General features: G+C 40.7%; 14 protein-coding genes across 31 annotated transcripts; 5 read left to right on the top strand and 9 right to left on the bottom strand.

The window, feature by feature from the left end:
* Positions 1 to 33444: 33444 nt before the first annotated feature.
* Positions 33445 to 39102, bottom strand: slc25a10a (solute carrier family 25 member 10a). Its single transcript, XM_086290708.1, has 11 exons — positions 38774 to 39102; positions 38124 to 38243; positions 37917 to 38031; positions 37774 to 37822; positions 35897 to 35938; positions 35750 to 35793; positions 35511 to 35581; positions 34422 to 34514; positions 34264 to 34341; positions 34029 to 34085; positions 33445 to 33916 (listed from the first exon to the last, which is right to left on the bottom strand). The coding sequence occupies exons 1-11, from the start codon at positions 38861 to 38863 to the stop codon at positions 33815 to 33817; spliced, it is 861 nt and encodes a 286-aa protein (XP_086146834.1). The 5' UTR covers positions 38864 to 39102; the 3' UTR covers positions 33445 to 33814.
* A 3063-nt stretch (positions 39103 to 42165) lies between these two features.
* On the bottom strand, positions 42166 to 47378 carry mrpl12 (mitochondrial ribosomal protein L12). The gene is made up of 5 exons (XM_086289438.1): positions 47090 to 47378; positions 44598 to 44796; positions 44425 to 44499; positions 44091 to 44228; positions 42166 to 43268 (listed from the first exon to the last, which is right to left on the bottom strand). Exons 1-5 carry the CDS (start codon positions 47146 to 47148, stop codon positions 43152 to 43154), a joined length of 588 nt encoding a protein of 195 aa, XP_086145564.1. The 5' UTR covers positions 47149 to 47378; the 3' UTR covers positions 42166 to 43151.
* A 221-nt stretch (positions 47379 to 47599) lies between these two features.
* On the top strand, positions 47600 to 50504 carry LOC147332738 (methyltransferase-like 26 B). 2 transcript variants are annotated; one of them, XM_086289437.1, is made up of 7 exons: positions 47622 to 48111; positions 48204 to 48406; positions 48583 to 48745; positions 48826 to 48885; positions 48961 to 49028; positions 49113 to 49191; positions 49273 to 50504. In XM_086289437.1, exons 2-7 carry the CDS (start codon positions 48207 to 48209, stop codon positions 49318 to 49320), a joined length of 618 nt encoding a protein of 205 aa, XP_086145563.1. In that variant the 5' UTR covers positions 47622 to 48111; positions 48204 to 48206; the 3' UTR covers positions 49321 to 50504. The 2 variants fall into 2 exon arrangements, with proteins under 2 accessions (XP_086145562.1, XP_086145563.1); XM_086289436.1 differs by lacking the exon at positions 49273 to 50504 and having other exon boundaries at positions 47600 to 48111; positions 49113 to 49272.
* On the bottom strand, positions 49509 to 62329 carry hgs (hepatocyte growth factor-regulated tyrosine kinase substrate). 6 transcript variants are annotated; one of them, XM_086289432.1, is made up of 20 exons: positions 62163 to 62329; positions 59441 to 59525; positions 59190 to 59265; positions 58922 to 59014; positions 58142 to 58265; positions 57819 to 57871; positions 57633 to 57701; positions 57356 to 57480; positions 54186 to 54300; positions 53538 to 53636; positions 53340 to 53435; positions 53161 to 53199; positions 52891 to 53055; positions 52584 to 52794; positions 52318 to 52490; positions 52097 to 52237; positions 51660 to 51843; positions 51378 to 51514; positions 51096 to 51278; positions 49509 to 50914 (listed from the first exon to the last, which is right to left on the bottom strand). In XM_086289432.1, exons 1-20 carry the CDS (start codon positions 62197 to 62199, stop codon positions 50801 to 50803), a joined length of 2319 nt encoding a protein of 772 aa, XP_086145558.1. In that variant the 5' UTR covers positions 62200 to 62329; the 3' UTR covers positions 49509 to 50800. The 6 variants fall into 6 exon arrangements, with proteins under 6 accessions (XP_086145558.1, XP_086145557.1, XP_086145560.1 ...); XM_086289431.1 differs by having other exon boundaries at positions 52584 to 52797; positions 54186 to 54297; XM_086289434.1 differs by having other exon boundaries at positions 52584 to 52797; positions 54186 to 54270.
* Positions 62330 to 65896: 3567 nt separating this feature from the next.
* On the bottom strand, positions 65897 to 67000 carry cldnk (claudin k). The gene has a single exon (XM_086289428.1). It carries the CDS (start codon positions 66992 to 66994, stop codon positions 66347 to 66349), a length of 648 nt encoding a protein of 215 aa, XP_086145554.1. The 5' UTR covers positions 66995 to 67000; the 3' UTR covers positions 65897 to 66346.
* Positions 67001 to 68714: 1714 nt separating this feature from the next.
* btr02 (bloodthirsty-related gene family, member 2) lies at positions 68715 to 72472 on the bottom strand. 2 transcript variants are annotated; one of them, XM_086289424.1, is made up of 7 exons: positions 72337 to 72472; positions 70365 to 70637; positions 70193 to 70270; positions 69844 to 70086; positions 69622 to 69748; positions 69501 to 69527; positions 68715 to 69262 (listed from the first exon to the last, which is right to left on the bottom strand). In XM_086289424.1, exons 2-7 carry the CDS (start codon positions 70632 to 70634, stop codon positions 68718 to 68720), a joined length of 1290 nt encoding a protein of 429 aa, XP_086145550.1. In that variant the 5' UTR covers positions 70635 to 70637; positions 72337 to 72472; the 3' UTR covers positions 68715 to 68717. The 2 variants fall into 2 exon arrangements, with proteins under 2 accessions (XP_086145550.1, XP_086145549.1); XM_086289423.1 differs by lacking the exon at positions 72337 to 72472 and having other exon boundaries at positions 70365 to 70646.
* Positions 72473 to 72880: 408 nt separating this feature from the next.
* Positions 72881 to 77782, bottom strand: LOC147332734 (GTPase IMAP family member 9). 3 transcript variants are annotated; one of them, XM_086289427.1, is made up of 2 exons: positions 77325 to 77782; positions 72881 to 73905 (listed from the first exon to the last, which is right to left on the bottom strand). In XM_086289427.1, the coding sequence occupies exons 1-2, from the start codon at positions 77428 to 77430 to the stop codon at positions 72881 to 72883; spliced, it is 1131 nt and encodes a 376-aa protein (XP_086145553.1). In that variant the 5' UTR covers positions 77431 to 77782. The 3 variants fall into 3 exon arrangements, with proteins under 3 accessions (XP_086145553.1, XP_086145552.1, XP_086145551.1); XM_086289426.1 differs by having other exon boundaries at positions 77623 to 77779; XM_086289425.1 differs by lacking the exon at positions 77325 to 77782 and adding an exon at positions 74400 to 77274.
* rsad1 (radical S-adenosyl methionine domain containing 1) lies at positions 77210 to 82078 on the top strand. The gene is made up of 9 exons (XM_086289422.1): positions 77210 to 77555; positions 77677 to 77810; positions 77887 to 78091; positions 78623 to 78988; positions 80303 to 80366; positions 80452 to 80599; positions 80859 to 80913; positions 81009 to 81112; positions 81348 to 82078. Exons 1-9 carry the CDS (start codon positions 77415 to 77417, stop codon positions 81457 to 81459), a joined length of 1329 nt encoding a protein of 442 aa, XP_086145548.1. The 5' UTR covers positions 77210 to 77414; the 3' UTR covers positions 81460 to 82078.
* Positions 82079 to 83081: 1003 nt separating this feature from the next.
* Positions 83082 to 84579, bottom strand: rasd2a (RASD family member 2a). The gene is made up of 2 exons (XM_086290707.1): positions 83990 to 84579; positions 83082 to 83878 (listed from the first exon to the last, which is right to left on the bottom strand). Exons 1-2 carry the CDS (start codon positions 84525 to 84527, stop codon positions 83361 to 83363), a joined length of 1056 nt encoding a protein of 351 aa, XP_086146833.1. The 5' UTR covers positions 84528 to 84579; the 3' UTR covers positions 83082 to 83360.
* Positions 84580 to 88708: 4129 nt separating this feature from the next.
* On the top strand, positions 88709 to 98844 carry epn3a (epsin 3a). 2 transcript variants are annotated; one of them, XM_086289412.1, is made up of 11 exons: positions 88709 to 88990; positions 90712 to 91440; positions 93146 to 93240; positions 93815 to 93892; positions 94372 to 94464; positions 96224 to 96307; positions 96432 to 96528; positions 96693 to 96848; positions 96970 to 97044; positions 97137 to 97373; positions 97875 to 98844. In XM_086289412.1, exons 2-11 carry the CDS (start codon positions 90873 to 90875, stop codon positions 98168 to 98170), a joined length of 1779 nt encoding a protein of 592 aa, XP_086145538.1. In that variant the 5' UTR covers positions 88709 to 88990; positions 90712 to 90872; the 3' UTR covers positions 98171 to 98844. The 2 variants fall into 2 exon arrangements, with proteins under 2 accessions (XP_086145538.1, XP_086145539.1); XM_086289413.1 differs by lacking the exon at positions 93815 to 93892.
* arl16 (ADP-ribosylation factor-like 16) lies at positions 96650 to 102800 on the bottom strand. Of its 5 annotated transcripts, none has more exons than XM_086289419.1 (6): positions 102616 to 102799; positions 101134 to 101189; positions 100938 to 101054; positions 100726 to 100841; positions 100378 to 100569; positions 96650 to 96836 (listed from the first exon to the last, which is right to left on the bottom strand). In XM_086289419.1, the coding sequence occupies exons 1-5, from the start codon at positions 102689 to 102691 to the stop codon at positions 100404 to 100406; spliced, it is 531 nt and encodes a 176-aa protein (XP_086145545.1). In that variant the 5' UTR covers positions 102692 to 102799; the 3' UTR covers positions 96650 to 96836; positions 100378 to 100403. The 5 variants fall into 5 exon arrangements, with proteins under 5 accessions (XP_086145545.1, XP_086145547.1, XP_086145546.1 ...); XM_086289421.1 differs by having other exon boundaries at positions 96651 to 96836; positions 100440 to 100569; positions 102616 to 102800; XM_086289420.1 differs by lacking the exon at positions 96650 to 96836 and adding an exon at positions 98846 to 100241 and having other exon boundaries at positions 100440 to 100569; positions 102616 to 102800.
* fn3krp (fructosamine 3 kinase related protein) lies at positions 102679 to 105025 on the top strand. Of its 2 annotated transcripts, none has more exons than XM_086289415.1 (6): positions 102679 to 102992; positions 103423 to 103574; positions 103709 to 103800; positions 103960 to 104042; positions 104208 to 104330; positions 104433 to 105025. In XM_086289415.1, exons 1-6 carry the CDS (start codon positions 102864 to 102866, stop codon positions 104769 to 104771), a joined length of 918 nt encoding a protein of 305 aa, XP_086145541.1. In that variant the 5' UTR covers positions 102679 to 102863; the 3' UTR covers positions 104772 to 105025. The 2 variants fall into 2 exon arrangements, with proteins under 2 accessions (XP_086145541.1, XP_086145540.1); XM_086289414.1 differs by having other exon boundaries at positions 102706 to 103185.
* A 463-nt stretch (positions 105026 to 105488) lies between these two features.
* Positions 105489 to 131329, top strand: tbcd (tubulin folding cofactor D). 2 transcript variants are annotated; one of them, XM_086289409.1, is made up of 39 exons: positions 105489 to 106109; positions 106203 to 106253; positions 106366 to 106463; positions 106587 to 106688; positions 106802 to 106948; positions 107641 to 107696; positions 109417 to 109549; positions 110171 to 110216; positions 110712 to 110844; positions 110937 to 111079; positions 111179 to 111239; positions 111392 to 111466; positions 111568 to 111662; positions 116213 to 116369; positions 120206 to 120263; positions 120351 to 120380; positions 120731 to 120816; positions 122116 to 122196; positions 122296 to 122369; positions 122511 to 122628; positions 124112 to 124172; positions 124268 to 124290; positions 124379 to 124410; positions 124498 to 124560; positions 124644 to 124720; positions 125004 to 125085; positions 125188 to 125306; positions 125404 to 125495; positions 125838 to 125978; positions 126824 to 126907; positions 127146 to 127304; positions 127475 to 127613; positions 129494 to 129615; positions 129710 to 129787; positions 129878 to 129964; positions 130053 to 130140; positions 130849 to 130958; positions 131038 to 131122; positions 131212 to 131329. In XM_086289409.1, the coding sequence occupies exons 1-39, from the start codon at positions 105926 to 105928 to the stop codon at positions 131230 to 131232; spliced, it is 3591 nt and encodes a 1196-aa protein (XP_086145535.1). In that variant the 5' UTR covers positions 105489 to 105925; the 3' UTR covers positions 131233 to 131329. The 2 variants fall into 2 exon arrangements, with proteins under 2 accessions (XP_086145535.1, XP_086145534.1); XM_086289408.1 differs by having other exon boundaries at positions 131209 to 131321.
* znf750 (zinc finger protein 750) lies at positions 111707 to 115679 on the bottom strand. 2 transcript variants are annotated; one of them, XM_086289410.1, is made up of 3 exons: positions 115512 to 115679; positions 112712 to 113977; positions 111707 to 112611 (listed from the first exon to the last, which is right to left on the bottom strand). In XM_086289410.1, exons 2-3 carry the CDS (start codon positions 113968 to 113970, stop codon positions 112020 to 112022), a joined length of 1851 nt encoding a protein of 616 aa, XP_086145536.1. In that variant the 5' UTR covers positions 113971 to 113977; positions 115512 to 115679; the 3' UTR covers positions 111707 to 112019. The 2 variants fall into 2 exon arrangements, with proteins under 2 accessions (XP_086145536.1, XP_086145537.1); XM_086289411.1 differs by having other exon boundaries at positions 111707 to 112605.
* Positions 131330 to 139022: the final 7693 nt, after the last annotated feature.

The following is a 139022-nucleotide window of genomic DNA, read 5'->3' as shown; positions in this document are numbered from 1 at the left end:
TGAATACATGGGCACTTCACTCTCCAGGCTATCAACCCTACCTGCCTGGTGTCATCCACCAGTATGAGCACTTGTGTGCCAAGGATTGCTCCGCTGCAATGATGTACAATATGCCATTACTGTGGTGATAATGTGCCTACCATCTGCCCTTAGTGAAAAAATAAACTACTGTATCTAGTCTATACAGCTTAGTACCTTAATATATGTGATGCTTTTTTTCCCTGGTGTTTCTAAGCCTGAAAAAAGTCATATAGCTCCCAAGCTCATTATATACCAGACACCAGAACTTGAATGTTTGAAAAGTTCAACGTGTCTGGCCATTTCCTTTTTTTTTGTTTTTTGGTATATGATTAAAAGCATAGAACACACAGAACGCACAACCTTGTGCCGTGTCATCTCAGAGGGTCTTGGGAGTCATTTTTTACCTCGTTTATGTGTCTTTGTTGTGCTGCACCTCAATGGCTGACCTTCAGTGCTGCTGAAGGTCAGCAAGCAACTTCATAGCAAATCATTATCTCTTTTCTATCTCTGTTACCTCCTGATAGTCAAAAACCTGGCTAGCTTTTCATCATTTTACCCAGAGTTATCTTTTACGTGCATGTGTGTGATTTAGGGATATTTCATTCAGGAAAATACATTATTCTCATCCAGCGAGGTATTTATAATCATGCTGCCCTCCTAAAGCCTTGTTTTCATGGTTGCCCAAATCGTCTCGGAGATGACAAGTCTTTGTAAGCCCTAAGACAGCTGCACTGATCACTCTATTGCAGTTGAGGGAATTGAAACCAGTTTTAACCTTCAGGTGTGCCTCAGTGTTTATTTGTATTTGGAAACTGAAGGCCAGACCCAGGATTAAGTCAGACTTAACAGGCGGATTTACTAAACCACACAACCTTGAGAAAGATGGATGGACTAGAACCAGGCCAGAAATGACTACATGAGTCACTGCTGTGGTTTTAGGTCTTCAAATTGGGGGAGGATTTACTGTTGTGGCCAATTCTAGAAAAACTAGGAGGATTAGATGTGTACATCCATTCACTGCTGTGTGAGTGTGGGTTTTTTTCCCCTGTTAGATCTAATGAAATTTGCTATCTCAGCCACATTTGCAAACAGGAGTAAGAATCTACAACAGAGCTGACAGAAGTATTTAAGGCAAGTGGCAATTAGAGCTGAAGAACAATGGAGATGGTAACATTGAGTAAATTGTGGCTGATTAACACTAAACACAAAAATATCTAGCTGAAGATAATGAATGCCACTTTTTTCTAGGTGATACACTGTAGAGCAAAAATATGGGGCAAATGTTAATCTAATGGTGACATTTGGCTATTACATTTTATTAAAAGGTGTGTGTGTCTGGGTGTAGTATAATATCATAATGTAACATTTAGAAACGTCATGTAATTTGAACCTCATGATGGCACTATGGAGAGTGACAGGATCAGTAAAGTTATTGGGTTTTTTCCTGTCAGGTGACAAAACACACACCGGGATGCTTTTATATCTCTGTAAGAATTGTCTGTGAAGGTTCTCAGTCATCCAGGTCATCGTAGTCTAAGCTCCTTAGGCCTCTGTAAGAATTGAATTATGTAATGATTATAATGATTCAAGGGTATTTAGAGAAAGCTAAAAATTGCTTTGTATCACCATGGGAGCCTTTAATGGAAAGAACCTTTATTTAAGATCAATTAAAAGTAACCGCACTTACGAGGCTCAGTCAGGGAACCTTCATTAAGAAAGCAGAACTCCTACTGCTTATTCAAAGCACCAGTTCTCTTGATAATGGCCTGAATCAAGCATTCCTCCCCACATCATCTTCTTCATCTCTGCATGTGTCAAAGAGAAATAAACAATGCAAACAGGATCCCAGTGTGAAGAAAAATCAGCTCGCTTACAGCCAAGCAGCCAAAGCATGTCCATCCAGGGGAGAAAAAGTTGGATAGCGTCTGCTGAAGGGAAGCAGCGGTTTTCACCCTGTGAGTAAAAGGGACATCACGTCTCCACTTTCATAAGGACCTGGTTTATTACAGCAGCCGCTCTTACCGCACATCCATTTTCTTCCCTTGGCATGGATCTCACAGAGCCTGTGGATTTACAGAGAAGATGTAATGATTTTAGAAGCAGTTCATCCTGCCGTCAACATGCAATGGGCAGGCACCTCGGCAATGAAAAAGCAAGACGCACTACATCTCTACTGACAGTTTCTCATTTGTTTTTCGCACCATACCATTTATACCACAACGCATCAGCAAACACAACATTTACTGAAACATGAAGCACAACAGCAAGCCTCAGGTTTTTCAAGAACTTTTCAGTACAGACATCATGTCTCCTCATTTCAGCAATGAATTACATTTTTCTTGCTGGACTCACGAATAAAACAAATGCTACTTATATGCGGAGCTCTTTTTGTTTTTTCTGCTGTGCTCAAACCAATCACACGCACTGTGGGCCCTCTGAAAGCCAACGGGACCCGATGGCCAACGTGTTCTCTAATGGGACACAGGACTGTCATCATTTGTAACAATTGTCCTTCTGTCCTCCAAACAAAAGCCTGTTCTGTGTTTAATTTCCAATAAATGTTCAATTGGCTCCGTTGGTTAGAGCACAACGCCACAAAGGTTGAGATCATGGGTTTGATAAGTGTTTGGGCTGATAACTGATAATTGTTTTTCCTACATCCTGCATGCAATACATCCCTGACATCAGCTAGGGCACTTTTCTGTCCTTAGTTCCTGTCTCACTTGTCCCTCTTCTGACAGCATCAGGCACACTGTTATGTTCAAGGGCTTCATGGCCCCAGATATTCAGGGAGAGCAGTGATGCTTGTTATTGTATACCAGATAATGTATTGTATAGGTTCATGTTTTGTTTTTATGTTAACAAAGAACACGAACAACATAATTTTCTGTGTGTGAAAATTTACATTGGATTTGTATAGCGGGAATGTAATTTACTGTACAACACAGGTTGTTTTTTGGCAGCAATCAGTCAGCAGACACCAGTTTAGATGCACTGTTCTGGGTCATTGAGCAGAAATCCCACTGATGGATGTTGGGACCTCATGCCACCGTCGTGGAGTAGGTTTATTTATCAGCTTGGTCAGAAACATATAAATATGTTTCCCTGCTGGAAATCACTTTGTAGGGAGTTGATGCTCTTTTATGGATCTTTCAAACCCTGATATGTTTTCCACACCCTTGAGACTGTGCTGGGCCACACAGGAAATCAATCACGCAATGGTATGACACTAACTAACTAACTACACTAATTATTTGCTTTATCTGTTTGAGAGAACTCTGAGATGGCTACACGTAAAAAGACTCAGAACTCGGCAAAGATTCGGAGAACTGCAAACCTGGCCGGTCCTTTTCAGGGTGTGTCACTAAGAGCAAACCTTTCATAAAATAAAGTCATGTCTTCATGTAAAAATATTAATTATAGAGGTCCTTTATATATTCATACCCCCCCCCCCCCCACACACACACACACACACACACTCTTACAACAGGTAAGAACATGTCATGCTACATTTTCACTATTTTCTCACTCAGTCACATTTCATTAGGGCATGTTCATCTATTGGGCTAAAAATATACCAGCTGCTCACACTGCTCACACTAATTCATTTTCCTCCATTATATCTAACAAATAAAGTGCAAGTCTAATCACATTTAAATTGCATACAGATAAATCTTAGAAGGCTGCACAATTGCCTACTAGAAGAGTAGAATTTGATTAAGTGCTCACCGACTAAAGAGATCACCACTGTGACTGGGCTGGGTTGTTTACAGGGCCATGGGAACCAGACTACTGTAATGGAATTGCTCATAGTCAGTGCAGTCAGACCATTTGATTGCAGACAAAAAACCCATTATTTATGCCCCTCTCTCTCTCTCTCTCTCTCTCTCTCGGCTATATCTGGGTACCTCCATCCTTGTGTGGATGGCATTAATGTTCTGGCCTGAGGTTTAGTCTTTCCAAGCTACAGTGTTTTGTGGTGATGGAGCCACCAAAGAGTTTCAGGGATAATCTTCGACTCTTCTCCTTCCTCTTTACACATGCACAGTTTTGCCCAAATGCAGCATATACGGCACATCACTTTAAATATCAGCTGGCTAAGGAGAATTAAACCTAACTTCTTCCCAGAAGGAACTCAAATACATCTGAAAGCCACATTATAAATGCTCAATTCCTTGGTAATGTTATTTAAGGTACAACCTTACAAAAAATACAGCAAAAGAAAAAAAGAGTTATAGCCAACAGCAATTACTACACGTTTTGGACTTATTTATCCTAACAACATGAAGTGCTATATGAAGGATTTTATCAGGTTAAAGTACTGTAGTCGCTATTGAGTTTTGGATAATGTTGGCTGCTCTGTGCTGGGTTTGTGAAACTTCACACAGCACCCACAGGCATCTTTAGCTGAGATTCTGTGTTAGCTACATCTGCCAAACACACCATGTCATTGTCATCTATAAAGCCTCAACCTTTTTAATGATGAAATCTTATTATTTGAAAATGTGAACAAGTTTACTGTAGACAGCAAAATACTGTCATGTAACAAACTAATCCAAAACTGACCAAGGTCATGCACATGTGGTAATGTAGACAAACAAGTCCAGGTTGAGTCCGCTGACAAGAAAGTCTAACAAACAGAAACAAAGTAAGCAATGAACCCTAGGATAGCATGAGAAAATGGCACAAAAAGTTGAAAGCTAGACTGAAATATATATATATATTTCAGTCTAGCTTTCAACTTTTTGTGCCATTTTCTCATATATATATATATATATATATATATATATATATATATATATATATATATATATATATATATATATATATATATATATATATCTGGAAGTCCCAGATACAGACTTCCAGATACAGATGGACAAAATGGTGGTGGCTAACCAACCGGACATAGTGGTGGTAGACAAACAGAAGAAGACGGCCGTAGTGATCGATGTAGCGGTTCCGAATGACAGCAATATCAGGAAGAAGGAACACAAGAAGCTGGAGAAATACCAAGGGCTCAGAGAAGAGCTCGAGAGGATGTGGAGGGTGAAGGTAACGGTGGTCCCCGTGGTAATCGGAGCACTAGGTGCGGTGACTCCCAAGCTAGGCGAGTGGCTCCAGCAGATCCCGGGAAAAACATCGGAGATCTCTGTCCAGAAGAGCGCAGTCCTGGGAACAGCTAAGATACTGCGCAGGACCCTCAAGCTCCCAGGCCTCTGGTAGAGGACCCGAGCTTGAAGGATAAACCGCCCGCAGGGGCGTGCTGGGTGTTTGTTTTTTTTTTTATATATATATATATTTATATTTATATTCATACCAGTCAAGAGTTTGGACAGACCTCCTCATTTAATTGTTGTAATTTACATGACTATTCACAGTGTAAATTCTCAATGAAGGCATCATAACAATGAATGAACACATATGGAATTATGTAAGGCAAGGCAAGTTTATTTGTATAGCACAATTCAACATCAAGGTGATTCAAAGTGCTTTACAGAGACATTAGAAACAAAAACAAATAAAAGCATGATTTAAAATTGATTAAAACAAGCAAACAAACAAACTAATTAACAAACAAACAAAAAAGTATATAAAATCAAAACAGATAAAATCAGAACAATAGATAAAATCAGTAGTTAAATGTAAGTTTTGAAATTTAAGCTTAAAAGTGTGGATTTGGTGCTTTATTCAAATGCAGCTGAGAATAGGTGAGTCTTCAACCTGGATTTAAATAAACTGAGTGTTTCAGCTGATCTGAGGCTTTCTGGGAGTTTGTTCCAGATATAAGGAGCATAAAAGCTGAATGCAGCTTCTCCGTGTCTGGTTCTGACTCTGGGAACTGATAGAAGACCGGATCCAGATGACCTGAGGGATCTGGAAGGTTCATACTGGGTCAGGAGGTCACTGATGTATTTTGGTCCTAAACCATTCAGAGCTTTATAGACCAGCATCAGAACTTTAAAGTCTATCCTCTGCCGGACAGGCAGCCAGTGTAAAGACCTCAGAGCTGGACTGATGTGGTCCACTTTTTTGGTCTTAGTGAGGACTCGAGCAGCAGAGTTCTGAATGAGCTGTAGTTGTCTGACTGATTTTTTAGGTAGACCTGTAAAGATGCTGTTACAGTAATCAAGCCTACTAAAGATGAATGCATGGACTAGTTTTTCCAGGTCCTGTTGAGACATCAGATCTTTTATCCTTGAAATATTCTTGAGGTGATAGTAAGCTGACTTTGTTATTGTCTTAATGTGTTTTTCTAAGTTTAGGTCTGCATCCATCACTACACCCAAATTTCTCGCCTGGTTTGTGGTTTTTAGGTGTATAGATTGAAGTTCTCTGGTGACCTGTAATCGTTTTTCTTTCGTTTGTAGCAATCGTTTGTAGCAAAGAAAAAATGGACAAATAACCCTAAATATGTCTTATTTTTTAGATTCCTCAAAGTAGCCACTCTTTGCTGTGTTGTCAGCGCTGCAAACCCTTGGGCTTCTCTCAGTGAGCTCCATGATGTAATCACCTGAAATGGTTTTCATTTCATAGGTGTGCCTTGTCAGGGTTCACTTATGGCATTTCTTGCCTTCTTAATGGGGTTGGGACCATCAGTTGTGTTGTGCAGAAGTCAGGTTGGTTCACAGCTGACAGTCCTATTTGACAACTGTTAGAATTCATATTATGGCAAGAACCAGTCAGAGAAACGATAGTCAGTCATTACTTTAAGAACTGAAGGTCAGTCAGTCTAGAAAATTGCTAAAAGTTGGGATGTGTCCCCAAGTCCAGAAACCACCAAGTGCTATAACGAAACTGGCTCACATGAGGCCCGCCCCAGGAAAGGAAGATCAAGAGTCACCTCTGCTTAAACATTTTTATTTATCTATGTATGTATTTATCATTTTTGTGATGGTATGGAAGAGTGTATTGGGTCTGTGCAGTGTAACCCCTCTGTCCAAAGCAAATTTCTCCCAAGGGAGACTAACAAAGAGACTTTGACTGCTGAGGATAAATTCATCTAAGTCACCAGCCTCAGAAATCGCAAGTTAACAGCACTTCAGATTAGAGTCCAGATAAACTCCACACAGAGTTCCATTAGCAGACACATCTGTACATCAACTGTTCAGAGGAGACCAGGTGAATCAGGCCTTTACGGTCAAACAGCCGCTAAGAAACCACTACTAAAAGCAACAAGCAGAAGAGATTTGTTTGGGCCAAGAAACAAGGAATGGGCATTACATCTGTGCTGCGAAATCTGTGATTTGGTCTGATGATCGCAAATTTGAAATCTTTGGGTGTTCCCGTCGTGTCGTTGTGCAACGCAGAAAAGGTGAATGGATGGTCCCTACATGCATGGCTCCTACTGTGAAGCATGGAGGAGGAGGTGTGATGGTGTAGGGGTGCTTTGCTGTTGACACTGTTAGGAAGTTTTAATGCCTTCAGTGAGAATCTACAATGTAAGTAATCATGAAAATAAAGAAAAAACATGAGGAACTGTGTCCAGACTTTTGACTGGTAGTACGTCAAAGAAACTAAGGGAAGAATTAGCTGATTTAGAGAAAGTGTAATTACTGTAATTACTAGAAATTACAGGATTTATAGTATTCAGAGCAGACATGTACTCTAAGCGTCCACATAAAAACTATAGCATTGAGAAACTATGAACAGTGAATGTGGGTGGAGGTGTGGAGCTGTATCACAGAGCGTATTACTGACGAAGCACATTCAGATAGTTAAAGTTCTGCTCTGTTAAAGTCTGACAGATTAATGCTAATTAGCAACTCTTCAAAATGTCCTTAGGGAGTCTCGATGTTGAATATGCTCAATGATCCCAAATCGGCCATTAACGCAGTCTATTGCCATTAAGAGTCAGTGGGTGTCAGCGATGCTCAGTTATTAATGGTTAACCACTGCAGTTTTCGTTATTGCATTTTTAAATTGCAGGAAATACTTAAGCATTGAGAACCTTAATTGCAATAAAAGAAAGTGATTTGATTATAAGCAAATGAGCACTTAGAAACAATGAACGGCTGCATGCATGTGTTTGTTTGTGTCTGTGTTTGTGGGGAGCTGGAGACAGGGAGCATTGCAAGAGGATATTCTCAGGATCATCAGCATTATTTTCATCATTATCATCATCATCGTTTATCTTTTCCCTCGATAATAAACTGATCCTCTGTGAAATGGAACAAAGAAATTACATGCCTTATGTCTGAAAAATCTATTTCTTCAAATATGTTCCTTTTCCCTCCAGTTGGCATTGCGTAATCAGCATAACTTCCTGTTTTAATCAGTTTCAGAAAATTCCAACTACATCTATCCAGAGCATATTTTTTTATATGATAAAATATTAATTTTCAGGTTTAAATCTATTTAAAAGTATTTGAAGTAGAATATAATTCATTGTGTTATGCGGATGGATAGTTGAGTCTTGTCCTGTCGAGGTGGCTCTCCCATGTTGTGTCATGCATTTATTAGGGCGTATGTGCAGTTGACTTGCACAGTATGTGTATATTAAGGATTACAAGGAAAATCCTGATAGGTTTCATTTAACAATAATTCCCCAAACATTCTTTTTACTTCTCTGCTGTTGTGTCTCAACTTGAGTCCTCCCTGTTATTTTCTCAGTCACAGCAGGGCTCAGGATGCCTTCTTCCTTTTGTTCTGCTACACTGCTCATAGTACTTTTTTTTCTAACTCCCCAACTGCAATCTGTATCTTCCCTGATCAGAAGAATAACTCAAGCAAAGACTCAAAGATTGTGCAGATGAGCTGGTAAATAAAGCTTAATTTTTCAAAGTGACGGACAATCTTTAAGAAGAACAAGTTCGGTTTATTTTTATTTTTATGAGCAAGAAAGCACAAAAATATGTCACTATGTAAAAAGAAAAAGTTATGCATACAAAGCAATTTAAAAAATAACCAAACAGAACTTAAATGTCTTAGGAATCAAGTTCAAGAGATGTAGATAAGACCTGAAACTTCAACTAAAAGGAAAAGTATAAGTGGTAGAAAAGACCATCCATTTTTATTATTATCAGTTATGGAAGGTTGGTTACTTTTTATTTATTTAATTTTTTTACATATATTTTGCCAATTTTATAAGATCAAGGCTGTAGCTGTGTAATGGTTGCACTCTGTATACCATCTCTGTTTGAGCACCTGCAACTTTTCTTGCCCTTTCTGCTTGACAGTTTCAGTTCCCAGGAATCCTCTTCTTGACAAAACACCCATTTCCCTGAACTTCCTTGTGGTTTCTCTATTTCTATATTTCACCTAAATCTGACGTCAAAATAGTTCACAGCTGCGACAGTTTGACTCTTCGGCTTGGACACTGTGAGGCATGTGGGAGTATTGTTGTGATGAGAACTAGACACCAGGGGAGAAAGAAGGCAGGGAGTTATCTTTGGAAAGCAGGTAGCAATAATTCAGTCCTGGCGAAAGGAAATGGTGCAGTTCACACCTCACTGCAGACTGAGTGGTATCAGGTGAGCTGTCCAAGTAGTGTGGAGTGAAAACAGGAGCGCGGGATAATGTCCGGCAGCTGATCAAACATGTCCAACAAGAGGAGAAAAGGGTGGGGTGTAATCAGTTTCTGTCATGCTCAGGTGTGACTCTGCCAATCTTGCTCTTCAACATATGCTGTCGACTCACCATCTGGGCCCCTTGGACTGCAATAACATGTCTATAAGCTGGAACTATCTAGTAAACTTTATTTGTACAGTCAAGTCTTACTATATAATGTGGTTTCAAAGTGTGGCAGCTTTTACCTTTCAGTCTATTAGCATGTTTAGGCTTACTTTGAAATAGCTTTACTATAAAATACATTTTTTATTGAAACTTTATTTTAATTTATACTCCATCCAGAATTTAGAGTCCATCCAGAGATCAAGCATACCATACCCTAACACTGTCTGTATGTTTCTGCTGTCCTTCACTGATGGGTTGGTTTAGCAGATACTTTCAACTAACAAGTTTCTCAAGCAAACTGTGACTGAATCACAAAAATCATTCTCCTGAGTGTCACGGCTGGGGCAGCAGTTGTGTGGTGTAGAGAGAAAAGGATCCAAAATGTAGGTACTGGCTGGAGTGCGAGTGAATGTTTATTTACAGACGTGAAAAGTGGCAAAACAGGAAGAGCAGAGCGGGGAGTAAACAAACCTAAACTGGGGAAAACTAAAAACTACCCTGAAACATAAGGACACGGGATGAGGAGCAAAATGCACAGAAAGAGATGACAGAGAGACGCAGAATGACCACCGGGTTACACAGAGTAATGCAGATTGACACGGAGTAACACAGACGTGACGAGGAGCACAGGCAGACACACACTATAAATACACACACCAGGTAATCAGGAAATAGCACAGAGGAGGGGAAACAGCTGGAACCAATGTGCATAACGAGACACAAACCTACAAAGTAAAACAGGAAACTCACAGACTGTTTAACAACACAAACTCGGGGACACGAACAGAGCACAGAGGACAGACACAGGTAGGGCTGATAAAACACTAAAGCGCTAAACACAAGAACCAAACCCTAAGAACTAATACCAAAATCAGAATCAACACAAAACACAAGGTGATACCAAAAGGAAACACAAAACGCTGAGTGTTTTCAAATGCCAAGTATAATCTAAATAAGGCATATCTTCTTTAGATAGTCACATAGTTACCATTAAGTGGAGATTGGGACTGTATTGTCTTGCAGACAGCACAGTAAACTGAAGAACATGAAGAAGTGCCTATACGTCACGCTGCCCGAAACTGCTTCATTCAGTTATTTAGAAGTGTTATTTAAACTGTGTTTCTCTCTAATTAAACCATTGTTAATATTTGTATGTATTGTTGGATTAGTTGCTAAATGACTTTGTAGCATGCGTGCTTGTTGTTTTTGTCTGCTTCCACTTGTCTTTGCACTAGGATGATGTCGGCGTAAATGTGCAGTCATATTCATTGTGTTCCCACTAGTGCTGTCAGCATTAATCTGAAATGATGTTAACGTCACAACACGGCAAATCTCTGTTAACGAGCTACTGCGGATCGCCCCGTGCGTGGTGCTGGACGGCGTCAACACGTTAACGAGCAAACTGCGCTAACGCAGTAGTTCCCACCCATGTAATTGAACATTGCGTGGCACATCCGACATACTGTTTTACTTTTGTCCATGACACGCTTACCTTCAGGGTCATACGTCACATGAAGACCAAAATAGTTCCAAAGGCCAGATCTGAATGAGGGTGGGGGAGGTTCAATTTGCCATGTTGCAACGAGCTTAGCTTCTGTCTTGCTAGCTTGTGCTGCGCTCAGTGGATCTGCGCTCGACAGTGCAGCCTAGGCAGAGTAGTCGAACGCAGATCCACTGAGCTCTCAACACAGACAGCATCGTCAGAAGAAAAGTTGATAAAATAAATTAAAAACTTTGTATTGTTCGATACATATGCGTACCGAACCGAAAGCACTGTATCAAACGGTTCAATATCGATATGAGTATCGTTGCACCCCTAATAAATACCTTCATCATTATAACCCACAAATTATTTTTACTGACAGTTTGTTGAAGACATAACTTGTTTGTGAGTAGATCACGGATGGTAGTCATATTAAAATTTGGGCTTCCAAGTGTTTTCTGATCTGTACTATGATTGGGCGCATTGTTTTGCAAGGGATGGCTGCTGCTTTGGGGAGTGTCATTGCAATCCCTGCAATCTGCAGAAATGTGTATGGGGGTCTCACCCACCAAAGCAGCATCCAGGTTTCCTACTAAAACACCAAATTATTATGAGAAGATCATGAGAAGATCATGTGGCTCATCTTACTTATACATAAAATTTGATAGCTGAGTTACTAGAAATAGGTTTTCCAGTTACTTGCAGAAAATTAAACATCTATTTATTTTTTACTAATAGTTTTTTACTAATATATATCACAATCTCATGTAGCTAACATGAAGTTTCCGCATTGATTCTTGATATTAAAATCATTTGCTGTATGCACACATTAATTATGTGCATGTCATATACAGCACACTTACACTTATAAAAGCAGATGTTTGTAAATTACCATCTCCAACTTCTGAAATGCTACATTTGCCCACATCAAAAGAGCCCTGTTATGACCTTTTATGTTTTCCATGAATGTATTTAAAGCTACTCAGGATTGCTCATCTGCATATCATTCTAAAAAGGTCAAACTCTTGTGCTTTCTCCAATCCTCTGCTATAGACCTTCGAGAACCCGCTTCCTACTTTAAGAGTTCAAAGCATGCTCAAGCACTATTTTCTCTAGTCTGTTTTCCCTTATGTGAGCCTGTGCTAACAGTACTGGTCGTGCCATGGCACCAGCATTATCCCTGACAAGATGATTGCCCTGCTAGCTAATGGCTCTCCCCTATTGCAAGTTTTTACTCTGTTTTTATTCAGCTCCATGCATGCATATCTGGATTTGGGGGTATGTGAAGGTGAAAAGGGTTCTGCTACGATGTAATTGATCTTTTTGCCTTGCTGTGGTTGTGGGTGTAAGGGGCTGTGTGCGGTGCCCATTAAACTCAACAGAGACCTGGACAGTAACAAAAGCAACAGCAGAAGAGTGAGAGCAGAATGATTAGTAGAGAGTTGCTGGGCTTCTTCCTGTTGCTCCAAATAGCAAATAGTATGACTGTAAAGTAGCTTTCACCCAAGCTTTTAATTATTTGCAATAACATATGAAAGTGCGCTTGATAGTCTTTAATGGACAAAAGTCCATTTTTGTGCAGACTGTATAATTACACACTTTGATATACAAAATAAAAGGGTAGCCTTAGATGCATCATTCAAATTCAACATCTTCACCATGTATATGAATTAAAAGCTTATAGTAATTCACTGAGAGAAGTGTCTTCTTACCGAGTAGACAAATAGATCAAAACCCCTGTAAAATGTAGCTATGGCAAAAATGAAGCAACTATGGCGTGTTAGCAGGATTTATGGTGCTCGCCTTAAAAGATGGAGGATTTTTTAAATTCATTAGTTTTTTTTAAGACCTGCTAAGTTGTGTTTAATAGGAGTTGTTGTATCGTTTGTATCATTACACGTGGTGGACAGCATCCATATGCTAGTTCAAGCAGTCTTGGTGATGGCTTTGTTTTAACTGATGAGTAGGGATGGGTATCGTTTAGGTTTTATCCGATACCGGTGCCAAATCGGTACTTTTGAAACGGTGCCGGTGCTCAAACGGTGCTCAAAGAATGGAGAACACAAAATTGGTCCAAAAACCTCTCATGTTCAGCTGGTTTTTTGTAAAAAGATAACAATGTTAGCCATTTCTGCAGCTATGGGGCATATATGGTATCACTCTTGGCTGGAAGCAGTGCTTAATCAATGGAAAAAACACAAACTTTGTCCAAAACCTCTCATGTTTAACTGTTTTCCACTTTTTCTTTGGTCATTTTAGCCTTTTTGGCCAGGGTGAAGGGAGTATCTGCCATCAAACAAGAAGACAGCCGCATGTAGCTATGATGATGTTTGCTAGTTCACCTTACATGCATTAATGTAATAACGTGGTTAGCCTACTCAACGTAAATTACACACCAACAACATTAAGCTACTCACGCAGAGAAGAACGGCTGCTGCTGCCATCATCATCCGTCGTCATTTCTGCTACACTGACAGGGCTAGGGGCCAGGACTCTCCTCTTCGGGGTTTTTGGGGGATATTGCTAACTCCGGGTCCGATAACAGGCAACCCACGCACAGTAGATGTGCTCGGTGTGAGGTCTCGCAGCAAGCTATCATACAGCGCATTTCTGGGCTTTTAAAAAAAACGCTATGCGTCGCCAGGTGTTTCATCGGATTTGAGGTGTTACCTCCTTTGACAGTATCACAGTATCAGCTTAAAGCACTTGTTGCAGGCTGCTGAGTTTGCATATTTTGCTGTGAAGTACAGCCAGACTTTTGACCGCTTCGCCTTGGGCATTTTTAATCTGTAGCTCTGCTCTAAAAGAACGTACGTACCTGGACCCGCCTACTATTCTCGGAAACGTAAAATGATTGGCTAGAAGTGTATCACAGCTCAGGAAAAAAAAAGCACTGAAATAAAGCACCAAAATGTGCGCTGCTTTTCGGTCTGGTTACTACCATTTATGTCAGAACCGGTGCCATGATGGCACCGGACACCGGTACCCATCCCTACTGATGAGTCTGTTTTAGTGCATTTTGAGTTTAGTGAGTTTGAGTTGACTTGGATATCTAGTATATTGCTGTGGGCATAGTTAGTGACGGATAAAAGGCGACAGATTTGTCTACAAATACTCTCTTGCTACTCTGTGAGCTGAAGACAACTTTTACCTTGCAGGCAAATCTTCTCCACTTGTAGCCTTGCACTTTTTCTAGTTTTAATACCGTTCAGCTATTAGTTGGTATTCACTGACAAGCATGAAAAATTACAGGCAATCTGCTACCAACCAAAGCAATCAGTAGGAGGTTTTTGGTGCACTACCTTCACCCAGTAAAAGCCAACAACATCCAGGAACAACTGCCAGATCTGTACAGCTCAAACCACTCAGGGAGAGAAAGGTCAACTGTTTCTTGTCATCAAACTAGCCAACTATTGGTGGTAGCGTCCTACTTACTTCAGACATTAGAGTACTTTCACTTTTCTATAACTCTCATAAATAAATAAACTGTCCAGGGTGCACCCTGTCTTTCAAAAAGTCGACCCTGAACTGAATAAGCAGTTAGAAAATGAAGGGAGGGCTGCATAAATAAATATAATGGTATTTCTCAAAAGGTCCGGCTCTTTTTTTTAAGCTTGTGTCTGTTTTTCTCTTAAAACACAATTTGATTAAAGGTTTCAGGTCCATTTCATCATGTGAGAAATGGAAAACAAACAATGGCTCAGATTACAAATAAAACAGCACATTTATGGTCTATTTGCATGATCCATCTGCATGTAAGTGAATGTATGAGCAAACATATTTCCACTGCCCACACATGCAGTGTTCATGCAGTGAAAGGTGAGCGCTCCTGCCTGTGCCGCTGCTGACTTTAACCACATAAATTGTGGAATTCTTGTGGTGCCTGCTGGGAATCATTACTCAGTGATGGAAGCTGGAAAGCGATTGCCAGGCACACTCTCAGGCTGCATCCACAATAACGCATTTGTAAAACAGTGTTTTTAAAGAGGAGATATGCTGACACCTTTAAAGGCGTGTCACTTTCACATATTCACAAACACTCAGCACGAATGTGTTATCAGCCTGACTGAATAACTGTTACGAGTTATTATCAGTCACATACATTTCCCTTTAACATCTAGCTGGCAGTCCATTGCAATGAGTGATAAACAGAGAAAAAGAAACATTATGCAGCAGAGATCTATCAAAGACGTGCATGCTAAATCTCCAGTGGTAAGAAATAAACTGAGCTTTGTAAAATTATGAAAATGTTTATTTAAACAAAAACAGTGACATTTTCTAACACTAATATATTCAGTGAGCAGATAACATTTGAAACAGGTGCCTAGCACCTGCTGGATTACAACAGTGTTTTATCCATCGCCATGGGAAGCAGGGCAATAGGAAAGGCAAAGCAAGTGTCCATCTGCTGTTGAGAAATTTATGGGCTCAAAATGTGGTCATAAATATTTTGTACTTGTAAAAAAGATTTGTATGTGTAAAAAAGATTTGTGTGTGCGTAAAAAAGATTTGTGTGTGGACTTAGAAAAAAAACCCCTGCAAGTTACAAGTACGGATTTTTGACCCTATTTTTCTTCCCTTCATCTGATTGGTCAATGTCACATCAATCATAAATGTAACAATCCAATCAGAGAACAGATGGGTTTGGCTGTCGAGGGGCGCTTTTTTTGAACTGCAGGTCTTTGAAGGGAATAAATGCCCTTTTACATGCCAACCCAGCCTTTTCCTTCATCACCACGAAGGAAAACAGTCTGTGGTCGTCCGAGTTTGGTGATTTTTGTGTCACAGGTCTACGTGTTTAATACAGGGACTTCCACAGCCTTTTCAACAGCGCTGCGGACCGCGGGGTGGGGGCGGGCAGTGTTTTGGAAATGACAGTCTTCATTACAAAGCTTTCTTCGTTATGAATTAGCATACATGTTTTTATTGAACATTTGAAGAACTAGCAAAAAAAAACTCTTGTAGAGGACATAAAGTCAGAGATAGAAAAGACAAGGAGCAGGTGCATCTAGTACAGGTAGAGCTGCTGCAAAAACCCACAGAGCCCAGCAGCCAGCGTAACAAATTCTGGATCCTTTGCTTTTAGTTAGCATTAGCAGCGTATCCAGCATCCGATGTGAAAGGACTTTTATGCTGCGCACTGTGACTCACAGCAATGGTCCTGGGTCAGCCCTGACTTTGTGTTAAATTAATCCTAAAGTAATAATGTTATTTCTAACCACTGATATACCACAACTTTATCCTTTCAACAGCTACTGAAAGTTAGGGGACCTAGCTGCTATCGGATATTTATATAGCGATCCTCCAGCTTCAAACGGTATCACCCTTCAAGGACCTGCAGTTCAAAACAGCGCCCCTCCGACAGCCAAACCCATCTGTTCTCTGATTGGATTGTTACATTTGTGATTGACATGACATTGACCAATCAGATGAAGGGAAGAAAAATAGGGTCAAAAATCCGTACTTGTAACTTGCAGGGGTTTTTTTTCTAAGTCCACACACAAATCTTTTTTACGCACACACAAATCTTTTTTACACATACAAATCTTTTTTACGCACACACAAATCTTTTTTACGCATACAAATCTTTTTTACGCACACACAAATCTTTTTTACACATACAAATCTTTTTTACGCACACACAAATCTTTTTTACACATACAAATCTTTTTTACGCACACACAAATTCTTTTTACACATACAAATCTTTTTTACGCACACACAAATTCTTTTTACACACACAAATTCTTTTTACACATACAAATCTTTTTTACGCACACACAAATTCTTTTTACACACACAAATCTTTTTTACACATACAAATCTTTTTTACAAGTACAAAATATTTATGACCACATTTTGAGCCCATAGAAATTGCTCTCCATTTCTGGATGTTTGCAGCCTGCAGCTGTGGAATGGTCATTGGTTGTGGCAACCTCTGATCAAATTCTTTTAGCCAGCATGTCCCAGGCACATATTGGGACCAAATGCTGGCCTATGTTCCAGAAAGGCCTGTACTACTCAGTTTGAGCCTGGGCATTGTCCTGCTGGAAAAATTTAAAGGCAGGAAGAATGTAATGCTGCAAAACTGGGTTGAGTACAGGTTGAAGCATTTCTGTCCAGTCAGATATCCACCAAGAAAAGATCAGAGATGGTTTTCTCTCTGACATGCAAGTCTACAATAATAACTCAAACACAAACGCAAGCATCCAGCACACCTCGGTCACTGGTCGGTCAAAGCATTGTGGGTCTGATGACAAATTTGTGCACATATTGTCTTTAATTTTGTTTGTTTTGTGTGTCTCAATTTCTTGTCACTCAGATTGAAACAAGAGCTCAGTTTGTAACTGGATCAGCAGGATTTCAAAACCTCTCTTTCTTGGAAGATATTAGGAAGTGAACAATCTGATTCGCAATTATAAGCATCCAGCTGAGGGATTAGACCACACACACTTACTTACATGCGCATTGTGTTTATGTTTTCATCATTTCCACACAGCAGGTTTTAATGTCCTTTCTCATAGCGACTCTCAGCAGGGATAATTAAACAATTACAGGTCTAAGTGGCCTGTTGTCCTCCAGCGTCTGGGATTAATGGGATCATTTATGTGATGGCGAGTCCAGGTTTTCATCAGAGGCTCTGGAGCAGCAGTAGATGCTAGATTCAGACAGAAATCACCTTGTTCGACTGCGAGTCTGTAGTAATCATGCTCTGCTGGCTGCAGCTGATAAGCACCAGCAATATTTCAATTCAGGCCCAGTCATATTTCACAAGTGTTATTTTGGGATCATTCACCGGTTCCATTCCTTCCCCTGGGAAATTTTAAACTGAGTACCATAAAATATAAGTAACCCGAGTGATAAGAGAGGCTGATGTTCAGCAGTAACACAATCATACATATCCTCCATTCCAGCCACTCCTGTATCTGAATGACTGTCATCAAGAGCCCACAGTGGGAAACGCACACACAGAGTACATCACATTCCTTCACCTTTTTTGGCTACATCTGTGTCCAACACAAAACAAAGGGCACCTCATTAGTTTAACTAGAGTGCTGAATTTTAAACTAAACAGAGCCATAAATCAATCTAATTACAACATTTAACTGCATAAAATAGATATATGTGCAGTTCTTGTAGATCATCGTTTTATAAAAGAGTAGAATGCCTGACACATCAAAAATAATCCATAACAGCATGAATATTTTAATATATCCTCTGTGACTGCATATGCAGTCACAGAGGATATATGTCATGTTCTTTTCTGTTCATTTTTACATAAATAGTTTTTTAGTTTATATATATATCTATATGTGTATACACACACACACACACACATCATATAAATGTATATATATATATATGGTCACATATATATATGTATGTGACCATATTTATATATATATATATATAGTGACTATATATATATATATATATATATATATATATATATATATATATATATATATCAGGGGTGCAACGATACTTGTAACGATATTGGACCGTTCGATACAGTGCTTTCGGTTCGGTACGCATATGTATCGAACAATACAAAATTTTTAATTTATTTTATCAACTTTCCTTCTGACGATGCTGTCTGTGTTGAGCGCTCAGTGGATCTGCGCTCGATAGTGCAGCCTAGGCGGAGTAGTCGAACGCAGATTCACTGAGTGCAGGGTGTCACTACCCGATCCGTACCGGAAACCCGATCGGTACCCCGCATGCGCGAAAGGTTTCTACTTCCGGTCGTAGCGTTTTACGATAGTTATGGGTCAGAGTAAGAGTTAAGATGTTAAGAATAACAAGTATATCTTAAAATGTTTGCAATAATGAAGCATTTCAGTACAATGTAGACAAAAACGAAAAATAAAAAGAAAGTTACGGATCAGGACTCTCCGATCCTTACTGCGCATGTGTAAAGTCTGACCGTACAAATCGGGTCTACCCGATCCGTACCGCGCATGTGCAGATGTTTTCTTCTTCTTCTGTTCGTTTAATGGCAGTTTACTCCCCAGTGTACGAGGATACCGCCACCTGCTGACCGAGCGAATAAACCCTATTATAAACTGAATTGTCGTCATTACAAACGTGTGTTAAATCTGATTTAGCGATAGTCGAGTGTGTTTATGCTTGTCTGTGAGGAGAGGATTGTTGGAATAGTGATGATGATGTGCGCTATCACTGTCAATTGTCAGTAAACACTTAATCTGGCTGATGAATCTACACGTGAGATATTACAAAGTCTGCATTATTAACTCTGTAATTAGGCGCCATTCTTCTTATTTTACGGCGCTGTTGCTCAATCGGGGGACGCTCTCTGTTGAGGAGAAAAGCATGAATTTCTTTGCATACGGATTATCCATTGTTTAGTCGAAAAGGAGGCAGAGCTGTTGAGAAATGCTAGGAGCTAACTGGGCGCTAACCGTATCAATCAAATATATTGAATGTCGCAATGTTGGCAAAGAGAGGAAGTGACGTAAGATTTGCGCATGCGGGGTACCGATCGGGTTTCCGGTACGGATCGGGTAGTGACACAGGGCAAGCTAGCCAGACAGAAGTTAACCTCTCCTTGCAAATCTTTGACTTTAGTTAAAAAGAAAAAGGCTGCTTTTTTTGTTTCCTTTGTAGAAGATTTTGATTTAGTGAGTTAATAATCTGTTAATTTATGTGACCCCATCTTTATATTTTATTTTCACTATATATGAAAGTTGCTAATATGTAAGAAATGTTTATTCTCTGAATCTGTAATATATGGTGCATTTTGTTTGTATGTTTATATTACTAATAAAAGAAAAAAAAAAAAAAAAAAAAAACCTCTCCTTGCAACATGGGAAATTGAACCTCCCCCACCCTCATTCAGATCTGGCCTTTGGAACTATTTTGGTTTTCATGTGACGTATGACCCTGAAGGTAAGCGCGTCATGGACTAAAGTAAAACAGTATGTTGGAAGTGCCACGCAATGCTCAATTACATGGGTGGGAGCTAGTGTGTTAGCGCAGTTAGCTCGTTAATGTGTTGGCCGTCCAGCCCCATGCACGGGCGATCCGCGGTAGCTCGTTAACGGAGATTTGTCGTGTTGTGGCGTTAACGTCATTTCAACGAGATTAACGCTGACAGCACTAGTGGGAACACAACGAATATGACTGCACATTTATGCCGACAAACAACAAGCACGCATGCTACAAACTTTACCCGAGTCATTTAGACAGCCGTTAGCACAGGATTCTCCTTATATGTTTAATATGCTGCTGAGAATATAGCCCAGAAGAAGTATAGCTTTTATTTTGGAAAGAGCCATTTCTCTGTAATAAACTCTCTTTTCCAAAGATGAGTGATTCCTCAATCAGATACAGGGCTCGCAAAATCGCTAGCCCGACGTCCCGGGACTAGCGATTTTTCCAGTCGGGCTACCAAAATCTATCTCTGCCCTGCCCGTCGGCCTATCATAGGAAGGAAAAATATATGTCAATGCTTTTGCATTCTTTCGGAAATGTAGCTGGGTAATTACATCATTGGCATCGGTCAGCAGGTGTGAGTGTGATAGGCTAAGGACTTCTTTCCGCCTGTGTTGTGATAGACTGGTGATTCACCCAAGGTGTACTCTCCCTTTTGCGCATTGTACACCCCCACCGGCCCAATGCATACCTGAATTGGATAAGGGGATAAGAAAATGAATAAATGACTGATAAAGTCCCCTTTGAATGAAACCCTAAAATGATGAGAATAAAACCAAGCTCGCATCAGACTTCAACTGACAGCCCATTTTTTTAAGTTGTTAAGCAGTTGTTTTAATTTAAAGATTGAGGACAATCCAGGAGGTGTAGAGAGACACACAGAGAGAGCAAGATAGGAAAAATATAATTTAAAACTCTATTTAGTGCAAGTTCTGGCTTATGACCTGCCCTAAATCCTGACTAAAATTTCTCAAATAGACCATTGCAATATACAAAGCAACTGATTCTCACTGCGTTATTTCTGCCCTAAAAAGTTAAAGTGAGATTTAACTTGAATGCTGGCTACAGAGTTTGAGCTAATGGGTTACCACAGAAACAATGCTTTAGTCACTAATGGATGCAAAATAATGCCACACTTGAATTATCTGTCACCTGTGCATGGCTTGTTGGAGCTCACTTTGTCTGCAACCTTATGACCTGTCACTCTTTGGGCAGAAAAAATTCATTTTCCCATTGATGACAGCTGGATCTGCTAATGACTAACATCCGCCTCCCTCAGGATTGCTTCTTTATCAGAGGCCAAAGTGTGAGCAAAACAATATTCCACTAACTCTGGTCTTCCGCTGTTTAATAGAGGACCCATATTAGGTTTGTAATGTAGTTTGTACCCAAAAGAACATTTTGGCTATAATGCCAGGTGTTATTTCTATCATCTGGAATATGCACTTATAGGCGAATTTTAAATCAAGTTGATTTGACCACGGGGAAAAACATAGACGGAAAGGAAATGAAAGCAACTGTTTCATAACATGGTGACAAAACAATATCTGACTGTTCTTATGTGCTAAGAACTGTCCTCCGGCAAATTCATGCAAAACATAGAACTTTGTCAGAAACAGGAAAACACTGGGGAAAGAGACTTGTTTTAGAAATCAATTTGAATAAAAGTCAGACCAGTTTAGCGTGAACAGGGCTCAAGTGAAGGCAAAACTGCTGTGCTTATTTTCATTTAACCCGTACCATGTCTCACAGAGATACGTTAGTCTTTTTTAGAGAAATAGAAACAGGAACCCAAAAATAAATAAGCTGCTTATGTTTAACACATTGTGAATTATATATGTAGGGGATGTTACTGAATTATAGAGTTTTTGATGCTGTGCCATGCTCCAGTAAAAGTGGAATGATTGCTCAAAAGGAAAATTTGGGAATTGTCTCATCTACATTACTTAAAATATCAATTGTGTTTGGTTAGAAGTGCAAATTCCTTCTGCAGACAAGCAATAAAGCGGAGTGTTTTACATACTATGGGCAGGTGTGCTATAAAATTTAGATTATTTCAGTTTAACTATTAAAAAAAAGAAATGAATTATTTGGCTGACTTTTATCTGTAAAGCAATCTTTTGTGGGTTTTTGCATTTAGAGAGACTTGCAACTGGATGTAATAGTCTGAAGATCTTCAAATAAAATATGCTTACACACAAAGAGAATGCAGATTTTAAAGTAACCAAATTAAAAAATTAAGATTCTAACTCTCTTTCCAATTTATTGAATTTCACAATTTAAGCCATTTTTTTACACTGCATGTCAATGACAGATAAGGCCTACTGCAGTATGAAAAATATCAACGTAGGACAGAGTCAGGCTAAAATTAAACACATGTTAGGATTCAGTCACACAGGTCAACAACATCTGCTAACTAAGGAAAAATGTGTTTTGAGTGGTTGGGAGTGGTTGTAAGAGGTCGCTTGTTGTTGACAGGTGAAAATGACTACAAAGGGCTACATGGTGTTACACTGAAACCGTCCTTGCAACTGCTTTGCTCACTAGCAGGTTGCTGTGGTTGGTCCAATAATTTCTATGGAAAATGTCAACATGGCTACAGACACTCACTAACTGCTCACTAAGCAGTGATCCAGTGAAATTGTGAAAATAGTATAATACAAACTAGAAATGATGACTATCAACTAGAGATGGACCGATCCGATATTACGTATCGGTATCGGTCCGATACTGACCTAAATTACTGGATCGGATATCAGAGAGAAAAAAAAAATGTTATCCGATCCATTAAATATCACGAAAGCACCTCACAAAACTTGCAACACGCGTAACTCACCTCAGAACGTTAGCACGTCGGAACAGTATGCATCACGTGATAGAGCGGCTGTGGCATTTGTGACCTGTCGGTGGTCTGGATAGCATGTGGAGCTTCGCTAGCAACCCGGCATTTCATCTCCGACAAAGTTATCCCCGAGAGAAGTAAAGCAAGTGTGTAAGTCCATCTCTGAATGTTTGTAAAGCATTCCCACGTTAAGCTTAACAAGCGACTGCCTCTCGCTCTCCGGCTGCTACTTCAATCATGAAACTGCTTAATGATCAGCTGATCGGCTTTTCTGTCGCGACTCCGTCTCTCTGGTTTGTTTTTGGCCCACTTTGCACCAGAAAGAGGAAACCAGCGGCTGAACAACAGCAGCACGTTTAAGCTTGATCAGCTGTTGTTAGAATTTATTTAATATTACTTTCTACTCGAGGATCTTTTGTAGCTGACGGCTGGTAACTGTGCAGGGGCGGATCTAGCAAAGTTTAGCCAGGGGGGCCGATAGGGCATTAACAGGGAAAAGGGGGCACAAAGACATACTTTTCTTTCTTATTCTCATTTAAAATGTCTAGCTTTTAATAAATAATTATCTGACACCCAAAGTTTTAATTTGATGTAAAATGAATAGAAGTCAATTACTGTATATAGTAACTATTAAGTCTAATATACCCTAGTAAGCTATAGTACTTTCTCCTTTGGGAAGGTACCATCTGTGCAGTCTGCAATTTTGTTGAAGAAAGATGTTGAATCTATTTAATATTTCTTGAAAAATAATTGATTTCTGTGCATTTTTTTTCACACTGCATCAAATTAAGGTTGATTACGTCGATTAAGCATCATGAGGTGGAGTGTGAGGGGTGGTTCCCTATTTTTTATTTATTTATTTTTGTTGTTCCTGGGAGTTGGAACCCTATTAGTTAGGTTGCTTAATATTTACGCTAAGTACTCTTTAAAATACCAGAATAGGGAGGATGGTGTAGGTTTAAGTTTATTAGATTGATCAGTATTGCTGAACTATGAAATTTTTTTTTTTTGCATACAGGTATAACAGAATAGCTTTAGTGTAGTTGTTGTTTTAAACTTGAGTATGAACTTATACAAAATGCAGCAAGATATTTAAAAAAAACCAGTTTTGTTGATTAAAAAACACTATATCGGATTCATATCGGTATCGGCAGATATCCAAATTTATGATATCGGAATCGGTATCGGACATAAAAAAGTGGTATCGTGCCATCTCTACTATCAACCAGCAGCCACTTGCCAACTGGTCAAGGAATATATGTTTCCCTAGCAACCAGAGGTTGGAAGGCTATGACCTTAAGTTGAGCTAACTGGATAATGGACAGGTGGTGAAAATAAGCTTGCTTAGGAGGGAAATGCTTTGTTCCTGCTGCCACCGCAGGAAAAGAGGGCTCTAAGAGCATACAGTAATCAGCTCGCTATGAAGTAAGTAGCCATTGATGCCACCTTTCAGAATCAACACATGAGATTTAAGATCATGCTTCGTTTACCATCAAAAAAAGCTTCCACGTGAACGCCAATTTGTTTCTTAACATTGCTTCAATAAGTAGTGATTATGTGATAAAATTAAACGTCACTGGTTTATATTTGCTCTTACATCAGCTGCACTGAACCGATCACAGATGGATACCAGTATATGACATCTGCAACTAGTTTAAAAACATGACTTCAACGTTGTCTGCATCATTATTCAGTTGACTTTGATTAAGTTTAAAAGCTTAATTGTGTTAAGGAGCAGGAGCTGCTTTCATTTCCTCCCAAAAGTAAAACAAGTGGGAACTTGATTGATTGTATTGATTGGGGTTTCGGGTAAATATCGGGCATATTTCAATTTCAATATATGTAGAAATGAAGATTCTTACGCTAAAGGAAAAACAAAAAAAAAAGTGTGAGATAGACCTCCTGTGGAGAAACTGCAGATCTAAATGCTTGAACAGTGCTCGCTGTAGCTATCTATGTGAAAGCTAAAGGTAACAGGGTTCATTTTCACGTACTGCTCAGTTATATTGGGCTAATAAGCAATAAGATTACCGTGCTCCAGTAATAGTTTGTGCACGTCCACTGATGTCATTAAGCACTGTGATAAATGAAAAGCTGCAGTCAGTCATTTGGACTGAATAACTTCATACTGTACATATGAAAATGGATTTCTCAAAAAATCAAGCAAACACTATATTGGTCTGACTGAGAATATCACCATTTAATGCTGAAGAACATGTCTGTTATTCCACTTTGGATGTGGGGAGTCTATTTAAAAATGGGACCCCCTCAAGTAAAAAGGCTGACGCGCCTTATTAACATAAAAGTTTTCTGAAAACAAAAACAAGAAATTCTGCATAGCTGTTTATCTCTGCTGCCTCAGACTAATGGGCTGTTTTTTCTGCTCTGATTTGAGCTGTTTCAGTGAGAACACAACCTGCTGCTTTTCATCATTATCTTTATTACATGTCACTGCCTCTTTTTTGGCGTCTTTTTTTCTGCCATTAACTGTAAAAAAAAAAAAATCATCTTCACAAGTAGACATACACAAATTAAGCTGGGGTACATAGCTTACAAAAACTTTTGCTTTTACGTGGGATGAAATCTGGCTTTACATACAGTGGGGCAAAAAAGTATTTAGTCAGCCACCGATTGTGCAAGTTCCCCCACCTAAAATGATGACAGAGGTCAGTAATTTGCACCAGAGGTACACTTCAACTGTGAGAGACAGAATGTGAAGAAAAAAAAAAAATCCATGAATCCACATGGTAGGATTTGTAAAGAATTTATTCGTAAATCAGGGTGGAAAATAAGTATTTGGTCAATAACAAAAATACAACTCAATACTTTGTAACATAACCTTTGTTGGCAATAACAGAGGTCAAACGTTTACTATAGGTCTTTACCAGGTTTGCACACACAGTAGCTGGTATTTTGGCCCATTCCTCCATGCAGATCTTCTCGAGAGCAGTGATGTTTTGGGGCTGTCGCCGAGCAACACGGACTTTCAACTCCCGCCACAGATTTTCTATGGGGTTGAGGTCTGGAGACTGGTTAGGCCACTCCAGGACTTTCAAATGCTTCTTACGGAGCCACTCCTTTGTTGCCCGGGCGGTGTGTTTTGGATCATTGTCATGTTGGAAGACCCAGCCTCGTTTCATCTTCAAAGTTCTCACTGATGGAAGGAGGTTTTGGCTCAAAATCTCACGATACATGGCCCCATTCATTCTGTCCTTAACACGGATCAGTCGTCCTGTCCCCTTGGCAGAAAAACAGCCCCATAGCATGATGTTTCCACCCCCATGCTTCACAGTAGGTATGGTGTTCTTGGGATGCAACTCAGTATTCTTCTTCCTCCAAACACGACGAGTTGAGTTTATACCAAAAAGTTCTACTTTGGTTTCATCTGACCACATGACATTCTCCCAATCCTCTGCTGTATCATCCATGTGTTCTCTGGCAAACTTCAGACGGGCCTGGACATGCGCTGGCTTCAGCAGCGGAACACGTCTGGCACTGCGGGATTTGATTCCCTGCCGTTGTAGTGTGTTACTGATGGTGACCTTTGTTACTTTGGTCCCAGCTCTCTGCAGGTCATTCACCAGGTCCCCCCGTGTGGTTCTGGGGTCTTTGCTCACCGTTCTCATGATCATTTTGACCCCACGGGATGAGATCTTGCGTGGAGCCCCAGATCGAGGGGAGATTATCAGTGGTCTTGTATGTCTTCCATTTTCTGATGATTGCTCCCACGGTTGATTTTTTCACACCAAGCTGCTTGCCTATTGTAGATTCACTCTTCCCAGTCTGGTGCAGGTCTACAATACTTTTCCTGGTGTCCTTCGAAAGCTCTTTGGTCTTGGCCATGGCAGAGTTTGGAGTCTGACTGTTTGAGGCTGTGGACAGGTGTCTTTTATACAGATGATGAGTTCAAACAGGTGCCATCCATACAGGTAACAAGTGGGGGACAGAAAAGCTTCTTACAGAAGACGTTACAGGTCTGTGAGAGCCAGAGATTTTCCTTGTTTGAGGTGACCAAATACTTATTTTCCACCCTGATTTACGAATAAATTCTTTACAAATCCTACCATGTGGATTCATGGATTTTTTTTTCACATTCTGTCTCTCACAGTTGAAGTGTACCTCTGGTGCAAATTACTGACCTCTGTCATCATTTTAAGTGGGGGAACTTGCACAATCGGTGGCTGACTAAATACTTTTTTGCCCCACTGTATATAAAGACATATAAAACAAACATACACACATTTTAAAAGGATTTATTTCCACCAGAAAAAAACTTGTGTTGTCCAAAGCCAGACATCGTCCTTGGAAATGCTGAGTCCCCTATAGAAACTGGATGGCAGCTTATTTGGCACTTAAACATGAAGACTGTGAAATAAAGGCAGCGTTTATATTTTTCCCCAACTGATATCACACATGCCGTAAGATATATTTGCAACCTGTATAGCCCAACTCTGACAGCTGGGACAATAATGTAGTTATCTCTGTGAACCAATCATGTCCCGTTGTAGTCCCTTTGTAGGGACTTGTAGACCCCAGTTGGTCTCTACATGCGTGGTTCCCACTATGAAGCATGGCAATGGCATGTTGGTGCTTTGCTGGTGAAACTATTGGGGATTTATTCAAACTTGAAGGCACACTGAACCAGCATGGCTACCACAGCATCCTGCAGTGACACGCCATCTCACCTGGTTTGTGTTTAGTTGGACCATCATTTATTTTTCAGCAGGACAATGACCCCAAGAAAACCCCTGGGCTGTGTAAGGGCTATTTGACCAAGAAGGAGAGTGATGGAGTGCTGCGCCAGATGGCCTGGCCTCCACAAAATCCATGAATCCACATGGTAAGATTTGTAAAGAATTTATTCGTAAATCAGGGTGGAAAATAAGTATTTGGTCAATAACAAAAATACAACTCAATACTTTGTAACATAACCTTTGTTGGCAATAACAGAGGTCAAACGTTTACTATAGGTCTTTACCAGGTTTGCACACACAGTAGCTGGTATTTTGGCCCATTCCTCCATGCAGATCTTCTCGAGAGCCCTTGCATGCCTGCTTTCTATGCTTCTGCACAGCTCAGCATAGTTTTCCATCTTCTAGTCTGTTAAGCATCAGAATAAACTCTTACACTTAAAACATCCAATTCGTGAACCTGTAAAGTGTAAAAACGTCACCAAGTGTTTGAGTTTTTGAAAGTTTACAATCCAAAAAGGGGGGACTGGACGAAACTACAAGCATGGGGAAAATATGCAAAATACTTTCTTGCCCCACTGTATATAATTGCCAAGTAAACAAGTCTGTGTAATGTTTTGCTTGCTTGCCACCTTCTTTTACAATTCACTGATTCTCTGGCCTGCCAGTCACTTTGCTCCTTATATAAGGTTTTTGGTGATTTTCTCCGCCCTGGCTTTCGCTCCTGTTTATGTGAATATCTCTCTTCTGGCTGCAAAGGGCTGCCGGCCGGAGCAGAGAGGGGAGGCATGCAGGCTTAGAGCCACAGTCAGACCTCAAGTGAAAAGCCTGGCTCCCACACTCCATCCCACAAACTTTTCCATAATGTGAAACCATCGCTCATTCTCTCAACTCTGTCGTCATTCCAAACCGAGGAGATCAGCGCTGTTACCACCCAGTATGATACTGGCAGCAAATGAGCTTTAAGAAAGGAAGAAAGGCAGATCACTATTGTCGAATGAAAACCAGGGAAGTGTAATTTTGGTTATTTTTCTATTTAAATATAATTTTGCAGATTTATGGCCCCTCTGTTGCCCACATTGAGTGTCATGAAGCCCAGTTGAGAGTGGTTTTGAAGCACCTTCAGCTTTCAGCACTACCTGCTGTGGCCAGCCAGGCATGGCACAGGTGGTGCCATGACCCAGTCCAACGCAAGCTGGCAGAAATCCCTCAGACGTAGACAGTGTAGGAAAAATCATCTCCAGCCAACAACGCAGGGTTGATAAGAGAAGGATTCATTAAGGAAATGCACCAAACTTTGACTCTGGGAGGGGCAGTGAGAGGGGATCTAAGTTCTGGTATCATTTTTAAATTATAGTGATAATAGTAACAGATTAGCCACTTGAAAGTGACCTTAAAATTTTCCAAAAACTAAATCCATGATTTCAGACAGAGGTAGACAAAAGCAGTGTTACAATTTCTGGCTGGTGACGATCAGTTTTGCCAGGCGAAATGACAACTTTTCATCAGCTTTAAAACTTCTAATAAAGAATCAATTGTAACTCTAAAAGTTGGAAATATGCTAACCATCATTTTTACTGCCAATTTTAAATTGTCATTGCTTAAACAAGCATTAAATGGGTCCATTTGATGGCTGTGTGTTGAAAAAAAAAAGATGAATTTAGATAATAATGTCTAAAGAATGGTAAGGACAAAAATTTTAGTCAATCTGACTCATTCCTCTTTACCTCTTAATTTTAATGGAACAAGCAAGATGTGTGCTTTATTATTAACAAGCTTAGTAATTAACGTTCACTGAATGAACAGCTCCTTTTGTGCTGGACTGAAATCCTAATCTTGCTGATATTAGTCTGCACCGTGATTTAAAATCTCATCCTTTTTTCCAATCCAGTCCAGAAGCTGCTGCTGTATACTACAAAGAACCAGGGGTCCAGATGAAAATATTGGATTTAACCCTGTCATCTTGCATTTGTATTTTGGAGAAGAAAATCAACAGAGTGTAACATTTTTGTACGTATAGGTTTGCTTTTCTCTTATGTCTGCAGTCACACTGCTTAAAAAACATGCTGCGAAATCTAGTTTCACAGGCTTGGTGTTTTTCAGTTGCTAAGCTGTTTGGATGATCACTTTGGTAATTGGCAGGTCTTCCCACCTTCACCCTCACTGAAGTCTAACACTGTTGCTTGCACTGACTGAGCTGACCAGCCTGTGGAAAAACAGAGATCGCCCATGAGAGGAAGAATCTGACATTTGAAGCAGCTGGCAGCAGAGTGCAGAGAAGAAGAATAGAGGACTGTCAACTACCTTGTGAGAGTCCAGGAAAGCTGAGGAAAACTCTGATGGATCAGTAAGATGAAAGGAGGGAAGAAACTAGAAAAGAAGGGATTTCCACAGCTGGCAGTGAGATGAAATGTAAAAGCGCTTTTTTTGGTTTCTTAGATGTTAAAAGACTGTTGAACTGTGACAGTGCAGCTGGTCCAGGCTTAACAGCGGAGGTATAACAAACTGCAAAGCTCATACGCTTCGGACTAACCGGCCTACTTGGCCATACCCAGTGCATTTAATTAAAATTTCATGCTGTTTAAAGAGTGCAGCCAGACACTTTAATTCAATTCAGTTTTATTTATATAGCGCCAATTCACGACAACAGTTGCCTCAAGGCGCTTTGCACATTATTCCATGCAAATGTCCACTTCAAATTTAATCAAGGCCACATATGAATTACTTGGATGTTTGCTATCCCTCTGGATCTTATCACACACAAAAATGTAATGCAATTAAATTAATCTTTATTGCATTAAATTGTTAACAGCTGCATGCCAGCACTGTGGGGTATGGATATATTGAACCAGAGCTGACATGAGAGACATGAAATCATGCCCGGTTTTAACATGCTTGTTGATTTTATTTTTTTTCAACAAATGTTGTGATCCAGAAATGTTTTAAACACGAATAATCTCAACTTACTTTTAGTATGATAATAATAATAAACAATTACAGAGAATGAGGTCAGGTCAGTGTTTTCCTTTAAAGGCTGCAGAAGAGTTTTGCAATTTGTCAGCATCTTAAAGACATAACAGCCTGAAACTTTGACTCACACGTGACAACTTCTGAGACTGACATCTGGAAAAAAAAAAGTGAAATTAAACATGAAATATAACTATCAAGGTTGTATAGTTTGATTTGGGGTTTTTTGCGTGGATGCTAACTGAACATTAACTGAAACCTTCTTAATGCTGTTTTGGAAAAGACTTAAACCCTTGTCTGTGCCCTTACTTTACTTATATCTGCACAAGCCCAGTTTCTCAGTGTGAAGAAAAGATTATTATTTCAACAAACTGGCCAATGAGAAATAATAAAATATAAAAATGTATATTTTTAAAAAGCCTGTTTGTTCATATATACAGTGAGCATCCTGTTGGGTAAAAATCAAAGATGAAAATGGCTTCTCCTCGTGTTGAGATATGAACCCGCAACATCTGGTATAACAATTCACCTCACTGTAAAATCTCAAATTCTGTTTCTGTTGTCAGGACCGTTCCAAAACATTCAGTCTGTCAGTTCTCAGCTTCAAACCAGACTTTGACATCTCTTCCTCGTCCGCATCCAGAAACAAAGGTAAACGGAGAAAGATGAGAAAGCGATATGTGTTTCTGTCCGTGTGTGCGTGTGCATCATCATCGCCATCATTAGCTGCATCCCCGGTGGATGTCTTCGGGCGCAGCGGTCAGTCTCTACCAGCGATAGAGTGCCTGATAAAGAGAAAACATCAAGCACAAACCGCCGTCTGAGGCTTCAGAGTGATGAAGGGCAGAAAATGGCACAAAAAATAAATAATTTCTAAATGAATCAGTTTATAAAAATAATACAAGTGTAATAAATCAGAGCATTCAATTCAATTAAAAATGTGACAGAAATAGATCATTTTTTTATTAATATGCTTCCCTATTTATTTATTTATATTTAATTTTCCACTTTTTTTGCCCCATAACAGCTGAGAGAAGAGGAAGAAGACAGGTGGATGAATGGATAATCGATTGATTGGCTTTATTAATCTCTTTGAATTTTATATTTAGCATTTTTCTTAATGCAAATCAATCCGGAGGCTCAACATCCAAGAGAAATGCTTGCTTCTAGAGACCTGAGGCAGCTGGCTAAGCTATCTATCTAAAACTTATACAACTGCTCAGTACTGTTTGCAAGCAAATAAATTAATACTGAAATACATTCATACATTAATATTATAAAAGAAAAAAGTGTTCTATTTTATAAATTAACACCTACACTTCTTTTTAATAATTTTTTATTTTAACTGTCTGACTCTTTCATACACAGCAAAGTAAATCTGGATATACACTAAAAAAGGAAGCAGATGTACTCTTCTTATGCAGTGCATTATCTATCATTACTGACCTATGTCATCAAGCTGCTCTTTCGTCAAGCACCATGACAACCGCACATAATAACCGGCTCACCATTAGATGACTTTTTGCACAGGTTTCACGGGGTCGTGTAACCTGTGCAGCAGTTAGGAATAAGCAAGTTGAAACTTAACCTTTAACCGCAAAAAATAAATAAATAAAAGTTTCATCAAAAAGAGCTGATTTCACTTACGCATTAATCTCTTAGTGATATCAGTGACTTAGCGGGCTGGACCTCTTAAGGAAAGTTTATCTGATTTTTGTTTGACTATACATCATGGAAAAGGCATCAAGTGTGGAGCTGTTGGATCCCGAAGACAAGAATCATCACTCAAATTCTGACACTGATACAGGCAGTGAGTAAACCATAGGACATGGAAAAGATATCAGTTCGTCTTGTAAAGCTGAGCATGATGGATTGTGCATCGCTGTACAATATAATGCTCAGGAAAATAATACCTGGAACGATATTAAATAACATGAACCCACAAACCCACATACAGCTGCTGAACCATGGCACACAACTTTTTTTTTCTCTCTGTCTTTTTTTTAAGCAAAAATTTTGTCTTTGTCTTCACACGAATCTGCCGGCCTCCTGTTTTAAAAAGCTGCTGAGTGTCTAATGAAAGCACGGTCATAATGAATTCAAGTGAATCTAATTGTCTAAGAGGTTAAGTGTTCCTTTTTAAAAGAGGCCTGACAGGATGTCTGATGTGTCCAGCAATAACTGCACTCATGCAGTGAGAGAAGTAAATAAAGAGACAAATTACTGACAAGGGAGTGTCTCACAAGCTTGTTTTCACAATTGAATCAGCCTTGTTTTCTTTTCCATAAGGCCCATCATTTATTTTCTCACTATATTCTCAATCCTGACTAATGAAAATGAGAAAAAGTAACGCTTCTGCCACAGATTTCCTTTCTAATCATTTTCTCCAACAAAACTATGGATCCAAGGGGCCTCTTCCATCAGCTGACATAGCACAAGAGGCAGGGTCCAGTCCATCACAGGCGCTCACAATGTAGAATCACCAATTAACCTAGCATGCCTGTTTTTGCACTGTGGCAGGAAATCAGTGGCAGAATAGGGAAAAACATGCAAACTCTGCACAGGCAGTGGAGAAAGTGCTAACCACTGCACTACTGTCCCGCCCTCACATTCCTTCCATAATATGAAAATAAACAGTCTTGTCTTGAACCAAATCCTTGGACAATCTGCATAATTACAAATACACTTTATATAAATATATTGGCAGGCTGTTTTTCAGTGTAACACTGTCCCCCAGAGGGCACTGGAGGTTTTGTAGCATGAAGATTCATTTGTCAGGTTCAGGATATTCATTCAAGAGACAGTTTTGAATTTAATGGAAATCCATTTATTACTTTATTAGCCTTATATAACCTTAGGTGATATTTATAGTTGCACAGTTCATGACAAGTGAAGTAGCACAGTGGTGAATGTAAATAATTTAAACCGTCTCCATTTTTAAGAAACACCACGTTTCGTCACCACGTTTTTGTCTGGAGCTTTGGGTGTTATTACACAAGTTGTTTTGATTATGTGTTATGGATGGAAAAACGTAGCATGAAGATTCTCTTTCCGTCTCGGACTTTTGAGGGTTCCACTCAACCCCAGCTCAGTTTGTCGAGATCAACCTGTGCAGCATGGAGGGCCACTAAAATCCTGAAGGAATAGCCGTGGTTGTAGGAAAACTATCTTATGGCACCCTCAGGTAATGACCATCTCACCAAAATGCTGCTTCAGCTGCTCGAGGAATATGAAGGTTAAGACTGTGTGAGGGATGAGGCGGATAGCTGCAGGAACAAGACCCTGGACACAAATCAAAGCACTATTTCAGTGTCTTAATACTCTGTAGGTTACTACAGCACATAATTAGAAAGAGCTGTATAAAACATCATGTCTGCGTGAATGTGACATCCACCTTGTAGAACGCATTCGGCCCCAGCTTTGCTGTTTCTGTTAAGCAGTGAGACACACTCTGCAACAAGGAGACAAAACACACAAGAGACATGCCAAGCTGTGTCATTTTCCCCATAACCAATGAATAAAACATACATAACATCAGAGTGATGAGGGCGGGAGAACTCAGAGACCTAAATAAGCCAAACTCTCCTGCAAAACCAGATAACAGGAAAAGTCATTTTAAAGACACTCACCCCATACTGAACTTCTGAATTCATTAATCTTGTTTTAACAACATCCAGTGGTTGACAGAGGATTGTAGCAGAGCCACCCTGCGCAAGAACAGAGGGCTTATTTCAGAAAATCATGTGATGTTTGTCTTGCTATGCTATGACAGACGTGAGTCACTTACTGCAAACACACTCGCCAGGAAGTGAGTGAAGATGTTGTCAGTCAAGTAACCAGTAGCCAGAACCAACTCTTTGGACTGGTCGTAGCAGGCGAGCTGCAGGAGCAAAACACACATGTGCTGCGTAAGTTGGCTCGCATTTATGGCTTTCTGTTTTGTTTCTTTATTTTTTAAAGAAGTGTATAATTTCCAAGAAAATACTTTAAAAAAATATCAGTGAAATAGACCTAAAACCCAAAATGTAGTTTTGGTTTAAATGCTGCAGGCTAATCTGTGTCCTTCCTGCCACAGAACAAGAGCAAACTACACAGTGGATATACAGTTGTGGTCAGAAGTTCGTGGGTACTCAACATGGGCATAAATGTCATGGTGATTTAGGGCCTTTAATGATTTCTTTGAAGTTTTCTTTCTCCAGGGTGGAATGATTGTGCATAGATCTTTAAAGACATTAAAAAACAAGAATTGGATGCACAAGTTTTAATTTATTAGGATTTCCTCCAATCCATGCAGGGTCAAAAGTATACACACAGGCTCAAACATTTACATACGCTCACTTAAATCTTAATAAGTGACGCTGAAGGCCCTACAATGTTTTTACTAACTTAACAACACCAAGGCCTGTTAACATCTCGTTAGTGATCATGATTGTCTCCAACTGGTAGTTTCTCTTTGCCAGAGAAAAAGGAATTTCTTTGACAGCACTTACTGGTCTGAGCAGTATTCAGAATTTTGGCATTTTGCATGATAATTACATGCAGTATAACTTTTAGGATTATACTGACTGATTTTAAAATTTAAAAAATACCAACATTTAAATGTATAGATTTTTTTAATTGAACTTTATGCGTAGCCTCTAAAATATATTTCCCTACATAACAAGCTAAGAAAAACTGAATAAACACAGTTTAATCAGCTGACTATCTGCATATTTAGCCATTACAGATTTATTTATGGCAATAATTGTTGGGCATAAAAATTATAACATTAAGGCCATTATGGTTCTGTCTTACAGTTTGCTGTTACTGCTCAAAAATTCACAGTTTCACTATATTTGCAGTCACTGTTGTCTTGTAGGGCAGTTTATGACTTTACCTGTCCAACAGACACCAGTGCACCTCTCGAAGAAGCCATTGAAGCACCAGAAAACAGTTTCCTCAGCCCCTCTAAAAAGCACATTTCAGAAGGATGAACATTGTAAAGAAATCTTTAGTCAGTATTTGTTCTCTTGAGTTTAAGGATTGTGGATTTTAAACTTGTGACAGAACATACAAAGGAAATAAAAATAAAGCTTTAATGGTACGTTTAATGGTAGAAGCTTTTATGGACTTTACCTTCCTTACAGACACGTAAGAGCCCATCAAACACATGAGCATAACTGTAAAAAGGGAAAAAACTATCTTACAATATGGTTATTTGGAAAGAACTATAATTGTCTGTAATTATGATTCAGGATGTATTCCCATTTTTCGTGCACTTACTTTCTTCTGAACTCTGCTGCCATCTTGACGTCATTCTGCATTCTGTAAAGATGAGAGATTTCAAAGCCGGTTGTCTGTCAGCACGTGCAGCCTTAACATTGATTGTCTTGCTTCTGCACTCTGGGAAAATTGACCATCTAAAATTGGAAGGCTTTTATGCCACCACAACTTTTTTTCTTGTGTAGTTTTTACTTTCCCCAGCTATCTTCCTTTCACTTCACAACATTTCTACAGGTACCTACTTTGGATGTTATGTTAGAAACCCCTTAACCCCTTAACTTGTGTTTAGAAATATATATACACTCACAGACACTTTGTTAGATAGTACCACGTTTGACCCCTTTTGCATTCAGAACTGCCTTCATGGCATTGACAAGATAGCACCATGTCAGTTGCTGCAGATTTGTCAGTTGCACATCTATGATCTGCATCTCCTGTTCCACCACATCCCAAATGAGCCCTGGAGGCCTTTTTGATACAGTGCGTGCTGGACATGTTCAGCAACAATATTCAGGCTGCCTGTGGCATTTAAATGATGCTCAGCTGGTAATAGGGATCCCAACGTTTGCACCACAAGCAGCAGCATGATGATACCAGGATGAATCAATGTTTTCCTGTTGTTTATGACAAATTCTGACCCTACTATCCAAATGTCAAAGCGGAAAAAGTCATCAGACCAGACATTTTTCCAACCTTCTGTTGCCCATTTTTTTCCTTTTATTTATTTTCAATTTTCATAACAATCAAAACACAAAATAGCATACACTGGACATGGTTACATCTGTGCAATCAGTAAGGAGAAATACAAAGACAGAAAAGTATCCAAGTACTAAGAACAAAATAAATAAGGGGTTGTGTAAAACTTAGCAGACGCACAAAAGAGAAAGGGCAACTGTCTGTTAGATTCTGTCCTTTGTTTTCTCTGCAACCTCAATCCACTCTTGCTGAAACTTTCCTTGACAGTTATTATTCCTTACCATCAGTGATTCACAGGAAGCAGTGTCTTTAACCATTCTATGAACTCTGGTTTAGTGTGGCTCCTCCAAAGGCAAAGAATAACCTAAGAAGCACAGGGTAAAACAGCCCAAGCTCCCAGTCGGCACAACTGAGGCAACTCTGGTAAAGGCCTATGTAGCGACTATCCAATACAATGAATTACTTGAAGATCAACAGTCCCTGAAATACTCCGACTAGCCTATCTGGCAGCAACAACCATACCACCTTCAAAGTCGCTTCTGTCACCATTCTTCCTCATTTTGATGTTCTCTTTGAACTTCAGCAGGTCATCTTGATCACGTCTACATGTCTAAATGCACTGAGTTCCTCTCATGTAATTGGCTGATGAGATATTTGTGATGAGCAGTTGGACAGGTGTACCTAATGAAGTGATCCGTGTTCGTGTATCCTTTGTTACTTTTTGGTATTTTTCTTTTTCTATTATTGTTTGTTTTTTGGTCATCAAGCACTCGCACAAAAGTACGGTGGACAGAAACCGCAAAACCCCAAAAGTTATAAACAACATTTTTAAAATGCTCAAGATAATAAAACGGCCACTTAAATGGACCAGAACAAACTAAAAATAAATGTAGGCTTTTATTAGTAATATGTTTCATGATTCAGTTTCAATTTAATCTCCATTTAAATGTATATTAAATATTCATAGAATTATTATAACTATTAAAGCATTGTGACAACAAAATGAATCACTTTTATCTCACGGCTGGAATGACAGCAAATTTAGACCTTAAACAGCAATGTAGTGGATGCACTGAACTATAAAATATAAACTATGACTTTTATGTGGTGAACCACAAAAATACATTCGATTCTACATGTGAAGTGCAAACAGATACAAAGACATAAACACTGTATCTCACCTTACATTCACCAGGTCAGTTGGGGTCCCAATGAAACCACCTGTAAAACCTGATGAAGGAAAAACAACATCTTTAAATGCAATTTTAAGTATAAAATGAAACAACATCTTTAAATAAAATGTAAGCTATTTTCCACCATTTACCTCCAAAGGCACCCAGGAGGACTTTCTGGTGGAAAGGCATAGGACCTTTATTTTTTCTCTTCATCTTATCCCTGACGGTCTCGTAAATGGCAAATCGTGACAAAGAATATGTCATCTGGACAAATGAATAAATAAAAACAGCTATGTCAAAGAGAGGAAGAGTGTGCGGCTGATAAAGGTTTTATGGAAATGAGTGTTGTTTTTGACCTGCCGGCAGAGGGAAGCAGTGAGCCCGCTGTAGAGAGCCAGAAAACCCTCTCTTCTCACTACGTTAAGAGTCATCCCAATCATCCTCATCCTCACTTCCTGCTGTGTTTGCAAGTGGACCTGGAAGCAACCATAAGGAAGCAGCACTAAGAGTCAGTGGCACTTTTAGTGAGAATTGGCCTTAGATGTATGTAAGGTTCCTGTCTTTAAAACCGTTAATATCTAGTCTGAAAATATATCTCACGCTCTAATATTACCAGCACCATTCAGTCCGCATCCTAAATTAAAGAAAACCAATGCAATAAGTGGATAATAGCGATAATAGCTGCAAGAAATAAAAAGCTGTGCCACTAAACATACACTACAAATGTTACTATCATTTAAAGCACCTTAAGGAATCAAAGCAAGCCTAATGATTGCCAATATAAAGGCAATTTGGCTGCATAATAACCAAGTGAAATTCTAAGAAACTGCTAAAATGAATATTGCTACAACACATTATTCCAAATTTTATCATCAGCAAGTAAATAGAAAACCAAAATAGCCAAAATAGACACATCAGTGAGGCCTATCTGGATCTATTTTGTCTCTGCCGAATGGAAGGATTGTGCTCTGGTGTTAATTCAAATTCGATAAGCTCTATAATTTACCTTTATCAAATCCAGTGGATGGGTTACACAGGCTGCTGCACTGGACGAGACCCCACCAAAATACCAACGAGAGACACGGTTCTCCTGCATGCTGTCAGTGAGGCAAACTCTAGAGGGGGGAAAAACCAAAGGGTCGACTTCTCAGAGGCTCAAAGCACAACTTTGCCCGAGGGTGCTCCTTTCATCGTTTTTCCCCTCAGCACTTCTGGTGATGCGTGGCCACAATTCATTTTAAAAGTCGACGGGAGTCATCTCAATGTAAATCTGTATTTTTGTTTCTTTTGAAGCAGTGGACAGACAAATATAATGAGTGTCCCTCTGTACTTACTCCATGTTTGTGTGCCAAGAAGAAGAGGGGTGCAGCTGGTTCATGGGAGAAAGTGTACGTGACCAATATAAAAATAGTAAGCGGGCTTGACCGCTGCTGTAGTTTTGAAATTGTGGCCGACACACTGACATGGAGCAAAGGTCTCGAAGTTTAAACAAATATTTGTCAAGGATAGATTTGTCTAATTATAGCATTCAGACTTCAGGTCATAAGCACAAAAGGTTACAAGGTTACAACATTTTGAACAATGGGTCAGTGATGCACAGCAACATTATTTATTATTTTTATACTTTTCTGAAAGTTTCTACAGCTAATGCAACCGTCTGGGTTGTTGAACATGACATGATTTTAAATGAGTGCTATGAATGACCAGCCTGGCACAGCAGCACTTGGGCTGACTCAGAGGGGGGGCACTCATGACAGATGATACAAACAGCAACTGGATACCCACTCCAAGTTGGAGCAAAGGTAAGATGTGAGCAGACACAGGCAGGAATGGGTAATGACAGCTAGCAATAGTCAGAACTGAGATTTAGGTTTCTGTCTAATGCTTTAACATGAGTTGTTGTTGTTGGGCCTCTTTTAGGGAGCTGTTTGATCAGATTGGGGGTGGTTGCAAGTTGGCCTACCGTCTGTGAAATAAATGAGATGGGCAAAACGATAACTGCAAGGTCCAGAATAAAAATGAAGTTGAATGAACAACAGGCTTAACCTTCATGGTTGATAGGATTTATTGCAGGCCTGCTCCATTATTTTCTGCTGGCTGTAGCTACACCGGTTGAGATTGCAATCAAGTCAGACTGCAGACATTAATCTACTGCACATGAATCCAAATCTTTAAGGGTACACTGAGATTAAATAACAAGAACCAACTAGGAGTTAGGTCTATATGGATGTTATATTGCATTGATGCTGGATGTCTGCAGTTGGTGGACCGTAGGCTGACCTCAGTCACTTGAAGTGTAGGAGAGTGATATGCTGCTGCCCTCTGCTTTATGCTAAATTGCTGCATTAAATTGCATACAGCTGGATTTTGTTTTTATCATAAAGTGAGTTAAAATGAAACCTGCGACTGATTTGATGTGGTGACTTCCTTCAGCAGTCCAGGCCAGGCTTGCAATGCTATGACCCAGCCAGAAGCCATCATCACTAACACAGCAAAGTATCATTTTCATTCTCCAGGACAATTTTCTACGACTCTCATCAGGACTAAAGGGTTTTCCCTCCTCACTGTAGGAAAACTGGATGACAAGCCATTTCTTTTACATGTTCTTCACAGAGTTTTTAATCACTTATGTTGCGTTGCTCTTTCTCATGTTTCATCTGTACACATCTGTCTTCATTCTTCCTGCTCTCCATCTGTGCTTTGCATTTGTTCTTGTGACAGATGTAAAAACAGACTGTATTCTCTCTAAGATTTAGATGTGTCACGATAGATTAAGTCCGAGTGTTGACATAAAAACTAAACATGTTAAATTATCAAAGCACTAAAATTTACATTTAGGTTTAACCTTAAAAAAAACTAAAAGCAAAACTCCGTCATGATTTGGCACACATACCTTCATCGGGGAATGAAACAGAGTTAATGAAATCACTCGATCCTTCTACTTTCCAGTGGTGTTTCACCATTAGGGATTTCCCATTAATTATATTCCCCCAATGATAAGCTTCCACCCAGGATCAAAGTGGAATATTCCACCAGTGAAAACACCTGGACAGATACAGGAGCCCAAAAGGATCAATAAGCCCAGAATATTCACCAATCCAACAGGAGTGAAATACTCCACGGTTTATCCTCAGCACTCTTTGTGCTAAAACACATCAGTTCCCAGGTCCTGAATCCTTCCTGATGCTTCAGTTACAAAACATTACTGAGACTACTTGATTAAAACAACTAGCCAACATATCTACTGTGAAAAAGCACTATAAAAAACTGTTATATTAACATTATACTGCCATGATAGCAGGTATGAAATTGAGCCCCTTCAATGTTCTCTACATACTTCTTGACATGTATGTCCTTGCAACCTCTAGTGTCCATAAGTACAAAGCACCTGACTCCTCACCTTCTCCTATAACTATAATTAATCAGAAATTGTTTATATTCTTCAGGTTTTTCTTTTTACAGTCAGCAGTCTGCAGGTGATTTTGTGCAGGGTTAGCAGTTTATGTTCCTTATGTGAACCCCATTGAAGAGACAGATTCTCCAAGAGGAAAAGCAGTCCAACACTAGTTTTAAAATAACTGTGTATAATTTTTCTTCTTTACATGCTGACTTTTGCAGACAAAATAAGATTGTCTACCTACAGCAACTAAATGCATGTAGACATTAAATGGGCAGAATGAAAAGCAGATTTAAAGGACTTTGAAAGTGACATAGCTCGTAATGACAGCTGGGCTGGACCGAGTACTTAACTGCTGATCTGCTGGGGTTTTCTCACACGACCATCTCTAAGGTCTCTTCTGACATCTCAGTGTGAGATGTCAGAAGAGAATGAGTGTCTCCTTTCATCTGATAGGACAGCAACAATAATTTAAACAACCACTTGTTACAACCAAGGTATGCAGAAGAGCATCTGTGAACAAATCAGACCTTGATGCACATGGGTTACAGCAGCACAAGACCACACTGGTTACCACTTATGCCAGCTAAGAGCAGGGAACTAAAAGTAGAGTTTGCACAGATTCATGAAAACCGTTTTTTGTTCCGAAGGCAAAAGGGGTTCAGAGGAAGGTATACCTAATTAAGTGTCCAGTTAGTGTAAATGGCGTAAATTACTTTCTCTCCAAATCATACATCATCACAGATACTGAAGCTTTTTTCCCTCTTTTAGGAAAACCTACTCATTTCTGTTCATTTCAACACTAAGGTTTACTCAGAAACAAAATGACATGCAAGTGCTGTTATCCAGCGTTATTAAGACCTCTGGTGGACAACCGCAGTAAAGCATTATCTAGTGAAATTCACTGTTCCACTATAAATGTTCAGTCAACACAGCACACATGAAATCTTGATTACACTCATCAAGTTTTCCATAAATTCAGCCACACGACCAATAACACATAAGAGCAAAATAATTATTTCAACTTTAATCACATTATTAACATTTCAATGAGATTTATCTGGACTCAACCCTGCCATTCTCTGAACTACACACAGTATCTGGTGCTCCTCAACATCAGTCATCTGTATCAACCTGGAAACCACAAGATTTAACCTTGTGAGAAGATTAAACACAAAGAATTACAAAGTAATTTCAGCCTCTTTCAGACATGCGCTCCTTCCCATTGATCTGACAGCATCTTGGTGTGGTGATGGTTTCGTGTCCATCAGCACCCTGATCACGCCTCTGGACGCAATAAATTTCAACCGTAGCAACTATGCATGCATCTTTGGCGAGTTACTCAGCTCACAGGAGAATGCAATTAAAAGCAGAAACGTTTACATCGTTTCTAATTTGGAATATGATTCAAGCATTCTTCCTAATTCAGAAGAAAGCTTTTTAGAGCATGCATGTGGGGGGGTAGGGTACAGCTCTCTCTGCAACACCACGCAGCACATGCAGCTCTTTGTAACAATGACAGAGAGAGAAGTTCTCTCAGTCTGTCGCAGGAAGGTCAGATAGAAACCAGAGGAACATTAATGTGATCAATGACCGCCGATTGACACAATGCCATTACTGCAATGTTATTCATTACATGTCTGAAAAAGGCGTTACTCTGCATCCAACCAATCTCCTTAGCTTGTTTGTGACACGTGTATCAGACAAGCGAACCACCAAACAGTGCGGCGGCACATCTGCGAAGGCTGCGTGCTGGAGAGTTCAGTCTCAGCTGTGCCGTCACGACCTGACGTTGTAAGGGGACGGCGTTAATGTCAGAAGGCATTTGTTTCCATTTCTCTTACGATCCACGTCTTTGTCGTACAAAAAAAAAAAAAAAAAAAAAAAAAAAGGGAGGAAAGAAAACAAATAAAAAGAAATAAACTCAAGGATGAAGTGCATGAGTAGTAAAATGATGGCGAACAGTGGGCATAAGGGCAGACGAGATCTACTCCAACTCCACGGTGCCACCTGCTGCCTCCAGGGCTGCTTTTAATTTCTCTGCCTCTTCTTTGGATACGTTGGCCCGGATTTCCTGTGGAAGAGACTCCACTAGTTTCTTAGCCTGTTTCAAATAAAGAGGGCGGAGAAAAAAAAAAAACAATTAGTGAAATTAACAAATTTGTGCTTTGAGAAGCTTTAACACTGCAGACAAAGCAAATTACACTATACACAATGTTTGCTTGTAGTTACTGCTCACAATAAAAAGAAAGAAATTAGGAACACTTGATCACCACAATACAACAAATTCATATCAATCTGTCAAGTTAGAAACTGTTGGGAATGCATTTCACCCACTTTGGTGCAAATAAAGGGACAACAGGTTCACTGCAAAGCCAACACCACAGACAACCTCTGTGAGCAAAAACCCACTAAAAGACGTCAACCCATGCTACCCACGTGCCCTCTGACAGTTTGTTTAGAGGAATGCACATGACGAGCTTGCTGGAGGTCATGTAGTAGGACTGACAATTCTTTGCTCAGAGGAGCAGACACTGATGCCCTTGATATCCTTCTACAGCCCTGTTCAGCCTTCCTTGTGTAACAGCCCACCTGCATCACCTCACCACTCTTGAGAACATGCTGGGAGACATAGCAAACCTACTCATAACAGCACGAATGGATGTGTCATCCTGGATGAGCTGGACTGCATGTACTGTTTTATGCTACCAGCAGTGAGATTTTCATTTGCACCAAAGCAGCTGAAACTGATTCACAAAATAAATTGGACTGATTTTGCAGACTATTATGTAATAATATATGCATATTATTACCTCCAAAGCGTCATCTCATAAACATTTTATATCTCACATTCTAACACCGGCCCACTGCTTTTTGCCAAAAGCTACAATAAGCCCGCTTAAATAGCTCCAACAGTGAGACTTACCTGCACCAGATTCAAGCCCTGGATGCAGTTTTTCACTTCCTTTATAAGCTTTACTTTTTCAGCAGCTTTCAATTCTGTCAATTTTACTGTAAAGTGAGTCTTCTCCTTCTTTGCTGGTGCCACCTCCTCCTCTGCAGCCTAGTTGCAAAAGGAACACAATCGAGGTCATTTAACTGTGCGCACGGAGCCTCGTTGGCCACATCAACTATGAGTGACTTTAAATTCTTAAGCTAGACATCTGAAAAAGAACAATAATGATGTATGTTGCTACTTAAGCCATTAATGATTTATAAGGCAGTCTTCAGAACTTCCCTTTAAAAACAATTATCAATACCTGAGCTGCAGGAGCAGCTAATGTCGCCATCGCCCCCATCGGCATCATTCCGACACTCTCAATGTTCAGAGTTTTCTGTGGTAAAGACAAACAAGTTATCACTCAACATTTAACACAAACGGACAGCAAGAAGCTCAGACAAAGTGCACTGTGGTTTTAGGTTTCCCACAAACCTTGAGGAGTTCGTTGAGATCGGACACCTCTAACAAGGTGAGGCTGGCTATGTCACTGACAAGCTGCTGGATTTTGGGGGAATACTGTTTGGGGGCTCCATCTAGAGGAGGGGTGGCGATGGCATCTGAAGACGAGGCTGGACTGGTTTTCAGAAGTCTGAGAGCACATAAGGCTGGTGTCTGCCGTTGAAGCTGTTGCCTGGGAAAGTGAAAAGCGGTTAGCTAAACGGCAGACTGTATCCACATATTCAGTATGGTGTGGATCACACCTGGCATCATCCACTGCCATATTTTGACTTTGTCTACTGCTTTACAAAACAATCCTTCTTACATTTAGAGTGCAGACTGCCTAACTTATGCATAATTAATGGTCTCAATTTGCAAACCACCAAATAACCCCTCAAGCTTCTCACTGTGTAAAGACAGTAGCTATTACTATGAGATGGGTTTGCTTTCTTATTTCACCTGGAGGACACTTTTATGCTTATTGCTTTGCAGTTTAACAGCTCAAACAAATTATGGTAATTTGGCAAGCAAAAACCCTGAAATTCCAGTTTTGCATCAGCAAATAATGCTATACAAAAACACCACACCACAAAGGATTTGGCAGGATTCTGCAGGTACTGGCTAGCTTTGGTTGGAGAGTCACGCATCCCTGGTAAGAATAGTAAGAAGAGATTTGTTGTATGTTATATGCGAGATGGCACAAATGGTAAATGGCCTGCATTTGTATAGCGCTTTACTCAGTCCCTAAGGACCCCAAAGCGCTTTACACTACATTCAGTCATTCACACACAGGCAACGGCAAGCTACATTGTAGCCGCAGCTGCCCTGGGGCGCACTGACAGAGGCGAGGCTGCCGGACACTGGCGCCACCGGACCCTCTGACCACTACCAGTAGGCAAACATGGGGTTAGTATCTTGCCCAAGGATATTTGGCATGCAGCCAGGTGGCAGCCTGGGATCGAACCACCGACCTTCTGATTAGTGGCTGACCTGCTCTGCCACCTGAGCTACAGCCACCCACAAGCGGTTGCTCAGGGCGGGCAGGACTGGTTGACATTACGGCAAGTACCTGTGAGCTAAGAAATCAACCATTATATTCTGGCAGTAAGGACAGATTTCAGGAATATTGTAGGTTTATTACAAAAGTACACTCTGCAACACGAATATCCAACTTGAAAACCTTTGGAACACGATCAAGTTTCATGTAAGCAGAATGTACAATAATAATATCAACTGAATTATAACCCTCACAGATGCAATTTATTTACCCGTTCTGTGTTACACCTTCCCTGTTGAGGTTACAATTGCATTATATAACAAAGGTTATATATCAGCTCAATCTTCTTTGTTACCCATCATCGTTTAGCAACCTCGCTATTCTATGAATGCAGGACTGTAATCAAAGAAAGTATGCAGACCTAGAAATGCACTGTGGAAGGGGGGCAGGAAGCTCAGTCCTGTTAGTAAAACTGACAGCACGGTGGTTCTTCATGCCTTCTCAAACATCTCAGACTTGGAATTTCACAATAACAGACGTGGACAGCTCAGCTGAGCAGTTGCTCTTCATTGATTGCATGGAGACCAGTTGGATGAGGGATGTGCAGACGATGCACTTATAGTGTCTGATGGTTACAACAAATTGTCAGGCATGTGGACAACCCACCCCCAAAGCTTCCCATTCTACTTGTGATTACAAAATTCAAGTCCCTTTACCCCCAAACAAACCCCTGGGTACTTGCAGGCAAAAAAAAAAATTTAATAAATACAAAAATAAAAAAAATAGTTGTGCAAAGGGCAGTCAGCCTCCATGTAACCAGGGCGACACTGGAGGAAACTACAGCTTTGGCTGAGAGGTCCTGATAAGGATGAAGAGAGAGAAGCGCTCCAGGACAAGCCATGGTGGCTTACATCATAAAATCTCCAGCTGACAGTCTGGACATGTCTGTTTTAAGACACAACTGCCTCTTTTACACACATGGCATTGAAAGTCTCAAGACTCCCGAAAAACCCCAGTTAAAACTCTAGTCAGTTTTAACAGGGTAATGTAGCCTATCAAGCTATAAAAAATGTTTTAAAAAAATCACCCAGAGTATTTTTACTACTGTCAAATACCAGAAAAGTCCCATTTGACCAGTGTAGGTAAGAAAAAAAAAGGTCAAAGCCATGCTTCTCTTAGATTTTTTTTTAAGACGAAGCCATGAAGGTATACTGCGTTTTGTGTCATTAGTCGGACAGCAGGGCTCAATTGGTCACGTTGTTCAAGTTGAAGCCTGCGATGGAACCCTTAACGTCGGCTAACCTACTTAGCACACAGCCGCAAACCACTAAACTCATTTCTGTGCTCACACAACGCGCATCGTCTGTCTTTAGACGAATTAAAAAGACAACATCGTGTTCTCCATCCAAATTAAGCGGCAGCAGTGGCCGGCTCTCTGCCCTTGAAGCCGCAGACACTCGGATACAGGTGTACTCCGCCTGTTACGTACCGATGCGTGCTGGCTGCGACTCGCAGCGCGGTGCGGAGGCAGCGGCTGGTGCAGAACATGCCGACGGTAAATGGAGCCGGTGGTCCTCTCTCTGAGAAACAGACAAATTTATCACACACACGTCTCCTTCCAGCGGATCCTCTGCCTCAAAAGCACATGGCGTCCCCTCTACTCCTGACCTACCCACAATGCATTGCGTGAACTGTTAAAAAACCTCAATTCAACTGCTACGGGAGCCCACAAGGGACAATGAATGTGCGTGAGAGAGCGACAGAAAGAAAGAAAGTTTGAAATAATAATAATAAGAAGAAGAATAAGAATAAGAATAAGAATAAGAATAAGAATAAGAATAATAAGAATAATAATATGTCCAGTCTCATCTTTCCATCTCTAGCATTATCACTTCAATGACATGCAATGACTCATAGTGCTCCATTATCTGTTTTTCCATCCAGGTGTCTTTACTGCATTGGCAGTGTGGTTGGGATCATTCTAATGCTCAAAAATTAAGCTGTTACAGTCACATGCTTTCCAGGTGGAATTGCATAGTGGATCAACATCTGAAGGGATTTTGCTGTGTTCAGAATTCATCAGCTTTGACATTATCCACAACACCACTGGCTCAGATTCAGCCCGAAACCATGTCAGATCCAGATCCGAGGTCCTGTGTTTGGACTTTCTTAACAAGGCTTAACAAAAGAAAAGAAAAAAATAGTAAATGAGTGAAAAGTCAGAATTGGAGAATTATTGGTCAAGACCACTTTAAAAATGTAAAGTGGACTGGCTCCTTGCAAGCAAAGTAGAAAGAAATAAGAGGTGACTCAAGACTATAGCTGTCCTATTATTTGCTGTGCATGTGCATATGTCCTACCTGTAGTGTACCAATGCTGGGCACTTGGACACTGGGAAGGAGCATGAAGGAAATCCTCTTAACCAGGTAATCTCTCCACCCATCTGCTGCTACTGTCTTCCACCAACATGCCATTCCCTCCACTGGCCTTTATCGCCAGTGCAAATAAAAGGTAAGAAGCATCCGCTAAGAGAACAATGCAATGCATGGGAGTGCAATGCTAGATAAAAGAGGCACACATCTTTTCTTTTCTTTTTCCTTCAGGCCATGCTGCTGTCTCCTCAGGCTGAAAGGAACTGGGAGAGTGTTTGTTCAGTGCTCGAAGATGTGTTGGAGAGCCAGTCACACAGGCAGTTATTTGCTTTAGAGCTTGGTTCTGGAACTGGCCAGCATATCATACGGTTTGCTCAGAAGATGCCCTTTGTCATTTGGCAGCCATCAGACATCAAAGAGGATTCTCTAGAGAGGTTTGTGCCTTTCAGAAAGTGCTTGCCATGTTGACGTGTCAGTATAGTTATGTGTGACAGAAAGATTTACGAACATATTCCAGTTAAATCAATGATCTATTTAAACAAGTGATTTGTTGAAGTCTATGGATTTGACATTAAATCTAAAATGAAGCTCGTACACACCTTGTTGGCAGTATCAAGGCATATATTGCTGCAACCCAAGCAAAGACGGTGCTACCACCTGTTCACCTGGATGCCAGTGATCCGTGGGAGAAATGGGCAGGACTGAGTCACAACTCCTGTGACGTTATTATTTCCATTAATTTACTGCAATACAGCTCCTTCAAAACAGCCCAGGTAGGCCTGGTTGCTTATAAATCAACTGAAGAGCTTGAGATATATCCCCACAGTATTTTATTTACTTATCATTTTCTCAGGGAGTGTTCAGTGGAGCAGGACAGATCCTCAAACAAAACGGCCTTTTGATAACATATGGGGTATGTAATGATAGTTAATTACACTACAAATAAACCTGAACCTACTAACTGATGTCAAATTAAAACATTTCTCAGGTGTATGCTGTTAATGGCATCATCACACCAAGTTGTAATGAAAAGCTGGATGAGGAGCTACGAAAAATGTGAGTAGCAGCTATTTGGTAATATGTGTATGTGGTTGGCTGTTAGGATAAGATATGGACCATGTTTGGTTCTGCTGCATACAGGAATCCAGACTGGGGTCTTCCAGATATCGACGTGCTCAGACAGCTGGCCTATGGGAACGGGATGCGTATGGAGCGGATAGTAAGTCATGTATCTCGGCTTAGAGGCGATTCCACCTCCCAGCAGCATGTCTTTTACACTTGTAATGTTTCCTTCTTTTAGATTGAGATGGAAGAATACTACAAATGCCTCATCTTCAGAAAACTCTAAAGAAGCCAAAATACCAAAAGGACATTAAATTATTAGTTCACATCAGTTATGAGTGTAAGTCTATAGTCTTTATATTTGTAAGACAATTCTGCAATCTGATAATGGATATAGTTGAATAAAAGCTTTAAAAAAAAAACAAAACAAACCCTCCTCTGTGTGTGGTTACAAAATACAAGTCGAGGCACGTGGACAGTAAGAACCAGATATTTATTAAATATAATTTTAAAATTACTTCAAAGTCAGATGAGTATGTTGGAATAAAGAAGTTCACAGATGCCAACTGAAGAGTTACAGAAACCACTGATTGGGTGTGTGATACATACATGCAGCACATCATGTTTGCTCTGCAAGCTTTTCTTCACTTCTGGATACTCAAGCAGACTTTTGAAAGAGTGCCCACATGTACTCCCGATGCAGGCATCTGTATATGTGAAAATTACAACTAATAGAATGTAGGCTGGGACTCCTGGAGGAAACTTGCACTTTATTACAGGTTAAATTCATATGCTTCAATTTTGTGATGGCACTTGATGTTCGGCAACACCAGTCGCTTTAACAGAAGGGATGCAAGATGCTATTAGAACTGCTGGACTGCTTTTAGTATGAATATTTTTTTGTTACTAATTGTGGATTTTTAATGATTTAGTTAATTAAGTATAATTGATGAAGACAAAACAACCACCCAGCTAATTTTCTAAACAGTTTCCCGTAACGTGCTAATCCCTGCATCGTCTCTGAAACTATATTAACACACAGTTGAAGCAGCACACAACAAATAAATGCCCCCCCCCCATTAAAAAAAGAAGACTCTAATTTGTAATTATGAGAAGGGATGATATGAAAACTACTGCCTATGCATTAGTGAGATTTTTTCCAGGTGTCTGACTGTGCTGTCACTCTTCAGACATACCAACAGCATCTTAAACAGTGAATACAGATGTTTCTCAGTCACTTCTTAAACTGTTAAAACACGTTGAAATAATTTGCTTCCATTCCAGAAAAGAACTGAAATTTCAACATGCAAATTTGGATTTAGAAAAATGTGAGACAAAGGATGGTTGCATCTTCTTCTCTCTCTCTCTCTCTTTTTTTTTTTTTTTTTAATCTCCTAAATGGTCATATTTTCTGTAACTTTAATACCACTGACTATTTCTGCTCTTCAGTTATTCATTTAATAAGGAGATACTACATACATATCAGCTGGAAAGGAGGAGGAAGAGGGTGAAGGTTCTTGGTTATGGCGCTTCCCATTGCAGCTTCACCCCTCCTGATTTTTATACTTCAGCGGGGGAGAGGCAAGGAGAGCAACAGTTCTGCAACATCATCACAATATTTCACGTTGCCACAAAAATCACAGCGAGGTGGAAAGTGGGAATTATGTGTGTGTTTCCAGAGGGTATCCTCAGAGTCCAGAGAGGGAAGAAAGAGACCAAACAGGGAGAGGAGCTGTAGTGTGTTAGACCCAGCAGCGTGAGGCCCTTCAGTCGAAGGAGATGAGCTGTGCCTCTGCGCTGCCCGGCACGGCTTGAGGTGCCTGCTGCTGCGGCTGCTGCGGCTGTTGCTGCTGCTGCGGGGGGCCACCAGGGGGAGCAACCTAGCAGCATGAATGCACAAGTAAAAATAGGAAGATTAGCCAGGACTGACATTTAAATAACCTAAATAAAAATACCAAAGATAAAAATAAAGAAAGCTTTCATGCGTTAACTGTGAATGACAGTTGAACCAATTAACTTTTAGTCTGTCAGAAGCTTCAAATACATAAATATACAACTGACCTGCTGATACATGGGCTGCTGGCCTGGCATGTACTGCTGTTGGGGGGGCATATTGGGGTCCTGTCCCGGCAATGCTGAAATCATGTTCTGCATATTGTATGGCTGGTAACCCATATAACCCATACCGTTAGTGGGGGGTGCCTGGGACATGGGGGGCATACTCTGCGCCTGAGAGGCCACATTCTGCACAAAACACAGAGAACAGTGAGATGCATTCATCTTTAAACGTTTTTGTGGCATTTCATGTATTAATCAGAAAATTTAAGTGGAGCTTTGTCAGACCTGGTAACCCTGCGTAGGTGTGGGCTGATAGGTGGAGTAGGGTGGACTAGTTGTGGGTGGAGCCTGACCAGGCGGAGGAGCGGGCTGCCCATTAGTTCCTGGAGGTGGGTACATGTATGCATTAACCATATTGGGATCTGAAAGAAAGGGGGGGAGGAAACACAAAACATTGTAGTGAACGATTAAGATTTTAGATCATATCGCTAATTGTAACACCAGATGACCAAAGTTGGTAGATTTCTTGTCTTTTCAGCTGATCCTTTTTCTTGTGAACCTCCTCACCTGTGGTAGGACCAGGCATAGCCTGGTACTGTGCTGGTGCAGTCTGCCCTGGCTGATTCATATAGATGTTGTGCATAGGTGAACCCTCCACAGAACCAGCGGGGCTGAAAGTGCCTGGGTAGCTGGGCGGAGCACCGGGTTGGTATACCACCCCTCCCGCGACATTGGGGGGCAAAGACTGCATCTACATAACAGCAAATAAAGACAGCATTAAAATTTCACCAAAAGATTACAATGAACTTAAAAAAGTTCAAAAACATAAAAAGTCTCCTGCTGAAATCTAAAAAAATGTTTCATTAGCTGAAATTTATTCTTTAGGTTCATATATTTCTGCTATTATTGAGACATTTGGTTTCTGCAATATCAAGTGAATTTACTGACTAGATTATCCTTGGGTTGAGTTCAGTCTGAGGCCAGATGGAGTATAAAATGTGTACCTGGGCATAGGGAAGAGAGAAAGCAGGCATCTGGGCCCTCATCTGGATGGTGTGCTTCTGCTGCTCCAAACGCATCTGCCTCTCTTTCTCCTGCTCCTGGAGGCGCTGAATGGCCAACTGTCTTTGCATCTCCAGGTACTCCTGCGGTCCAAAGAAATACCTGTGAGCATGGTAATGGCCTATTATATCTGAACTCTCATTGAACAGATTCAGTTCAGTACCTGTTTCTTCTGCCTCATGATCTCCAGTTTTTGTGCCAGCTGGATCTGCCTCTGTCTTTCCGCTTCCTCTGCAGCGCGACGCAGTTTCTCTCTGTGTTCGTCCCGGAGTGCGTTGAGAGCGGCCCGAGCATCACGAACCTGAGCTAGCTTGTCCTGCAGCCCTTCATAATACACTGACAAGACACAGATCATCACAGTTCAGAGCCTGGACACGTGGAGAGAGAAATCTATAAACATGGACACAATTACACAAGGCCAACGCTTACATCGCTTCTCATCTAGCTGGTTGAGGATGTCCAAAAGCTGTGGGTGCATGTTGTTGATGGACTGGAAGAGTGAGAGCACGGCGCTGTCGTTAGTGATGCTTCGCCCACGCATGTGGTTGCTCTTCATGCGGTTCAGGAAGGTGGTGACAGCATTCTGCAGAGCCTTCAGAAACTGCTCATGGTTCTCCTCTGATTCGCCATTCTGGTACTGCTGCTGAAAGAGGGGATGAACAGGGCAAACCATGAGCAGGGGCTCATTTGTGTTTAGCTTGATTTTGGTTTTTTAGAGCTCACAACTTCAGCATACCTCCACTATGTTGACAGGCTGGACAGGGACGTGACTTTCCACGGGCTGACTGATTGCCGGAAGTGGCTCAGCCAATGTCACAGGGGCAGGGGCTGAGGGGGTGGGACTCTTGCGAGCCTCTTCCTGTTTTTTCTCCCAATATGTTCTGTTCAGGTAACGGGCCAGCTGGAATGATGTCATATTTCCTTATTAGCTTTAAAAGCACGGTGTAGCATTTCCATTAATCAGCAATACTGCTAACATTTGAGAAGAGCAATATACCACATGTACCTCAGGATCTACATCTTCAGCTGATGGAGCAGAGGAGTTCTGCAATGTGTTTCATAATAGTCAAAAAAGAATGCATTTTAAAATTTGCTTAACAATAATAAAAATCTTTCAAACATGCTTTTAAAATCATGAAAACATGTTTTGTAGAGTATAAGTGATTTTGCTGGAAACAGCCTTACCACAGGGGAAGTGTAGAGGGTACTGACTGGGGGAGCTGAGGAAGTCACTGGGGTGGGATCGGTTTTGGGATACATTGAGTACGAGTTCTTATGTCTCTGCAATTGAGCATTCAGCTGTGTGTCAGCTTTTATTCTATATACTAGCTGAAAACAAACACATCCATACCCAAAAATGAGCATTTCAGCTTAGCAACCCACCATTCGCTCCTTCTCCTCAGCCTCACTTTGAGAAAGAGCTATGGCCAGCTGCAGCTCCTCCTCCTCCTGCAGGGCAGCCTCATCTCTCTTGGGGGGCATCTGGTGAGAAAGAAGAGCAGGAGAAATATATAGCAGGAGAGTCCAACAGCGAAAGCTTGGCTGCAACTGGATCATCTAAATTACAACAAATCTACAATAGAATAGCTGAAAAAGAAAACACTAAAGGTTTCATAATGACCACAAATAAAGCCCAGACATTCAGCTTGATTGAAATGCTGTAGAATTACATTAAGAGAGCTCTGCCTGCAAATCTCAGTGAACCAAAGCAACACTGTAGGAAAGATTGGGACAAATTTCCTCCACAGCAATATGGGAATTAAAGTCAGCTAGAAAACACTGATTTCAAGTGATTGCTGGTAAAGGTGGTTCTTTAAGCTAATGAATGATGGGGTGTACATGACTATTTATTTCCAGTGTGACAATTTTAGCAACTTTTTCCAAAAAGGCTAGAAAGCTGTCTAAAATGTAAAAAAACAACAACAATATAATAACTCGAAAATCATTTAAGTCCTATATTTAACAGGTAACAAAACAAAAACAAAAAATCTAGAAAGACAGTGATTGATATAAAGAGTTTCAAATTATTACCTGTGACTGCTGGGACAGTGGGCTGGTCAGGTACTCAGGTGGCAGTTCAGCAGAGCCTGAGGAAGGGGCTTTTCCTTCAGCTTTCCTAAGTGGAGGAGAGAGGGAGGGGTGGCTGCTAAGGAAGAGGGATCAGGGAGGACAAATAACCTTGTAAATCAGAGTTTCAAGCATGCTGCTTGAAACAACAGTAGCACTCCAAAGAGAGAACAATACAACAAAACATCATGGGAAACACTTTCAAGTTACTCCCATTTGGATTTCGGATCTCCATCCAAACACACACACTGACAAACAATGCTTCCAAGTATGGTACACACCTTTGTTTTTAGTTTGTCGTTCTTATTCACTAAAGTTCTGTTATTTTTGTGTTTAAGTATTTTTCCCCAGTTAACATACAGAAAGCTGCTACATTAGAGAAACAGTAAACAACAACCCTTATCATCAATACATCTGGCTCATCAGCTCTTTGTTCTGTGTATAAATAACAGGAAACAGTGAAGACGCATATCACGATTTCTTGAAGTCGAAGCTGAAATGTCCTAATATCTGATTTATTACTTCTAGTTGATTACGTCGATTAAGCATCACGAGGCGGAGGGTGGGTGGTTCCCTATTTTTTTTTTTTTTTTTTTTTTTTACTGGGAGCTGACAACCCTATTAGTTAGGTTGTTTAATATTTCTGCTAAGTACTCTTTAAAATACCAGAATAGGGAGGATCGTGTAGGTTCAGGTTTATTAGATTGATCAGTATTGCTGAACTATGAAATATTTTGGGTGCAGTGTATTTTTTGCATACAGGTATAACAGAATAGCTTTAGTGTTTTGTTTTTTTAAAACGTGAGTATGAACTTATACAAAATGCAGCAAGATATAAAAAAAAACAACAACCTGTTTTATTGATTGAAAAATACACTATATCGGATTCATACCGGTATCGGCAGATATCCAAATTTATGATATCAGTATCGGACATAAAAAAAGTGGCATCGTGCCATCTCTAATTACTTCAACATTATTTATTGTTGTATGTGCGATGATGTTCATACAAATTTTGTCCAGATTGCCCCCCCCCCCCCCCCAAATTGTGGAAGAGATAGTGAAAATACAGATATATATACACACACACATACATATACTATCATCATTATAATAATATTATCATCATCATCAGAATGTCTGTTTTCTGCTGCAGGAAAAACGGCCTCAAACCACAACTGTTGATATGCTCACTTTGCTTTGTTGCAGCCGCCACATGCTCTTTTAAAGGATCCCACACACATACTCACTCATTCACTAGCTCACGTGTGTGTACACACATACACATTAGCGCTACCTCAATCAAGAAATATAATACTGTCAGAACTTGTTTTATTGCTACTAATTTAAGAAAGTTTTATAATAAGGAAATAACATTTTAATTTATAAGGCATAAATTAAAATGTTATTTACAACATAAAACAAGGCGTTTTATGTTGTTTGCATAACTTATTTGATAATACAGTATTATTTATTATTTTCTTTTGCACTTAAACATTTTTCTTAAGGAATGCTGTCCAATTCCTGTGTGATGTGGGATTCTAGGTGTTCTTTGCTGCTTTCAATCAGTGAAAGGTATGGAGTGCAGGCATATTCTTCAACTACTGTCTTGCAAAGCCTTCCCTGAAAAAGACGTCATTTGGCTAGGAGCGTATGTTGTTCTAAAAAACGTTCAGTGCCGATAATGCCTTTCCAGATGTGCAGGCTGCCAGGTCCCCAGTACCATCAAGAATGCAACTGACCACTGATAGCAAACCACCTCCTCTTCAGTCCAGAGGATATAATATTCATGTTTTCCAAAAAGAATTTCAAATTTCAATTCATCTGACAACAGAACACTTTTCCACTTTGCTTCAGTCCATTTTAAAAGCCAGCGCTTTTCTTACTTTCTTCTGATGCCAAAAGAAGGAAACTGAACTGCTTTCTGAGCTGTTCATTCTGATAGACATCAGTTAAAAACGTATTAAACAAGCTCTTGTTGACACTGTTTATTAATCATCTCCATTTTATTTTGAGCCTGGTTTTGTATTGCTATTAACTGTATTTTAATTTTCTATCATATTTCATTATAATTATTTTGTTTGCACAGCACTTTGTGACAACATGTCTTGTGAAAAGCCTTATAAACTTTACTTACTTACTAGACAGGCTCACAAACATAGTCTGCATGTTTTCACAATCCATGTATTTCTTTTCTTTTTAGAAAAAAAACTTAACTACTCATGTTGCAGCATACTAAGTACTTCCTGATTTTAGCTTGACACGTCCAGCTAAAATCTTTCTGCATTGTCCTGTGAATTACCAGCTGCGAGTGAGACAATTTAACGACTGCTTGGAGCAGTTGACTACACAGCATGTTTCACCCAGTGTTACCAGCAGTCTTTCAGTATCAGCTGCCAAACATGTGCAAACATGCCTCAGAACACGTTACACAGTCGCAGACATCATTTGCATACGTTTACATAGTTTATTTTTAAAACCGGCATTATCTTCATATATCTACATACCATTTTTTCATTAGAAGTCTTTCCGTGTTTTTCTTTAATGGTATTTGTTCCAACTTCTCAAAACACACTCTCACTCATTAGTACATTTTCATCACTACCCTTAATCAACTTAACGTGCTGCACATCCTTTCCAGCTTTATCTTTTTGTCTAGGTAGTCGATAAAAATTATTTTCTCGTTCCTTAGCGCCCAGCCTCACATACAGCTCACTCTAAGCCTTTTCCACCTCTGCTGTACCCCTAACATCCTAGTACTCTTGTCTACTTTACTCATCTCCCCTACTATCCCACTTTTCTTTTGCTTCCCTCCTCCTTTGAATATTTTCCTGCACTTCCTCATTCCACCACACATCTATTTGCCCTCTTTCCTCTCTCCATAACACATTCTCTGCATTTTACCTCAGCACCACAGCTGCACATATTTAACCTATCATTTTTTACAAGTCATATCACAGCTACATATCATTTTTACCTTGAATAAAATCAATCACGTGTTTATTGTGTTTAATCTGTTGCACCCTAGATAATTGTGAGACATAAACACTTGTACTATCCAGGGCCACCATGTTACACACAGCCTGTTTTTCACACTAATTCTAACATTTTAATCACCACATCTGTGGACTCACTTGTTAAGCAGCTCGAAGCAGGGCTCGCACACACGCACTTCCTTCTCGATCCCAAACTTTGGAATAGTGGAGTACTTAGACGAACACTTGCCGCAGAAAATCTGACCACAGGCTCGACAGTGGTGCTGGGAAAGCACAGGACACAAAATGAGGTTGATTTCCACACATGCGCCGTGAGAAGGTACCGCATACACGCAGACACACACTCACAGCATCAAATGAATGAAGGAAACCATAAAACCTCCAAGTGGCCTAGTTACAAGCAGGCCCGGCCTACCTTTCTTGTCATAACGCCAAACTGGACTCTGCACCGGTGGCACTCCTCAGCGTCAACCCAGTCAGGGGCCTAGATAAACAAAGCAGACATCACATTACTCAACTACTTCTCAATGTAAGGGGCACATGCCACAAAAACATAACTCTCTTCACACATCAGTAAAACAAGAAACACAAAATATCTTACTCTCTCAGCAGCAAACATGGCGTCACTCTCCTTGAACTCGGGGAAAACGTGACCTGCAGACAAACAAAAGCAGAAAATCTTTTTACAACAGCTACAAAAAAAAAAAAAAAAAAATCACAAAGAGGCAATAACTTCTAGCTGCTGATGTACCTTTTGACAATGAAATTTGAATCAATAAAATCAGTTTTTTATCATTACAAATCATCTGAACTGGTATCACCCAGTTTTAAGTGGCCTGTTAGAAAACATTTTCTGGGTCAGTAAGCTTTCAGAGATCCTTTGGTTTCATTTCAGATGTGAGCACTCGGCTCGTTCAAGCTTACCTTCCACTTTCATGATCTGATAGGTGTCTTGAACCACTTTATATTTGGGTTCATTGCGGAAGGCGTGAGCCCAGGCCTGGATCAGGTAAAGGATCTTGTTTCTGACATTTGGTTCCGTCTGTTTCTGGAAGTCAAGGAATTTACACACAATTAAAGCAAAAAGGTCTACTTTCCCTGTTTCTGAATTCTACTGTCAAATAACACACTGAATTCATCAACACTGTGAGGTGGGAAGTCCCTTGTTTTCATCTGAAAAAAAAAAAAAAAAAAAGACTCCTGTCACAAGGCAATGACATCACCAGGAAGTTGAAACCAGCATGAGGTATACAGCCTGTGTCACATGATACAGTTAGGATCCAATCAAATATTGCTAGCTCATGCTGTAATCCAGTCAGCTGAAAGAGTGAGCAGTCATAGGAGAGGGGGAAAGCTTATGAAGCCTCCAGCCAAAATATATAATTGAAGCACTGTAAAGACGCTAAACCTGTTTTTTAAAAAGTTCATTTAGTATCAACTACTTTAATATCAGACCACTGTGTGGCTGCTCACTTTAACATCACTCTAACATGTACACCTTTGGGAATCTGGAGCCTGTGTTTGAATAAAGGTTTGAATAAAGACTAAAACTCTTCATTGATTAAGCCAAAGCAACCACTCCGCCTGACCTCTGCCAACAAATTAAGCTTCACAGTAAGAAGACAACACAGGCCATCTCTGAATGGCATTGAAAAGAGTGTGATGGGAACTGAGCAGACAGGGAGTAGATAAAATGAATGTCACCTTAAGTAGCTCCTTCAGTTCCTCCATGGTTTGCTTACTCGCCACCTCATCGTGCACCGTCTGGCCACAGTTCTTCACCACTGACTCCAAGACCTGAAGGGTGAGGCTGCATTATTCTCAACAACCCAACGCAAAAGATGCCAAGTCTACTATTGCCCACAGTTAGGTGACAAAGCAAGAGAACACACCAACCAAAGCAAAAATCAAACTATGTTTACAGGCAACAGAGATTTTGTATTTTTGATTGTATACTTTCCACACGTCTTACCTCAAGTGCATAAATCGCCACGTGTGGATTTTTGTCATTCAGCTTCTTTTTAATGGCCCCAATGGCATATTTAGCTCTGCAAGGACAAAAAACACAGATATCGCTTAATGCAGAATCATTGGCATAAATTCAATAAGCAAACTCTCAAGTATGTTTATTTCAAAAACATTGAAGACAATAGTCGAAGCTGTATTAAATCTTCAGCTGCTGGAGGATGTGACTGTAGAGGGGAAGAAGACAGAATCACTCACTGTGTGTCTCCCTGTCGAATGAGATCACAGATCTGCAGGATGGATTCCCAGTCAGTCTCCAGAAGCAGTTGACTGGTGGCTTTATCTGCATGAGTACAGAAAGCTTTAACATGCATGTCTGTCAAATGGCATCTACAACAGCAGCTCCACAAAACTGCACCGGCAGTTACACATGAACAAACGCTTCTTCCACATGCTTTAATCTTTATAGAAACATCTGTACTCCTGCTATTAACGTAGGACTCCAGATCGATCTTTGTATGATATCAAACTATTACCACACAAAAGGTTTGAGGTGTCAAACCTTAATGATATAATAGAGATCTACTTATTTATTATATCATCATCAGCAGGGATAACTAAAAATATTTTATTGCTACAGATGCTTCCGTGAGTTCAGCTGTCAGAAAGAAAATAGCCTTGCATATGATTCAGGTGTGCCAAAGCGCTGCAGTCCTGGGTCTGACATTTGTTATGCCCTGCGGAACTGTGGGGAAAACAGGAAAGCACTGATAGCACGAAGTGATAATCCTGTTTGGCATATGATTGCGATGCATTTAGTAGATGAAACCTGGTCTTGATTTGCATTTCTAAATACAAGTGGAACCTAATCCAACTTTCAGCACAACAAACGACCTGTTTGCAAATCATAAAATAAAAAAAACTGCCCAATTTTTAGGAACCAAATATCATCTTATTACATGTCAAACTGAAGGATGTGTGCTGTGAATTCAGCAATCACCCACACATAATGGTGGTTTAATTGAGTTAAATATATTTAAAAAGATTAAATGTTTTAAATACACATGACATCTGCTATAAAACTGCGAATCTGATCATAGGTTTAGAGGTGTGCATTACTCAGTTCAGACTTTTTTTTATTTTTTTATCTGCTTCTATACTTTGAACGTCAGGTAAAATTTATGCTTCAACAACAACAATGATTCTGACTACAGGCAGGGGGTAAACAACTGCAGAGGTGGTGCAGGTGTAGTATCTCTGCATCAAGTTCAAGAAAAAAAAAGGAGATGAGTGTGCTTTTTAGAAGGGACAAAGACTAGCTTCCGCCCCTGCAAATCAGTAGAACAACTGTGGAAGTGGTCACCAGCTTTAGTGTACATCTCACTGAAAACCCTATCTGGTGTCACAACATTTCCGTCCTGGTTAAGACACCAACACCAACGCTTCCACTTTTTCAGGAGGCTGCAGTACGAGGAACTTGTTAGCTCAGTCTTAAACCTATTCTGCAGATTTGTGGGGAAAGAGTGTCCTGAGGACGGCAGAGAAAACGCCTCTGCTGAGGGCCTCCCCATCACTACAGACATTTACGCCAGCAGATACAGGAAAAGGGCCTCCTCTATCTTGAAAGACCCCACTCACCAAGCACATGCAGTGTTTGTTCCCCTCCCCTCAGGCAGGAGGCCACAGAGTATCAAGAGCAGAACCACCATGCTTTTAGACTGCTTCTGTGTCTACTTCTCCTAGCCAATCGTAACAAAGACACCAATTGTGCATTTGCAATATCCTCCATACCCTTAAAAAATGATTATTCATTCTCTATGACACTGTAAATATGTTTTCTCTTCCTTGTTTCTGTATATTGTTCTCTTGTGTGTTCTCATTGTTGCTGGCGTTAAACAGGGACCTGAGTGCTAAATTTAGTTTCAACTCATGTGAATACACACGTTTGAAATGGAATAAAAACCCTTGAATCCTTGAGAAAAACAAGTTGGGACTGCAACGATAAGTTCGGCAGGAATTATATTTAATGGATTCAAATTCTGAAACCATTTCCATCACTGGTAAGAAGAATCAAACACACGATTTATAACCTATTTGATGGTTTTAATACAAACACTTTGATATTTAGGCCTCAAATATCAAATTATTACTGGTTACATTGGCAGAGTAGGCAAAACTCTCCAGCTGAACTAAAGAGACCTAAAATGTCTGAAAATTGTTTAATAGTAATCAATATGCACAGCTGCGTATTCATTTGACACTTCACAAAATAATTTGACATTTACTGGGTGTATACATTTTTCATCCAGGTTCGCTAGTTAACCTGCTCATCTTTGTAGCCCAAGAAACTTGTTGTTGCATAACTGGAAATTCACTTGGGACTCGTTTTAAACCAAGGTAACTGTTGAAACATGCTATGACAGAGACGCCTTGTTTTCTATGATTAGTCATGGAGTAAAAGCAACTATTAGCCATCTGACGTTAGCGTAGGTCTATACGTGGATCACAAAGTATCCCAGTCGCTAATTATAGACATGTGTCAGCGAACTAATCAACCTGTTGTGGTCTTTAAAAAAAAAAAACTCAGGACAACAGAACGCCTCACGAATACCAGCGTTGTGTTTGTCTGCCTGGTTTCCTTGGATATGGGGTAGTTAATGTGTGAAGTAACAGCTAATCGTATATTACCGTGTATGAAACGCACAGGAACACAACAACAGCTTTGGTTAGCTTAACTAAAAGCAAGGCGATAACACTGGACCAGACTTTGAGTTAAAACTGTTCGCTTCAGCTAACTTCTTAGCATTTCTTGGCCTTCGAACAATAGCAGCGAATTTGTTAGCAGGCTAGGAAAAAAAAAAGCTAGCTGGCCTGGGAGCCACAGCCCGATCGACTGTCAAAACAATACGCTGGAAAACATCGCACTCTGCCTTATAGTTGCTTATTTTACTCTCAACTTACGCATGTGCTGTTAACTTACCGAGAAGCCTTTCAAATGTGCCTCCACCTTTTCCCATGTTAAAGTCAGAGTCTCAGAGTGGCTGTCGAGATGACTTATTTAATTAGCGGATCCCGATACTTTCACAACGGAGGTTAGCTGTTAGCCACGGAGCACAGCTGTACAGCAGGTACAGCCTCCTCTGACTTCCCACTTCCGTCGCAGAAACAGCGACACGCATGAAATGTCTCCCTCTCGCGGCGAGTATGCGCAATTACGGGTGCATTTTATTATTATTTTTAATTTATTGAATTTATTTATTGATTTATTGATTGATTTATTGTTAAGCGAAACCTTGACATGATGATTGCCGCTTTAGAAATCTAAATAAAAATATGCATTATCAGCAAGTCATTGATGAGATGTGTGGTAGGAGTGACAGATTGGTTTAAGGTGAGGGTGGAATTACAGTAGAGACTGGTTCTGAGGCAATACTGACAGGGCAGGTCATGTTGAGCAGTTTATAGACAAGGCTGACATGATTTAGACACGTGCAGAGGACCGATAGTGGCTATATAAGACAAAGGATACTGAATATGGAGATGCTAGGCAGAGGGAAAAGAGAAGATTCTTCGCTAAAGAAAGCAGCCAAAAGAACAAGAAGAACTAGAAAGTGCATTTTCTGAAGAAACTGCAGTGTGAATGCTTGAATCTGAATGTATGCACTGAAATGAATTAATTGCTGAATTTTGAGTTAAAAATGTTGAATGATAAAAAAAAAAAACCCGAATTTAACGTGAAAACAAAAGTGCTGAACTGCTAAAAGCTGAAGGTTACACAGAAGAAGAAGTTGGAAAAAAGCTGAAAATGTTTTAATTGTAAATTAGAAAAATCTAAGAAATGAGAAAAGAAACTTTAGAGTCAGAAAACACCTGAATGAATATTAAAAGTTCATATTCTTTGAATCACTGAATGACTAAAATGTGATCCCTCCACTTGGATCCACACAGTTTTAAAGGTTTACATCTCTGAGCTTTTGAAAGACACGGTGTTGGAAAGAGAAGAACGATGGATACGTTTTGAGGGTAAAATGATGGCTGTAGAGCAAACACTGTGGACACAGCAGCAGTTGAAAGAGAAGTGCTTAAGATGAATCTTGGCAGAGTGAGAGAGAGCTCGTTAAGCAGGCAGGTGTGAGCCTGGTTGCTATAGTGACTGCACCCAATGGCTCCATACACGGACACAGACATGCACCTCACTTTTGCTGCTTAAAATGAACAGAAAAGTCAGCCCCAAACAAATCGCTCCCAAATGAAAAGTACAAGTCGTATTGACGAAATTCTTTCACCGTGAGCGACAGCAATGTCTAGTCTACTGAATTCTCAGTTTTCATGCCTGTGGAGTATATTATATGGACGTGGTGACAGTGTAAAGACACCCTGTACTTCTGATTTTCAAACGAACCTTCTGAGCCATTTTAACATTAGAGTCTATGGAAGAGTTGGAGGGAGGAGGCTGTGCATTGGTGACATTTATGAAAGAACCATAACACCTAGTACAATAGTAAACACATTGGATGAAAGAGGACAGCGATGGCTACGTTTTGAGGGTAAAATCATACCTGTACAGTAAACGCTGTGGACACAGCAGCAGTTTTAAAAAAGATTTTAAGATTAATTTTTTTGCTCCTCTCACTCTAGCAGTTGAGCTGTCTCACTCTAGCCCCAACATTCCGTCCCATACACACCCATTATAAACTCTGAAACGGGTGAAAAGACATCATGAAACTTAAACTGGAACTGAAGAAAAAGTATAATAGATATTGAAAAGATAAATACAAGTTGGATAGTTGAACGTCTTGTCTTCGTTTTAAAGTTTGAATGGTGGCTCTATGTCAATGTATGTGGAAGTAGATACAGTTTAAAGAAGAGTAAGTTGAATGAGAATTTGAAGCGTCTCTCCATTGAAATACATGGGAAATTTTTGTTGAAAAAAGTTGAATAATTTTAAAAATATAAATGTTAAAAATGAGAAAAATAGAAGCAGTCATGTCCAAAAGAAGAGGAATCTAACGGTGTTTGAATGGTTTTTCTAAGTTGAACGGTTTTGAAGGAGATAGAGTACAAAAAACGTACGGAATAGATAATAAAATAGTTTAAAGATTAGAAGAACAATACTGTGAATGCTTTTCAAGCATTCACACTAATTATGCTCTTTGATAAAGCAAATTGAACTTTCATAAGTGTAAAGTGATGTGTATTAGTTGGTGCTCAAGGCACAATAACATCCAAAAATGTAATTAAACACCCATGGCAGTTTTGATTTTCATGATCATCTTTCTGCACTCCAGGACATTTTGACATGCAGTAAATCACTTAAAAGCATGATCAAAATCCTCCAGTTTTATGTAACGGTCTAACACAGACAAACAGTGAGTTATTTCTTGATACCTTCTATCTGAGTAAGAGTTTGCATGTAGGAATCTGACTTTGGCAGCAGGGTGATGATGATGATGTGATGATCACAGCAGCAACATCTTGGGTTCAAATCCACAGGCCAACTGGGGCCTTCCTATGTGGAACTGGTGACCTGTCCAGAGTGCACCTAAGACAGATGGGCTCCAGCCAGCCAGAACTTGAATCGAATAAATGGAGGAACGATGAATAGAATCTGACTTTAAGAAAGTGGTTTTAAATTATGTTAAAACTTGAACATACATATGCGATTATGAAAATATCTTTAGGAAAAACGTTTCTTTTTTCTTCAATTCATTAGGCTACATTTATTTTAAGGTTATGTTGACTTTGGAAACAACCAAATCCCAATATCATTTTTGTTTGTTTGTCTTTATTTCACATTTTCTGCACATGTACCCTTGATTTTTACAGCCTAAGGAAAGAGAAAAGAACTATACCCCACTTCACACATACTACAGCACTCACACCAAAAGACTTCACAGACAATTATCAGTGTTTGTATTTACTCAGGGAACTCTAGAGCTCTAGAAAGCAGATCTGAGATGAACTGGACACACATCAGTGTTGCCCAAAGTCTCAAATGCATCAGTGACGTGTGCAGTTATCGCCTCCTTGTAAATGATACACTCATTAATTCACTTTCATGTAATCAACTTCTGTGTTAACTCTTTGTTACTGTCATTGTTAAGAACTGCATTGACACCATACCTCGAAGCCACTTTGAAGCACTCCATTCATTATTTACAATGTAACTAGTGCACTCGTCTCCCTCTGTTGTCTTCTTTGTAAGCATACAGTAAAATGCCACAGACTTACAGTATTCACATCATTACTCTACCAGCACTGGTAAAGGCCTACTTAGGTCATGTGTGAGTCACTACCTGGCACTTGGAACACTAGTGGCTATTGTTATTGTGGTGCTGTAATGCTCTATAGAGTGGCATTGTGTTGCTCTGTCTTCTGCTGTCACAGACAGAAAGCAAAGGAACTGATAGATTAATGCATGCCCGCACAACTACGATTATATTTACAGTCACCTACAGTGCAATCAATCAGGTTTAAGAACAAGGATAATATCTCATGAATAAAGATGGTGCTTGGAATTGTACTACATGAACACATGCAAAGACAGATAGTGATTCAGGCTCAATCTGGTTTTTGCTTGTTATCATACAGTTATCTGCTGGAGCAATGTGTGATTTTATTAGAAGAAATAGCAGGATCTTTATGAAGTGAAAAAAGGATCATGTATTTTTCTTTGTTCCCGCCGTATAGAGTAACTCAGATAAGGAAAATGAGATGGAAGACAGGACAACACACACACACACACTGAAAAATATGGCACCACATGCTAATGCACACACATCTCCATTGTTCTATTGTTCTTCTTCATTCAGCAGAACCCCTCGTAGTGTTTACATAAATGACTCAAAGGTTTTTCCTTGTAAAACAAGTATTTTGAGGAGCTTTAATATATGTAATGGTACAAATGTAAACACACACCATTTTTCCTCCACAGACCATACAACGTTTATTGTATTTAACTGGCAGACAGAGAAAGAGTGTTATTGAAGGGTATCAGGTATGACATAATAAAACAAGTTCAGTTTTCAGCCTCCTGTGACGTTTCTCAAGACAACAAAAGAAAAGTGACACTTAATAAAAAATAATTACATGAATCAATGTCAAGAGGAGAAAAGACAGGTTTGACATCATTCGGGGTGGATTTGTGGAAGGCCTTCAGACATTTTAGACATAACCTTTGACTTGTGTGGCAGGTGCCCTGCGTGGACTGCTCTCTCCACTGCTGAAAGTGGGAGAGCCTGGGATTCCGGGAGGACTTGACCCCGCATAGAGCAGTGACCCCCCAATTAGAAGCAAGGCTGATGCCCCCCAGCCGATGTAAAGGGCAGGGCCGAGCTCACGCTTGTGTGGAGCTGCCACATGTGGATCATAGAAATCCCTGATGATGGAGTGGGCAGTCCAGCAGACGGGCACAAGGTAAAGAAACCCCGCGATGGCAAAAAGGGAGCCAGAAATGCGAGCAATGCGGGCTTTAAGGCTGTTTACGCCGATGCATTTAGTGCACTTGACTCCTAGGACCCCCAGAGCCAGAGCCAGGCCACAGAGCAGGATGGACAACACAGTGAGGCCGCGGGCGGCCTGCATGTCGCTGGGCAGAGCCAGCAAGCTATCGTACACCTTACACTGGATCTCACCTGTGCTCTGCACTATGCAATTCATCCAAAGGCCTTCCCAAATGATCTGAGCTGTCACTATGTTGTTACCGATGAAGGCGGTGACCCGCCACAGGGGGATGGCACAAACTATTAACCCACCCACCCAGCCCACGATGGAAAGGATCAGACCCAGCAACTGCATGCCCGTGGTAGCCATGGCGAAAGACAGATGGACTTGTCTCTGATATATTAGTCTCTGCACAGGCCAAACTTATAGTCCCACAAAGAAATGTGACAGTCTATATTGCTCGAAATGCCGTGGTCCACTCCGCCGTCTGTGGATGATGGCGTCGATGAGGTCAGTTTGATGTGGATTGATATCCTAAAATTAACAAAACATAAAATAGTCGCACCAGCCGGGTTATTCTCTTAGTAATCAAACAAGCAGTGCAAGAAAACGCTCAGAGACACACTGGATATTACATCACATGCTGTTGTTATTTACCACAACAACCACTAGCATAACATTAGTAAAGTATGAAAAGACTATTGGAGCATATAGTTATCATAAATATTTGGAATCAGGCTGGGAGGCCTGTTGGATTCCAGTAAGAACTGCAGAGAATAGCTTTCTTTGACATGACTGTGGGTGTTGAGCTACGCCTTGCCGGGTGGTGGATTATCTCAGAAAAACATGAGGAGACTCGGAACACAAGCAGCTTTCATGAAAGCCTGTAGAGTGGGCCAGGAGAACCTGTGTCTTCTGTTTGTTACAGCTACAATTTTACTAATACTGTTTATACGATCCATTCATAACAAGATCAATACATATGCAGCAGGACATTGAGGACCATTGGGATGCATTTTACTATTTAGTTCAGTTATTTAGTTTGAGTTTTGACTCCAGTAAAACTAATTCTGAAAGATTATTGTGATGTTTGGTGCAGATGACAGTGGATAAACCATATTAAAATAACAGAGGGCCCTGGAATATTCCCAGATCTCATTACTAAAATGTCCATTTCATTCCTAGGAAGTTTTGCAGATAACACAATGGAAGAAAAGCCACTTCCAGTGCATACATGTGTTGGAAACTAACAAACTAACAAAGCACATAGCATTAATTTGCTCTTAAGCCATAGTGAAGACATTTCTGACATTTGGAAATGTCCAAACAATATTAATGAAATGGTTATTATGAGGAATATTTACCTGAAATAGAGGTCGCTGAACTTTCACTGCTCCTCCCGGAGATGATTCACAGTTTACGGTTTGCCTGAAGCTCCGTAGGTTTTGTAGTTGAGCTGTGAATGCCTGAAGTTGTGAATGACAGCCCTGAGAATTCAGTTCAGTCAACAGGAAGGCCAGAGAGCAGGGGAGGCTCTCTGTCTCTCAGCTCCAACACCCAGGACAGGACTGGAGATGGGGCTGCCCTGCGAGATGCCAGTGTGTCTGTGTGGCGGTGGGCTGAAGCACGCACTTCTGTGCACGACTGTGTCGGTGTGTGAATGCGTGAATGTGTTTGAGTGTGTCTCCCAGTGCCTGGTGTACGGGCACAATGCCCTGCTGTTTTACTGTGCCCTCCCCCCCGCTTTCCCTGCTTCTCGTCAACCTCTGTCCCAACCCTGCAGCCCCGCGCATCCATCCAACTCAGCAATCCTCTTTTTTCTACTTTCACTCACTTGTTCATTTATGACAGCCATCTATTATTTACTGCCACACTTTTTTCTTTTTTCAGTCTGTTTATGCGTTTCATTGAAGTTTTCAAGTGTACTGACGTAGTCCTTTTGCACCATCTTGTTCAGTAGCCTGCTCTGACAGGGAAAATGTGGCTCATTGTTCAATAGCTTTGTAAATAAATAAACACATTAATCACGCTAGATAAATATTAAGGAGATAACAAGAACCAACAAGTAACTCTTTTTAAACTGGAATGAGGTTTAGATGTTGCAAAAACTTGAGCAGATGACTAGAGGAGCTGCATTTCTGCCTCCATGCATGCGACCAGGACTGAAGAATGGATGGAGCCGATCTGTGAACTTATCCGTGAAGGTCTGAATGTGGACTCCAGAGTCTGCGCAGTAGAAGGACACACGACCTTCGTTGTAATCCAGAAACACTCCAAACTTCTTGGGTCGTTGGTCTAGAGCCAACTGGGTGACAGGAGAGGTGTTTGCAATGTACTGGCCTCCAGCTTTCAGGCTTAAGGTCCAGAAACCATTTGCAGGGCACACTGTGAACTTGCCTTTCCTGTTTACGGACTGTCTGGCAACACCTAGGGTCCATTCTATCTTCTCCCCAACCTCCACTTCCCAGTAGCACCTCCCGCCAGCGAAGCTTTCTTTGGCCAGAACATTTCCCACTCTGTCAAACCTCTTGGGGTTCTCCGGTACTTCCTGAAGCTTATCCGTGTGCCTCACCTGCTTTCTGTCATCTGAGACCCAAAGGAAAGGGTTTGCTGTTTTAGCACTTAGGTTAACATCCACTAAAAAGAAAAAAGAGCAAAGAAAGGAGAAAAAGAGCAAAAAGTCAAGAATTAGTCAAACAGTGCTCGTTCATTTTCAGCTATTCACAACAGCTGAAAATTCATGCAGTTAAATTTTGAACTCAAAATGAAGCTGAATTATGGTTATATTTTTGATATTATCCACAAAAATAATCTTCAATCCCTAATCATTTTTGTAAAGTTGATAAAATGTATTTCTGCACAGCGAGAACCTTACCTGAGTATTTCTCGATTCTCTTAAGTTCTAAAAATGAACAACAGGGGAAAAAAAAGAATGTCAATGAATTTATCTTTTAAGATTGATATGATGCACGCAAGATTAAAACAGCACCACCCACCAGCTTTGGAGAGTCTGTTGACTTCTAACTTTATTTGTTCCAACACGTCTGACAGTGCTCTTCTGGTGACTCCAATACAAGGATCAGTTTCTATGGTAACCTTGGACCAGTCCTTCATCTCACAGGGCTAAATAGCATTCGCAGTGTTGGAAAGATTTTACAATTATGCTTCAAATCACATCATCATCATCATGCATTTGGCAGTAGATGGAGATAACTTACCTTGGCAGGTCGCTTCAAGTCATCACTCTGATCACCAGAGATCTGAGGGTCCGGTTCTTTGGTCTCCTTCCTCAGCTCCTCAATCTCCTGTTCGATCTCTTTGACCAGTGTTTCTACCTTGCTCTCCTCTTCTCTCTGCCTCTCCTCAATTGCAGCAACAACAGCTTTATGGCTCTTCTCCATAGCATTTACAAGTGCAGAGAAGATCTTCTGACTCTCTCGCACCTCTCTGAGGTAAGAGTTCTGATTGGACAGCAACATCATTTAATGATGTACAGATCAAAGGAAAATAAAGAAAAAATATAAATTATGTTATACATGTTTAAATTTTATAGATATTTCCACTCACCTTTTGTAGCCCGAGAGAGTATTTCAGTCTTTCTATCTTCTGCACCCTTTCCTGAATCATTTGGTTAACATCTATAACCTGTGAATGTGCAAACGATTTGCATCAGCACACAAAAATACACTAGATTTATTAGATTAGATTACCTGTTATTAGATAACAGACAAAAGAGTACCGTTTCCTCATCTGGTGGTTTCTGTGGTCGAGACTTCCTGTAGTTTTCAGATATGTCTGCCAGTATGTGGTTGACACTGAGATCAGGCTTGTCTGTGAACAGTCTCCTGCAGTGAGGGCAGTATTTCAACTGATGTCGTGTCCAGTATTTGGACAGGCAGGACAAGCAAAAGCTGTGTCCACATGGTATGGTTACGGGGCTGGTGAAGATGTCCCTACACAGAAAGCACAAGAAGTGCTTTTCAGGGAGCAAGCAGATGGTAGAGGCCATGATCTGAAAAAGAAATTATGTCAGAAAAAGTAAGAAACAGAGCTTTTTCCTGCTGTGCATATCGAAGTCTTTTAAGGGAGTGTTGTGTTTGAATAGTAAAGCAAAGACTAAACCAAAAGTGATACCTAAGAGTAAGTGAGAAGTGCCAACAGAAGTCGTTTGATAAACAAATGCAATGAAACCATCTTGTTAACAGTCCAAACTTAAAAGTACTATAAAGTACTATAAAGTAGATTTGTGTTTTTAACACATAATTGTGTAAATGCTCAATCCTGCATCCAGGATTTTACTTGCGCACTATGACGGTACACAAGTATCAAAAGTACTAGTCACTGTTACTCATATTACAAGATGCTTATCGTATGTTTTATGAATTTTCAAGTGTATTAGTCATACATTGATTGGCCACTTTGTTAGGTGAGTCCGTTTAATTGCTCGTTAACATAAATATCTAATCTGCCAATCACATAGCAGCAACTCATACATTTAGGCATGTAGAAATAGTCAGAATGATGTGAAGTTGAAACTGAGCATAAGAATGGGGAAGAACGTAATTTAAATGACATTCGATGTAGCATAGTACTTGGCAGAGAATCACCCTGGGCTACTGGGGTTTTCCTGCACAACCATCTCTAGGCTTTACAGAGAATGGTCTGAAAAAGAGATTGTATCCAGTGAGAGGTCAGAGGAGAATGACCAGACTGCTTCAAGGAAGGCAACAATAACTCAAATAACTACTTTTTACAGCCAAAGTATGCAAAAGAGCATCTCCTTGAAGCAGATGGGCTTCAGTAGCAGAAGACCACACCAGGTGCCACTTCTGTAAACCATGAACAGGAAACGGAGGCTACAGTTTGCACAGGATCACCAACATTAGACAATAAAAGACTGGACAAATGACTCTCAGTTTCACTTTGCTGCCATGTTCAGATGTTAGAATCAGAATTTGGAGTAAACAAAAGCATGGATCCGCACTCCCTTGCATCAACAGTTCAGGTTGGTGGTGTTGGTGCAATGACCTGTGGGATATTTTCTAATCACACTTCAGACACCTTAGTACCACCACAACCCAAGATTTTAGACACAGATACTTAAGGTTTGACTTTAAAATCCATGCTTATTAAACAACAGTAAAAATTCAGGATTCAGCTCACATTTCGCGTGAGAGAAGGCGGATTTACTCATGGCAGAAATATTTTCACTGGAATTCAGGGCGTCATGTTTTAACATTGTGTTCTCATACAGAATGGATTACTCTCATTCTACACAGACTAAAGAGGCAGAAACAACTGGACATGATTATACTTTAATGCCCTGCTGTTGAACTTTACCCCGTTATCTCTTTCTATCTCTGCGTGTTTTGATTGCCACTGTCACAGCCAGTGTGAGCACCAGCAGATAGATAACAAACAGAGGCAGCAAAATATGCAGTCAAACTGGTATTTGCCAAATAGTTTTCTTGTGTCATGAGGAAGCTACTACTCAAAACAAAAATGAACTCACTAAATTCTCAAGATCGTTTTAATGTAATGTGCAATCCTCAGTTCAGACTCCCTTGTACTCCCTTGTAACATAGGAAACAGTTTACGATTATGCAACATGGCCATAAAAGATTGAGAGGACTAACATGAAATCAGCACACAGGTAACTTTGTGAAAACAGACACGTTTGTTAAAAAGTATTAAAGGAAATGTGATCTTACCTTTACTTAGTCGATCTTTTCTGGGTAGGAGCGGTGTCTGTATGGCTTGTACTTGTTAATTTAGTTAATCATACACAGAAACTTCACTGGTTCACACTGAACAGGTGTACTGAGGTATGTGGATTGTCTAGGAAAGTGGCAGCGCTTTAGACAATGGCGTGTTCAGCTAAGACTCCGCCCTACATGTTATTTGAGTTGCACTTCAACTAATCCACAGCAAGGCACCAGGAAGAGGTGGAGGTTGAATAAAATATAAAGTGTTCACACAAATCTGCTATAAATGTGCTAAAACCACAGCTTCATTTATTTATAATAGGCCTATTTATAGTTTAAACTGGTTGTCACAGTTTGAATTGATGCCACTGGAAACCTTTCAAGTTTTCTGTCGAAATAGTCTCGTACTACACGTATGTTCTTGAGATGAAAGAGGGCTTAAGACGGCTATCTAGTTTGTTATCAAGTAAGTCAGAAAGCTACCTAACCAGAAGTTGGATACAAAGAGTAAGTTTTTTATTTTCATCAGGTCATCAGTCAGTTCCCTATGTCATGTACGAGGAGCTGCAAAGAAGCGGTTAATAAAGATTGAGTTGAAGTTCAGTCTGGCAGTCGGGGCCATTCTGTTGTCCATATGCTTTATTGCCACCTGTGCTGTTCCCCCTGCTGATCCACCCACTGCACCACCTATGATCCCATAGAGAACCATCCCTCCTGGGCCCTCTATAGACCCGGCCAGCGCACCCATCACAGCCCCCACAACAAAACCCGTCCCCAGGCCTCTGACTAGGGACGTCCTGAGCCAGCTGTTGTCGATCTCCGCTTGAGTTCTAATCTCTGCGCCAATATTAGCCGTATAGGCATCCTTCTGGAAGTACAGCTCCTCTTCCATGTATTGCTTTTCCATCTCAGCCCATGCCTTCTCTATCTCTGCTGCTCGCTGCTTCCTAAGCTTATTCTCCTCCTTCTTTACACAGTCCTCTGCCTTCTGGAAAGTTCTGCTGGAGAAGTAGCCTCCTCCTAACGAGGCAACCATCAGCTCTATCTTCTTCAACAGCTCTCTGTCCTGACTTCGATCTCTCCAGTTCTTGTTGAAAAGGTGAAAGCGTCCACCGTACTTCTCGATGAGTTCTCGCAGATGCCAATCTGTCTTCTTCACCCTATCTTCCAAGGCAGCTCTATTCTGATTTCCTTCATAGGCCAGGAGGACCATGGCGTGTCTCAGACAGTGTCTTCCAAAGCGTTCCCTCATCAGTCTGGAGGTTCTCACATCATTGGGGGAGATTTTCTCCATGTCAAAGGCAACAAGAAATGCATGGGGACCAGGTATACATAAGCACTTGGACCTCCTTAGCTCCATCTTCCTCTTAGGTTTAGATATATCCTTATCATAGATGTTTGGTCCATTGATCACTGCCACTCGTCTACCAGCCAGCTCACCGTTGTTCTTTATGCTGCCAGAAAGGCTGGTGACATCCTTAGAAAACACCTGTCTCCCAAGTATGGAATTGGTTAGTAGGAACTGAGAAGGTCCACTGCTACCAACCACCATGAGCCTTAATTCTATGGCACCACCTTTAAAAATGAAAAAAAAAAAAAACAGAAATTCAATTGGGATCAGATTGATAAAGATATATTTTTTAAGTGTGTAATAAACTCAGAAAACAATAAAAAAAAATGTCAAAAGAAGCTACAATATCAGCAATTAACATCATTAACACCATATTGTTTGTGTTTGTCTTATTTTATACTTTTTCTGATATCAATGCAATGCAAAGCATGTTTGAAAAGGGCTGTGTGTGCATGTGTCTGGTTCATCCTACTTTCTGAACATAACTTATGGTACATGTGTGCAGTAAAATCTAACAGTAAGTAGGGTAGTTTGATTTTTATTGTTAAAGTTAAACCCAAGGTTCAACTCCTCCTTCTCCACCTTTAGGTATTTTCCCACAGTCCCTGCCTGACATGCAACTTGAGAATATTCCCCTTTGTGCCTTTGTGCCTAGAGCAAAGAGAAACCACATCAAATCCTTTCTTTGTCATGTTTTCATGGTTAATGGAAAGCCTACCTTTCTTCCTTGTATCCATTTGGCAGCTTCACATCACAGATTCAGTAGTTTGTTTGTTTTTTTTTTTAATTTGGAAATTATTAAAACCTTTCCTTGAACCGACTTCACACATTTGAGTTCGGTGAAAATATATTCCTGTGTGTTTCTCGTCTCTCCCTCTGTCTGCCTCACTGTATCTGCTGATTAGATAACTGGTCACTAGATTTTACATTAAGTGGAAAATGACCTCAGGGCTGGAAGCTGGCAGTGAACATATTCACATTTATTGACATTAATATTAATCTATGTGTAATTAAAGCTTTAGATTTATTACTGATTGAATGTATGAACACTGTCTTATTTTGGAAATTATATTGCAGTAAATCTTATTATTATTAATCCTTTATTTATCCAGGTAAAAATCTCATTGAGATTAAAAATCTCATTTCCAAGAGAGACCTGGCATCATGGCAACAAAATGAGAGCAGGTATACATGCATGCGTTATTTGTTTTGATTTGAATTATCAAGTGAGGATCACACTCATCTGATGATGAGTAGCACCGACATGGATCCATGATTGCAGTCATATCAAAATGATGAAGACATTTATTGCCTATAATCCTGATTTATATTTTTAATCTTTAGTTAAAAAATAATCCGTTTTTAAAGCAGCTGTTCTAGGCTGTGTTACTGTCTGTGTGCTAGGCTTCGGAAAAATCAATATCTCATTAGTTAGTTTCATCGTGTGTTAGTGGGACACACATTTATTTTCCAAATATAGACTTGTGTCTTTATTTAATGTATCAGCTATGCTCATAAGAATTCCCACATAATCTACCAGTGGATCAGCCCAACCATACCCTTGAAAGTCTCTAGGTTGTCTTGACTATGGTTACATGTGTCGGTCCACTGAGTTGGTGCCAGATATTTGTATTATTCAATTCAATTATATACATTGCCAAATCACAACAACTCTAGCTTTAAAGCGCTTTATATTGTAAGGTAAAGACCATACAATAATACAGAGAAAACAGAGGAAAACCCCAGCAATCATATGAACCCATGAGCTATGGCTTTGGTGACAGGAGAGGAAAAACTTCATTTTAGGAAGAATAAACCTCCAGCAGAACCAGGCTCAGGGAGGTACAGCTATCTGTCGCAACCAGTTGGGAGTGAGGGTAGGAAGACAGCATAAAGACACGCTGTGGAAGAGAACCAGATATTAATAATGACTCATGATTAAATGCTGAGTGATGTATAAACACTTAAAAAGGTAAATTAAGAAGAAACACTGAGCATTGTGGGAATCCCCAAGCAGCCTTCCCACAAAGGGAAGGTTTACATTAGGACTGAGGGTTATCTGATCCAGCCCTAACTATAAACTTTAAGCCTTAAAAAAAAGTTTTAAGCCTAATCTTAAAAGTAGAGAGTGTGCCTGTCTCCCAATGTCTCAGAGCAGAGTGCTCTGTAGAGGTGATAGAGTACTGTGAGGTTTTTAAGATAAAGTGGGGGCTGAGTATTCAAGACCTTTTATGATAGGATCAGAATTGTAAATTCGATTCTGGATTTAATAGAGAGCCAATGAAGACAAGCTGTCTCTTTCTGGACCCTGTCAGAACTCTTGCTGCAGCATTTTGGATCAGCTGAAACCTTTTCAGAGAGTTTTAGGACATCTTGATAATGCTGAATGTAGTTCAGCCTAGAAGTAATAACAAGCAGTTGAACAGGTGTGCCCAACAAAGATTACTTATGATTCATAGGCTCCTAAATAAACTGCATCATTTTCAATATAAGGCCCATATAAATCATATTTTAATCAGAAATAGCCTAAAATCAGCCTCTAAATCATAGAATACGTACTAACAATACTATTCACCTTCCAGCATGTTGTCAAATTTGAACCATTTTAAACTTTGACAACAGCAAAAATACCCTACGTGTTATAAATATTTAATACTGTTTGATTCTTTTGCAAATTTTATATATAGTGAGTCTATTTGGGGTCAGATTTGACCTGTATCTATCCAAATGTATTTCAGATTCACTACCATTAGTAAAATCAAGGAAAACTATGAATTTTAGGGACTCTTGAAACTTCAAAACTGTGTGTGCCTTGTCTGTTATGGGGTGGTGGTGACAGAGTTCAAGGGCCACATTTGACCAGGTTAGTGCAAAGAAAGAATAGGAGTTATAATATATAACCCTACATGACAAGCAGAGGTCAAAGAGTGCCTTGATGCCAATGATTACCAATTTCACTTCACAGAGAGAGGGTTCCTGGTTAAATCCTGGCTAGGGCCATTCAGTATGAAGTTTAAAGGCACTTTGAGTGGTTAGAGTGGAAAATGCTATATAAATATGAGTGTATTACAGTTAGACCTGAAATGTCAAAAAAAAGAAAAGAAAAGAAAAACAAAGAAATAATTCATTTTGATAGTCTCATAGTTACATAACACATGTGCAAGTCCCACACAAGCAAGGAGTTCATTAATGTTGCGATAATAATGATAACTGAAGATGGTACTTACAGAGATTTGTTATGACATAACATTGATCGTAGTGTTTAATGGTTGTAAAGGTCATACATGGTTATATAATAAATTCCAAGAGTTCAAGGAGTTTCTTTCCATTTCTACTTTAGCGTTAGAATATATTTAAATCCTTACCGCTGCAACGTTTTCACGTTTTGGGTAAAACTGGAAAAGATGTTGTGTGAAAATACATATTTTTCACCAAAAGCAAATGTTGCAAACCTAAAAACCTGGCTGACCCTCTTGTGCTTCGGGTATTTCTTACTGTGGTAAAACAGCGCCCCGCTGTGGCCAAACCGGGAACATGAAGAGGAAATCGCTCCATGTATTTCCGGTTGGAGCGACTTGACTGCACCTTCAAATAGCGTAGCGTAGCTATTTTGTAGCTACTTTGTTGTCACAGAAACGCATACCGTTTGAGTGATGAAGCCGGGTATTGAAGTAACCTCTGGTTCGGGTCGGAGAATGTAATCTCCCGTGGCGAAACAAACGCTGTCTCCAAAATGATGAGACGCACATTAAATGCGGTCAGTCGTGTCCTCCCTCCCCGACTGCAGCACTTCTCGGTCGGAGAAGTAACCGAAGATGTGTCTGAATGTGCGGCTTCTCCACAAATCACAGAGCGCGCGTCTCTTTATGTGCACGTGAGCTATAGCTTCTTTTTCTGAGAACATCACGCGCACATGTATCCGTAACTGCATGTTGACTCACCTGATTTAAGCATAAGTGGGCTGTGTCATGACTATAAGGTTCTTCCTCCCCCAGTGGCCTTACTGTCTCAGGAGGTGCTCCTACTGCAATTTCAATAAGTACATATCCAAAGAGAACAATGACCATATCATGACTAAGTGCCTTCAGATGGAGACTGAGACACTGCTGCGACTCAGTCAAGTATCCTGGTATGTGCATTTATTAAACCTGACAATCAGTAACTGTAAACTGCAGCTGAGATCACACTCTGGTTTTCATTTGTAGCATCACCTCAGTGTTCTTTGGAGGTGGGACTCCAAGCCTGGCCCACCCCTCCATCTTTGCTGCGATCCTCGAGACTGTTTCCAGGCAGGTGAATCTCTCGGATGAGGCCGAGGTCACCCTCGAAGTCAACCCCACTCCTGCGGGAAAGTCCAGGTTAGAGGACTATTGCCGTGCCGGGGTGAACCGATTTTCCATCGGGGTCCAGGTGAGCGTAATCCTCGGGTGCTCATGAAAGCCCATGGAAAAGCAGGGCCTTCCAGCTGTTTTACTCAAAGCATTTAGTGGTTGGTTGCAACGTTACACTCAAGGCCTATCATTGTGTTCATGTTTTTTTTTAAATTCCCTCTTCTGTGTGATGACATTTATTTAAAACGCACTTTTTGAAGTTTAGTCCTGTCAGGTCCAAATCACACATCTAGGGTACCAGTGCTTGTTTCTTTTGCTCTGCATCATAGACATGAAATTGCATGCAATGAAAATTGCAATTTGGATTTTATATTGTAGATTTCAGTTGGAACAGAGCTTAAATGTGTTTTCAGAGCTTAATCTTTCCATCTGTCTATCTCCTGACTCGATAATATTGGAAAAATAACACAATTCAAAAATGTTGACCCACTTATATGTATTATGAGGTGATGTAACTCTGAAAATTGCATTAATAATTTGATTCTGAAAGGGTAAGGTGAGAACTTTTTTCATTTTATGGAACAACTCTGATCAAACTTTCTATCTTCAGTCTTTGCAGGATGAGGACTTGAAAAGTCTGGGAAGAGACCACGACTCCCACAAGGCTTTGCAGACTATCGAAGAGGCCAGGAGGCTGTGCCCTGGTCGGGTGTCGGTGGATGTCATGTTCGGACGTCCCAAACAAACCGTTGAATCCTGGGAAATAGAGTTGTCTGAGCTGCTGAGGGTGTGTGATGATCACGTGTCTCTGTACCAGCTGACCCTGGAGCGAGGCACTCAGCTTTTTAAACAGGTTGAGTGCGGTGCAGTGACGATGCCCTCCGAGGATGTGACAGCAGAAATGTACCAGCGCGCCAGGAAGACTCTGCACCAGCACGGCTTTCAACAGTACGAGGTGTCGAATTTTGCAAGACATGTAAGTCTTTGCTGTAACAAAACCGTACTTTAACGCTTCACCTTATCATGCATCCGTTTTATACACAAAAATGATATGTTAAATCGAAGGAAGGTTCGGAGAATGAAAAGAGAAAATAAATAAAAGAAAAACACTTCCTTGGTACACTTGTTTAAATGCTTATTAACACAAATACCTAGCCAGCCAATCAAGTGGCAGCAACTCATTGCATTTAGGCATGTAGACACGGTCAAGACGACCTGCTGAAATTCAAACTGAGCATCAGAATTAATAGAAGAGCGCTGATTTCAGTGACTCACAATGTGGCATTGTTATTTGTGCCAGACAGGCTGGTCTGAGTATTTCAGAAACTGCAGATCTGCTGCGAGTTTCCCACACAACCATCTCTAGGGTTTACTGAGAATGGCCTGAAAAAGTGAAAGTACCACTCAGCAACACTTCCTTGGTAGAAAATGCCTTGTTAATGTTAAGAGGTCAGAAGAGAATGACCAGGTTGACTTGAAGGCAACAGTAACTCAGATAACCACTCGTTACAGCCAAGGTTTGCAGAAGAGCATCTCTGACTGCACACCACACCAAATCTTCAAGAAGCATGCCAGATACCATCCTGTCAGCTAACAACTGGAAACTGAAGCTACAATTCCCACGGTCTCACCACAATTGGATAATAGAAGATTGAAAAATGTTGCCAGATCTGATGATTCTCAATTTCTGCTGCAGCTTTCGGATGGTAGGGTCAGAAATTGACATAAACATGAAAGCATGGATCCATCCTGCCTTGTAGCAACAGTTCAGGTTGTTGGTGGTTTATAATGGTGAACGCCACAGTCTATGTGAGTGTTGTCACTCATTGTGTCCATCGCTTTACGACCAGTGTCGTCATCTTCTGATGACTGCTTTCAGAATAACGTGCCATATCACAAAGCTCAAGTCATCTCAATCTGACTGATAGTGGCTTCACTGTTTACAGTTCATGCAAAAAAAAAGTCTTCCTTCACTCTTAATTGTAAAAAAACAAAATCCGTACAACAAACTACATGTTCAGTCCTCTGTTTTATAGGCATCCATATTTTTCTTGTATAATTTAGAGTCATCGGATGTTTCCGAGGTTATTGAGCGAGATTTAAATGTCCAGTTCTATCGAAAACCAAAGATTTATATTGTTTTTCCCCAGCAGAGTCTACTAGGTTGTATTTTTAAGCTTCTTTTTAACTTTGTGTTTGGTTTTCTGTCTTCATTAAATCTCCGTAATATGACAGTTTTACTATTCTCCCTCATAAACACTCAGTAAATGTTTTTCTCTGTGTAATGTAGAACTCAGTGAGTCATCACAATATCAGCTACTGGAAAGGCAACCAATACATCGGTGTCGGCCCAGGTAATACTTAGATGTAAAGCACTAAATCACTCCGGTTATGCTCCTGTTGGAAACTGTGCTTTTTATATTGTTGTCTCTGACACAGGAGCACATGGGCGGTTTGTTCCTCTGGGGGAGGGAGGTGTTGTTCGAGAGGCCCGGACCCAGACTCTGGAGCCTGACGTGTGGATCCGTGAAGTGCGGCATTGGGGACACGGGACGCGGAGGCGGCTTCAGCTTGGCCATCTTGAATTGTACGCCGTTGCACTTCCAGGCAGAGACAGATGCCCAGAAATGCTCTGAGCATGTGAAATGTAGCAGTGAAGTCTGAGACAGTCCACAGTGTAATTTATCACACTGAGCGTTGAGGCCGTGGCACATGTGCTTGTTCTCTCAAACATTCTGTCCTTGTGAGATGCTATTATGAGACTTGTATTCAGGCCTTTTACTCTTTCTGTTCTGTCCTTGCTGTTCTGTATTCAGTTTAAGTTATGAAAGATGTTTGCTTGGCAGATTGGAGGAGGTGTTGGTGATGGGAATGAGAATGACTGAGGGCATTAATCATAAGGTAAAGCACACAAAATAAATCTTTCATTGTATTTTCTGTCACGGCAGATAATGTTCAGTTCGCAGAGACTTTTTTTTTTTTAATTATGTTAACAGCACTGGGAGATGTTCAGCCCACAAACTGGCCTTGATGAAGTTTTTGGTGAATCCATTGTCGTCCAAGAGTTGCTCCAGAGCGGACAGCTGATTCTCGATGACAGGTGACTTATGATGTTTAATTTTCTCTTTAAGTTTCCTTACCTGTGCGGAAGCCAACCTAACAATTGTTTTTATTATTTGATAATATTTCCCTTATTATATAACTGTTTGGTGCATGAGGTGACAGAAAATAAGGGGAATAGTCTGTTCTGATTTCCCCAGCATACGGTATTTAAAACGTCTCTACAGCTTGAAGGTTAAATCATTTGTGTCTTTTTTTTCTTTTTTCCTTGTCAGGGGTCTGAGGTGCTCCTGGGAAGGACTGGCCTTACTGGACAGCATCCTTCCAGCTCTCCTGGTGGAGCTGGAAAGACAAATTTCCCCCAAAGCCTCACAGGGACCACTCTGAGTCTGCTGGCAGACAAACCAAGAACACCTCCAACCTTCAATGACACAAATGTTTATAAAGCAGATACGCTCGTGGCTGTCAAAACATATAAAAACCAACAGTTTTGTTTGGTACACCTTTTAAACGTGTTAGTGAAGGCTCTTCATCATTTTCCATACCATTGCAAACATGACTTTATCTTTAATGACTGCAGCCCAGCAGCGATCGAGCATATTGTGTTATGTCCGTGTTGCCTCTCCCACCGGTTAGAACGAGTCTTGGATTTAAGTCTCCAGATGCTTTCATGCAGTCATTACTACAACGGATACACTTTGCACTAAAGCTTTAATTGCTGCTGTTGCTGTCGTTTAATCATAATTATACCTCTGACAATAAACAGGAAATTATTTTGGATTGATGTCATAGTCTTTTGAGCAAATGTACACGGTGAGTGGGAAGTTTTAGAGGGTGAACAAATTATATTATACCAAGTAAAGCCTCCGAGTAAGCAATCATTTTGTTCTCGGACTTGATTGATATCACTGCAGGTGCTGCATGTCTTCTCAAATCCCTGGAAATCATACCAGATGGATGAACATTAATTTCCTGGTGAGTAAAGGGATATCTAGATATATATATATATATATATATAGCTTTAAACTGATCCCAGCTCACTTGTAAGTCTCTACATTTCGTAATCACTGTCGAGTTTGCCTAAAAAGAGCTTTGAAATGTGGTACTCCTGGAGAGAAGTGAGACATTTGTGTTGTGCATACAATAAAACTCCCCCTCATGAGAGAATAAATAATAAATATTTAGTCCATTTAAAAGGATTGAGTCTTATCTCAAGGAACTTTACTGTCATGAGACATATTCAGACATTATTATTTTTCCATGAACTAGGTCTGGAAATACAGATCTTTATGATTCAACTGTGTATTGAAAACCCAGCTAGTGCCCTGTCACTTAAAAAGTACATGCGGGTACATCGGCACCTTTTAAACCTTGTTTGTAGATTGAAATCTGGTGACTGGAGGCATGTTGAGCACCAGTTTGAGATGATTTAAGCCTTAGCAGCCATTAGAAGATGGGTTCACTGTGATCAGAGGTACTTAAATCCCCTTTCGTTCCCATTCTGATGCTCATTTGTGAATGTACCAGACAAATTTGTCAATAAACTTTTAGTTTATCTTTCCAAAGTGGGTTTTATTGATCCACTTCAGTTTTACTGTTTGGAGAGGTTTATTTTAAGCAAATATACTGAACTTCTTGTCAGTGTCAGTAATATTAAATGCCGAGTTGAATAATCGTTGTGCTCTCTCCATGGTGCTGATCTCACTCCGTCTCTCTCCTTTCGCCCACCTTCCCCTCTTTAATAAATCATGCGCTATCACTCATTGTTTCCTCCAACTGCCATGGTGACACACAAGCGCGTACACCACCTCGGCTGATTAATAGGCATTGTAGCACCTCTGTACTTTAAGCCATTCACTAAGCCGTGGGCGTTCTAAACAAACCGTGCAAAAACTCTCGAGACTGACAACAGATACTGGAAGATGTTGAAGGTCTGCGTTTGAATCATCCACCCATGGCTCTGAACTCCCTCCCACACTCGAGGTTTTTACATCATCACTCGAAGAGAATTGACTGCTTACGTCAGTGTGCGTAATCTGGCCGTGCCCGTCTCTTTGTGAAGAGATTCTTAAATTTTTTGTAACAAACGGAAGGATGGAAAGCAAGGACACAAAACACGCAAGATAGTTGGAAATATTCAGCTTTTATTACAGGGTTATAGAACAGGGATATACAAAAAAAACACGATAAGAATGCACTGGTCCAGCCAGGTGCTACAGAGTATAACTCTTTACGTATACCATATTGCAGCGTACTACTACAATTTGTTTGTCGAGAAGTCTCACAATTCATTGAATCTGACACTTCTCGGGTTTGTTGTGTTTGGTGCTTGATCCAAGCACGAGTTGCAGGTCGCTGTTGAAGCTCGGGCGGCGCGCCAGAGGGTCCACTGCGGCACAGGGCGCAGAGAGTACCCGCGTACGGCTACCCCTCCTGCCTCGCTGGCCGACGTACAGCGACCGGTAGGTGAGGATGGGTATGACCTGATGTCGCGATGGACTAGTCTCGTGAGGTAGTCCACCCAGAGAGGCAAGGGCTCTGAACATCGCGTCCAGCCCGGTGCCGGTTTTAGCAGAGGTTTCGAAGAATGGGATATCCTCGCCGAGGATTTTCCCCACGTCTGGCCGTCTCACGACTCTCTCTGAGTCTAAGTCCCCTTTATTACCGCATACAATGACTGGCACTCTCACTGGCTGTTTTAATTTCAGTAACTTTGCCTTAGCAGCTTTGATTTCGCTGAGCAGCTCACAGGCTTCACTCAGAGATTCTCTGTCATCCAAACTGAAGACGAGCAGAAAAATGTCACCTGGAGAGACAAAGAACATCAGATGTAAATTAAGGTAGTTAGCATTCATTTTCAAAATATAAAAAAACAACATCCCTTAAAAACAGATTTAATACAGCACTGATTCCTAACCTGTCAGGATGGATAGTCTGCGTTTGGCAGGGAAGTCCCTCTCACTTGCCGCATCCAGAAGATCGACCTGGTATGCCTCTCCTCCTATGTGGAACAGCTTTCTGTGGAAGTCTTCGATTGTGGGCTCATAGCTCTCCTCAAAGTCTTTCCCCATGAACCGCCGGAGAATGTTTGTTTTACCCACTCTGGGCGCACCAAGCACAACTATTCTATGACAATTTCTGGGCTTGGTCAAACGCAACTCCAGCAGGTCCACGGACCTCTTCGGGAGTCGATCAGCCGACACTTGCCGATTGCCAGAACTTGAGGATCTACTCACAACTATCCTCGTATCCTGCTGTCTCCAGCACCCCTTAACCTTTTTGACGAGCCCCATGCCTGTCGCTACGTTTGAGACTTTGGGGTGCTGGAGCACTGGACCGAGTGAGGTGCTCTGAAGATCTGGGTGCGTAATGCTTGATTGTAGATGCCCGGTGAGAGAGTTCAACATTTCGAGAATGCCATCAACGGGAAGATAAAACTTCTCAGTTGTGTTCATCTCTTGTGCTCTTTCAAGAGTCTCCAGTCACCGAGAGGCAATCACAACCTCACCAACCCAGTTGCTTTCCCATGTGTCCAGCGAAACAGAGCCGAGTGTCATCTCTTATACACCCACAGTTTCTGCGTCAGCAGGCTCATTCAAAATGCATTCCTTTTATAGAAGCACGGAGCCCCCCACGGCCCCCGCTTGTGAAAAATATTCCTTTGGAGGAAGACAAAAGTGCTAGATTGGTCTAGAAATATACAGTAGACTTTTTTCAGTTGGTGCATTGCAGCTTTCTGAAAGTTATCCGGATTGTTTTAAATTACGATCTTACTTTGTTGGGGGGGGGGGGGGGGGGGGGCACGAAACACTCTGATCTGTTCTGGCACGTTTCTATTTTTAGCATTTGACCTGCAGGTGCTTCCTGTCTAATTCTGGGTAAATGTTTGGTAGACAGAGTACAGATAATTGCCAATATCATGGACAATTGAGGTGTGACGTGCGAGCGCAAATTAATTTTGTTTATCCTCTTTTCCTGAAACGCTGTCACGGAGACATTAGCCATTTGCCGTATATATATTTATATCTGTTATTTAACAGTTCCACAGTGTTTTCATAACAAATCCCACTTAACAACACATCCCTGCACCGCCCGACATAAATCTGTGCATGACAGATTTTATTATTCCTGAACTGTGATCGCATACTCTGGAAGTCCCTTTATTTTCTGAATTCCTCACGACTTTTTCGAGTGTTGAAGCTTGAAACAGAGCAACTCTTTGTTTTATGAATCATAGATGACCTGGCGATGAGTCCTCTGCAGAACCCCCGGAGTCAGAAAGCTGATGTTATTTTTCCACGGTACACTAACATATAAATCAAATTTGTATTTCTGGAGGAGAGATATGCTGATGTTTTAGGGAGAAGGTGAATCACTGGAGCATACCAAATCATTTGTGAGCTCAGTGCAGAAGTTAGAACATGATACAAAGCCTTTTTTTTCCCTCCATCAAACTATTCTCAAAATCCAAGGACACTTTGAATGGACAGCCCACATAATGGTTTCTTTCTTGAACCTGAAAATATATATACAAGACTAGCTGATCGCCATGGAGATTGCAGTCTCACTCTAATAAGTGCACTTTAGTGCTACAGCTGAAAACCATGTTGTGATGAATAATGTATAAGCAGCCATAGTAGCTGATAATGTACTAGTAGATGGTTGGTTTCTAAATAGGTGCTATCAGCAGTACATAATGGAACATTGATATACTTTTAGAAATACTAATGGGGTGCAAAAGTCTGAGAGAGCTCGTGAATATATTAGCTAGTTTGCGTTTTTCGAAATTATATTGTAAAATTTTCCATTAACAATAACAGTGAGCTTAATAAAGTGAGCAGAAACACGAATCCACGTATTTTAGTGCATCTTTGGTTTTGATCAGAGCATATACTTGAGATTCGCATTGTGCAAAATTTGCAGATTTTCTTTTTTGTTTTCAGGACATAAGAAGGAGACAAAAACACTGCCCCTAGAGGGCACCAGAGACAAACAGATGAAGTTAGCTGATTAACCAGTGGAAAGGAATTGATTATGGTTATGCACATCATGCTGCTTTTGTTGCAGCAGCAATTAACTAAAAGTAAATTATTATTCCAATTCATACACATTACAGGACATTACACCCATTTTCAACCCTGCTCCTTTGTCTTGCATGGCCTCTTATTTTAGCTGTTGTTTTTAGCATTCTTTGCTTGATGTAGCAGTTTACCTAAACAACAGCCTGAGCCCTCCTTTGTCAGAGTTCTTAGTCAGAGTGTCTTATCCTCCCTGGTGTGTTCCTTTTGTGATTGGTCTGGTCTGGATGCCACTTTAGATTGCTGACTCTTTTACTACATGCTAAATGTAGTTTGGTGCTGTCATGCTCAAATAAGCAAGGCTTTCCCTGAAAAAACAATGTTCCTTGAGAGACAGCATATGTTGCTCCAAAACCTATTCAAATTGTTTATTATTATTGTTTAATGGACCTTTCACAAATGAGCAAGTTATCCATGCTGTTTGCAGCACCGCACATGATCACAGATGTAACCTTAGAACTGTGCACTGAAAACAAGGCTCTCTTCTTTAGCTCTGATGTCACAGCACCCAGCTTTTAAAAAAAATATGTTGCTGGTACTGAATTAAATTAAGCATATATTTTTTTCAAATACTTTTAAATATGCTGTCAATAAAAACAGAATACAATGATTTGCAAATCTCATAAACCCACATTTTATTCACAATATAATAGAAAACATATAAATGTTTAAACTATAAAGACATTTGACATTTTTGTGAAAATTTGAGCTCATTTAGAGTTTAATAGCAGCAACATCTCTCAAAAAGTTGTGATCAGTGCAACAAAAAGGCTGGAAAAGTAAGTGACATTAAAAAGAAACAGTTTGAGGAACATTTTTCAACTAATGAGATTAACTGGCAGCAGGTCAGTAACATGATTGGATATAAAAAGAATATCTTAGAGAGGCAGTTTCTCAGAGCTGAAGATGGGCGGAGGTTCACCAATCTGCAACAAGCTCTGACATGCAAAGAAGAAGCCATATGTGAACATCACTGGGACACACTGCTGTCTTTGTAACATAAAATACGGAAACAAGACCAAGGGCTGTCGGACAAGAATGGAACAACATTCCTCTCCCAAAAGACTGCCATGAAATTCAAAGTGGAGCTAATATTGTTCTTATAATTGTACATTTGATATGTGTTCTATGTTCCACTGTGAATAAAATATGTGTTTATTCTGTATTTATTTACATTTTACAGAGTCTGGTAACTTTTGGGAATTAGGCTTGTGTGCCAAATTCTTAGTTTTAATAAACTTTATGGTTAAATTATATTTAAATTCTTTGCATTATTACACTATACAGTTGAAAAAATCCAGCTTTTTTTTTGATGAAATAGGATGTCATGTTAATATCCCTGAGACTTACTATAGCTATAACCACCATAATCTAAGTCTTCCTTTCAGTGTAGTAATTTACATTATACACACTCACTGTAATGGAGGTGTCCCCAGGAGGTATAAGACTGTGTTAATAGATTAATGTCTCCAGAAGTAACACATGTGCACACACACTTGAAGTCTGATTGCCTTTCTTGCATGACGTCATCACTGGCCGTCCTCTCTCCTCCCCCTCTGTTTTCCCAGCCCTCGCCTGCATGTCCCCCCTGTCCTGACCTCATCACGCCTTTGTTGGGGAACAAAGAATGTTCAGGCATCTGTTTTGAGGAGAAATAAAGACAGAGAGGAGGAGGGCTGAAAGAGGTATATGAAATGAGCTTGACTGACTGGATCAGTGAAAGTGAACAGGGCGGCTGCAGCAAGCAATAGTACATTCCTACACACAGGGCTGGGTAGTACACACTTATTTCAGAGATATATATTATTTTTAAACCCCAAATCATACGTCATATCGCTTGATGACATTTTAATTCCTGTGCACTTTGCCCTTCAGTTGTCTTCAGGAGTGTTTTTGTTGTTACAAGGTTGAGCTGGTATTTCCTGTATATCCTGCTCAGTCAACCACAAGACCCGCTGCTCTCTCGCCAGCAGCTTCTCCCTTTAGTTAGATAATCATTTTGCACTCACTGTATGTTCATACAGACACCCTCAGATTACACTGTGCATTTGTCTGAGTCCAGGCCAGAGTGAATACAGAGCAGATTGAGGTCTTAATGCACAAGGATGGGAGTTCAGACAAGAACCCATTAGTGGTAATAAATAAGTAAAGAGCAGAAATGCATGGAAGAAGCTGGTGGGAAGGAAGTGTAGTTCTTTGTACACTCCCCCATGGGAGAGCATGTTCACTCAAAAAGTGTTGCAGCGCTGACTTTCTGTGAAAAGATCCGTGCCTGGCTTAGATTATTTGTTCTTATCTCACAGTACAAAATTGTACATCGGTCTAGCTGTGTGTTTGCACCACTCGCAAATTACACACAGTTCTAGTTGTTTTAAGCTTGTGAATGTTTGTGGCAGAGAAAAAGAGAGATTCCTCAGCATGTGCTGTGATCACCTGCTTCAGTTACGACAGATGATTTTCCATCAGGCAGTGAAAGAGTTAAGTCTGACTCTGCATGCACCGAGCAGGCCTCCCTCCCTCCCCTTCTCTCCATCCATCCATTTTTACTGTGTGTGTTTATAGGGGGCTGTGCCATCTGCAGGCTCAGTGCCTGGATTTGTGATAAGCACACACAACTTAGTTTGATAACAAACTAAACAGCAGCTTCCGCCTCCGCGCCGTAGTTTGGGATTCTTACACAGTCCGTGCGCTTCTCGCTGACTGCTTTGGGCTTTAAATATCTTTCTCCACTAGTTCTTCTCTGTGCGACAGCTACGGGATATGCCGAGAGGCGGAGGCGTTTCTTATTCTACCCAAAGCTTCCCCAAGTTGGGACCCCACTGACGCGCTATGACATGAAGGTAAGAGGGAAAGTGGACACGGTGGAGACGATCTTTATGTTTTTCGTGGTTTCTTTTCGTTTTATCGGGGTTTTAACTTTTAAACTCGAAAACAAGGCTGAGTCACGGTCACATACTTCACCTACCCGATCATCGCATTTGACGCAATAATGGCCCCGGTCTTCCTAGTTTGGGACAGAAAGAGCATGCCAGGAAAAGAGCCGCGCTTTCCCCCAGCGGGTCAGTGATTTTTCTCACGGCTGTAGCCCGCAGTGAAGAATACCTGGGCGGGTATGTAGGCCCGATCTGGGAGCAGTTTTATTTGGGGCGGGGGGTTGCGTCCTATAAGTGCAGATAGATCGCGTTCTTTTAATTTAAGCAGGACTTTTTTTCTTTCTTTTTTTTTTTTTAATTGTTTAAATCCTCCAAATTTGAAAATGGTCAAGTCAAGGTCAGAAATGGAAAATCAGTTGTGTTTTTGTGCGTGTTAATGTTTTGGGCCTGCTTCTCTTCCTGGCTGTACTTTGAACTTTGTGATAATTAACGAAATCGAGGTGCCAAAATTTGACTTAAAAAGAATTTATCGTCTTCATTTTGCCACATTAACAGAGGCAGAAATCTGTCCAGAGAGACTTTAACTGACTTCTGTTAAACATTTCTCCTCTGCTAGCCCTCATAAAACCACCTTTTCCTTTAAACTGACTTCCACTGACAGAAAGTTATAGGAAGAACGCATTTTCTCTTATTTTCTGGGCACAGCTATGTAGTTTCAAGAAGGGCCTAAGCAGTGAACCGGGCCTGCATTGATCACTGAACCTGCTGTTCTTTGAACCAGAAATAGACTCACTCACTCCCTCTTATCCTGGTACAGTCAAAGGTACAGCTAAATCTTTTGAGAGACAAAAGTAGCAGTGTGCTCATATTTCGTGTAACACAATAGATTTTCAAGCGTAATTTTTGCTGTTTTACTTTTTTTTTTTTTTTATTGTAAGTCCTACTGATGTGATTGGGCTGTCACTCATCTTTGTACTCCTTTATGTGGGGGAGAGGAAGCTTATCAGTTAGCTTATGATTCCCCTGACTATGTAAGACAAAGCAATCCAAAGTTCAGGACAAAGTGACATGTACTGTAAGGCATAATTTTCTGTAACTGCTGCAGAAAAACATTTTGGTGATTCAGGCAGATAGACATATGCTTACATGTACAGGACACTGGGTGTTTCGTTAGTTATGGGAGGCCCACCACCGCTGTCATGATGATGTAACCAGGTCAGACCAGCAGGGGAGGTGGAGCCCCTCCCTTTTCTCATAATGCCCAACACCTGCAGATTAAACAGTAGTCCCAGATACAGTGAGTTTGGTATGACACAAAACTGTGCTTTTATTAGCAGCAAAAGTGACGAATGAAATAAGATATAGCAAATATTTGTCAAGCTGGTGGCTGCCCGCTTAGGAACAGTGCACTGCATGCCTTAAGCCATGGCCCATGTCTTCAAGTAAATTCGGGGAAAACCGAGATCAGGTGGTTTTTTTTTTTTTTCACTTTGCTCAGAGGCGTGGAGTTATTTCTCTCCTTCCAAACACTAATAATGGGTGGGAAAACATGAGAGCTAGGCGAGTTCACTAATGCTGCTGATAATTGCAGACAGAAGATGATGTATAAGGAGTTATAAAGCTGACAAGTTATGTGAAATTCTTATTTTACATATGCATATGCTTAAATCATGTTTTTATTCTTCCAGAAGGAGCACACTTGTGGACACAGCTGAAGTCACCTTTGGGCCTTCCCTTTAACCGCATTTTTCCATTAAGCTGAACAAGCCGTTTTCCTTTGAAGCAACACAGTGGGCTGGCCTGCTGCTGCTAGATTTTCTTCCTCTACCTGTTAAACACCGCTGCCATCATGCAGACATCATCGATCCGCCGCCAAATGAAAAACATGGTCAACAACTACACCGAGGCCGAGATAAAGGTTAGAGAGGCCACCTCCAACGACCCCTGGGGACCCTCCAGCTCGCTCATGGCTGAAATTGCAGATCTGACCTTCAATGTTGTGGCTTTCACCGAGGTTATGGGTATGGTCTGGAAGAGGCTCAATGATCACGGCAAAAACTGGAGGCATGTTTACAAGGCGCTCACGCTACTGGACTATTTAATCAAAACAGGGTCTGAGCGCGTAGCCAGGGATTGCCGGGACAACATATACAGCATTCAGACACTGAGAGACTTCCAGTACTTAGATCGAGATGGACGTGACCAGGGCCTCAATGTGAGGGAAAAGGCTAAACAGTTGGTGGCTCTGTTGAGGGATGAAGAAAAGCTAAAGAAGGAGCGAACCCAGGCACTGAAGACCAAAACACGCATGACAGGGGTCACAAGTAGCTTAGGTTCGAGTCCCTTACCTCCTCCTTACCCAGGATACCCGAGTGATGAGGGCGTCAGGTGCAGAAGCTCTCCTTCCTCCTTCCACTGTGAGTAGCAGGGGCTGTTGTGTAACTACAGACTATATATTACATTACTCAAAGCACACAGTGTTGAGTACTTGAATATTTCCTTTTGCACGGGAGCTGTCATTTTTCTGAATCACTCACATGGCAAGTCACAAGTTAAAATGGTCATGAGTTCATCTGATAAGTTCCCTGAACTCTTATGTGATGAAGTAAATCAAAACCTGTTTTCAAGGTAGTTTCGAAAACACTATTAGTTTTAATACTCACGCTTCACCTTTCCGAGCCTTGACATGCATAAACTGACTGCGATTTCGTTTCAGTTTTGCTCTCTTCACACTGTTGGGCATCTGCATTCCTTTGATTGTCTGGCAGCTAAACTGGATTTATGATAGAGAAGAGGCCCAATGTGTGCTTGTTTCACTCCAACACAGGTTTACAGCATGTTTGCTTGAGGTGATACTCTGTCATCTGCCACTTAAGTGTTTAGGTCATTAGATGGGTTGATGATATAAGACTGAAATTTTCAGTGTGCGACTGAGGAGAGATGGTATCACTGACTTCATCAGCTACAAGTGACAACTCTAACTGGAAAGCTAAATGCATCATTTATAAATGTGGTGCTACTGGTCTGTACTATACTTTGGCAAATGTGTGGTCTTTGTGGGGAATGTTGTTTAAAAAGGCCGTTAGTAACTTTTGCCCTTGTGGTGTCTCAAGGGCAGATGTTTATCTTTTTATGTCTGTGGCTTGCTTCATGAGGGAAAAGTAAATACTGTATACCCGCAAGACGGTATATGACTGTATTTTCTTTCTTTCTTTTTTTTGTTCAACAGATTTTCCACCTAATACAAATTACTAGCATACTTTTCTGAGCAAGAATGAGTGCCAGCGGAAGCACATGGCCAGTGTCCAATTCCTAGCTCTGGTTCTGTGGTTCAGAGATACTATAAAAATAGCATGGTTTATTTGAAGGAGGCTTTCCTATCCATTCCAGAAATCATAGCAAGGAATTGGATAAAGAAACCCCAGATGATTTAGAAAGCCCCACCAGTCCTCTGTTGTTGTTTCTCTCTAGCTGATTTTAACTATAAAAAGGGGGGATATTTTGGTGATTTCCAGAAGATTCCATGATAATGATTAGTACCGTGGGAGGGGGTCACCAGGTTGTCAGCAGCTAATTGCTAGAAAGTATTCCAGCTCAGACGGGGGATATTGAGGGGCAGTGCGGTGGAAAAGATTGGTTTCCGAGACCTGACTTTTCCAGCGTGTGGCCTGCTTCCCTCTTTTAGCCCTGTGACCCACAGCCTGGCACCCAGACTGGTAAGCTGCCAGCTCCCCCCGACCCCCTTCCCTATTCCCTCTCTCAAATCTGGACCTGAATCCTCCAACTGGCCCAGAGGATTCGGGGTAATAAGGTGGGCCCCACTCCAATCCATCCATTCCTCTCCCCCACCACCAGCCGAACTCTCCACACAGCCACACCATTGTTCTCAGTGCAGGCAGACTGTGGCAAGCAATGTGATCAAAGGCCCTTAACAACAGGCAATGGAAAATTAACATGCAAAAACAGTGCCAGCTCGTTTCTGACCTTAAAAATCACCCTAAAGTGTTTCTTTCTTGGCTTTGCATCCCCTTCCTCCCTCCATCTGTTGATGTTTCTCTCATCCTATGGCTCCCCATTCCTCCCTAAAACCCACTCCCCTCTGCTCTTTCTCTCCTCAACTAGCTCCAGACCTGGAACAAGCACGGCCAGCAACCAGTGGCGAAGAGGAGCTACAGCTGCAGCTGGCCCTGGCTATGAGCCGAGAAGAAAGTGAAAAGGTACAAAAACACACAACACACTCGCTCTTTCAGTGAGCACAAACCTTTCACGCTTACAGGCACATGCGCCAGACAGAAAGAGGCTTCTTCGCTTTGTTGTTGACATTTTATGCTGTAGTAAAACATTAAACAGCTGCCCCAGTGGTGAAGCGTTGCTCCTGACTGTGTATTTTCCAGAACTGTTGTCAGAAAATGATATCATCAGCTCAACCTCTGATGTAGCCAACAATGACCGAGCAGAGTGAGGAAGCTGGGAGCGAAAGAGTGAGAAGCCAGACAGAATGTGTGCATTGATCCACTCTCAAGCTTCCACAGCCCGCCCCGGTCTCCATGCCAAGGGCAGCTTTGCCCTCGGAGACTTCCTGCTTCAGCTCCTGTAGGAATATATTAGAGTGCATATCAGTTTCCACTTCAGCAATCAAACAAATCGGCTGTGATTTTTGATAAGAAATCCAAGGCATTTGATCTGTTTCTCTTCTTTCCAGCATAGCCTATCATTACAGCAAAATCAAGCATGCTTTTTTACCATTTTTTTTGATTTGCCTTCCTCCAATTCCCTCATGTGTAACTCTAGCCACCTCCTCGAGTGGATATCGATGAGCAGACCCAGCTCCAGATCGCTATGAGCCTCAGCAAAGAGGAGGCCCACCAGGTACATGTATACTGGGAGGGATGCAGCTACCTTTGCATTTTTTCTTTGTCCCTTGGTTTAAACATTTAACCCAGTATCACATTCCAGTGTTTTTCCTTCACAGAAGCAACTGCATGCCTACTCACTTTCTCTCCTTCCTACAACTGAACTATCCCCCCTTCACTCACTCACTTTTGAACAGCAAAGAAATATGCAACTTTCTCTAAAAATTAACCAATTGTGGTTTCATCCTTTGTTTTTTCTTATACTAACCATAAGTTGTTTCCTCTGAGTACACTTGTATGAGACACACATCTCAGGCTCTGACCTGGTGCTGCTGACCTTCTGGTGTGGTGCCAGGGAAGGGCAAAGGACTGGCTCCTTCACATTGATTGGGAAACCTGTTAAATTTGCTTGTGAAGTACTGTGAGGATGCCCAACTTTATTTCTGGTAAAATGGAAGCTGACTGTAAATCCCTCCTTGGTTTACACTTTCACAGCCAGTCCAACGCGCTCCTGCTGCTGCCCTGGATATGGACGAGGAAACTCAGCTCCAGTTGGCCCTGAGCTTGAGCAAGGAGGAGCACCAGCAGGTAGAGTGTCCTGGGGAGTGGGTGAGAGGACTTGAACCATTTCCTAAGCACTTTTGAAATAGACAGTAAGAACTGTCGTGACATTTTTCACAAGTTATTTATAAAAAATGAAGGTGCAGGTGACCACACTTGTCACTTCAGTTTGAATTACAGTGCTGTGCAAAAGACTTGAGCCACCCCCTCATTTCTGGCTTCTACGGAACCAGACTTCTTGTAACTGTTTTATTTTTTGAAGTTGTCTTAAGCCATAATTCTCCAGACTTTTTGGAGGTCTTTCAAAGCTTTTCCTTGGACATTGACTGTTTTTTCCACTCATTATTAAAGGATTTTTATTTTCTTGGTAGTGTTACGTGGCTTAAAAAAAACAATCATTTAAGCAAAAAAAAAAAGAAAAAAAAGGCAGCCTGCTCAAGTGATGAATCAGTGCTGTGTAAACACAGACAACTTAGCAAAGAAGCAACTGTAAATGGTATATTTTGGCACTTCCAGTCTGTCACAAAAATCAAAAAAAATTTTCCATTTTCTTTAGTTGAATCTATGAAAAGTACTAAAGATGACACGGTTTGACAAACCAAAAAGAATCATTTTGCACCAACAAGGTGATTCCCACAAAGCTATTAGCTAAAACTCGCCATATCTCAGCATGGTGTGCGGTGTGTTCATTATAAATTTAAGGAAATCAGACAAGTGGAGGACAAAAGAAGTGGAAGGACTAAAAAAGGAAATGGAAAGCATCTGAAAGTCATCCATCCATCTTCTTTTGCTTATCCAATTCAGAGTCATGGGTGGGCTGGAGCGTATCCCAACTGCCATAGGGCGAATGGTAGGGTGCACCCTGGGCAGGTCGCCAATGTGTCTCAGGGTTTATCATGTTCTTAAGAAACAGGAAAAATCCAGCAAAGAAAAACACACAGTGGAACACTATTGGTCATGAATTAACCTCCACAGAGCCCACACCTCACCATTATTGTAACAGTGTGAGATCATCTTGACAGAGAACAGAAGTAAAGACAGCCAACATCCAAAGAAGAAAGAAAGCTACTATATATGCTGTATTTCAAGCCATCTTATTCCACATCTTAAATAAATAAATCATAAATGAATACATTACTATTTTGCCTATTTCTTTATATCCCAGTGATATATATATAAGGAAATTAAATGTGGGTCAAAACTTTTGCACAATACTTTATTTATAATGTAAATTCAGACTTGCTTCCTGAATAGCTCAGGAGAATATTACCTGTTTAATTTCAGTCCTCTGTTACAACATAAGCCATTATATGATCAGTGCCACTTGTCCTAAATCATCCTTTCTCTCTGTATTTTTTTTTTAATTATATTTTCCCCCATACAACCTTTACAGTACCTTATTGCCACACTTTCTGCTTCCTTTTCTTTGCCTTGTTTGAAAAAGTTGTATAACGTTCACTTTGTTGTATTATCTCGGCAACCTTTGGACCCCCGCTTCCTGTCTCACTCTCTTTGTCTCTTTCCTCCCCCTTTTTTACCCTCTCTGTCTACACTCCTATATAGTAACACAATAGAACTGCTCTGTTAGAGATCACAGGGATGCTCTGCTTTCTGTCCTCTCTTTGGCCAGGGAATTTTCTGGTTTCTGCCAACTGTGTACATATGTTGCATAGGAAAAATGCAAGCCATCTATTTTTCCTGTGCACCGTCACTGAATGAGAAATATAGTGTGATGTGACAATATGTGACCCGTAAAGGCTTACGTGTGTCTTTTATCTGTTGAAAGGAGCAGCTCAGCCGCCAAGGAGATGAGTCCCTGCTCCAGAAAGCTCTGGACGAGAGCAAACGTGAAATGGAGAAAAAAGGCGGGGTATGAAAGCTTGAAACATAAGCAGTAGTATATGACTATGAAAACATTCAATAATACTGTCAAAATATATGTTGAAATATAAACTTTTTCTGGTTTTGTTTTTTTCTTTGATGAATTTGGTCAGACGGCCTTTATGGACCTGGTAGATGTTTTCGCAGTACCCACAGATCTGCCTCCCAGTGACCATCGGTGGAATAATGCCTCACACCAGGCAGCTGCTGGTGAGCCTTGAGTTGGCTTGGTCATGGTATATTATTTTAGATGGAATCGTATGAAGATGAAGAATCTTTTTTTTTTTTTTACATGAAACTCTCTGCTTTTTGTACCTACAAAATAATTTGAACTGCTCACCGGCTAACACTCTTTTATTTGTGTGTTAATTAAGAAGGCAGCCGCGTTCCAAGAGCTGATTCTCCATGGATGGTACCTCCACCTTCAAATAGCCCTCCCCCACCGTGGGAACCTCCAGCCAACCCCTGGGATCCACCACAGGACAACGTCTCCAGCCTCAGTCCTGTATGGTCTTTGCCTGCAAATACAGGTGAGTGTTTTCACTTACAAGTAGGGTAACTAAAATAAAGACGTCACCTGGATATCTTAAAAACTACCTATGTTCCACAGAAAGTTAAATAGCATTTCTGTCATGTTTTTATCCTCGTCAGGAGCTGATCTGTTCACAGCGCCTTTAGGAAGATCAGCACCTACAGAACCTGCTCCCCGAACTCTAAGTCCCTCAGGTAAACAATACATTATCTGCTATTCTTGTTCTACTTTTTGTACGTTGGTTCCACTTGCAGTCTTACTTGTCTTTCTACTTTTCTGCTGACAGATGCTGATCTGTTTGATGACGCTATGGATGGTGGTCAGGTGAACGGGGCTAGTGGGCGAGAGGACAGCCCTGAGCTTTTTGACCTTTCTCGTCTTCGAGAAAGCCTGAATGACCCCAGCTCTCGAACATGCCGGACACCCGAGTCCTTCCTGGACCCTTCGGCAGCTTCCTTGGTGAACTTGGACAGCTTGATCCCAGGAAACCCATCAGCCAAGAACAAGAACCCGTTTTTATCAGGTATGTTTTGTATTATTGACTGCAGGTGCAGTCATTGCACTTTGTTATTGGACATACAGAGTAGTTAAAACATTGTATTCAAATCAGCCAGGTGCTGGTTGTGCATAAGATGAGCACAACCACCACCTGGCAGTGTTAATCATTTACCAGTGTGTGCCATGTACTGGTAAATGCAAGCGAGTGATAATCCGCTGCCATGTAACGACTGCAGTAAAACCCCCACGTGCAGAGTGCTAGATATTTCCATTTTTCCATTTATCCTTGCTGGTATCTGTTTTTTGTGATCTCCAGTTGGTTTGTGAATGAGAATTAAAGTTTTTTTTTTGTTCCTGCCTTTTAAATCTCAGATGAGTTTTGGGAACAGTGTGTGCTTGAAACTGTAGCGTCATGAGAGACATAAAGAGGTCATTGACTCATCAGGTTCAAGGCTCAGTTTTAGAAAAAATAAACTTTGAATAGGTGTTAAAAGTAGACTTTTTCTCTTTATTTCTTTTCACATAGGCCTGAATGCTCCTTCACCCAGCAATCCATTCCAAGCAGATCAGCCGAAACTAAGTCTAAATCAAATGGGCACCGGCTCCGCCTTGACGGCTCCCCACGCCACTTCTCTTCCATACAGTGCCTCCTTGCCGCTGCCTACAAGTCATCCGGGTGCCAGCATCCCGTCGTCACATACTCACCCCACCCATCCTGGACTGGACTTGCCAGTGAGGCTCCCTGAGCCCTTGTTGCCTTTCTCTTCAGCAAGTGCTCAGGGATCACAGGCCGCACAGAGCAGTCAAAACCCCTTCTTATGAGGACAAACTAAACCGGAAAAAATATTTTAGAAAAATGGAAATTCACTAAATTGTCCTCTTGAAATATTGCTCTAACTGCACACCAAACTACAGCCCAATGGACTTGTATGAAAAACCTATTCTTAGTTGTTTTTATATTCTTGTACTGCACAATAACCTTTAGGTAGACGCAAGCTGAATCTGCTCTTCACTGCAGCAACATATCCTGCTCCTCTTTTAATGAACAGACTACAACAGAGATAACACTTTTTTTTTTTTTTTAAAATCTAACTACTAAGTGTCAAGTACAATTTCAAGGTCATACCCTACAACGTAGAAACAAAAGGTCTGATAATATTTTGCTGTCAACAAACTAAGCTGTAAGTAGAGGGAAGATGCATTACAGGTTTAGGTGGTCACTGCTGATTACACATTCTCGGTATGTGCACATCTACCTGTTCGCTGCTTGAAGTACTGCATCATACTGGTATATGGCTGGAACAGAGCTGGTGGGGGAAAATCAGTGTATACCAGTCTGCTATTATGAAATTCAAGTGGCGAATGAAGTAATAGTTTGGGAGGACTGTGAGCAAATAATTCATATGAAGTAACCTTAAAAAATGTATGAATATGAGTTTATTCATTGCTTGCAAACCACTGACTTCACCAAATATAGGAGTGTATTTACAACACTGCTCAGTTCTTCACATGGGTTTATTCACTTGCATTTACTCATTTCCCTTGGTATCAATACATGCCACATGAAATCATGACGACTCAGGAACACACTCAGTATCACTGTCTCATAAGCAGTTTGCGCCCCCTGCTGGTGGTGAAGTCAGCAATATTACCTCTTACATTGCATCACTACCAGAATAAACAGAAAAAAGTGACAATAAGCCAAAAAAGAAACACAAAAAAACTGCTCCTCTCAATTAAAACATAACATCCACATACACTGAAAACAAAGTTCATACACAAAATCCAAATTTCATTAAGAAAAAAAACATATACAAAGATAAATACTGAATGCCTTACATGAGAAAATATTCTGTAAAATCTTCATAAAGTTCTATAAGAGTTGTTACTCATTTTTTTTAATTTTTTTTTATTAAATCTGAAGTGAAAGAGCTTTTTTTAATTTCAGACAGAGTTCACGTGATTTACAGCCATGGAAAACAGCCATAACAGAAAACAGGAACTCTTATAAGTGACAGTATCAATCAGGAATACCTCAGATTCCCACTCTGCGTCGAATAACAAATGCATGAAATTAAGACCTTTGCAAATGAGACAATCATTTGATCCTGTTATACTATCACTTCGTCCTCTTCACTCTGCCTAATGTACAGTTATGTCTTTGTGCTACCAAAGATAAACACTCTTACACGAGAAACACACCATGAAAACCTCAACAGAGTAGCATATAAGCTGATAAAGACCAAAAGGCAGAACATTTTTTGTATAAACAGTATCACTATTATAAGATACAAATACAGAAACTGGCACGCACGCACACACACACAGTCACTGGCCACTTTATTAAGTATACCTCACTAGTTCAGGGTTGGACCCATTTTTCCTTCAGAGCTGTTTTAATTCTATTTAACAAGGTGCTAGAAACATTCCTTGGATTTTGGTCCATACTGACTTGACAGTCTTATGTATTTGCTGCAGATCTGTCATATGCACAACCATGGTGTGAGTTTGCACCAGACTTTGAAGGTGCTCCACTGGATTGAGATCTGGTGACTCTTGTGGCCATTTGAGTACAGTGAACTGATTGTCAAGTTCATGACTGGAGCTTTGTGACATACTGCGTTATCCTGCTGGGTGCAGGGTACCAAGAAAATATCCGGCACACCATTACACCACTACCAGCCTGATCCTCTGATATAAGGCAGCGTGGATCTATACTTTCATTTTATTTATGCCAAATTGTAACAATACCATCCAAATTGCTGGGAGAAACTTACACTCACTGGACCAGGCAACATTTTTCAATTCTTTGATGTCTAACTTTGGTTAGCCTGTGCAAACTATAGCCTGTTTCCTGTTCTTAGCCCCTCTGGTCTCCTTTTCCTCTGATCATCTACAACAACAAGGCCAGAGAACCCAGAGAACTCGGTTCAGCAGATCATCTTTACCATGTTTCAATGCTTAAACTAATTCAGTTACTGCCATGTTATTAGCTGATTAGATATTTGCATGAAAGAGTAATTGTGTACCTAATGAAGTAATCAGTAAGCGTATGTCACTTGACTGTGACGGACTCCAGCCAGCTCATCACCTCTTTAAGTCCCTCTCCAGATCTGGCACTGACTTCCAGTGTTGTGATTGGCTGAGTCGCAGATGCAACAATGTCATCCATCCTGAACAGTGACTTTATCTCTATAAGGCTCATAGTGCAAGGCATGTCCCTGGGGGAAAATATAAAATTGGAAAAGAAAATCAAAAATTTCCTAGTGGTATTATTAGCTTTCCTTATTACATACAAATTGCATTAAACCTGCTAGAGATCCTGTACAATATGGTAAAACACTAATAGAGACTGATGTGTATTCTACGAGTGTCACCTCTTGTTGAAGAGAATAAGCACAGAGGCCTTGCTCAGAGGCTCAGCTGACAGTACTGACAGCAACTGGATACAGGAGGAGGATATCTGAGCAATGTTGGCCGAATCCACCATGAACTATGGAGAAACAAAAGAAATCTACTCAAGTACTTCAATTTAGTAAACCCATATTGAATATTACAAATATAAACAGCATGTATACAAAGATCATACAATGACAGAGGAGCAGTCTTTGAAGTAACTGGGCCATATAGGGCCCATGCAGCCTCCCAGCTCTCTCACAGTCACCTTCTTCTTCTTCACGGTTAGATCTGTCAGATTGGTTCCTACCTACAAAGAATGAAGACTGGAGATGGAGAACTTACACGGATAAGGTGTCAGAGACTTTGAACTGTCCATTAGTACTTACTGTGGGAAGAGTTGAAGGTGGTGTCCCCAATTCATCTAAACCATGTACGATAAACTGTAAATGAAATCTGATAGGAAAATCGACTGGAGACAGCATTGCTATCAGCTTTAAAGAAAAACATTTTGAAATGTTTACGCAATATTTTATGAGCTATGAAAGTAGAACTTGAATATTTGTTATGAGTAAGGTTGGTGATGTCACAGCTGAGAGACTACTGTTGACTTGTCACCTCACAAATGAAATCACGTCATCTGTTCAGATGACAGTTTATTAATAATCCACCAATTTGGGCTAAGTTTATATGCGATGGGCCCCATGCATGTAATCTAGGCAACTGGAGGATAGTGTTTAACTTGTGCTGTTGCAGATCACTTCCCTTTCAATCTCTGAAATAGCTATGTGAACGAGAACTGCCTCCAGATAAATACTGGAAAAACCAAAGGGCTGGTGGTGAACGTCCACAGGCACAAATATCCTTCTCCACTTACGAAATGGAGAATGTGGACTATATCAAAAAAAAATGCTATTTACCAAAAAGGACAGAGCAGGCTGTATCTGGTAAGTATGCCAAGGACTTTTGAAGTGCAGGAGAAGCTCCTGAAGACTCTGTGGTTCCAACAGCTATCTGTAATGGTGCTGGTCTGTTGGGGCAGCAGTATCTCTACTGGGGTCAAAAAGAATTGAAACAGGTAGACCAAGAGTGCCAACGTGATGCCCTCTTGACCCAGTGGAGGTAGTAAGTGACAGGTAGCATGGTAGCTAAACACATCCCACCCCATGCAGGACACTCTTACAGCACTGAGCAGCTTCTTCAGCGTCAGGCTGCTGGACCCACGGTGTGTAAAGGAGCAATATTGGAGGTCTTTTCATCCAGCAGAGCCGCAGCAGTAAAACACATGTATACTTACACATGCACACATTGGGGACTGATAAATCACAGTGTGCAACTGTTTTCAACACTCCATCTTCTATTAGCATCATCTGGGGCTCTGTTTTTTTGCTTCTAGGCATCTAAAGATGTTATTTTATTTTATCACTGCGACATATATGTACACACATTTAAATTATACTTCGTCTATCTTGTACATGTTTCCTATTGTTTTATATAATTATAATTATTACTGTTATTATCCACTTTCTGACCATTGACAATTTCACATTACAGTACAGCACTAATTTCTGCTGTAATGTGAATTTCCAAACTATTGGACTAATAAGGGCTACCAAAGCTTAAATATTGTAATAATAATCTCTCTTACAGCTCTTATTATGAAAATGAATTTGTACACATACCGATGCAAAATAAAATAACACTGGGTATCGACATTTGGCAATTGGGAAAGGCGATATACAAACCCTGGTCGTCCATTACTTAGCAACTTAAGTACTACACAAGCTCATAGGCTAAATTAGTTAGCTAATTAAGCTATTTGGTAGTATTTCCTTTTACGTCAAAGAAATTCACATGGCCACAAAGGATATTTTGTAGACGTTTGAGCAACAACGTCTTTCCAACACCGGTCGCTCCGAGGAGTAAACACATTTCTTTGCTGGTCATGCCGGTTTTTCCGCAGAACCATAGTTAAACTCGTAGCGTATAGCTGTAGCCTCACTTGGCACCATGGCGACGTTCACGTGACCGGACAAACGTCGGTCACGCGACGTTCACGTGACCGGACAAACGTCGCAACTATTGGACAAAGTAGAAATCAATCAACCCAGACTTGTTTATGATTGGCTACTACTCAATCATTATTTACATAACGGAAGAAAAACAAGATCCTGCTTCGGGACAAAGTCCTGGTTGGCTGCCGCAACGGAAACTGTCAGAAAGACTTTCATACCCGCATTTGCGATGCGTAGGTGGTTTTAGTCCTGCTGTAACTGTCCTGGAACTGATGATAAATAATCATGGAAGCTAAGTTAAAGAGGGAGTTGGGGACAACCATGCTGAAATCAGCTGGTCATGCTGGAGGTGGATGCATCAGCGAGGGACAGAGTTATCATACTGACACTGGGAAAGTGTTTGTAAAGATAAATCACAAGAGTGAGGTATTTGTTATTGTTAGTTTTTCATTTTCTTTAACTGTTGTGTCATTCAGTTCATGATCGGCTTTCGGCGTGTGCTCAACTCGGGACTTAAATGAATGGGACATGATCCAGCAGCTGCACCACACTACTGTCCGTGGACTTTGTGTAGATGTTGTGGAGTGGAGAACAATGCAAAAATTCACATTTACTGAAGCTTGTGTTTACCAGACCGTGTTGTCCTGTCTTTAAATTATCCAGGCCAAACTGATGTTTGATGGAGAAATGGCCAGTCTGGAGGCTATTGTAAAGACAGAAACCGTGAAAGTCCCCAAGCCCATAAAGGTGATTGAGCTTGACACAGGAGGCTCTGTATTTGTGATGGAACATCTGGACATGAACAGTCTTAGCAAGTAAGAGAGCTCTTGACTACATTTTTTTCTTTAGTGCAGATTAAAGCAGAATTTGGGCAGATGAATTTAGTTTTAGAAACACTGAGCAAAATATTTTTTCAATGACATACTTGATTTTTAAACACAATGAGCAGGTACTCAAAACAGCTAGGAGAGAAGATGGCAGATCTGCATCTTCACAACAAGAAACAACTGGAAAAATTAAATAAAGAGCAACAGACAGTGGGTAATTCAGTTTAACTTCATCTTAGCATGCCACAATGTGGATAATATACACACACACACACACACACACACACACACCAATGAATAATAATGAACTGTGTCAAATTTAAGGTAAAAAGTTTGTGATTACTGTTTATTAATATTACGGCTATATATGCAGGAAAAGGAGCGGGGCAGTCAGATGTGGCTGCTGTTGAAAAATTTGGCTTCCATGTAACTACATGCTGTGGATATCTGCCACAGGTAAAGCCAATGTATATGTGTCTATATACTGTGTCTGCATTCTAGTGGAGGGTGTACAGTATTGATGTCTCTAAGTTGTGTTACAAATGTTTGGTCTCCAAATCTTCAAGATGTTAAAGTGAATTTCAGCAGCATCACAGTTTTTTCTCATTCTTACCTCTCCAGGACAATCAATGGCAGAGTGATTGGGTTCCATTCTACACCCAGCAGAGGCTACAGCACCAGCTTAACATGGTGGAGAAATCGTATGGAGACAGGGAGACCAGAGAACTATGGGCTGAGTTACAGGTGCAACCTCCCTTTGATCCTGTTTGAAATTAAACATATTTTGCACAAGACATTATGATTGTATCAGCATTGTAATGTGCATGTTGTGTCTCTTATTTCCAGCTGAAGATCCCTCAGTTCTTCAAAGATGTGGAGATAGTCCCTGCTCTCCTACATGGAGATTTATGGGGAGGAAACGTGGCAGAATGTGCAGACGGCCCAGTCATCTTCGATCCTGCTTCCTTCTACGGCCACTCTGAGTTTGAGTTGGGTATTGCCGGGATGTTTGGTGGCTTCAACAGTGCTTTTTACTCTGCATACCACAGCAAGATTCCCCAAGCACCAGGATTTGCAAAGAGGAACCAGCTTTACCAACTCTTCCACTACCTGAATCACTGGAACCACTTTGGTGGTGGTTACAAAGGTTCTTCCATAAGAGTTATGAAGACCCTGCTGAAATAAACACACTCACAGGCACTCTTAGAAAGCATTGCAGTCTTACATTGAAGTATTATGCGATTTTGCTTATTTGACCAAAAACAGTGTGTGAAGACACTAAACAACACATCTAACACTTTAATGTCTTCTGTACTGTGCAGAAAATACTGACCTAACATAGAAAAAACAGTTGCATCCTGCCAGCTCATCTGACACTTTCCTGCTTCCTAATATTTAAAACAGAATCTGCAAATAAATTCTGTATTTTGCACAAGGTGTTACAGTGAATTAAGTGTAGTTTGTTTATAGACATAAATTAAACAAAACTTGCAAATCAGAAGTCTGTACTACACACCAATGACTGAACTTAAAAATTATTGTTTTTTATTTATTTATGTTAATATTGAGGAATCCTTTATAAGCAGGTAGAACAAACCAGAATCTGACTTTCACTATGGATGCAATGTTTTATATTTTATCTACATTATAGTAGAATGGCTACGAATGGAATAAAGGTTGGCATACTAACTACACCTACAAAATATCCCTGTATAACAGTGAGTCATTGCAAGCCCTTGTTGTGCATGGTATAACCATTATTAAATCCTAAGCGAATCCATTGTGTTTTTCCAGACCTGCTGAATTTGTTATTTATCTAGTGTGAAAACCTTTACACACTAGATTTACACACCTTAATTCCCTGTGAATGGAGGCATGGAAAAGAAAAACAATCCCATTTGGATAGAAATGTTTCATCATTAGGTCAACTTCACAGCAGCCCAAATAACTGTTTAGTAAAAGGTTAGTAAACATATCCTGCATTAATACGGTCTAGAGAACACGTGACCTGGGACTTTAATTTCCGCCCCTGTTAACCACGTGAGCCATCTCGCTTGCCGTACCGGGGCGGGGTACGACTACAACAGCTAGCTGCATCGTTATAGACATCAACAATAGTTGTGTCCAGTGAAGTTTATGTAATTTTGAGAGCTGCCATATTTCGCGCTTATACTCTCTGAACCTCCTACGCATCTTATCAGTATATGTTTTAATTCAATTCACCAGTTTCCTGGAATAATTTCCACCTTTCCGCTTTTATTTGTTCGCACAAATGCTAATATTAGCTAGCTAAACCTGTCATAACTTGCAACAGATACTCGTGCTAAAGGTCTGCGATAATGCCTCTATCGGAGACGGAGAATGGGTTTTCCGGTGGTGAAGGAGGAGAGGCGGACGCTATTGTGCAGACTTGTGTGCTGGGCAGCTTCAATGAGAGAGGCGAGACCACAGCCCTCATCTCCAGCCTGCCGGAGGTCCACGGAGACCTGGGGCCAAGGGAGTCTACTACAGAGAGGTTCCTAGGTGAGACGGTCACAAATAAATCAGCTTCCCCAAGATAAGCAATTTTAAGTGATTAGTTTGGAGACGTGATGGTCTGCTAATTTCTCCCTGCAGTAATAATGAACAGATATCAAGAGCAGCCTCATCTGCTGGACCCTCATCTAGGTACACTACAACAGCTAATTTACAAATAAAATCACTCAGTTTATAAAAAGTCAAAGGAGCTTGCAGTTTATAAAAACACTTCCTTCCTTATTTTGTTCCTTTTTTATTTTAGAATGGATGTTAAATATGATACTGGACTTTATAAGGAGTGAAAAGTCTCCACCTTCGTTGGTTCATTTGTGTTTCAAGTTCCTCTACGTAATCTGCAAGGTCAGTTTTCTCATTAAAAACCTCCTGACTGCACTGAATAAAAGCCGCAATGTGATTGCACTCACGCATGTCTTATGCAGCAGATTCACTAATCCTGCACGTTGTTTGTTTATTTCTGGTTAGGTCAGAGGCTATAAAATTTTCATGCAGCTTTTTCCTCATGAGGTGGCCGATGTCCAGCCAGTTCTGGACCTGATGTCCAGACAGGACCCCAGTGACTCTGAGGTGAGGCTTTAGTTTAAAGGGAAAAATAATAGCTTCACACTGATGCATCAGTTACATATACCTATAGGCAATAGTGTATATTGTTTTGATCTTTATTTATTTACTTGTTCCAGACTTGGGAAACTCGGTACATGTTGTTGTTATGGCTGTCTATGACCTGCCTCATACCCTTCGATCTTTCTCGTCTGGATGGCCACCTCGAGTCAGATGGTGGTAAGGCTAGAGAGCCTATCATGGATCGCATTCTAGCTATTGCCAAGGTTAGTTATACCAAAGTGATATGATGTTTTTATGTTTTGGCATAGCCATTGCCAAAGTCAAGAGTGCTGTGGCCTACTTAAAAAAGAAAATCGCATGGGGCCCACTTAGTCTTAAATTTTTAACTCAAATCAAAATAAGAAAGAAAGTGATGTGTTTCCTTGAAAAACTTATTTAAAAAACATAACAAAGGCTGTTGGTTATAGATAGCTAATGCTCCTCAGTCATATGTAAAGTGCTAAGGCCAATGTGTGACCCACCTTCCACTGAGACACAAACTTCAGTACAAGAGTAGTGAAATTAGGTCAGAATAAGGAGTAAACCATCTCATATTACCAGTTTTTTATATACATAAACTAATTTTATAGAAATATTTAACTGTACATATCTGAGAGTAATTTTAAGGTGAATTTCTATTACTACAGTGCCTTTGCATCCCGCCAGGGGTCCCGGCCCACACTTTGGGAGTCGCTATGTAGTGTTGCGGCTTGATTTTTGATGATATATATGCCTTCCTGTACAAACTGATCCACCAGAGATTCCTTAACAAGAAAATCCAGCAGTGTGATATTGGCACTAGATTTAATCTTGTCATTTAAGATTTTTGTCAATTTTTTCAAATTTGCATAATACAGTATGTGTTTGTGTATTTTTAAACAGTATGAATAATCGCACTATTTTTTTTCTTCCACAGTCTTATCTAGTTGTGAGCGACAGTGCAAGAAATGCTGCATCTGTATTGGTATCAAAGTAAGTGGACAAATACCACACAGACACTTAAAGTTAAACAGTGTTTTTAGTAACATACCTGAGAGGTAAACATGCTCCAGTCCATGTTTTTAAATCTGTCGTGGAGTACACAACCTACTCCCATTGGCCACACTTTGATTGTCTTCGCTAATGGTTTCACACGATTGATGAGTGGTGAATATTCGGGGGAGAAACAAAGAAAGGTGATCAGACTTTCCCAGGTGGGGGAGGGGCGTTACCGTGTAGGCTCCAGCAATAGGATATCCATCCATCCATCCATTCGCTTCCGCTTATCCTTTTCAGGGTCGCGGGGGGCGCTGGAGCCTATCCCAGCTGTCATAGGGCGAAAGGCGGGGTACACCCTGGACAGGTCGCCAGTCTGTCGCAGGGCTAACACATAGGGACAGACAACCATTCACTCGCACATTCACACCTAGTGGCAATTTGGATTATCCAATTAACCTATCCCCACAAGCTGCATGTCTTTGGACGGTGGGAGGAAGCCGGAGTACCCGGGGAGAACATGCAAACTCCACACAGAAAGACCCCGGCCTGATGGGGGAATTGAACTCAGGACCTTCTTGCTGTGCGGCAACAGTGCTAGCCACCGTGCCACCGTGCTGTCCTGGATAAGGATAATCTTTATTAGTCCCACACATGGGAAATTTGTTGTACCACAGCAGAAAGTGAACAGTCTAAAGTTACAGTAGCAAAAATTAAGAAAAACACTGGAGTAGGATAAGATAATAAGAATAAGATACTATATACTATAGAATAGAATAAAATACTATATATAACAGAATAAAATATGTTATCAGAAAAGGAATTGCAATTGTATACACATTGTCCTGTGTTGTCCCCTCTTGTGTGGCAGGAGACATGTTGATAAAATTTAGCTAATACTGTCTTTAGGTTGGAGTGGTTGAAGTCACCTGCTACAATAAATGCAGCCTCAGTGTGTACAGGTTGTTGTTTGCTAGTGGCCGCATGGATTTCGCTCATAGCAAGCTTATCATTAGCATTAGGTGGGATATATGCACCTGCATTTGGTTGAATCTGAGCAGAGTGTAGTAATATTGTCGAGGCAATATTTCTGTCAAAGCCCTTGAGTTAAACCTGAAAGTCTGCAGTTCAACCACATGTTGATTCTTTGACTTAAAATCTTTTTAGTGATTTACATTGTTCAAATTCTTATGGACTTTATTTTAAACTTAGTTTTTTATGATCTAATAATGTTTCCCCCTGCTGTTTAATAAATTATTTCTGGTATTTGTTCCATTAGACATCTGTGTGTTGGAGTGGAGAGTGTAGCATGCAGTATTAGATTTAAGATATGGTGTGTGTTTCAGGTGCTGCTGACATCATAGTCACTTTCAGTCTAGTGGAAACCAGGGTATTTTTCAAATGACCATAATCTTAATTATTTTACAGTGTGTTGCTTCAAAGCTAAGCTAAAAAACACAGTTACGATGTTTTTAATTGTGCACCTTTATGTTTGTGAAAATATGTTTTTTACTGAAAACCATACAAGATCATTACTAAAGCATTTTGCCCCTGGTTACAAATATATCTCAGATTCGAAGTAAATTCCAACAAACAATTTAAAACTATTGATCTGTAATCAGGTCTTTATCCAGTAGAGGGCAAGATTGCTCTTGTTATATTTAGTGTCAGCGATTTGGTCTTTCATGGTGTTGTCTTATTTTACATGACTCTGCAGGTTCGTGACTCGCCCTGATGTGAAACAGAAGCGCCTCGGAGACTTTTTGGACTGGAATCTAGCCACTATATCCCAGACCAATGATCAATCATTAAGAAACATTGTGGTGTTGGATGGTGCTCTGCAGTCTCTGGTAAACATATGCGCTCACACTCAAGCCTGTATGTTGTGTGCATACTTGTCTGTGTGTGTATGTGTGTTTGAAGACAGTGTAGTCTGTGTGTATAAAAACCTGTCGAGGGGGACTTACAAGAGCTGACATGACTGGTATGCTTCACACAATAGCCTGTGTGGTTTTAGCAGGTGTGTTATGCACCTGCTGCATGTGTGGGATCTCTTGCTTCAAGTGACTTAATTCAATTTCATCTAATGATTTAAGAAAAACGTTTCTTGTTTTTTTTTTTTTTTTTAAGACAACAGAAGTTTTTTCCCATGTTACACCTTCATTGATAAGCTACGTTTAGATCACTTTGTCTAATCTAAGGTGATCTAATGGATCCCACAAGCATGCACATGAATGTTGTATAATTGGCACGTAAACTTGTATAGCATGTTTTTAAAAAGCGTCGCTTTGCACTTAATGTTTGCTAAATGAACCTGGAGCCAAGGTGTTGCTTAGGGCATTCAAAACTGGCTCTGTGCATTTAGTCTCAAGACTTCAGAACTCAAGCTTACATGTTTTTGTGGTTAATGGGAGATGCTTAAAAGTGCAGCTATGTACCAGCTGCATTAAAAAAAACAAACTATGTTACAGGCAAAGCTCTTCAAGCATGGAAAACGAGATGACCTCTTGCAGTATGGTAGGTTCCTTTTCTTTGTTCATGCACAAAGTAAGAAGCAAGACTTTGCTCTACAGCAGGGGTAGGCAACTCCAGGCCTCAAGGGCCGGTGTCCTGCAGGTTTTAGACATCACCCTGTGTCAACACACCTGAATCAAATCATTAGTTCATTCCCAGGCCTCTGGAGAACTTCAAGACATGTTGAGGAGGTAATTTAGCCATTTGAATCAGCTGTGTTGGATCAAGGACACATCTAAAACCTGCAGGACATCGGCACTCGAGGCCTGGAGTTGCCTACCCCTGCTCTACAGTCTCATTTTGGGGACAAAAATAAATAAATAAAAAGAATCACTGACATGCTGTCTCTTGTATAACTGGCATGTGATTGTTGTTTAACTAATTGTTTAATAGCTTCACTACCTGGAAAATATTTCAATCTAAGTATTAATTTCCACAAACTTTTTATATTCCTGTGTGTTCGCTCATGTAATAAATTTAATAAATAAATTTCCTCAGCTCCTGCAGTTCTACAGTGTCTGGAAAAGAAGCATCTGTCAGAGAGCAGCGAGGCCATGCTGAGGAAGCTTGGTGTCAAATTAACCCAGAGGCTCGGCCTTACCTTTTTAAAGCCCCGTTTGGCCGCTTGGAGGTCAGATTTAGTACCAGCTAGTTTTTAAAATAAGCAGAAACACAGAAATGCATTTTGTGTGTGTGCTTTTTTGTAATATGCAAAATTTTCAGGTATCAGAGAGGCAACCGATCCTTAGCAGCAAACCTTTCCATGTCCCAATCGGCTGCAGACAGTACTGGTGCGACCTCTGAAGTGGAGACAAAAGAACAGGAGGAGGACTACGACATTCCCGAGGAAGTGGAGACTGTCATTGGTAAGTTTCTGCTTCCAATTAATTTAAAATGTTTGTCCTTACAAAACATTTAAAAATAATAATAAAATAAAAAAATCTGATTTGCATGTTATTCTACAGAACATCTGCTATTGGGACTGAAAGATAAGGAAACAATCGTGCGCTGGTCTGCAGCAAAGGGGTAACAAACCTTTTATATGACACTTGAAAAACCTGAACTGTTTATAAAAACGCATCCATGTTGCTGCTTGTCTTTGGTATTTTGACATGTCAAAAGCAGATCATGAGAAAGAGTTGTTGTGTTACAGTAATCTATGTTGTTTAACCCCTCAGCATTGGGAGGGTGACTGGAAGGCTTCCCAAGGAGCTGGCAGATGAGGTGGTTGGATCAGTGCTGGACTGCTTCAGGTACATTCATGCTTGGGGCATTTCGGCTCTCTCTGTTACTTACCCCTAGAGGGGCAATGTTCTGCGTTTTGATATGCTTTGCATGTGTTTTGATCCTGAAGCTTCCAGGAAACAGACAACGCTTGGCATGGAGGCTGCCTGGCACTTGCTGAACTGGGTAGAAGAGGACTGCTGCTGCCTTCCAGATTGACAGATGGTAGGTGATTTAATATCTCAATACTTAATGTATGATACACAGACTACTGTAAACAACTTTTATTATTTTATTAAGCATCTTTATACATATGACATGACATTTACAGTTGTCTGCTTTACAAAATTGTTCAACTTTTAGAAAACTTGCAAAATTTGCTCATCACCTTTTCAAGTCATTTCTGAGATTAAAAAAAAAAAAGAACAGTGTAACATTTTACATTTTTAACCTTGTAGCAGTGCTATTGGCTAAAACAGTCAAATCTTTCAGTGCTAAATCAATACAATAAGAAGTCCATTATCAATGAGGCTTTTAGACTTTAGATCAGAGATGGTCCTTATTATAGTCAGAGTTTAGTTGTTAGCGGCAACGAGATCTCCTCCTCAGAACCCGTCCGGGCGCTTTTACTCTCTTGGGTTTATGGCATTTGTTTTCAGCCTTTCCACTGTGTGGTCTTTTGATTGCTGTTGCCTTGGCCCTGGTCGTTTGTTTGCTCTTCTCTTGATAAACAGGACTTTTAGCTTCTGTGGAATCTGTCAAGGGTTCGTCTATAGTACTGAAGTCACGTGAAGACGCTGCAGAGCTTGCAATGGCTAGCTGACAGAGTGCTAGAGCTGCAGTCTGCCTCTGGTCACAAGGCTCTTCATCCAGCTTTTCAATGGAGCTCTGCTGAAGATCTTCTAAAGTGCTTGTTGGAGAGCTGCATACAGGGCTGGTCTGAGAAGTTCTGAGGCTGAGGTTCAGGGGCGACTCATGCTCTGTTGATTTCACTGTGTCTGAGCAGCTCAGTCTGTCGACAGACTGAATGTTTTCCTTGTCTTGGTTTCTTGTTGAGAGGTTGAGGGGAGCCATATCATCTGTGCTGTCGACTTCATGACGCTCTGATGAAGTTTCAGGATGTGGATCAGAATCAGACATGAAGGAAAATCTGCTGTTCGCAGCTAATCTGAAACTGAAAGGCCAAAACCATAATGTACACAACATAACAATACAATAATAGAAACAAAAACGTTTTTAAAATTAATACATCCAAAATTTTGAATTTTGCTTACCCTCTGTCTACGTGCTGAGCTGACATTTCTGCACACTCCTCTGGTCTTAAGTCATTTTTGATGTGTTGCACCGCTGTAGACGTGTTTCCTAGTTGTGGGCCGATCTGTGACTCACTGATGTTGGTGTACTGCAGCGCCTCGATGTCTCGCTGGATGATGTGAGCTTGGCTGGGTCTGTCAGGGGATCCCAGAGCTGAGCTGCCCTCTTTGGGACTCAGCCTTGTTGCCTTGTCTCCACTTTGCCCGTGGTGGCTCTCTGCTTGTGTAGAAGTGTGTGGGTGGTTCAGACTGGCACGTGAATGTATGTACAAGTCATAGTCTTTATGGCCAAAAGTTGGGCCATACATATCCAAAGGAATATATCTGTGTCCTGCAATTGGCATAGAAAGCTCGTGGGGTCTGTACAGAGTGTAAGGCAGAGGGTGCCCTGGGTGAAGAGGATGGCAGTACCTGTATGGGAAAGAGGGAAATGGGGAAGTGTTAGCTGGAGTCACTGGTTGTTGTACCATAGGCCTCTGGGGATCCAGAAAATCTGCCTGAAAGGAAGGAGAGTTTGGCTCATTCACATGGTGATTTCCTGGAAGATAGTAAGGTGGATATAGGGGCCGATCAGGCTGGAGATAAGGAGAATATTCGGGAACCAAGAGAGGCGCGAATGATTTTAAGGGAATGGATGATGAAACCGTGCTCCATGGGAAGCGTGGGTGGTTGAAAGTGGGAACAGGAGCTTGCAAGTCCTCGGTCTGCTTCACAGGTGTCTTGAAAGCTTCTGCTCCGTCACGGTTGGGTGTGACAGGTGAGAAGGCAGATGGGCGCGTCTGATCCTTTTCCTCGTTGCTTTCCGTGCTCTGTGTCTCTGAAACCATATTTGGATTTGCTGCACTCTGACTGTCCTTGATGACTGGACTGTCACACCCTACATTGACCTTTTCTGTGTCATCTGTGCTCTCAGCTTTCTTCTCTTCAGCTCCCTGCTTCTCTGGAGTGTTGTTCTGAACTGCTGGTTGGGCATTTGTTAAATCCTTAGTTTTAGGAGGGATTGCTTTTGCCATTGCCTTCATCTGTCTAGCTGTTTGCCCACCTTTCTGTGATACGAGGGAGATGGAGTTTTCACACAAGTTGTATTTCATATGGTTGAAAAGATGGGACTTTTCGTTGCAGGTGAATGGGCACTGGAAGCACTGGTACTTGAAAGGCTTGCCTGGTGGTCGGGGAATATAGTGGGGTCTTTTTGGCTTGCGTTCTTGAACAGTCTCCATCTTGATTCTGAAAGAAGAGTATAGCGTGTCATAGTTGGAGATTTAGTAATGGTTTAGATTTTACTGAAGTACCTCTATTCTAAAGTAAACATGCCAATAAATCGGCAAAAAAAACAAAACACACCCGTCTTACAAAAAAAGTCACAAATGTCAATGGACTAGGCCAGTTGCCGATGGCCAGTAAATCCATCCAAATGCCCAACCCTACTCTGTACCAGATTCCCAAGCTTGCTGTCAAGTAATGAGCCTGCTCAAGTTGTTTGACTAGTTACCGTAAAAAGTGGTTGATTTTTCGGTGAGTGTTTCTTCAGCTGCTCAGCCAGAAAATCTCTAGCTGCACAAAACACAGAGCCCTCGGGCTAATGTATTTCTGCAACTTCACAGTGCTTTGGACACCAAACAGAAATATACCCAAATATGTAAAGTAGCCTACCATATGCAAAAATGTTGCCACACGTTTGCATAGATGCAGTTCTGTCCTAGTTTCGTTTTGGTTGATTGACGGCAGCCTGCAAACACCTCCACATGTTTCGCACTTTCACTCGACAGTCGGTTTTGCGATTGCTTTGCTCATCACGCCTCTAATGTTAGAGAGTCGCTAATCCACTAGACAGTTAGACTACACACTTTCTAGCACAAACCTCGAGGGCATGTAGAGACAAGCTCGTTCTCTCTCTCGCTCTCAATCTACTAAACTCTGCGCTGTCGGCGTGGGAACCACCAGCCACCTGCTTCCCATGACTACACCTGCGGGATGAATTTATCACTTGATGAGCTCACCAGCTCAGGAGACGCATGAGTATTGGAAGTAATTGTTTAATAGTTTTTCTTGTGATACAGCGTTCACGCTAGCTGAACAATATCAGCAATTAGTAAGTCTGCAAACGAGGATGGCATCTGTAGCACTTCAGGCTTCTGAAACGAATCATCACCTAAAGCTGTAAGTTCAGTGTTGGTGGGCGGACTCAGAGGAACCTGCTTGTCATGCGCTGTTGCAAGAAGTTGCCACTCGAGTTTCTGTCCCAACTGTGGTAGCATGCAAAACCACTCCCTTCTTAAGAAGTAAAAGTCTTTCGAAAGTCTTCTTATAACAAGTCTTTATTTTCATTATAATACAGCTTTAAAAAAACAAAAACAAAAAACAAAATAAAGGATCTAAACTTACTTGTTTTTTTTAAATAAATCTGGATGGAGTGAGATCAGGTAAGTTTAGTTTTTTAAAGATGATATTCTTTAAAGAAGGCTGTCTGTCTGCTGTCTAAATAAGTATTTTAGACCTGGTTAAAAGGTTGTCTGCAGAGCTCAGATATTTACCTGTGGCTCAGTTACTGCAGCCTGAGCAGGGACTAATTAGGATCAAGAGGTAGCAGGTGCACAGTTATCCCTACCCTTTATGCAGCCAATAAAAATGGTTAGAAACACCATTACAAATCACAGTCAGTCTTATCCATTGGCAAAGAAATGCTTTGATAGAGTGCTGAAAATAAGTTTAGTGTTAATAAAAGAAAGACAAAAAAAGAAAAAAACAAAACAAACCCTACCTTCTCTAGCCAAAGGGTCAGTATCTTATCCTCTTTATCCAGTGGGCTGCTCCACGCTTCACGCCGCACGGCACTTTCTGGTCAGGACACCTCCGTCGGTACGTGCTCGGAGTTCAGAGTGGGTGAACGTGTGTGTGATCATGAATGTGTTTGATATTTGTTGTGTGGTGAGTTTCTATCTCTGAGGAGTTGTCTCACCTGTGGGTGGAGCTTTCATCTAAACAGCAAGGCCCTCGGGCAACACTGATGTACCTGGTATTAGTCAAGCCTCAAGCAATGATTTACATGTGGGGGGGGGGTTGCAATCCTTCTTCCCCTTTCTGGTTCCAACTGAACAAATAATGTATATGAAGTTTTAAATAAAGTTTAATAGCAGGCAGGCCATTTATTCTCCTATTAGTCCTTTTTATTTTCTGTTAAAACAAATGTTCTGTTATTATGAAACAGATTTATTTTGATAATCATCCTAAATAACATGCACTTACTATATTGTTCATAATCTGACCTTGAAAAGTCTTATGAACTGGTGCTAGCTTATTTTCATGTTGTATTACTCTCCTTTAATCTGGAATTGCAAAAGTCAAGCTTTGTGAAGATAAAGTAGTGATCTTTGCTTACCAAAAACATTTCATGCAGTTTGTGTAATATATATTTTGGACATTTCTGACAACTTTTCATCTCACTGCGGTGTCTGCTTGCAGTTGTGCCACTCATTATCAAGTCCCTAATCTACGAGGAAAAGAGAGGAGCGTGCAGTGTTGGTTCCAATGTGCGTGATGCTGCCTGCTACGTCTGCTGGTCTTTTGCGAGGGCTTATGAACCCAAGGAGCTCAAACCTTTTGTCACTCAGATTGCCAGGTAACCTTCCCTTATACACATGAAACACTGCTACACATAGGCAATGATGGGAATAACGGCGTTACAAGTAACGGTGTTACTTTTTTCAGTAACGAGTAATCTAACTAATTACAATTCCTATCGTTACAACGCCGTTACCGTTACTAACAAGAAAATGCGGCGCGGTCGCGTTACTATTTTTCAACAAACAGACGGTTGAAGCTGTGTTTAGCTTCCAGCACCTATAATCAGTTGCACGGAAGTAGCTGTAAGTAATCTGGGCGCTACAGCTTTAAGCAGCGGCACGCTCCCACGGGCGGCAATCACTTTCTGGCCGACGATCACTTTTTTGCACAACACCTGGAGCTAAGGGGGCAAAACAATCGCATGAGTGCTGCTGTTTGACTGAGGAAGAATAAAGTAGTTGTGGTAACCCAATCACATGACCACTTAAAGATGACAAAGCAACAAGGTGATATATACCAGTTTTTAAATTGTGTTGATAGGCCACGTAAAACCAGAGTCATGATAAACAATATATACGCATTTTTCCTCAATAGTTTCATCACGTTTACGGTCTAAGGACAGCGCTAGCAAGCACTCTCTGCTTATGACCAAAAAACAAACAAACAAAAAACACCTCTTTCGAGTTGGTGGAAAAATGTCGACCAATCAAAAAATGATATGGCAACCTGACATTTGGTTGTTTACGAATAGGGGGAAGTTTTAGGAGTGATGGCGAGAGAGAGAGAGCAGAAAAAAAGAGAGAGAGCCAGTTTTGAGATGTGAGAGATTTGTGACGTTTAGCGTGTTTGGAGTGTGTAGTTAATGTGTTGTCTTGTGTAGTTAGTGTGTAGTGTTGTGGATAGTTTTGTGTTGTGTGTCCGAGCAATGAGGTGACTGCTATCTGCAGGTATCAAGCTGTGATGTTCTCCTTTATAGTGGACAGAAATTATTTTTTTGGAGTGGCACAAATAATTTGTGTGGCATCTTATTGAATGCAGAACAGCTGATTGTTCTGTAAATAGTTTGAAATGTTTTTTTTTAAAAAGGGTAAAAGGTAAATGGCTGCAAATAACTTGTTGTTTGCAAAACTTGTGCATATGATTTTAAAATTGGCAATTTATATTTGCATTTAAAGTTATGAAATATGATTAAATAAACATGTTTGTGGTTGTTACAGTAAAAGACCTTTTCTACTTGGAATTTATGTTTTTTTTGTCTGATTTTAGATCAATTGCGTTAATACAGTATATCAAAATGAAAACATAACTGTAAATTCAAACACGTGAGGTTGTGCTGAAAAACAATGATACCAATCAAGGCAAAGTAAATAGTTTTTAACGGTGAAATGTAGAGGAAACATCAAAAGTAGTGAAAAATGGCCAATTATACCCTGGACCCCAGAGGGTTACATTTTTTTTTTTAAAGTAAGGCAATAGTTACTTTTCAAGTAATTAATTACTTTTAGAATATTGTAACTCAGTTACTTTTTTTGAAGAAGTAACTAGTAACTATAATTAATTACTTTTTCAAAGTAATTTCACTTGTTATAGAAAATGTATAACAAACCTCATTTCCCCAGAGGAAAACTATTATCGTTATTCCACTAGTAAAATGCAAAATAATTACTTAGAGAATTATCTCCAGTTTCATTAGATTCCTTCAGTACCTTGCTGCGGTTTAATATTCAAGCAAAGTCAGCATTTATCCTCCTGAGCAGTTTAAAGTTAATGCATTTAAGAATTAGAAACACCTTTCTAATTAATATAATACAGTTGAAAATGGAGGATAGAAATTTTGCAAAGAACCGGCTGAAATCAAGAGATCGGTGCACGTGACATGTCAAGTAATCAGTCAAGTCATTTGATTGCAGCTGTTAGGAGTGACATTATCATTACAATTTGCATAGAAACTGCAAGGTGTTTTTACTGCCTCAAACCAGTTTTTCTGTGTCATATCAGTCTTGCATGTCCCCACACAGGCAACATACATCGCCATTTGATAATGTTTTCATGTGTTCAATTTAGAATAGGCTACAAGTTTGGATTTTTATGTTGTAAAAATCAAATAGATTCAGTAAAGCTCCAATTGTCTGAGGCAGTGGGTGGGAAAAGTACTTTTTTGTTGTTGTTGTTTTTAAAGCAAAAGCACAACATGGGCTTTATATGCTAAATAAAGGCTATAGTCCTTTTTTTTTTTTTTACATAGAACTTTTTATATTACGTTTCGGTTTTGAAATGAGAACCAGTATCTAAAGATCTGCATTCCTGGTTTGCAGGACGTTGACATTTGGAGTATTATCTAGCATATCTGCTAAAGAGCACATTTTGCTCTGTTTTGGTGTTTGACTGAAAAACAGGTTTATAGGTTTGGTGCAGAAAGGTTTATCTCAGTATTTTTTAACCCTGGTGCAGCATGAAGGGAAATTTATTTTAGAAAAACAAGGAACCAAAATCTGGTCTTTTCCTACAATCCTCATCAAATTTATAAAAATGATTTTTATGTTCTGTTACCTTAGACTGCATTATCTCTATTAGAAGTGCATTTCTTTCTGCATGTTTTCCCCTCATGTTGCTGCAGCAGCCGCTATGTTAAACTGCAGGCATTTAGTTAAGACTTCATTTGCATGCAGCATGCTTATACGGGCATGGCAAGAAGTACTGAAATCGTTGTTTGTTTGTTTTTACATGAACATTAACAGACGGTACTTGCTGAGTAAAATGTTTTATATGCCTCACTTTAAAATCAGAACTAGCTCTAAAAATAAAAACCAAGATCGGGAGATTTTCCCATCTAATGAGCAACCATGCAGAGAAGTACGACATCACCCATTGACATGTGTTCAGTCTTTGTTAATAGTAACGGTTTATCTCATCCTTGAGCTCTTTTTCTTGGTGTGCATGTATGGACCTGTGGCCTGTGACTGTGCAGACCAGCTCTGCAGTGTCAGTTTGAACCCCTGCAAATTATCATCAGCAGTCGCGACAACACCCTCCCTTTCTCTAGCCTACAGGACTGCCAGGTTTCGCCTGCTGTTGTAGGTTTCGGTCGCCGTTTGGCAGCAATGCTAAGACAAGCTGGTTCCTGCTCTATTCATCAAAGCTTGATGACATTCACAGAAAACTCACTTTTGTCAGTGGCTTGGGGGCACACTCATGCACTTGTATTCTTACTAACTTAAATAAATAAACTATATACTAATTGTAGCAGTGGTAAAAGTAATTTAGAGTAAGCTTTATGTCTAGAGTTCAGCCAGGAAGTTTGTTTTCTAAACCCTCAGGGTGAGGGCAGTTAGCATAGCCAAATTGGGCAGCTGGTAAATCTCCATGCTGGGATCTTGCTGAAGCTGGGTACATGAAGGGAAAAAGGACAACAGCAGTCAGTCTCAGCCTGTCACAGGTTGGCCCCCACTTAAACGTGGTGTGGGGATATTTAGGTCAGAAGGCAGTCGTGCTTAATCATATTATGGTTTACCGTCTGTGCTGAGAATCTGTGGTTCACAATCACAGTTTGCAATAATGATGTAATTGAAACCTAGCATCTGACTCATCTGTGCGCTCATAAGAATCTGTACACTGTTGGTGAAGATTGAGGTTAATTTCACAGGAATGGGGCAGTCTAACATTTATATTAGTATATTTTTAATTCCATATGCATAAAAACTGTATTTAAGCGTTAACTACAGAATTTTCTAAAATTGAAGTATCCGTCAAGCAGAAAAATTATAAAAACAAAGTACAAGAAGGCTGATTCATCTTTACTTAACGCCCTGTGACAAGAAAAAGTTATTACCTTCTCCAACACGTTTGGTGGCGGTTGAATGTATTTAACATATACTTTGTGTCTTTCTGCAGTGCTTTGCTGATCACTGCTGTGTTTGATCGAAATGTTAACTGCCGCAGAGCTGCATCTGTAAGTTCTCTTTTCGACATCCCATGCTTTCCTAACTAAGACATACAGTTACAGGACAGCAGTTCATTTTGTCTCTTTTTGTCCCAGGCTGCCTTCCAGGAGAATGTCGGCAGACAGGTTTGTGACCTCAGTATTGACTACATGAACATTGTGACTAACAGAATCGCTGTGATTTGAAGCTTATTTGTTGCCAAATATCTAGCTCATGCTCAAACTTGCCTTGTTAGTGAGAACCTTTTAAGTAAAGAAATAGCCTCCCAGTATGGCTGCAGGGCACCAGCAAAAGCTTGATTTGCAAGTAGACCTCGAGCAATAACTCTGTGAGATCGTTTCTTGAATTTGGAACCTAACTGTGTGTTTTCTATCTCATAATCATGAGCTCAGTGTTTAATAATATGAGCAACCTTTAATTAATGAAATGCAGTAGAAACATCTCAGCACTTTCTTGGTTTCTTGTGTCTCAATAGGGGACATTTCCTCATGGTATTGACATCTTAACAACAGCAGACTACTATGCAGTTGGTAATCTCAACAACTGCTACCTGAACATCAGGTAAGAAACACTGCACAAATCACAGTAGCCTAAAAAATAAATGTTGTAAACAGGTAATACATTTTCTTTTCACACTGGCACAGCACAGAATTAAATCTCAGTTTTTCCTAACATTACTGTTTATGTGTGTTGTCCCTAATTAAAAATATCTTATCTCACTATAAGTGACAAGCAAGAAAAAAATCATTCGGGCCAAAAGTGGGTTGTGTACTCTCTCTCTGGAACAGCGGTCCCCAACCTTTTTTGCGCCACGGACCGGTTTATGCCCGACAATATTGTCACGGACCGGCCTTTAAGGTGTCGCGGATAATTACAACAAAATAAAACTAGTACCGGTACCGAAAAAAAGAAGATTTATTCATAACACACGTGAAAAGACCCAGGAAAACAGAGTTAATGATAAAAACGATAACAAAATACCGCTGAAAACCGATAAAAACCCTGAAAACCATACATTTCACACCCGAGCCTCAACTCTTGCGGCCCGGTACCAAACGACTCACGGACCGGGGGTTGGGGACCGCTGCTCTAGAAGATAGACCCTGCCTCCCACTCTAAAAAGAGAAACCTGTCCAGAAATGTCATAATCTTGGATTCTTCTTTGACTGATGACAAAATAAGGTCACACTTTATTATGTCTATAAGAAAATTACACTTTTTTCCATTTTATACTATAGTAAACACTTTCCTTATTTCTTGATTAATCAGTTTCAAGACCTTTTCAGTACAGCAAACTGGTCTTTGTGTGCACTGCAGTCTTATTCAGAGTGAAATAGACAGTAAACCATGGCATGCTTCAGGGAGTGGCTACCTTGTGATTGACAAGTTGCCACAACACGAGCACACCTCATCTTTGCTATGTCAATGGGCTCCACTCTTCACTCGCTTCAAATTAACCTTTTACATAAAGTGTACAGTCCATCATCACATCATCACATGACCTTGGGTTAAGGTAACTGAGTTGTAACGGCACCAAAAATCTTAATATTATAACCCAGTATATACACATACACATTTGATAAAGTGTATATTGAAGCCAGTGCAGAAAAACTTTAGCCTTTACAAGAATCTGCACCTTTGGCAGGAATGTGTCACCAACTTAGTAAACATTTAAGCGGTGAAAACGAATAAAGATGCTAGCCTCAGGGCATGAATGAATACAGAACGAGGAAGGAACATAGCACAGTGATAGCAGATGTGATTTAAGTGTGGCTAAACTGATGTTTGCATTCTATTGGTTACCAAAACATGCATAAAACTGTTATGTGTGTTGTTATTTTTTTATTACTTGTCTCAAAGTGTCTATATAGCAGGTTTCCCAGAGTACACCAAATCCATGATCGACCATTTAGTAGCTATGAAGATCAACCACTGGGATGGGTAAGTACTTGCATTAATAATGCTGCCAAATGTGAAAAGGACACTGTTTTGTTTTCACTTATTTATTTATCTATTTATCTTTGTGTATATATTTTGCAGTATGATTCGAGAGCTTGCCACTAAAGCTCTCCACAACTTGACGCCTCAAGTGCCTGATTATATGGCAGCAACAGGTAAACAATGTCACCCTACCTGTTCCTCAGTCAATGTTTGTCTTTTAGTTCAACTGCTAAATGCTTTATGAAACTGAATGAAACCTTCAATTAAAAATAAAGAGTGGAAATTTTATACTCCCCCTCCCTGCTCGGTTTCAGTTTTACCGCAGCTGTTGAAAATGGCCGTGGGTATTGATCTCCATGGCCGGCATGGAGCCATCCAGGCTTGCGGGCAGATCACACATGCTCTGTACAAAGTGGGCCTTCAAACCAACAGGTAGGCTTTATATACACAATAAAAGTAGCATTAGCTAGGGTTGGTCTAGAACTGAAACTTCTTTTTAAACCTTAATATACACGGGTTAAAAACACTTTTTAATCAGAGTAAAGCATTAAGTCAGTTAAACTTCTGGCATATTAAAGTGGTCGTTTAAGTAGCAGAGGGGGTTGTTGGTTTGATTCTCATGCTTTGGTGTTAATTAAATTAACAACAGGTGCACTAGAGGGGAAACAATGACACAACCCCCAACACAGGAATGGTTTTACAGACCACTTCTACATTTTGCTAGTTTAAGTGTCACTACTGCTAGCATGAGGCCATACCTCACTGGACCTTGCAGAGGTTTCACTGGTAGTCCTCCAGGATGGCGCATCAATATGTGCCACTGGCAAAGGATTTACTATATCACCCAGCACAGTCTCAGGAGCATGGAGGAGTTTCCAGGAGGCAGACAGTTACTGTAAGAGAGCTGGACAGGGTCGTAGAAGGTCGTTAACCCCTTAACAGGACTGATATCTGCTCCGCCTATCTGCTTGTGTAAGAAGGAAGAAAATGAGCACTACCAGAGCCCTATAAAATGACCTCCAGCAGGCCACTAGTGTGAATATCTCTGACAAAACAATGAGAAAAAGCCTTCATGAGGCTGGCCTAAGGGCCTTACAGCCTGTAGCACCCCGTGCTCGTAGCCCAATTAGCATTTGCTATAAAATACCACATTTGGCAGGACCGTGTGCTTTTCACAGATTAGAGCAGGTTCACCCTGAGCACACATGACAGACGTGAATGGATCTGGAGAAGCCAAGGAAAATATTGATTCCTGTGACATCATTCAGTATATGGTGGTGTGTCATTGATGGTTTGGGGAGACATATCTATGGAGGGATGCACAGACCTCTACAGGCTAGCCAACAGCACACTGACTGCCATTAAGTATCAGGATGAAATTCTTGGACTCATTGCCAGACCCTATACTGGCGCTTTGGGTCCTGGCATTCTCCTGGTGGACAAGAATGTCCGACCTCATGTGTCCAGGCAGTTCCTGGAGGACGATGATACCCTTGACTGGCCCCCACAATCACCTGACCTAAATCCAGTAGAGCACCTTTGGTACATTATATTTTGGTCAATCTGATGCCACCAGGTAGTACAAGATCTCAGTGATGCCCTGATTGAAATCAGGGATGAGATTCCCCCAGGACTCTATCTTTCATCTCATTAGAAGCATGCCCTGATGTTGTCAGGCATGCATGGAAGCACATCGGGCCATACAAATTTCAGTAAAATGGACTCCCTGAATATGGCATCTTTTTGTTACTAACACATTACTGAGTCCTTATCAATATAGATAACCCATAACGATTTGATGTGTTTTCAAAGTGTCCATGTAATTGTTTTAGCAGCGTGCTTTGACAGTGCCCTGTAAGCCTTTGGCACATTAAATGATGGCACTATTAAAATCGGGCTTGTATTTGTCCCATAGGACTGTGGTGGACATGATTTCTCCAGAATGTGTGGATGCTTTAAAGAACATTCACCAAATGGTAAGTGCATGAACTTAAAAATAGTTTCAAGATTAACTTCAAATTAAACAAACTTTGCTCTTCTTGCTCATTTAAATTTGTTGGCCCACTTTCAGCTACACGACCGAAAACAGTACAGGTATGCTGAAATAATCTGTTTAGCTTTGCAGTATGGCAGATCAGTAATATATTACTCGTATTACAATTATGTTTATTTTGTTACATAGGGGCTTTGGTGGAGAGCTGATGAGACCAGCAAGTAAGTTTACATTCAAAGTTGGAATTTAAAAAATAGTTGCATGACATGCTGACGATTCCTGATTGTTTGTTTTTTATTTTTTCACAGTTTGTAGTCTTATAGAAAAGCTGTCCCTGTCCAAAATGCCTTTCAAGAACGACCCCATCATTAGTAAGGCAGTTCTTTACAGCACTGAGGTTTTGCTTTTCTTTTTTTTTCCAACATCACAGCTAACAGTATGTATTATGTTACAGCTGGCTGGCAGTGGATTATAGACGACACCATAAAGACTCTTCATCTTGTTTCTAGTGGAGCAAAGGATGGCATTATGGTAAGCTTAATGCCTTTTCATTCTTCTCTAATGTTGAGGTCATTCCAGGAACCAGTGAGAATGATGATGCTCATTTTTATACGTCAGTTATATCTGTTTATTGTAACCAATCAATAGAGCAAAACACAGGTATCTGTAGTATAAGGTAAAGTGGTTGCTCCACCAGAGTGTGTACTAGTTTGGTCATTTTCAAAGCTGTGGAATCAAATACTGTCACCATTTGTTTATTTGTGGACTATTTTCTGTTTTCTACTCTCTGGCCTTCCCTTTCCTGTGTCTGCAGGCTGCACTTGTATCAGCCTTGTCTGCCTTGTGTGAGGAGTACTACCAGGCCAGTCCAGGCCAGGCTGACCCACAAATGCAAGGTAGCTTAGCTATGGTTTTCTCATTATTCTATAACCAAATATGGATTTCATCTGTATGATTTGGTTAATGTCTGTAACATGTCCGTGTCCTTACATGTTTAGATGCTCTGGTGTCTCAGTACACTGAAGGGCTTAACAACCCACAGATGCTCACTCGTTGCGGATCTGCCCTGGCCCTCGGCTGTCTGCCAAAATTTATGATCCATGGCAAATTGAAGCAGGTGTGTTTGAAGTGTGTCCACACTTTCATTTTCAAGCTGTTTTCCATCTAGCTGTCTCTGCATTTTAGGTATAAATTGGTTTGTGTGTTTGCGATAGATCATTGAAGGCCTTCGGCAGCTGTGCGCTGAAACCCAGAAGGAAGGGACTTTTACTGAGGCGAGGAGAGATGCAATCACATCAGTAGCTCAGTGAGTATTCATATGCACACGCTTATTGCCTTCTCATCTTCTATCTACATTTTTTTCTACCCTGTTGTTTCTTTGGTGTGTATTTGTGCACTGTTATGTTTGTTTGTCTGTCCTCGGCTCTTTGCCTGCTAGTTTAAACACGTGGATATGTAGACAGTGGTGCTAAAATAAACAATTGGCCGACTATACCTGCAGGACCTGAAGGGCATGTCTGGCCATTTCTCCGATAGCATCTTTCCTCAAAATTCAAATTTAATTTCTTTGCTGTGGTTTGTGTATATTTCTCGTTGTCCTTTTAAATTATGTTTTGATTTGCAAACTGTTTTTCATTTTCTCCACCAGAGTGAGTGTGAAAGCAGGCGCATGTGCTGAAGGCTCTCCGGACTCTACCCTGTGCTCTGCAAATGTAGATGAGGTGTATGGCACTCTCCTCTCCAGTATGGTCGATTACACCACCGACAGCAGAGGGGATGTCGGGGCCTGGTGAGTGAAATTGCTCCTCAAAGGCACATATGTTCTTTTAACCGCCTCGGGGAGGAAGAATTCTTCCCCATTGAGACGTCTGGTCTTCTGTCCCTCCACAAAGGGACGTGCCCATGTCACAGGTAGCTCCAGGCCACGGTTACCGACACGCCTGGAATGTCACCAGGCTTGTCACTTGTCTCCAACATGGGATGGGCTGCTTGCTTTACACTGTCTAGTAATCTTGTTATTTCCTTCTTTCTCTTGAATCGCTTTTCTTCCTTGTTTACCTGCAATCTTTTTTTTTTTCTTTCGTAATAACACTGAATGAAGACAGTCCTTCCCTTATTTTCATCATATATAATCAAGAATTCACAAGTTGCTTGTGTTTAAGTTTTGAATAAACACCCTGATCAGCATTTCACATAAACAAATTGTGCCCTTTAGCCATGAAACTAATTTGACTGTAAAACTGCAGAATCCTGTAAAACTGCAACGGTCTTCTGTTGTTTATGCGGCTGTAGCTCAGCAGGTAGAGCAGTTCAAATACTGACTGGAAGGTTGGTGGTTTGATCCCCTGGTTTGATCCCTTGATGAATCCATCAGAGGATGAATGTGTGTAACATTAGATAGAAAGCACTTAAGCATAGAAAAAAAAGTGATTGAATGAGTAAGAGTGAATGGGTGAATCAGGCATGTAGTATAAAGCGCTTTGAGTGCCCAGATGGAGTAGAAAACGACTATATAAGTTCCAGTCCATTTAGATTACCTTAAAAAAAAGTAATAGATTGATAGATTTAATAGAAAGTGGTGGGGTTTATTCAAGCCCATGCCATTTAAATATACTGTGTGTGTCACTTGCTCAGGGTCAGAGAGGCGGCAATGACTAGTCTGAAAGATGTGACTATGCTGGTGGCTAGCAGTGCTCCAGAAATCCTTTCAGCAGACATGTGAGTACGAATCTTTAATTATTTAAATATGTTCTGTTTTTTCTGTATGTTCTAGGCTCTCCAACTTTACTTTTACTGTTTATTGTTGTCATATGAATTATATCCAATGTTGCCTTTGAGCTTCTTGTAGTTCAAGATCTTTTTTCTTAAGTCTTGATGGCAGCAAAACTTGTATAAACACAACTGTGAGAGAATAGTGATAGTGCTCATTGTCTTTATTTCACACTAATGTATGTAGGGTGAAATGTATGATGTGCTGCCTGGCCCAGCAATCTGCCGAGAAGATTGATCGCTACAGAGCCCACGCTGGCACCATCTTCCTTCACCTCCTTCACAGCACAGATCCTGTAGTACCTCACATTCCCCACCAAGAGGAGCTGTTGGGCATTTTCCCCATGTGAGTCACTACCACAGTTAACCAGTAGCTTTAGGAGCTTTAATAATTGCTATAATTTTAACCAGCCTTTTGTGTTTGGTCGGTTTTGGCACATGCACATGCAGTTTAACAGTGTTTCGTAGATGACAGCTTTATTTGCTGATCTGTGACCCATTTGCTCTGTGTTTCAGTGAGACCACAACCACTCTGAACTGGAATGCTCCATCTCACGCTTTCAAGTATATCGCCCAGCTGCTGGGATTGTTTGAGTATCAGTACCACACTCTGCTGGGGCTCACCGTGTCTGTGGGAGGAATCACAGAGTCCACAGTAGGTGGAGAAGTTGAATATTGTCAAATCTTTACATTGTTATGTGCAGATGGGTGATAGTTTTAATCTGTAAACGTCTAAAAGGTTGGCAGTGAGGGATTTAGAGATTTTCACCTATTGAGCTGTAAAGTTTGATCACCGGTAGGAATGATTTCCTGCTTCTGTGGCTGTCCACTACCCTGAGTCTGCTCCCACAGCAAAGGGGATCGCACTGGCTAACACAGACTCGAAAGACATCATCCGGTAGATGTTAAAGAACTCAGTCGTCTCAGAAAAGAGGGACAAATTTAGCACCTCTTATTGTGGGCTTTTGTGTTTTTAATGAAGTCCAGTAGATGTTTAATGATATTTGTGCGTAGAATAAAGCAGTGGCTTATTATAGAAATGTACTTTTCAGCATTAAACATCCCACAATAAGATCAACACACAATAAGATTTGTGTTGATACTCAGGTTGAGTTTAGACCAGCAGGGGGAGCTTTCAGTCTGATGCACTCTGATCTCGTGTCTGACATATAACACCTGCCTTTACGGCAGTCCATCGAGTCATTGATACCAGCTATGTTACTCATCTCCACCTGATTACGTCTTGTCTTTTTTATGGCCAAGCGTGAGTCAGACTTACCTACAGATTCAAAATGGGAACATCCCATAGGTTGTATCTGGAGTTTAGCTAATTTCCTGTCCTAATATTTTACTCAACGTCAGTCGGGAGACTCAGCTGGGGTTGATCAAGTTTCCCCCCTTCGTCTGTTATGACCTAACCTGTTAAAACCAATCACTCGGAGGAGAACTTGCACACACAAATTGGAGCCAGTTAGGTTATTTCTTAGCTTTTAGTGTTTATAGATGTACTAAAGAAAATAAGTTTAATGCTTGTAATAGCAGCAGTGGGGCCAGTAAAGTCAAACTTGTCTTCCAGTGGTGGCCTAAATATATTCCCCAAGAGGCAATCAAGCTCTCGTCCTGGTCTTCCAATGGTTTTTACTGCAGATACATCCTCAGAGATGAGAAGTAGTGATATGTTTGCACAGGGTTGCATTTAGGAAACTGAGCCAAGACTGCATCAATCCATGGGCCAAGAATACTGTTCTCACACCACAGGCACATATTCACACAGGCCAGAGAAACATGAAGCATCTACCAACTTTCCAGGAATTGTGTGGACGTAGATGGCCCACATGACCCTGAAAAAGAGCAGCCACACAACAGAAAAAAGTTGGAGGCGTAAAACAGAAAATTAACCACTGAAACATTAAAAACTGTTATTATTATGTGTATATATGTGCATTAATGTGGATGAGATTTTCAGCCAAGAGTTTCTTAGTAACTCTGTTTATAGGGCATTGTGCAACTATATTATGTTGCTATCTTGCAAATGTCAAGATTTGACACTTTCTTCGCTGTGGTCTGATAATATCTGATGCTTTTCTTTCCCAGGCTCCTCAAGTTTGCACTCGCTCAGCAATAACTTCACAGTAATTTTAATATTATAGTCCAGGTTTCTGTTTTTTCTCAGTTTTTTTCTATTTACATTTCCTACCTTTGCCTTTGAATGACAGGAAAAGAGTCGTAACACGGCAGTGTTTTTGTACTGCATGTACACGTACTCTTGGGTTGTCAATCTGTCCTGTCTTATTGAATTTATTGTCTCTTAAACACCGTGAGACACTTTTTTCCATTTGGAACAAGCATTAAACTATAGACACGGACCTTACAGTGGCCAAAACTTGGGTGTTATTATGTATGATCAGTTAAAATGATGTAGTTTTATATACAAAAAGCTCAGACTTCATCTTCACTGTGACATCATACTGTTTTACAATAACACTTTATTTATTTTTTTATATATATTTACTAGTTTTTTCTGTTTCTGTTTAGGTGCATTTCTCTTCCCAGTCTCTGTTTGACCATCTGAAATTGATTCAGAGCGATAGTGCTGCTTTGGGACAATTTGGAGAAACGTTGCTGAGGATCTTCAGAGACAATCTTCACAATGACAGGTACGTGATGATGTGAGGCTTTTTTTTATCTGTCCTGTTTTCAGTACATTACACTTGTAAAAGCTGCATATATTCTCTTTTCTTTTCCTTTTAGAGTGTCCGTTTCCTTTCTTAAGATGCTCAATCAGATTCTTGCTAACAGCTGCTTCGAAATATTCACCATGCAAGAGAAGTGAGTGCTGTGATTTGTTTTTCTTTCTTTGTATTAAACTAAATGTGGATGTTTGTCAGAGCTAAACTTTTTCTGCCTGTGTTTTCTTAGTCATCCGTTCTGTGTGGACCTTTTGGCCCTTTGCAAAGAATTCAAGAAGTCCAAAGACATTTCCAAGCTGCGAGCATGTATATCAGTGTAAGTCTCTGTCTCACTGATAAATGCACACATGATGCAAATCGCTAAAGCTAAATGTATGTTGACTATGCCGGTTTGTGTTTCCCAGTTTATGTGGGCTGATCCAGTTCCAAGGTGAGGTGAGAAAGAAGGTTTTGTCCCAGCTGCTGCTGCTGCTCTGCCATTCATTTCCTGTGGTAGGTTTACTTGGAGCGTGCACCGCTATCCTTGAAGCAGGATTGTTGGGTTTTTTTGATCAACAGTTTCATCCAGGTGGAAAGATCTCAACACCTAATTACTGTACATTCAGCTTTGTTTATGTTTTTTGTATATTTATAGCCAGCTCTAAGGAAAACTAGAGCCCCATCACGTTGTATTTTTGAGTGGACTAAAGGGGACCTATTGCGCTTTTCCTTATTTTGTCACGCTGTTACAGAGTGCAAAATTGGCTTTCAGACTTCTCTAAACACAGTTTCTAGTTTCTTCTGCTCTGAAAAGCCCTGGCAGTGAGCACATAAGCCCCACCCACCTGCTGATCAAAGCTTTTGTTTGTGAGAGGCAACCTATCAGAAGGAAGGGGCCTCAAAGCAAGAGGAGCTAAAACAGCTTTTTTTCCTCCAGACAGTGTATCAACAGAACTGTATTAGTATTAGATATATGAATCCTTTTGAACTGTGAATCATGCAAAGCTACTCAAGTAGAGTCCAAGAATAAAAATAAATGTGAGCATAACGTGCTCGCTTTTAATGAATGGATGAATTGATATGCATGTGGCTTTGGACACATGCAGGGTGATGATTATTGTCATCAGGTCTAGTTCTCAGTTTATATGTTTGGATCAAGCATAGCTGATTGCTGGAATAGCTCTTGACTCTTGTTCTAATTTGTATTTCTCACAACTGTAGATAAGAAAGACCACAGCCAGCCAGATGTATGAGATGCTTCTGACCTACGATGATGTTGTTGATCCAGAGGTGTTGGATGATGCCATGACTTTGCTAAGTGACACTAACTGGTAAGTAGTCATACTGGAGGCAGCTGTTAAATAAACTGACTATAAGCAGTATGTAAAACGTTGCCATGCTCCTTTCCAGGGAAAGCGACCTCGCCACAGTTCGGCCACATAGGAATCAGCTTTGCGACTGGTTAGGAGTCCCCAGGCCACAACCAGTTACAAAGGTAACCATTTAGCGTAATTATTGAGAGTTTAGAGCACAAGGCAAACAAATTGAATTGAGTTGATCCTAACTGCTGTCTTTAATCAGCAGGGCCCTGTCCAGGTTTCCTGATCACTCACAGGAAATGAAGAACACCCCATGTCAGGTAGCTCTTCTAACTGCCAATAAAACACATGGAAACAGTCGAAATACAATAAATGTATAAAAGAAATTACTTGATTTGTTGTGTTGTTATTACTAAGACACACCTGCATAAAGGTTATATCTCTATCACTTTGCGTGCGTTCTGGTTACAGCCTAATGTCACTTTGGTTTCAGTAGAGCTGTTTACTTGTAATCTGCACCTGGAATGACACAGATAGATGAAACTTAAACTGTAGTCTGCGTACACTCCAGGGGGATGTTTTCATTTAGCCATGTTGGCACACACCGTGGAATCTCACTGAGGCCTACGCAGACCTACTTTTTCTGCATCGGTGGAAGTGCCAAGGGCTAGAGGAGTATCGGGGCCTGATAGCAGAGCCTCCCTGGTGCTCTGTGGTACAGAGCCTTTGTCATCAGAGGCTGATAGTAGCCACATTGTGTCCGACACCTTCCTTCACAAAGATAGAATTGTTGCATTATTTTCAAATTACGTGCTTCTGATTGCGAGTCACACAGTGTAGAAACTCCCTAAGCTGGTAATCACTATATTGCATTACATTTTTTTGTGCTGTGTATAATATGATTAATGTAACTAGATTTATCCTTTCTCGTGGAAACTGATCTGTATTTTGACCTGTTTAAAATGGATAGAGAAAAAAGTTTTTTTATGATTTGCTTGGCTCCGTGTATTTCAGCAAGGCTGCGTGTGCTGCCAGATCATTAGTGACATATTTTTTCCAGTTATTCTTTCACGGATGAACTCTATGATATTCTAAACAGCAGTTCCACGGCACAAAACCATGACTGGAAAAAAAAATCCCCTCGTGGTGGTTTATGTAATCGAAAATCAACATGACAAAATCAGGAAATATAACATGAAGTTTGAGGTTATTTTATATGAAAGCCATGCTTCAGCTGTTTCCATTAGCTTTATATGTTTCTTGAATCAGCAATAATGGTGCCAAAGCCGTTCAGTCACTTCGGCTCATTTATAAATAGGTCTATTAAATATGACATGATTTGTCTCATAACGAGTGAGTAATAACTTCTGAATTAGTGTCTCTGACAAGTGGCCGTGCCTCGTATCCTGCTCATTAACAAGGCCACATTCATTCTTACCCTCCACGGGCGTTGTTGAGTTTGTCTGAGTAGGCCAATATTGCCGCGGCCCATAATTCGACTTTAATTAATTCCCAGCCAGATGGAAATTCCTGTAGTTGCTAATGAAAGAAATGTTGTTTCTCTCAAGGCGGATTGACCGTAAAGAGAGCGGCTTTGCTACAGTGCTCAGGGTAGAGAGGAATGCTAATAATTCTAAAAGGCTTACAGTGCGCCGGCAGTATCCATGGTAATTCTTCACATACAATGGTGGCCTTTTTTTAGAGGAGTGGAGAGGGGAGGGAGGCGTCTTCCTCGTCGATTCAGTTTGGTGCGACATTAAGAAAGAGCTCCTGTGCACTTTCAGCTGTTCAGGTTATTATTAGACATTTTATCCAATGCAGTTTGCTTAGATTAATGATTATGAAGCGATTTGTAGGTGTGTCTGTATGTAACGTGGTTTGGTAGTCTGCCTGAAAGAGTTACTCATAAATGGTTAAACATAAACATCACAGGATCATCGCAGAATTTCCCTAACGTAGATAAGATTTCGATCGCTCCTCAGCCCCCTTTTTTCTTTTCTTTTCCTGTGTGTCGTGTCGCTGTTCCCTGCAGGAGGACGGTGTGAGGGCGTTGTGCGCTTTTTTTTTTCTCTCATCAGTAATGTCAGGCTCTGTTTGAACACTTGTTATGGCTTAAAGAAAACAGTGTGTTTCTAATTTACCTCATGATCCAGTGATTGCTATCAACATCACAGAAGCATGTATAATCAAAATTCACTTCCCCTCTCACAATCAATGACTCAACTGTGGTGAACACAGAGGTGAGTGTTACGCTAATTGCCCTCTGGATAACCTTTTGTTTATTCATTTGGTTTCTTGACCTGCTCAGTACTTTTCTGGGGTAAAAGGAACTGGACGGCATATAAATGTCTTTCAGTACAAGCATGCACTTCTCTTAGCCAGCGCGGCGTGGATTGAACCTGACGTCATAGTACGGGTAATTGATTTTATATTACTACTGCAGTACAATTCATAGAATATTAAATGTCATATTTAATGGTTTAAAAAAAATCTTGTAAATCCAGTAGTCCCATAAAGCAGTTCTGCTTGTTGATTTATACTATTGCCATCAGTGGCCTAATAACCACATAACCACCACGTGGCAGAAGCCATTTAATCTGGAGATTCATGGCTCTAATTTTGGCATTTATGCAGTTTAACTATCTATTATATGTTCTATGGATAAAGCTTTTACTGTGCTTTCAGTGTGTCCCAGCCCTGAGATGGTGCTAAAGTTTATTATTCCCAGGTGTTTTTCCTGCTGGGTCCTTGTGTATATGGCCACCTGGTGAGGGAGCAAAACCCTCCTCCTGCTTGTTAGTCAGCTTCATTAGTGAAGCCCAGGCTGTAAAGGGCCTAAATTCATCAAGCCACTGTCACAGGTAGTGTTCCTTTAAGTTCAAGCCTCCAGAACAACCTTTAATATATTATAAATGCATACATTGAGATGGAATTTGCTTAACTAGAAGTGATAGTTCTTTTATTTTCTAAGCTGCTTCTTCTTGTTTCGCTTGCTTCCTTAAAGGGTTGCCACATTGGATTATCTTATCCCTAACATCCTTTTCTATCAACCCAACCCACTGCATGTCTTCTTTCACCTCATCCATGAACCTCCTCTGTGGACTTCTTATTTTCCTCCTGCCTGGCAACTCCATAGTCAACATCCTTTGTCCGGTATATCCACAATCCTCCATGTGCTCAAGTCTAAATTGACTTGACAAACAAAAAGGCTTTTCTTCCTTTATTTTTGCTTTCTGTTCAGCAATATCCTCCAAACTGTGTGCTCAGCCACGTCGTCCTCCACAATCAGAAAAATTCTGTGTTGCTTGCGGAAAAAAAGGAGAAACGCTGTCCCAAATGTCATAAAAGTCATGGATCGTGAACTTTAAGAAAACTTTAGGAAACTGCAGAAGTAAAGTTTAGGTAGAAATGACAGAAGACCTAATTATATGACTGATAGAAATAGCAGATATACGATAATCATAAGATTGATAGAAATAGCAGAAATGCTATAATTATGAATATGACAGCTGATGCGGTCTCCCTCCAGGAAACCACCGTCTTTATACGTTTTCAAAAAGCCATAATCAGCAGCACACCAGGCATGCGCTCTCTGCCGAGGAAATTACCACGTTGTTTGGAATTATAGTCATTTGGATATGGAGGCAGTTGGATACGTTTGGGAATGTGGCTTAATTGCTAAGCCTGTGTCCTTTTTGTAGACCACAGGTTAATGGGTGGTGTGTTTTTATATCGACAATGCTTACATGTGCTTGTAGATAATTTGGCTAATGGAACGGAAAGGTGGTATTTTTAATTCCCTCATTTGTTAGTTAGAAAACATTATCTTATAGATTTTTTTCCATAAAATGTTCATTTATTTGCTTGTATAATAGACTCTTGGTTTTTTTTAAAGTGTGACCAGCTTATTCAGTAGCATGTGAAAGAGTTCCCCGGGCTCGTGTCTTCTGAATACTGACCGCCCTTGTTAGAGCATGCACCATCCAATTAGCCTTCCTTCCTTATCACTGCTGACCTGGAGGAGGCTGACAGCTGTTATTGGCTCCAGCACCTCCCAGATTCCCCATTCACTATTCATAGTGCGTGTGTAGCATTTCTGTGCACTTGCATCCTCACAAAGAACTGTGTTTGTTTATTGTTCAACTGTACTTATCTGACCTGTGAGCAGTGAAGGACAGTTACGATTCTTCTCTTATTGGCTAAAAGTGCAGGTCAGGAGCTTGTGAGTCACATATGTTGTTTGGGTTAAAATGATATCAAATGACTGCTGAGAGTTTCTTGTTGCCTTCTGAGCGATGTCCTCCATCCACTGTTTGTTTGATTAAAGAAGTTCAGGCTTGCTTACTTAACGTCACTTAGAATTGTCAAGGTTTTTCTGTCCGATAAGATTTGTTGTGTATTCATAGTTGCTTGGTTATGAGTATGATGATAAGACTAAATTTAGCCTTGAAAGAAAAGCTTTTTTGCTCTCTCACTCTATATTGAAGCTGTAGACCCATTAACACATTTAGTGCATACAACAGTTTTATTGGCTGGCCAAAAAGTTTCGGCTTATGGCCTTCTTCATAATCATAAAACATATTACAGGCAGCATTTTAAGTAGGATAATTACAGGGCTTGAAAAAATACAAAACAGACAATCACAAAGACCAACATGCACATTGGTCATTGACGCACTAACAACGATGGGCTTTGATCTTGCGGTTTAGAGTCGGTCATTGTTCCTGGCCGCAAGCTGAAGTGCACTGGTAGGGCACTGAAGTTGTTATATATACTGCATGTGCTGCTAGAGATTTAATTTGTTGCGATCTTATCGTCTTCCTGCAACATGGAAGTTGGTGAAGCTGTGCCACAAATCTTAACCCTGTCTCTGCTCTTTATTCTGATCACATCTGTTGAAGCTGTGGTTTTTTTGTTGTCTTGGGGGTTCCCTTTGCCAGTACTTTCCATGTGGTTCTTGGTCTTGAAGCAAGCAGTTTCAGCCCCGCTCCAGTTCAGATGTAACTCCTCTTCCTGTTATCGTTCTGGCCTTGAATGAACCTCAGTTATTCTCTGTGTTTGTGAGCATGTCTTCAGAGGTTGTCCTGCTGATGCTCTGTGCTCTTGAAGAGTGACTTCATGGAGACAGCTCAAACTTCAGGGGTCTGGCTCGCCTCTTGTTTGGACGCCGGCCAAAATGAGCTCATCCATGACAGTGCTTCCAGCTGCTTGGTCGTAGGAGTGCTGTTCTTCCTTGACCTCCTCACCCGGCAACGACGCCGTGAGGTGGTGCGTCTGTGACACGGTTCCCAGAGGCTCCGCCAGGGACTGACCACTGGCAGCCTGCCGCCCCCTCGGCGCCTGCTAAGCAGCGCGGCCTCAGGCCTCCACTGTTCCCTACGGAGAGGCCCAGTTTGTTCTGGACACACGCCAGCGCTGAGCGGTTGGGGGCAAGGCCAGGTCAGCTCTCAGGGGTGGTCTTGTAGTCCATGCGTGCGAATGTATGTGCGATGTGTTTGGAGCCACGATGATTAGCTTGTGTTTTGTTTTTGTGTGATTCTGTTATTTTTTTGCTTTGGTTTTAAGCTCTCGGGCCGTAAGATCTCTCTCTGTCTTTGTCAAACCCCCCAGCGTGTCCTGGGAATAGCGAGGAGGAACAGCACACAAGAGATTATGCTTCTAATTCATTCAGCTATTTCTATGAAGATAAATGCTGAAGGGGTGCGGATCCTGAAGGAAGCTTTTGTCAGTTAGGGGACACAGAGAATTGCTAGTTCCAGCGCTGCTACTCATGCTACACTTTCTTTTGATGCCGCTGCATAATATCAGCATGAGTTAGAAATCTCTGGAGCGTATAAGGTATCAGCAGGCCTGAAAGATATCCCCTGGGAGGAAGATAGCTGCATTGGACTGTGTGCTGGGCTCTGTCACTCAGTCATCTCCTGGCCTAACACAGTCAATCTGGTCTCAATCTGTAGCAGAGCACACGAGCAGGAGGGGGGCCAGCCAAAGGTCAGAACCTGAGAAGGAGTCACCCGTCCCCCCCCCCCCTTCCTTCTGATCCACTTCTCCATTCGTGGCCACCTCCTCCAATGCTTCACCCACTTCTGCCTTAGCTCACCATTTGGAATCCATTATCCAACCCGGCTGGAGTTTTCTGATAATTAAAAGGAGACGTTCTCGATGTTCCCTCTCAGATTAACGGCTGTTCTCTGGGATCAGCCGTTGGCAGGGCGAAGACTGCAGGCAGACTGGTGCTCATCCAGAGCTGGGAGCAAATCCTAGTGTACATACATACATAGTGTGCTCACATAGTGTGAGCGAAATCCATTCGTTTTTTTAAAGTTAGCACTTTTGGAACTGGGATTTGCAATATGTTGGAGAAGAGAGTGGGGGAGAGGTGTTCATCTGGGGTACGTTAAGGCTGCGGTTTGCAAAAGAAAGCTATCAAAAACATCTGTCACACAGCGGCGAGCTTATTCTGAACTTTGGGGAGGGAGGGGGAGGGGGGGGGGGCAATTCTGAACTCAGTTTAATTGTAATTCAAGTTTGGCAGCGGTGCTGCTCAGCACAGAGGTCAGACACACTTGGTGTTACATTCTCATCAGACCATCCCTCCAAAAGTGCACCTGGTCAAACTGAGTTCATCACCCATTTCTGAAACTGTGTTTGACAGCTCTAACTTTTATTACAGAGACTTGGCTCAAATCTGGATTTGCATTCTGTTTCTCTTTTTTACAGTTGATGAAAACTTTACCCGTTATTCAAATATGCACGTGGCATGAGGATAAAGAAATCCCTGATGGCAGCCAGCATTTACACAACCCTTCTGTCCAGATACATTCATTTGGTTAAGCAAATTCATTTGGAAAAAAAAGTCAAATAAAGTTAAAAGTTTTGGCTAAAGAGGACTTCAACTGATGCAATACAAGATGCGCTCCCATGCACTAATGAACTTGTGAGGCTTTTTCATTAGTTAAAAAACATATGAGTCATTTTCGTCCTTATCTATGAGCACATCTGTTGGACTCAGTTTTTTTTTTTTATGTGTGTGCATGCAGCAAGAGATAGTTCGTACTATTATTTTCCTGGCAAATTTAAGAGTTACCAATTTGGAGTGTGACCTCAGTCAAAGGCAGTCACTTGTTTGCTGTTAAAGCATGTGATTAAATCCTAATGACAGTGCAGCCGATTTGGTCTCTCTCGGGGTAGTTTAAGAAGCATAGCTGGTCTTGAACTTGTGACATGCAGCTAGTCTTGACAATTCACAGCTGCGAGGCCCCAAAGATCATCACAGGACTCTTAAATCAGATGACATGGTAGCCGGTGTGCTTTTTTTCTTTTTTGCAGTCTGTTAACAAGCCTTTCTGCAGTTTATTTATCCCCCTGTCACGTGATTTTGTAAATATTCAGGATGCGCCTTATTTCAGCAGCAGCTGTATCCTCTGATCGGAAGTTATAGAATGTAAGCTGTCGTCACTTTATAGTTGCAACACAGGTCGAGTCTTTTGAAATCGGTGACACAGTCTTGGTAAGAGCAGGGTTGCAAGAATTATTGCTCATCTTCGTGGATCTCAAGGGCAGATCCAGGCCACTTCAGAAACAAACGGCTTTTGTGGTTATGTGGATCTGCTGAAACGTAGAATTAGAGGCAGCATCAAAAACTCAGAGCTCTGTGATGATCTAGTTTTATCTGCTGGTGTGATTTATTTATTTATTTATTTTTAAAGGTATTAGATATAGTTTTTTTTAGGTTTTCTGCACCTTTACTCAGTTCTCAATTCCGTCTTATTTGCTCGGAAGTGAAAAAATACGAGTTTCAACATTTGCAGTGTGGTTGTGGCCAATTTTGTCTTGTCTGGTTAACCTCAGGGGGACAGATTAGTTTCTCGTGTTGAAAAGCTCTCTGCATCTCTGTTTGTTAGCAGCTTCCACAGTCAAAAATGGCAGAGAAGCATTTGTTTTTATTATAGCCTTTTCTGTCATTTGCTTTAACCTCGTCTTCCTGCAGAAGTCCTAATTACAGGGCTGGTAGTCATAGTGTGTTGGTGTATATGTTCTGTGCGTAACCCCTGCTTCTCTTAAAGTGTTTCACCT

The sequence above is a fragment of the Aulonocara sp. 'chitande type north' Nkhata Bay genome, linkage group LG4 (assembly GCF_057382095.1).
Source record: "Aulonocara sp. 'chitande type north' Nkhata Bay isolate Kocher_YH1m ecotype deep benthic linkage group LG4, A_spYH_male_GT1.1, whole genome shotgun sequence".
Taxonomy (NCBI): Eukaryota; Metazoa; Chordata; class Actinopteri; order Cichliformes; family Cichlidae; genus Aulonocara; species Aulonocara sp. 'chitande type north' Nkhata Bay.
This window is presented reverse-complemented; position numbering and strand designations above follow the sequence as displayed.

Coding starts and splice junctions, on each gene's coding strand:
- epn3a (XM_086289412.1), top strand. CDS start 90,873: ATGCAGACATCATCGATCCGCCGCCAAATGAAAAACATGGTCAACAAC. Junction 94,465..96,223: donor GCAAGGAGGAGCACCAGCAG/GTAGAGTGTCCT, acceptor ATCTGTTGAAAG/GAGCAGCTCAGCCGCCAAGG. Junction 96,308..96,431: donor AAATGGAGAAAAAAGGCGGG/GTATGAAAGCTT, acceptor GAATTTGGTCAG/ACGGCCTTTATGGACCTGGT.
- LOC147332738 (XM_086289436.1), top strand. CDS start 48,207: ATGCTGCTGTCTCCTCAGGCTGAAAGGAACTGGGAGAGTGTTTGTTCA. Junction 48,407..48,582: donor AAAGAGGATTCTCTAGAGAG/GTTTGTGCCTTT, acceptor CCTTGTTGGCAG/TATCAAGGCATATATTGCTG. Junction 48,746..48,825: donor GCTCCTTCAAAACAGCCCAG/GTAGGCCTGGTT, acceptor TCATTTTCTCAG/GGAGTGTTCAGTGGAGCAGG.
- slc25a10a (XM_086290708.1), bottom strand. CDS start 38,863: ATGCAGGAGAACCGTGTCTCTCGTTGGTATTTTGGTGGGGTCTCGTCC. Junction 35,939..37,773: donor ACTGACCTGGTGAATGTAAG/GTGAGATACAGT, acceptor TCATCTTTACAG/AATGCAGAATGACGTCAAGA. Junction 35,582..35,749: donor CTTACGTGTCTGTAAGGAAG/GTAAAGTCCATA, acceptor TGTGCTTTTTAG/AGGGGCTGAGGAAACTGTTT.
- fn3krp (XM_086289414.1), top strand. CDS start 103,045: ATGGAAGCTAAGTTAAAGAGGGAGTTGGGGACAACCATGCTGAAATCA. Junction 103,575..103,708: donor GACATGAACAGTCTTAGCAA/GTAAGAGAGCTC, acceptor CACAATGAGCAG/GTACTCAAAACAGCTAGGAG. Junction 103,801..103,959: donor TAAAGAGCAACAGACAGTGG/GTAATTCAGTTT, acceptor CTATATATGCAG/GAAAAGGAGCGGGGCAGTCA.
- mrpl12 (XM_086289438.1), bottom strand. CDS start 47,148: ATGTTCTGCACCAGCCGCTGCCTCCGCACCGCGCTGCGAGTCGCAGCC. Junction 44,797..47,089: donor GTCGCAGCCAGCACGCATCG/GTACGTAACAGG, acceptor TCACTTTCCCAG/GCAACAGCTTCAACGGCAGA. Junction 43,269..44,090: donor AGGGCTTGAATCTGGTGCAG/GTAAGTCTCACT, acceptor TATTTGAAACAG/GCTAAGAAACTAGTGGAGTC.
- znf750 (XM_086289410.1), bottom strand. CDS start 113,970: ATGGAGACTGTTCAAGAACGCAAGCCAAAAAGACCCCACTATATTCCC. Junction 112,612..112,711: donor GCTCAGCACGTAGACAGAGG/GTAAGCAAAATT, acceptor TTGGCCTTTCAG/TTTCAGATTAGCTGCGAACA.
- arl16 (XM_086289419.1), bottom strand. CDS start 102,691: ATGACCAGCAAAGAAATGTGTTTACTCCTCGGAGCGACCGGTGTTGGA. Junction 101,190..102,615: donor GTTGCTCAAACGTCTACAAA/ATATCCTTTGTG, acceptor GATTTCATTTAC/AGTTTATCGTACATGGTTTA. Junction 101,055..101,133: donor CACCTTCAACTCTTCCCACA/GTAAGTACTAAT, acceptor CATTCTTTGTAG/GTAGGAACCAATCTGACAGA.
- LOC147332734 (XM_086289427.1), bottom strand. CDS start 77,430: ATGTGCGTCTCATCATTTTGGAGACAGCGTTTGTTTCGCCACGGGAGA. Junction 73,906..77,324: donor CCGGCTTCATCACTCAAACG/GTATGCGTTTCT, acceptor TCATTTTTAAAG/GTGGTGCCATAGAATTAAGG.
- cldnk (XM_086289428.1), bottom strand. CDS start 66,994: ATGGCTACCACGGGCATGCAGTTGCTGGGTCTGATCCTTTCCATCGTG.
- rasd2a (XM_086290707.1), bottom strand. CDS start 84,527: ATGAACACAACTGAGAAGTTTTATCTTCCCGTTGATGGCATTCTCGAA. Junction 83,879..83,989: donor CAGACTATCCATCCTGACAG/GTTAGGAATCAG, acceptor TTGTCTCTCCAG/GTGACATTTTTCTGCTCGTC.
- rsad1 (XM_086289422.1), top strand. CDS start 77,415: ATGATGAGACGCACATTAAATGCGGTCAGTCGTGTCCTCCCTCCCCGA. Junction 80,367..80,451: donor ATACATCGGTGTCGGCCCAG/GTAATACTTAGA, acceptor TCTCTGACACAG/GAGCACATGGGCGGTTTGTT. Junction 80,914..81,008: donor CTGAGGGCATTAATCATAAG/GTAAAGCACACA, acceptor TTATGTTAACAG/CACTGGGAGATGTTCAGCCC.
- hgs (XM_086289429.1), bottom strand. CDS start 62,199: ATGGGAAAAGGTGGAGGCACATTTGAAAGGCTTCTCG. Junction 59,015..59,189: donor TGGCGATTTATGCACTTGAG/GTAAGACGTGTG, acceptor CTCACCCTTCAG/GTCTTGGAGTCAGTGGTGAA. Junction 57,481..57,632: donor TTGGCGTTATGACAAGAAAG/GTAGGCCGGGCC, acceptor GTGCTTTCCCAG/CACCACTGTCGAGCCTGTGG.
- tbcd (XM_086289408.1), top strand. CDS start 105,926: ATGCCTCTATCGGAGACGGAGAATGGGTTTTCCGGTGGTGAAGGAGGA. Junction 106,949..107,640: donor GCATTCTAGCTATTGCCAAG/GTTAGTTATACC, acceptor TTTCTTCCACAG/TCTTATCTAGTTGTGAGCGA. Junction 130,959..131,037: donor TTGCTAAGTGACACTAACTG/GTAAGTAGTCAT, acceptor GCTCCTTTCCAG/GGAAAGCGACCTCGCCACAG.
- btr02 (XM_086289424.1), bottom strand. CDS start 70,634: ATGGCCTCTACCATCTGCTTGCTCCCTGAAAAGCACTTCTTGTGCTTT. Junction 69,528..69,621: donor CAACAGACTCTCCAAAGCTG/GTGGGTGGTGCT, acceptor GTTCATTTTTAG/AACTTAAGAGAATCGAGAAA. Junction 69,263..69,500: donor GAGAATCGAGAAATACTCAG/GTAAGGTTCTCG, acceptor TTTTCTTTTTAG/TGGATGTTAACCTAAGTGCT.